The sequence below is a fragment of the Pinus tabuliformis genome, chromosome 6, assembly GCF_031772625.1.
Source record: "Pinus tabuliformis cultivar Carrire ecotype Pingquan chromosome 6, CPIR1, whole genome shotgun sequence".
In the NCBI taxonomy this organism is placed as follows: domain Eukaryota; kingdom Viridiplantae; phylum Streptophyta; class Pinopsida; order Pinales; family Pinaceae; genus Pinus; species Pinus tabuliformis.
In genome coordinates this window covers 92157835-92302013 of record NC_142292.1, presented here as the reverse complement: position 1 = coordinate 92302013, position 144179 = coordinate 92157835, and the positions used below count along the sequence as shown (strand labels likewise).

General features: G+C 36.1%; 1 protein-coding gene across 1 annotated transcript; it reads left to right on the top strand.

The window, feature by feature from the left end:
• Positions 1–42158: 42158 nt before the first annotated feature.
• LOC149257407 (uncharacterized) lies at positions 42159–127914 on the top strand. Its single transcript, XM_089414269.1, has 3 exons — positions 42159–42316; positions 42482–42715; positions 127557–127914. The coding sequence occupies exons 1-2, from the start codon at positions 42222–42224 to the stop codon at positions 42708–42710; spliced, it is 324 nt and encodes a 107-aa protein (XP_089270395.1). The 5' UTR covers positions 42159–42221; the 3' UTR covers positions 42711–42715; positions 127557–127914.
• The last annotated feature ends 16265 nt before the right edge of the window (positions 127915–144179 follow it).

Genomic DNA, 144179 nt, shown 5'->3' with positions numbered 1-144179 from the left:
CCCTAAGGCAAAATCTCTATGAATTTCACTAAAACTCTCGACACTGACAAACAAGCTTAGGTGAAGATTGATGGCAGAAAACCAGTGGATCTGGGCAGAAAAAACAAATTAAAAGCAAAATCTAAAAGGAAAAAAGAAGAAAATTGAAATTTTCTTAATCTTGACAGGGTACGCAGGCGACCTGTTTGCACAAGTGCGGGTACGCTCTGTGCACAAAGCGACAGTGCGTACAGGTACGCACTGTGCTAAACGCAGAGGCTGCGTACTTCTAGCAAAACAAAGAAAAACTAAAATCTAATTTAACCCTAAGCTAGCCCACCCAAAAACACAATCAGACAGCCAAAAACCAGAAAACAAACAACTTTTCTCAGATCAAAATTTCATACAAAGTAAAAATCATTCACATCAATGGAGTCCCCAGTGGAGTCGCCATTTTTTCATGCGGAAAGAGTCGATAGTGCGAACACAACCGACCTCCCTAGAAGAAAAGGCTTTCTAGTGACAAACAAGACAAATAAACACTACCTTTCTCTAAACATGCATCGAGAATACAAGTAATCAAGTGATTTTAACATACCTTTAGTCCAACGCTTTGTAGTAGTCCAGCCTCGCCGATCCGGATGAGCTCCTCCTTCTCTTCGGAACCTGCATTCACTAACAAGCCAAAAGATTAAATAGCACCTGATAAACTCATTAAACAATACATATTCATCATACATACCAAGGAGTATATGAAACAAATCATGAATAACAATCTGTTGAGAAAAATGAGTTCATTTGTATTAAGTGGAAACAAAAGAAACCATTACAACCTGAGCCTTGGTGTTGTGCAGGTCCCTCCTAGGGTCCAGCAAGAGTTTTCCTTTACTTTAATCAGCTCACCCACTCTCAAATAAGGCTAGGAAAGGATGGGAATCTCTCCTCTCAAGCTTTACAAGGGAGTCCTAATCAGCAATTACCGTTTATCGCAACTTTGGATTTACCAGACTTGTTGCACCTAACGAACGATCCAATAAACTATCTTCCGTTCTGGCCGCCAATGCCAAATAAGTTGCCCAGCGATATACCCAAGTTCGAAGGTAAGTCTGGAGAGGATCCGTCCAATCATGTGATGACTTACCACCTCTGGTGTGCTTCAAATTCCATCTCAGATGATTCGATCCGCTTACGTCTTTTCCAGCGCACGCTCATTGGTCTCGCGGCCAAGTGGTATATTGAGTTACCACGAGCCTCTTTTTACAATTTTAGTCAGTTAGCTACCTCGTTCCTAACTCATTTTCAGTTGCCGGTCAGATATGATAATGGCACGGAGCTACTAACTTCACTAAAACAGTCGACGTCCACTTATATTTCCGATCATATACATGAATGGAGACGTCGACAGCGATTAGTGAAAGTTTTTATCCCGGACCAAATCTTAGCTGAATGGTTTGTTAAATCATTATTACCGAAGATTATTGAAGATGTAGCTAAGGCCAGAGTAGTTACTGAAGAGCAAGTAATTGCTCAAGCGCAGTACCTTGACTTAGTTTACACTCAGTCAGGTACGTTACATGAAAATATCCCAGATCTTCCAAAGTCAAATCAAATCGCTGCTGCTCCTTCGGGATCCCATGCTGCTGATGGCATGATTGGTACGGTAAATACTAAAATCAAGAAGAAGTCTTCAAAGAATTCTTCGCCCATTATAACCTTACCAGATTCCCCGATAGGAGAGTCTTCTCCTGAAATTTCCGCTGATATTCACGCTGTAGAGTCATCTACGGCTAAATCAAAAAACGGTGGGAAGAAGAAAGGTAAGAAGAAGGGTAAATCAGACAAGACTCCAAAGGAGAAAACAGAAAAGTCAGAAACCAATGATGAAAAGCGCAAACCTCGATATCCTTGTCTTATTTGTGAAGAGGATCATTTTACAAGAGATTGCCCCCATCGGGCCGAGGTTGTAAAAATCGTCAAAGGTTCCTCAACTCTTGCTGTTTTCAAAGATCCATTTCCAAAGCAGGAGAGTAAGATGATAGGTTCTTCCTCGGGTGCCACTGAAGAACCCATATTGATGATGTCTCATGTAAGGATTGCGACTCAATCGCAAGATTATGGTAGTAAAAGTCCTGTTGATGGATCGAAAGAAGCAGAATCTTCTCATTCAAATCCATCAACCTCAGCTCCCGGTTCCGATCCACTACAGATCGAGAAACCTAACCCTGACTTAGTAATCAAACCGCCCGCCAAGGGTGTACTTCGAAGGTCTGCTTTCAATCCACATGCGAGAGCAGCCCAGAATTACAACATTGTTGAGGATTTAGCTGTTTCACCCTCAGCAATGTCGGCTTTAGAAGTGCTGCAATCGTGCCCAGCACAGTGAAAATTACTTTTGTCGGCTATAGGAGCTGTTGATGTTCAGGACCCGAACCTCATAATCTTTGATCTAGAAAATAGTACACCGCGTTTACCTCATCAGATGGCTTTCCAGATCCCAGTGATAGTCAAAAACAGGCCTATTCATGGGACTGTAATTGATGAGGGAGCTTCCACGTGTATTATGTCGATACAGTGTTGGAGATCGCTTGGTTATCCTTCACTAAATCAATCCCCGACAATTCTTAAGGCCTTTGATGGCCGTGGGTTCCATCCGTTTGGCATTCTACAGGATTTTCCTATAGGGGTTGAAGGAAAAACCGTTAGTCTAGATGTGGAGGTGGTTGATGCCCCTCTAGACTACAACCTTCTTTTGGGTCGAAGTTGGTCTTACGCTATGACAGCGGTCGTTTCATCGGTCTTCAGAGTAATAAAGTTTCCACACAATGGCAAGATCGTAACCATAGACCAGCTGGCTTACTTTTCGTCCGACCCAACCTCTTCAGAGAGTATCCATCATGTCGGTAGAACAACTATCCCTTATAAGGATGTTGGCGTAGGATTAGTTAAAGATGCCGGTTTACTGAGAACTTTTCCTTTTCCTCCAATCAACGCCGTGTCTTCGTTCGCATCTATTCATATGATTACTTCAGATACTATTATTCATGACGATCCTTGGATTGTTCCATCTGAATCTGAGATAGACTCATTTGGCGATGCAATGCCTTTGAGTCCATATGAAATTGCTTATGAAGCCGTGCAGTCTTTTTCCGACCTAAGTTCAACCAAAATTGACCAAATGAATGTGGTCCATGAGGAATCCCTTTTTGCGTCAACCTCGGAGTTAATAACGTTTCCCGAAGTTGTGTCATCTGACGAACAACTTTGTGAAGTTCTGTGTGTAGACGATTTACCATGGGAAGATCTCCATCACAGATCTTCATTTGTACCTGAGGATGATCATTTTGAAAACGATTTCTCATCAATCTTTACAGCTGAATATGTCAAAGATGCTCAGAGTCCAATGAAACATCCTGATTCAGAGCTGAATTTGGGAAACATTTCTCGTACTATTCCCATTAACATTTCAGTAAAACCCGGAATTGTTGAACACATTCATATAGGTGCCTCGTGTTCAGATGACGAACTTCAAACATACAAGGCCCTATTTCAAGAATTCCGTGACGTGTTTGCCTGGTCTTATGAGGAAATGCCAGGAATTGATCCCGCCATTGTTGTCCATGAAATCAAGACTTACCCGGACGCTAAACCCGTCCGGCAACATTTGTGTCAGATTCACCCACGAAAAGCGGCTGCGATTAAAGCAGAAGTTGAGAAGCTGTTGAAAATAGGTTTCATTTATTCGATCCCGTTAACGGATTGGGTATCGAATATTGTTCCGGTTAACAAAAAACAGGGAACAATAAGAATATGTATCGACTATAGGGATATCAATCGTGCTTGTCCCAAGGACAACTACCCAACGCCCTATATCGATCAAATAATTGATGATTGTGCCAGCAGTGAAATATTTTCCTTTATGGACGGTTTTTCCGGTTACAACCAAATCAATATTCTACCTGTCGATCAACCAAAAACGGCTTTCATTTGTCCATGTGGGACATTTGCTTATTGCAAATTACCTTTTGGGCTTAAGAATGCCGGAGCCACTTTTCAAAGGGCGATGTCTTATGCATTTCATGACATCAAGCACATTGTGCAACCGTATCTCGATGATTTGCTCGCTCACTCCTTACATCGAGCTGGTCACCTTGTCCATTTATGAGCAATTTTTATGAGGTGTAGGCATTATCGTATACGGTTGAACCCACACAAATGTGTCTTCTGCATAGAAGTGGGACGATTGTTGGGGTTTGTAGTTTCAAAAGCCGGCATTCGCGTCGATCCCTCGAAGGTAGAGGCTATCATCAAATTGCCTCCTCCTTCGAGTCTGCGCCAACTCCAAATTTTGCAGGGGAAAGCAAACTTTCTACGTCGATTCATTCCTAACTACGCCGAGGTTACAAAAGGTTTTACACGGTTGTTGAAATAGAACGCTCAATTCTCTTGGGATGAGATAGCTCAGCAATCTTTTGATGCACTTAAACACGCGTTGACCCATGCACCGTTGTTGCATCCTCCCAACTACAACCAAGACTACTTTTTGTACCTCGCTGCCTCTCATTCCACTATTGGAATGGTGTTTGTTCAGGAAGACGAATTCGTAACGGAACATGTGATATATTATCTTAGTAGGACGTTAAATCCCACTGAGCTAAAATATTCGCATGTGGAGAAATTGGCCCTGGCAGCCGTTCAGGCTGTCCAACGTTTTCGTCATTACATTCTTCTCCGTAAAACTACAGTCATTTCAGATTGCAACCCTATGATCTATATTTTGACTAAACAATTGCTAGGGGGCAAGTACTCTAAATGGATCGTTATCCTGCAAGAGTTCGACTTAGAGTTTGAAAAATCTAAGTCTAAGAAATCTTTAGTCTTTGCAGAGTTGATGTGTGACTTCCCACGTGCTGACACGAAAACTGTGGCAGAGGAACCCATTGCGGACGAATCTTTGTTTCTCATCAGCACTTTAGATCCGTGGTATGGGGATATAATCGTCTATCTCCAAACCCAATCCTTTGTGGTATGTCTACCGTAAGACGCTCTAGGTCTTGTTCCAACTCGGCTAAGGTCTCTGCAGCCGCATCCTGTGGGGCCAGTGCTGGTGCAACTGGTACTCTTCTCTCGAATGGCCGGAGATTGGCCGGACGCTGTGGACCTACATCTACATTTTGAAAATTGTCACTGTCAGTTTTGAGACGATATAAAAAACAAAAAAAAGTAAATAATTTAAAAACTTGTGAAAAATGAAGTACCTTTGTCGTCCCATTGTTCTCCCTGTGGAAGAACCATGTCCGGATCACCGCGAAAATCCACTCCGGCATAAGGAAAATCCTGGATCGCAAAGACCTGGTCCTCCAACCAGTGAAAGTAACCCGCAGGAAATCGGACAACTCCCGCTCCCTCATCAAGATGTCGGGCCATCACCGCAACCCTTCGCATCAACTTTGGCTCCCGAGGAGGCCCAACTGCAACAGTGAGATGTTGCGGGATCAGCATCAGAACTCTCTCTAGGGCAAAGCTCACAACTAAAGGCCCATACCCAAAGGTCTTTAATTGCCCGTTCTTTGCCCTAGTCAGTTGGCCCTTCATATTGGCCAACACAGCATCGCACCAGTTGAAAATGGTGCCTCGGAAGCAATCAATCGCCATCCGCATTTGGGACCCGGTGGCAATATGCAAAGCTGCTGCGCCGCAGAGTTTGGTAACTGTAAAGGCAATTACCATAAGTTCAGGTAGGGATATGTATTTGATTTCTATCCCTTTCTCCTGGTGCTGATTATTGCACCACTCTAGCCGGAGACTAGCAAGGGATTGGCCACCCGGCCTAGTCCCGGACAGAGTCAGTTGCTCGCCCCTATTAGGCAAACCAGTGAGAAAATATATGTCTGAGGGCTCTATCTCGAGCTGGTGCCCTCCGATGTAAAATCATTGATCCTGAACGTTCCACCTTTCAACCAGCCACTCTAAGAATCGCACCTGGGCCCTCATGCCAGGTATGGCCCAGTATTTGTAGAGACCGGATGCCTTCAAAGCATCAATGGAAGGTTGATGATCTATTGCGGCCAAATCGACATCTTCGTGTTCTCTTTCGCGCCAATCAAGCATGGTGGGCAATCTACACACCAGAAGACATCCATTAGAATTCACTAAATCAAAAATTAATGGTTCAATTTTGAGATTTGGGGGTTTAAAAATGCTTTGCGCGGAGTACGCACCCCGCCTTCAGAAACAGAGCGTGGGTACGCAACTGCTCTGAAGGTAGGCTGCGTACACCTGCCATTTTCCCAATGGAGAAAATGTCCGGGTACGCAGGTCACCCATGGGGGACCTGCATACCCCGAAAAGCGGATCTTTAAACCCTAAAGCCCCCAAAAAATCAAACTAGGGCCTAAAATGAAATTCTAAACGGACAAAAACAAAGAGGAGGATGTTGTGAAATACCTGAAAGAGACGGCACTCGATTCCGACGGTCGGATTCTCCGCAAAGTCCACGGGAAGTTTCTTGCCAAAAGCCCTTTTCTCTCCCTCAACAGTAAAATGGTAAAAATGACATGGTAAAAGGTCTTTTTATAGGTTTTTTGGATAAATGAATGCTAAGTTTGTTTATTTTTCACCATGGAAGGATATTTTTCAATGCATTTTTTCCTATCCTAAACAGGTATGAGTAATGTGTCATTTTTGTGCAGGACAAAAGGACTTTCAGGGAAAATTATCATTTTTCACGAACCAAAACATCAGAGTCATCTTTTAAGCTCTTTTCTGACTCCTAAAACATGAAAAAGATTGCCGAGCGTTTCTTTTACACTCGTTAAAACAGAATTAAAAGACGGTCCCCTTATAGCCCTTTTCTGACCGTAAAAACAGGAAAAGATTGCCGGGTTTTTGTCGTTTCAAACTCGATACTGGAAATAAAACGACGTGTCTTTCATCGCTTTTTACTTTTCAGGTCAGAGGCACTAATCATGAAAGTACTCCTTGGTCGCAAGACTAAGCGGTTCTCTCAAGTATTATTTTATACTTTTTCGGGCTTGGGAGAGACAACTTTACGAAAAAGTTCAACCTGGAGTCTTCTTAAGTTTTTTCAGACTCTCTAAAAATGAAAAACGTCGAGTTTCTCCTATACTGGACTCGTTAAAATTTCACAGTAAAGGACTTGTTCGATTACAAACAGGAACGGACCACTCCTTCTTAGGGTTCGAATCAAAACTAAGTTGGACTCATCCGAAGGGTGAGCTTATAATCAAGCATATGTTATCCTCCTCAAGCTTGTAAAAAATAAAGAGGTACTTGCCAGAAATGGTGGGGGAAAAGAGAGAAATATGAGCCTATTTGTCATCCTTTGTCTCAGAAGAAGCCTTATTACCACTCTTGAACACGACACTTTGCATTCACCTAGGTTGGGAAATCCTTTGCCTCACAGTTGATCAAAACCACATTGAAAGTTTTCAGCCGGGTATTAACTTTGGGTCAAATGTCACCAAGCCATCTGTCGTGTCGTTATATGTTCAAGAGGTCTCTGCATATAAACCATTCATCCGCAAAATACCCGTCATCCATCTTGACCATCCCTGAGTCAGTCCTTACAACTACATTTCTTCAACTTGATCTATGATTTCATGTTATGGGCTTGCCTGCAACGGGTCGCTTTCTATCGACATCAGCACATTATCTAGAGAGATGACTTAGGAATCGTCAGTACCTTGAAATCTGCATGCATCAATGGCAGGTTTCTCGCCTTTGACGACGGTTTACATCATTGACTTTCGATCGAAGGATTCTGTGAAATGTTCGACATCAACTCATTCATTCACATCTCATGGATTGTACTGGGTACTTTGAGAACCATTGACATCATTGGTGGTATCTCTCACGCTTGTTAACAGTTTACATCACTGACTGGTAATCAAGTGGTTTCTACCATGTTCGACATCAACTCATTTATTCGCATGGATAGAATCGTACCTGTTCGGGAAGTAGAAATGAAGACCCTGGATCTAGTTTCCACCATCCAGGCTGCGAGGAGTTTTGTATTCATTATATAGTAGACCAACTATAAACAGATGGCTGCGTCCATACTGTGTCTACAAAAAGTCTATGATTATGATGTACTGCAAAATCATTCCTGTATCAGAGCAGTAGATAGTCAATTAGTTAAAGTTTTCAATCTGAGTATGGGAATGCCTACCTCAGCGATGATATCATCTTATATATGTATTTTGTGTTGAATACTTGCAGGTTCCGACTGGTCTCTCCACAAGATAATCCTTGAAATGATAAAGTGCTTCACCCTTCCTAGATGATATGAAACCCTTATCTACTACAGGCTTCGCACTTTAGGGGGCAATCTGTTGCACTAAAATTTGTCACCATGACTATTTGCAGTTAGTATGGCTCCATCAACTATCATACTATCCTCCTTGGCAAGCGTCATACCTCTGCTCTCCATTTCAAACTCCAAGAAAGAGAGAAAGTCATTAAAAATCTATATATCTCTGGGTACGCAGTTTCTCTTAGCCTTACCTGCGTGTACGCACCCCAAGTTCACAATACCTGCATACATGTACGCTCTGTCTGTAAAGCAATGGGTGCGTACTCTTGTAAAGGTCAAAAGGCGCAAGTTTCACTCCAAAAAAGTTACTTGTGGTCATTTCTAGAGCATTCTAGAAGCTTGTTTGACGTGTATGGAGCGCCTCCAGATGGTTCATGTATCCCTATCAAAGAGGAACTTATCCCATCAAGAGAGGAGCTATCCCATCCAAAGAGGGACTTATCCCATTGATGGTGGACCTAAATAACTTCCTCTAGAGCACTATAAATACAGGCATTGGGTCAGAGGGAGGGGAGGTTGAAAGTTGAACATTCCTAAGGGTAGATGCTGCTGGAATTAGGACTCCCTTGTAAAGCTTGAGAGGACAGATTACCATCCTTTCCTAGCCTTATTTGAGAGTGGGTGAGCTGATTAAAGTAAAGGAAAACTCTTGTTGGACCCTAGGAGGGACCTGCACAACACTAAGGCTCAGGTTGTAATGGTTTCTTTTGTTTCCACTTAATACAAATGAACTCATTTTTCTCAACAGATTGTTATTCATGATTTGTTTCATATACTCCTTGGTCTGTATGATGAATATGTATTGTTTTATGAGTTTATCAGGTGCTATTTAATCTTTTGGCTTGTTAGTGAATGCAGGTTTCAAAGAGAAGGAGGAGCTCATCTGGATCGGCAAGGCTGGACTACTACAAAGCGTTGGACTAAAGGTATGTTAAAATCACTTGATTACTTGTATTCTCGATGCATGTTTAGAGAAAGGTAGTGTTTATTTGTCTTGTTTGTCACTAGAAAGCCTTTGCTTCTAGGGAGGTCGGTTGTGTCCGCACTATCGACTCTTTCCGCATGACAAATAGTATTGTAGATAAATGGTAATAAAAAAAATTGTAATAAATAAAAAACCAATTTATAAATTTTAACTTTGTGAAATTGAAATTTTTTTAACATGTTTGACCCCAAATAATAGGTGGTGAGCATAAAAACTAATGTGTGTAATACCTGCATGGCATAAAAACTAATGTGTGTAATACCTGCATGGCAGGCATAATAATAAGAAAAAAGTTTCAACTTTAGTATAGACATTTCTTTTAAGTAATTTAGATAAACTCCAATAAAATTATTATTATTATTATTTTGTTTTTATACAAAGGAATTGGTCCCATATTTGCCTCACATTACTACTATAAGCTTTCCATAGGCATAGGCCAATAGGGGTTTAGATTCCAACTACTACATATATATAATTTATTTAATATATCTTAAAAATATTTAATATGTTTGAAATTGAAATAAATAAAAATAAACATGCACAATTAACTTCACATACCAAAAAGGAAAAAGAAAAGAGAACCTTTTTAAATTTTGCAAAAATATGTAATACATTATTGTGAAGGTACACTTCAAACTTTTTCTTTAAATAATAATAAATTTCCTTTCAAAGTGAACACTGCAATATGTCCCTTTCCATATGTTTCATAATAAGATATAAAGTTTCAATTTTAATGTAAATATTTATTTTTTAACTAATTTAGGTAAATTCCAATAAAAATTTAATTATTATTATTATTATTTTGTATGAAGTAATTATTATTTTGTATAAAGGGAAATTGGCAAATGGGTTGGTCTCATATTTGCCTGGGATTAATACTATAAAGGCAAAAGTGGATCACGAGATTTGAACCTTAAACCTCCTCGCACATAAAATTTCATTTTCACAACCATCACCAATCCCTAAAAACTTCAATATAAAAATATCATTTCTATTTCTATTTCTATAAAAAGAAATTATAAGAGTAAAATTTTCCATTATTTATTATTTTAAATTTATAAAATATAAGGGCTCATCGTTTTCTTTACTATTCATTGGTTTATTTGTTTTTAATTCACAAATGATGGGTTATTTTAAATACAGTTGTATAGCTAGTTCTCCCACTTAGTTTGATTTAGCTACTAATTTGCTTTGTATTGCTATGATTAAATTAGTTTTCGTTAAATGTTATTAGTTAAAAAAGTGTTTTCTTTTATTGTGTCATCTACAAAGCGAGTTGGTTCAAGAACTTTCATGCTTCTCATGGGTAGCATTAAGAAATTGTGCCTATGATGTGCGTTTTTCTTTTATAACAACTTTATGTGAGATTTTTTCTCTTTTTACAACTATTTCCTGACGGAGTTGATGTATATTTGCCAATGCTTCCCCTCGAAAAATGTGTTTTTACAGGAAAAGAAAAACACTCCTACACATAAACTAGAGAGGACACACTATTCAAAAATATGAAGAGATAAATCAATTTGTGACCAAATATCTCTACGTAGATGAGATCATTATCAAATACCATAAAAAGTAATTCTAGGAAAGAGAGCAACCAATGCAACTTTCTAAGGATAAATGAAAATTAAGAAATATTTTAATAGAGCTGAGCCTAAAAGAGACACCCTTTACACACCACTGCATTAGACACTTTGGTATTGAGTAAAAAATAAAAACTAAATAATTCAAGAATTTGAAATGATCTTGGAACTCCTCCTTGAATAGTCGTTAATTCTCGCCATTATCCCACAATAATGCTGATGGGTGATCTGAAATTCACTCGTAAGTGATCTCAGTTAAATAAATAATGAATGAAGGTATTACAAAGTCATGTGCTAGTGTGTGTTTATGTTATTTTAGGCAACGGATCGATCATATTGTGAAATACACAGATAATGGAAAATGGAAAAGCAGTAAGGGAAACACAGTAAGCAAAGACAAGAACACAACGCGTTAATAAGGAGTTCACCCTATTCTCGAGGCTACATCTCTGGTCCAGCTTTTAGTGGTGGCCTTCTTTTATTGTGTCTTTAAAGTAGAGATTTACAATAAGGAGCTCAACTTGAGACTCCTAAAACAGAGGATGCTTAGTAGGGTAGTTCTTGGATTCCCCAAGCCACTAGAGTGCACAGACTCTTTCCTTACCAAGTCTCGACCTCTCTGGTCTTTAATGGGATGAGTCCAATGGTGCTCAATTCCCGACAGATATCCTCACAGGGATGGCTTGAACCTCTCAAGCCTGGTTCTGTCTGCTTGATGCTGCCTTAGGTCAGCTCGCCTCTTTGTTTTCTGCTTCTTGCTTCACTATCTCTTTCGCCTTTACGGTCACTATTTTTCTTCTCTGGTTCTTCCTTATCATCCTCTGTTCTCTTCTATTATGTTTGTTTATTCATGGCTTAAAGCCAATCTATCCTTGACTGTTCGCTTCCTCTTCCACCCCTTCAGATCACCTGCTGCTGTTCGCTTGGAGTTCCTTGCCCCTGCGTCATCACCAACGTCTCACAAGGAGGTGGCCACTTGTCCTCTCATGAACTGTGCCAGCTCTTCCTCAACGGTTTGGTATTTCAGTTACACTATGGAATGATTCATCTGCCAACTCAACGGTCAAATTGAACTTCAGAATTTTATATGTCGCGGCTTAATTCCCCTGTCAAATCCGGTTTCTCCATGGGGCACAATCTTCGTCATCAGATGTGGAGCCCCTAGATCCTACGGTGTTTGCTTATTTCACGCATTTGACTTGCTCGATTGTTTTCACGCAATGAGAGGCAGTTTTCTCTCTCATCTGCCGGACACACATCGTGCAATGAATGGAATCGCTTGTTTTCTGCCAAATCCGCTTACCACCCCAATGTGCCTCTAATATACCATTGGTTTTGGAGCACAGGACCTGCCTTTCGCCTTAACGCTTTCCCTATTGTTTCCCAGCTTCCCATGTGACCGAGCGCTTGGGGATTTTCCTTCTCGAGGGGTTATTCCCAGTGATGCGTGATTATTGCGCATCAAAAATGGCCTTTGTTTCCCGATCCGGGCTTCCAAACTACCAGTTTTGCCTCTTACGCGATCTCCATGGGCCTCAGTCAGCGTGCTTTGACCGAGGTCCTCGCCGTTCCTTGTTGACTGCAAACTTCCATTGTCCAGAGGTCTTTCTAATAGCTCTTTGTTCATAAATTCGAAGTCTGTCTCGTTTTGATACAGTCATGACACTTAATAATTTTTCATGGATCCAATTCAGATCACGACCTTCCCACTGAAAAAGATTTTGGACCACCAAAAGTTGGTTTTCAAGCATCGATTAAGTGAGGGTACAATTGTCTCACTTGTCCAATCTCTATCCACTTTGCACTGCTCAGCTTTGAACCCTTGAGCCCTACTCTCAGGTACTCAACATCTCCTCTGCACGTTGTCCTCACCTTCCTGTCCAGAACTGTGTCTTCCTGCAATTCATTAAGATATTCAGGCCACAGGTCATCAATAGAAGGCAATTGACTCTACTCTTCAAGATCCTCAGTTAGTGAGGGTTCAAACAATCTCAACCAATCTACATTTACGACTGAGTAGATGTGCATGTAAGCTGGTAGATTAAGGCGAAAAGCGTTCTCACCAATATTCTCAAGTACCTTGAAGGGTCCATACCTGATAGGATTTAGCTTTTTACCTTCACCTTGCATCCTGTCCTTGCTGATATACAGCCAAACTTGGTCACCAACTTGGAAACTATGCTCCATCCGATGCTTTTCATGCCTTGCCTTGTATTTGGCTTGGCTCTTTTCCAACTGTCCCTGTACTTCCTGGTGGATCTCTTGGATTTGTTCGATGAACCTAGTTGCCCTGTCCACGTCACTGTGTCCCTCAATTGTGGTATCTTTACCAAAGACAAAATCCAAAGGAGACCTTGGTGTGAAACCAAAACAAGTCTCAATAGAAGATCTCTGTGTAGAAGAATGTTTTTCTCTGTTGTAAGCATGCTGCACATAACATAAATGTTCATCCCAAAGCTTAGGATGGTTGCTGCAATACCCTATGACTAACTGGATCACTGTCCTGTTAACTACTTATGTCTGGCCATCAGTTTGTGGATGAAAACCTATGCTTTTCTTCAGTTTGGTCATCAGTTCCCACTGACTTGACCAAAACTTCCCCACAAATCGAGTGTCTCAATCAGATACAATGTAAGTGGGTAATCCAAAATGAACCCATACATGTTCAAAAAATAGTTTTGCAGTTTGTTCAGCTGTATTCTTTTTATTTCAAGGTATCAAAATACACATTTTGTTGAACTTATCCACAATAACATATAGATAATCATGACCTTTCCTAGATTTATCCAGTCCTCCAACACCATCCATGGAAACACTTTCCCAAAGGTAAGAAGGAATTGGTAATGGAGTGTACAATCCTAGTTTTCTATTGTTGGGCTTGCTTTTAGCACACATAGTACACCCTCTTACATATCCAGAAACTGTCTCATTCATTTTTGGCCAATAACAAAATCTTTGCAGCTGTGCAACTATTTTACTTACTCCAAAGTGACCTGATATTGGAGAAGTGTGTGCTTCTCGAATTATCTTTACTCTTTCAGTTTGTGGAATGCATAACTTCCCACAATGGTATAAGAGTCGGTCCTTTACATGATAATCTAATTCTTCTACTCGTTTGCCTTGACTTAAAGTTGAATATACATCTTTAAAGTCTACATCTTGAGCATATTGTTCAATGTAACTCTCATGTAACACAGAATTATGCTTAAGTATAGTAGTTGCATTTATAATGGGTCTAGATAACATATCTACAACTTCATTGTGTATGCATTTTTTATATCTGATGACTAAATGAAATTGGTGTAGAAAACCCATCCATCTATAGTTTCTTGATTGCTGCAACTTATTTTGGGAGTGTAGATATTAAAGTGGTTGATGATCAATATGTATTACTATCTCTTTTCCCATTAAGTAATGTTTCCACTTTTTCACACTCTGTACTAATGCATACAATTCTTTATCATATGTAGGATAGTTAGCTACTGCAGAATTAAATGTCTCAGAATGATAACATATGGGTTTACCACGCTGTGTCAACACTGCTCCCATGGCATAGTCACTGGCATCCGTTTGGATCTCAAATGGTCTTTGAAGATCAGGCAGTGCTAGTACAGGTGTTGTACTAATCTTTTCTTTCAAGGTGTCGAAGTCTTTCTGCTATTTGCCACCCCACTGAAACACCTTGTTCAATCTTGTTAAAGCATGTAAGGGAGCTACAATTAAGGAAAAGTTAGAAATGAACTTCCTCCAATATTGTGCTGCTCCAAAAAAGCTTCTAACTTCTGTAGCAGATTTGGGTTTAGGCCAATTTACAATCACTGCCACCTTAGAGGGATCTGTCTTCAATTCACTGCCCCCTACTATATCACCCAAATAATTTAGAGATGTTTTTCCAAATTCACATTTTGAGAGTTTAACATAAATCTTTTCTCTTTTCAAAACATCTAGTGTCTACTTAACATGCTTTAAGTTTTCTTCCCACATTTTGCTAAATATCAAAATGTCATCTAGATACACAATAACAAAATCATCAAGAAAATGTCTGAGTACATCATTCATTAATCTCATGAAAGTAGCAGGAGCATTAATTAAGCCAAAAGGCATAACCAGCCACTCATACAATCCCTGCTTTGTTTTAAATGCAGTCATCCATGCATCTTGTTCTGCAACTCTGACCTGATGGTATCCACTATGCAAGTCTAGCCTGGAGAAATAAACAACTTCTTTCAATTGATCTAAAATATCATCTATGTGAGGAAGGGGATAACAATTTTTTATTGTTATCTTATTTAGTGTCTGGTAATCAATGCACATTCTACATGAGCCATCTTTCTTTCTGACCAAAATGATTGGTGACCCACATGGTGATGTGCTAGGTTTGATCAACCCCTTCTCGAGCAACTCCTGCACGTGCTTCTTGATTTCAGCATTCTCTAAAGCGGATAACCTGTACATTCCAATGTTAGCCAATGGAGCATCTTGCTGCAAAATAATATCATGCACTATTTCCCTTTTGGGTGGTAGACCTTTAGGTTCTTGAAACAAGATATCATACTCTGAAACAACCTTTTCTAAATCAGCTTGTTGTTTAGCATTACAGCCCTCAAATACATTGGTTTTATCAAGTTTCTTTTCCTTTACAACCATCAGTAAGAATTGTTTGCAAGAATTTATCATTCATTTCATCTGCCCTGAGTTTATGAGAGTATAATTATTCTTGAGCTTATGAGTTCTTACAAAGTATTCAATTCCATCTTTAACAAGTAAATACTTGTTCTCAACTCTATAGAAAATAGCTTTTCTATCATACAAGTAAGGACTTCCTAAAACAATTCCACATATATCCAAAGGAATTATGTCTAACTCAACCTCATCTACAAATGCTGACCCAAAAGAAAACTTGAGTTTGCATTTTTTAGTCACTTGTAGTTGTGCTTTGTCATTCAACCATCCTAATGGGTATGGTTTCTTGTGAGGTGTATTTACTAATCCCAACTTCTTTACAATTGCTTCAGAAATCAAATTTACTTGTGAGCCACTATCAAACAAAGTATCAACCTTTTGATGTTTGGAAATAACTCAAATATGGAAAATCTCATGTCTTTTTCTCTCATTTTCTTCATCAATAGTAGATTGTGCAGAGTTACTAGTAGATGCTTCAGAATTCTTACCTCTTATACTTGGGGCTGCAATGGTTGTTTCATCTCCTGAGTCTGACCCTAAATCTTTATGAATAGCTACAACAATATTCTTCTTCTTGCCCTCGAACTTCTTAGGTCTCATATCTGGGCGCAGAATCCAACAATGCTCATCATCATGCCCATCCTTTTTACAGTGAGTGCATGAAGCCTTGCTTTTCTGTGCAGTGTTAGCCTTCCTTGCTTTCCATTTCTGCTTTCTTTTCTCCTTATTCTTGCTTACAGTGGGTTGGGATGATCCCCCAACTTCTGGACTTCCATTCTTTCCTCTAGCTTCTAGATGAGTAGCTTGTATAGATACCTCATCTATACGAGTGGGATTAAACATGAGGATAGTGTGCCTCATGTAGCTGTGTAGACTTCCAATGTGCTTCAACAAAGTCTCAGGTGAGTCTAATGAGATTCCTAGAATCTATGCTCTCTTTCTAAATTCTTGAGTGTACCCTTGCACACTTTGCCCTTTCAACTATCGAAGAGTTTGCCAACTCATCATGGTTTGCTGCATGTAGGCTAATGGATAGAACTACCTTTTGATTACAGAAAAAAATTCACTCCAAACAGAGATAGTCTTACCATGTCTTTTCATGTCAGCTTAGGTCCTGCCTTCCCACCAAACCAAGGCAGTGCCTCCAAGGCGTAGGCTTGCCAGCTGAATCTTTCTCTTGTCTGAATCAATATTCTTTTACTCTGCAATAGACATCAATTTGTCTAATCCAATTGTCCAGCTTTTACGCATTCAACTCTCCATGATATATAGGTAAATCAAATTTAACATCGAGTTTGATCAAAGATGCTTTCTTTTTTTTGGCTATTAGGAGGTGTGAGAAAGCTTTCCTCTTTCCCTTTGCCTTTTGAGTGGTCATGGGAATGTGACACATCTTCTCCTTTGTCTTGTTTAAAGCCTGATGAATCTTCATCCTTATGTTTTCTAAAGTCCCTATACATTTCTTCTACCATGGACTTTATGGCTAGGAAACTATCTATGAATTGAGGATCTGGCCCCATAGAACCTTCTTCTAACATTGTCTTCTAAGGATAGACTCTTCCAATTTCAAGATTAGTTTCGACCAACTCTCCTCCTAATTTGAGCTTTGATCTAGTTAGCATTCAACAGCTAAACCAACACAAGCTTGTCTAACCTTACTAGCCTAAAGCTCTGATACCACTTGATCTGAAATTCACTCGTAAGTGATCTCAGTTAAATAAATAATGAATGAAGGTATTACAGACTCATGTGCTAGTGTGTGTCTATGTTATTTTAGGCAAAGGATCGATCAAATTGCGAAATACACAGAAAATGGAAAATGGAAAAACAGTAAGGGAAACACAGTAAGCAAACACAAGAACTCAATGCATTAATAAGGAGTTCACCCTATTCTCCAGGGCTACGTCTCCGATCCAGCTTTCAGTGGTGGCCTTCTTTTATTGTGTCTTTAAAGCAGAGATTTACAATGAGGAGATCAAATTGAGACTCCTGAAACAGAGGATGCTTAGCAGGGTGGTTCTTGGATTCCCCAAGCCACTAGAGTGCACAGACCCTTTCCTTTCCAACTCTCGATCTCTCTTGTCTTTAATGGGATGAGTCCAATCGTGTTCAATTCCTAACAAATATCCTCACAGGTATGGCTTGAAACTCTCAAGCCTGGTTCTGTCTGCCCGATACTGCCTTAGGTCAACTCGGCTATCTGTTTTCTGCTTCTTGCTTCACTGTCTCTTTCGCCTTTTGGGTGACTATTTTTCTTCTCTGGTTCTTCCTTATCATCCTCTATTCTCTTATGTTCTGTCTATTTACTCATGGCTTAAAGCCAATCTGTCCTTGACTCTTCACTTCCTCTTCCACCCCTTTTGATCGCCTGCTGCTGTTCTCTTGGAGTTCCCTGTCCCTGCGTCATCGCCAATGTCTCACAGGGAGGTGGCCACTTGTCCTCTCATGAACTACGACAGCTCTTCCTCAACGGTTTGGTATTTCAGTTACACTGTGGAATGATTTATCCGCCAACTCAGCGATCAAATCAGACTTCAGAATTTTATATGTTGCGGCTTAATTACCCTGTCAAATCCTATTTCTCCATCGGGTGCAATCTTTGCCATCATATCTGGAGCCCCTAGATCCTATGGTGTTTGCTCATTTTGCGCGGTTGACTTGATCGACTGTTACTACGCAATGAGAGGTGGTTTTCTCTCTCATCTACTGAACATGCATTGTGCGATGAATGGAATCGCTCGTTTTCTACCAAATTCGCTTACCGCCCCAATGTGCCTCCGATATACTGCCGGTTTTGGAGTGCGGGACCCGCCTTTTGCCTTAGTGATTTCCATACAGTTTCCCAACTTCCCATGTGATTTAGTGGTCGAGCCTTTTCCTTCTCGAGGGGTTTTTCCCAGCGATGTGCAATTAGCGCTAATTGCGCATCATAAATGGCCTCCGTTTCCCGATCCGGGCTTCCTAACTGCCAGTTTTGCCTCCTGCACAGTCTCCATGGGCCTTGGTCAGTGCACTTTGACCTAGGTCCTCGTCGTTCCTTGCTAACTGAAAACTGCCATTGTCCAGAGGTCTTCCTAATAGCTCTTTGATCATAAATTCAAAGTCTGTCCCATTTTGATACAGTCATGGCACTTGATAATTTTTCATGGATCCAATTCGGATAAATGGGCCTCCAAATTAGACACAAATTAAGACACATCTAACTTTTATTAGGCACATAAAGGCTATATTAAATCTCTCCTACACTTAATAATGTTTTTTTTGCTTTAATATTTTCTTAGGAAGGTTTAGAGATAATTACATATTATGTGCCTAATATTATTTATTTTTGCAGAATATTGATAGAATATGGAGTAAATTATGAATGCGATAATATAGGGACTTTTTCCCTACTACAATATGGACTAAGATTGGATAGTAAATGAATTTAATATCATAAAATTATTGAGAAATTATGGAGCTCCAGTGATTGAGAAAATTTAGGAATGTATTCCCTGTCATTTAATGAATATTCCTAGTGTTGGGAACCAGATCTACTTTTTGAGGGATTTTGGAGGGGAAAGATGTATCTTTTCAAGGAGAATGCTTCTTCATCATTTTGTATTGTACGAATTTTAATTTTCCTTTAAGGGAATGTATTTCTTAGTCTTCTTGTGGAGAAACCTTGTTATTTAGTAACCCCACTTTCATTTCTAGTAGAGATGTACTTGGATTGATTCAAATAATGAAGTTTGGTGCCATTTTTAACTTCGAAAGTTTGGTTTCATTCATAGGACTCTGAGTTTCCTTGGGAATGGTCATCCTAGGAGCCTCAAAGCCCTCTTGTAAAAAATTTTATTTCCTTTGAATGTATTTTTCACTTGCATATCTTATTTCAATATTTACTATTCATGCTTCTTTTGTTGTAGGTCATACTGGTTAAATGGTTGAAGTGAGTTGTTTTGTAGGTTATTTACAAAGTCTCAAGCATGATTCATCCTTATAACAACTTTCAAAATTCATATTCATCATTGATCTACTTGGATATGTTTACTAGTTCACAAATCTAGAATTCCTGGAAGTTCTTTGTAGCAAAATAGTAGTAATTTTATGGTATTTTTTAGAATGTATTAATGAGCTTCATTTGAGTTTATTCCACTTGTATTGGGTCATAAAAACATTCAAGTTAATAACAACATTTACCCCATAGAATTTTCACTTGATTAGATTAAGCATTTGGTAGGTTAACTAGCTCACTAGTTCTTGAATTTCCGTCTTTTATAGTAGTAATTTTCTGCTATTTTTTAACACATGTTAACAAAGGTATTTTGGACTTATTCCACTTGGAAAAAAGTCCTAGGTCATCCTACTTAATAACAAATCTCATTTTCATTTGATTTACTTAGGCGTTCGACATGTTATCTCACTCTTGTAGAAGAATAGGGCCTCCTATAGGCCTCCTATAACACCTCCTGTAGCACTCTTGTGGCACGTGTAAACTTGACCAGATCTGCTCCAAAAACTTGGTTTTTGTCCCTTAGTCTTGAATAATGACCCCTAGGCTCCAAAAACAAGATTGATTAAGACTAAAAGCCTCTTAATCCTTGCCTCTTCTCCATTGTAATTCACCTTTGGAGTTATGGTTAGTGGACAGTTTCATGACTTGAAGAGCATAATGATGATTTTCATGATTACTTTATGGAGCACCTTATGAACTTTGTTGAAAAAATCTATCTTGAATGCAGTGATTTAATAATTATTTCGTTTTGTTTCATACATCTTAAGCTATGGGTTCCATTTCCATCATTGCTATTTCTATTGCGTAGACTAGTCTTCATTTTGATGTACCATTTACACTTTGCAAATAGGTTAATGTTTACATTTCAGCGAATAGGATTAGCATTTACATTAATGCAAAGTAGAATAGTCTTTCCTTTTTGCAAAAGTAATTAGGATTTCCTCTCTCCAAAAGTAATTAGGTTTCCTTTCTGCAAATAGAGCAACATTTACATTTATGTAATTAGTTTAGGCTTGGATTTCATGGCATTCACTTCATTGCATCAAATCAACGAAAGAAGGACACATTGTATGTTGCACATATAGTCCCAACACCTCTTACTTTTGTACAAACCCTGGGTTGACAATTCAATTTGATAGCCTCAGGAGTTGCAACATTCTTGTTGCAATACTAGGACTCATCAAATACTAAATTAATCTTTCAAATGTTTCTCATGTTGCTCATGTTGCTCCATGTGATCTAACGAAGTATGTTCACTTTAATTACTCCACTACATGGTGAGCTTTCTTTGTGAGATGATGTAAATATTAGAATGAATGTGATATACCTTGTCCTTTATTATTAACTATGGAATTGATCAATTATTGAGTTTACCATTAATCATAATTTTTGTCATTTTGTAAAAAAAAACTCTATTAATGTGAATATCTACAAAATCATTTTTTAATTTCTTATTAAAAAAAAAAATAAGCCTGTAAAAGCATTTAATAGATAAAAATAACGATCTTGTAATTTATTTTTTTAACTATCTAATTTATCCTTCATAAATAATTCTTATTATACACTAAAATCCTTTACTTTTGAGACATTTCGACAATCTAATTTTTCCTGTTGTCTATGGCTGGGAATCTCATCGTGCATGTCAACTACTTCGATCTAATTCAGAAAAGTAACTCTTATTTCTAAATCATGATGGTATGCCAATTGTACTCCTGCAATGACACAATAATGTCAAATGTATTAATTTTTTGCTGAAGAAAAGCACTTAAGCCAATATCAAATTAAATAATGAATTAGTTATTCTAAAATTCAACAACCACATTTCCATTAATTAATTATAACTCTAGTTTCTTACAAATATTTTTGCAGTTTATATTTTTATAATAAATTATACTTAAATGTATATTTTTATTAACTTTATTTGCAAGCAAAAGCAACTATGTAAACCTACCCATATAAACTACCCTTATCCAAATTTGGTAAGAGTGTTAGTTCTACCATATAATCAGAGCTTTAAAGTTTATATAGAACTTAAGTGAAAAAAAATTGGCAACAAAGCATGAGCAAAATTTTGTACTCTTAACTCTTACTTTGTAAATATGTGGGCAAATTAGAAGTCGTTCATTGGCATGGATGAATAATAATGGACGTCCTCCATTTAATGGCCAATGGATGAAGACCCCAACACAATGACCTTGCCTTTGCTATTGTTGATGTATGCCTATTGTATCTTCAAGTACAAACACTCCGTGCCAAAATTTCTTCTCACAAGGTAAGAACTCTGCGGTTAATATATTTGTGCCATGTTACCCACCATTTCGTGGGTGATATCACTAGGAGATATTGTTTTTTCTACAAGAGGGTCCTCAGCCAGTAGCCAACAACCCCTTGCAGCCACCAACTAGCTCATTGTGCCATTTCTCCTCCACTTGAGCCAGCCATGTGGTCCCTCGCCCATTTGTCATGATTGTATGTTTGAAGATGGGCCTCCTGAATCTAAAGGTATGCCTTGTCATTTGGAAATTGAGTATTGTAGTTTTCTTATCATGGACACTTCTGGCATGGATTAATGGAGGATTCAGTTGAAAGAATGGGCTAGGTATGTGCTCTTGTCCCCTAGACCCCTTTTAGGTATTAACCTTAGATTCTAGTCCCCTCGGATCTCTTTTATTGACCATTTGGGTCTAGGGATGGTATTTCATAGGAAACCATGATTTTGGTTGTGTGGTCCCGCTCCCTTGTCTACTTATATTACCCTCTTTCAATTCATTATTACCCCATTCATCATTTCTCCCACCTAGGTCCACATTCCTCCACTAGGTCCACATAGAGTTGGCATGCCCCTTCCCCTTGCCTGCACCTTGGGTCATGGCCTGGAATGAAGCCTAGAGGTTGATGCACCTAAAAACAAATATAAAAGCATATATGGCCACATTCAATAAGAAAATGTACCACAATATGCAAAATATGGTTGGGACAAACACATTTAGCGCATGGGAAAAAGCCAATACATGAGCTCTACCCCATCATCATGGCCATCACCCTGGTTCCTATGTCCTATGAACCCCCTTCATCATATAAGAACCCATGATTATCCCAGCCCCTAGTGGGATATGAACTGCCCCACCTTAAAAGGAAATATTCACTGTTATATGTTATACATCATGCTCTTACCCCTTGATCCCTGATCAGTTAATTAAAGGAAATCATAAAAAGGCAAAAGGCATATAAAGAAGGGTGGAAAAATCAAGGCTAGGGCACCTCATGTACCATGATTGCTCCCTCCTATACATTATAAACCCAAGTGTGGGATTCCCTCTTACTAGCTAACCTTGTACCCCAGCATGTGACCCAGAGTTGCCCCTTCTCATTCCCTACTTCATTCACCTATTTGTCACATGCCACCACCTTTTGTAGGATGTAGCTTGATTATATTATCCCCTTTAGAAGTAGAAACCACCTAATAGGATTATTAGTTAACCCCATTTGGAGTTTAGGAGACATTGGCACATCTCAAAGCCCATTACGGAAGGGTAGGCCATTATGAAGTCCCCACTAGTAGATCATGATTTGATAAGCTCATTTACTTGATTTCTCTAATGATTTGTTGTACTGGAAGGCTAAGGGACGCATTGGATCTTATCCAGGATTGTAGATGGTCTCCATTTTGGGTTGGGTCTCCCTATACAGGGTCTTAATCCTCTAGAGGGCTACATTGGCACATGTAGGGTGTGCATTGAGAGCCATGGGACTCCACAATATCAGAAAAAATCCATGGATCCCCACAACCATTCAAAGATCGCTCGTGGTTCACTTATTGGATGAGAAAGATGTACTTGATTCATCGTGCCCAGTTGACCCCATATTTGCACCATACACTTGGCAGATGATCTAGGACTTGCACGATGATGTGACATCACCTAAACCATCATCCTAGCCCTTGTAGGTGATCTACAAACATATTTGATTTGTTTGGAGACCCATGAGAACACTTGTGTGCCCCCACATGTCATTTAAAGCACCAAAGGTTATTACAAGGGACCAGCCCCTTGTCCACTACTTTTAAGGGTCCTACTCTTCAATGTGGCACCCATGGACCTCATTAGGCCTCTTAGCGAGCCCTACTACATGCATAGATTATTATTTGACCTCTTGAGAGGCTTATTCTTTCATTTATGAGCTAGTTTGGCGGGCTTGTCACCAAAAGTTAGATTATTAGAACATTCTTTTATTTTTGGGGCTCATGTAGGCCAAGGAGGCTAATTCAAACTCCTAATTTGTGTATAAATACAAGTGAAGTGAGTTCATTTTCTCATCATCACTTTGGATTGGATCTCTTCTCTCTCTTGAGAATTTCACACTTTTTCTAGAGGATGAATTGGATCTTCATGGATGAATTTTGATGTGTGGATCTTGGTCTATCTTATCTTGGAGCTTCTTTTTTTCAATTATGGATGGTTGGGTATACTCTGTTAGATGTAAGTACATGTTTTTAATGTTATTCTTGTTTTACTTTGTCATATACATTGGATTGAGATTTTCACTAAATCCAAGGCTACTTGCTGCATGCATTTACTGCTTAAAATTCTGGAATTATGTCTCTATTATAACATCTCTCAATGTATGGGCCATGTAATGTGAACGAAATCTCCTAGGGGAAATTCTATCATAGAATTTGACCTTGATAAGCCATATCCTTTGCATATTGAAGTATAAAAGCTGCAAGATTTCTTCTCCTTGACCTAGAAGGCTAGCAAAGTGGTCTTGAGGCCTCCTTGACTAAGAATCAAGAATCCTACTCATATGTCATCATGGAATCCATTCTCCCATGATTAAGGCACTGATCTACTAAGACGTGGTCACCAAAAATCACATCCTTTCACCTTCCTTTAGGTCTAGCCAGGTTGGGGCACCTAGGGCATTGATTTCCCGACAAGCTAGCCCACAATAGACCTCAACTTTGACCTTGTTTGCTCTTATTCATTCACATTATCGCTTCAACTCTCTCTTCTTGAGTAACTAGAGAGTTGTTGAACCCTTCAAATCTCGCTATCGAGTCATCAAGTGCATTGTTATGACTAATAACATGTATGCTAGTGTTTTAGGTGCATTAAAGGTGAAAAACATCAGTTTTATGAAGTTTCCATGCACCAATTTCTGCATCCCAGTCTTCCATGTTATTTTCTTGCCTAATGAACCAAAGGGGTGACATTTTGAGCTATAACATTGTCATTTATTCCCCCCAAAAGAATTATTCATGTTTATGATTGAATATAATCCCATATAGCCATAATACCATATTTCTTAGTTATGAGTACAACCATTCATCTCTAAATTTAAAAGACTTTCCCAACAAGCACTAAACATCAAGCAACTAATTGACAATCTCTTCGAGCCAATTTATGGGGTTAATTATTAATTTTATTGTAAACCACAAATAGTTGGATTAGGAATGATTAGGGACTTTCACTCTGGATGAGTGAAATAGTTTTCTATGTTTTTCTCATCTTTCTTTTACACAACAATGATTCACTCCTCATGAGTGTCCATAGTTTCGAAGAATTTTCCTAAATATAATACAACTATATCCCTACTATCAGCGACCGTTGATAGCCTCAATAAGTTTACTTGTACTTTCCACACAAATCTATAGTTCTTTCAACTTCCTTATCATTTTACATTTTAATCACCCTTTTGATTTGAAAATTGATATTGCATAGGAAACGAGTGTACAAGAAGTGGGGTGATACAAGAGTTATTTTCATTTTCTTGACAAATTACTTGCTTCTAAAGTTTAGCATTAGGTTCTTCTCATTATCAATTATCCTAGATATCAACTATTTAATGTGAAGTGTACAGAACCTAAAAGGAAATCCCTATAAAAAACCTAAATTTTTATGTGATTATGTTATCAATATGAATTCTTGGAAACATAAATGTTCCACCACAAAAAAAAAGGAATTTTGACCACAAGTGAGGAACTGTGTAAAGATGATCTAATGTGATGCCTTTATCTTTATTTGTTGACATGCATTAAATAATAATTCACATGTTACTATGTTATTGTCCCGAACAATAACTCTTTATGGGAAACCATAGAGATAAAACAAGCAAATTAAAACAAAATTAAGACAATTTTGAAAAATAAAAACTTGAAAATTTTAAATGCATGAGGAATAAACTGTGGTTTTTTTTTATAAATCTTCAAAATGAAAAAATTAACATATAAGTCCAATAAAAATCTCCCAAAATGTATACTTGAAACAAAATCTAAACCAGGTCATCTTAAGATTTAAATTTAAATTAAGCATAAAACATTATTTTGATTAGCATGAAAACCATTAGAATATATGAAACATGAATAAAGCCAAGTTTTAATAAATTATAAGCCAGGTTTTAGCAAATCCTTGGCTACCAAAATTTTATGGAAATTTATCTCCAGGGATAGTTTGTGGAAAATACTAATGTTCAAAAATATATTGCATTAAAATTACTCTTAGGTGATAGGAAAATCATTAAAAATATATGAAGTTAGTGGTTTGATGTTAATTTTCTAATTATTGGGAATCAATTTGCTTGGAAGGTTGCTAATGGCATATAGGTTATAATAGAGGACAATGTGATCATGGGATGCGATATTTAGATATATTTTTTATATTTGATTCATTATGTTCATGCTAATGAGTATTTTACTCTAAATTAGTCAGTGTATCTAGATACTACTAGCATATGGAGTTGTGGGTGGATGTCATGTTGGTCTTTAGGATTTATTAGAGAAAAGGAAGTTGTTTGGAATTTATATTTGTTAAATTTTTGAAGATACCATATCAAATTACAAGATGACACTAACTATGTTATTTGGTCCAAAAATAAGTTAACTTGAAATTACACTGCCATATTAGGGTATTGGGTGCTACAATCTGCTAAAGACAAAGAGATAAGCTAGTGGTGGAATAAATTTGGAAGATTAAAGCCTTTAAGAAAATGGATATTTTTATTCAAAAATAGATTTTTTACTTGGTCATTGCTACCAAAAAAAATATGACAGGTCTAGGTATAATTAGGTGAAAAATATCAAACACTTGTTTATCTCGTGTTCCTTTGCTAAGTAATTATGGAATGTTTTTGACAATTGTTGTTTCTTTTGTATTTCTTTACTAAGAAATTATGGAAATATATTTGACAGTGGCTAAGGTCGAATAATGTTTGGCATGGTAATAATATTTAAGAATGCATGTTTACAATATTCATTTCAAATATATTTGAAAGTGGTTAAGGTTGAGTAATGTTTGGCATGGTAATAATTCTTAAGGATGCATGTTTACAATATTCATTCCAAAGATATGAACTAAAAGAATATAGTGTCATTCAATTCTTGGTATTATGGGGCATCTAAGTTGCTTGAAATTCATTAATATTTCAAATAGATGTTCTCAAAGTTTTTAAGCATTTGCATGTGTGTTCTATCTTATAGTTTTGTAGAGTGAGATCTAAAGATAAAGCCCGATGCCCCATGGTATATTGGTGAATCACTGATAGACAAGAATAATCTTTAGGCATTTTTTTTATAAAGCTCACTAGGCTCAAGATCACATTTGAGATATAAGACATATCATATCCTTTATTATTTTGAGACTCACTTTATGAAGTTACAAGTAGGAGTGAGACCAATAACTATGCATAGTGTTGGTATTACAAGAATTGTTAAAATTCACTACGAGCAAGGGCATAGAATCTATGTTTGTATGGTGACTCACACTCAGTCATTAAGTACATGGGAAATGAAAAAAATGTTCATAATATTACATATTCATTGTAAACTTATATAAAGCAGATTTTAAGTCTTTTTTAGTGTATTTCGTATGTATATATATATATATATATATATATATATATATATATATATATATATGTCCATTCCTTATCAAAAGAAAGTTTGTATAAAAGGTTAAGGGACATCTATCATTACATACTTATGAAAAATGAGGACATAATATATGAAGGTGTGAGAGTGTGGTTATGGATATAACATAGGAAGGTGTTAGAGTGTGGGTATGAATATAAAATGTAGGTGTTGAATATTTTTTTTTGGAAGTAGAATATTTATTTGTTTGAGTTTTTATTATTATGAGTATTTTTTTACATTTACATTAATATAATATATTTTAAACGCATTAAAAATGTGTTTTTTTTTTAAAGAAAATATGTTTTTTTATTATTATGTGTAAATAAACATAAATCACATATATATATTTAATAAATTGGAAATTGAAATAAATTTATATTGATAAAAACACAAATACAATCATATATAAGTAACTTCACTGCATGTTTAAAAAAGAGAAAGAAAAAGAAAAGAGAATCTTTTTAGATTTTGCAAAAGTATGTAATACATTATTGTGAATGTACACTTAAAATTTTTCTTTAAATAATAAAAAATTTCTTTTCAGAGTGAATATTAGCAATATGTCCATTTCCTTATGTTTCATAATAAAACAAGGGCTACATAGTAGCTAGTGCCTGTCACTTAGTTTAAATGTAACTAAATCAAAGTAAAAAAAATTAAATTCAACTTAGTATTAAGGTTTAGAATCTCGTCAATTTAGATTCTAAATTAAATTGAGGTATTTGGTTATTTGTTATTCAACATCGTCATGGTGGAGAATCCAATCCTACTCAACAACAATAACAATCAATTTTTGATTGGTTGGTGATATGAGCATGTTATAAAGTGAATATACCTATACCTATACCTATACCTATACCTATACCTATACCTATACCTATACCTATATATATATATATATATATATATATATATATATATATATATATATATATATATATATATATATATATATATATATATATATATATTGTAGTATACCTAGGAGGGATAATATGGGGTGCAAAGGGAGATACCCAATGGAATAATAATGGGATGGGCAATAGTAATAAATAAGGTGGTTAACCCGTATTATGTAAGGGACCACAAGTAGTTAGCAATAATGTAATAAGCCCATAGTATTAGATAGATGGTATTGAGGGAACCATGGTAATGACCGATGGTATTGTATGTATAAGGCCTATATAGAGGCTAGAGACTCCACATTGAGAGATGTCAAGGAATATTATATGAACAGGGATATGGCTTGTGGAGTGTACTCCTTCCTTAAGGAGTGAATGTATGGTGTTGCCCTATCTTAAAGGTTTGATCAATAAAGAAGCATTTCTATCTATTTAGATCTTGTTATTTATTGGGCTTATTTATATTATCATATATTTTTGGGTTAGATCTATAACACATATTATCCCTTCTAGGTATACTACATGTTTACCTTAATTTTATGTTTTTCCCATCCCAAAAGTTAAGTTGTTATAATAATATAATATATTATATTATATGTCATGAATATGAGTAGCAGCTCCAGCCAAAGAGAGGTATATGGGTTGTTATATGATCAAAAGAAAGGAAGGTATGTACCAGAGAGTAAAGTTCAGGAATAGTTTGTACTTGTACAAATAGTCTAAAGAGAGAAAAATACCTAAAGAAAATGGAATGTGAATAGTCATACGAAAATGGAAAGTGGGAAGTCATAGGTAGTATATTCGAGTCCTTCTAACCTTATATAGTCGTAATTTATATAGATATGATATGAGTTAAGTCGATTACATTGGTAAATTATAGGTCTCCCCCTTGATGACTATGGAGGATATTGGTGAAGGTACACATTTGGAGGATTTTTATTAAAATACACGTTCATTTGTCGATTACATTGGTAAATTATAGGTCTCCCTCTTGACGACTATGGAGGATGTTGGTGAAGGTACACATTGGAGGATTTTTATTAAAATACATGTTCCTTCAAAGGAGGATTGATTAAAATATACGTTGAAAGAGGATTGTTGGAAATACGTTATCAGTCAAAACTTGTTAGGCGAGTCAATAATAAATCAACTGAGCTTTCTTGAGTCTTCATCTAACAGTTAGTCTCCTTGAGCTTTCTTGAGTCTTCATCTGACAATTAGTCTCCTTAGTGAAGGAATCGTGGGTTCTTACAAAGAAGTTACAATAATTTCTTATCTTACACCCACGCATGCTTGAGAGGAACTTAAGAACGACCCATCACAAATTGTACTGTGGATATTTATTGACTGAAATTCAAATGTGACTGCCAACATAATTGGCACGAATTCCCTGTCAAGGTTGTACACAACATTAAATTTCTCCTAATACCTGTAGTCCTTATCAAGGTTGTGCGCATGCTTGTCTCAACTCGAGGTATCAACGGACATGTGTGGTGCAGCTATCAAAAAGAGTAAAGGTCATTGAATTAGATTTGCATTAAAATTCAAGTCACCAGTTATGAGGCATAGGCCAATAAGATCTCTAAAATTATACCCAATAATATTGTAGATAAATGGTATTAAAAAAAATGTAATAAATAAAATAAACAATTTCTAAAGTTTAACTTTGTGAAATTGAAATTTATTTAACATGTTTGACCCAAATAATAGGTGGTCAGCATAAAAACTAATGTGTAATACCTGCAATGACAAGCATAATAATAAGGAAAAAGTTTCAACTTTAGTATAAATATTTCTTTTAAGTAATTTAGGTAAACTTCAATAAAAATATTATTATTATTATTATTATTATTATTATTATTAAAAAAGAATTGAGAAACATGTTGGTTCCGTATTTGCCTAACAGTACTACTATAAACTTTCCATAGGCATAGGTGAATAGGGGTTTAGATTCCAACTACTATATATATAATTTATTTTAATATATCTTAAAAATATTTAATATATTTGAAATTGAAATAAATAAAAATAATCATGCACAATTAACTTCACATGCCAAAAAGGAAAAGGAAAAAGAGAATCTTTTTAAATTTTGCAAAAATATGTAATACATTATTGTGAAGGTACACTTCAAACTTTTTCCTTAAATAATAATAAATTTCCTTTCAAAGTGAACACTACAATATGTCCCTTTCCATATGTTTCCTAATAAAATAATAAGATATAAAGTTTCAACTTTAGTGTAAATATTCCTTTTAATTAATTTAGGTAAATTCCAATAAAAATGTAATTATTATTATTATTATTTTGTATGAAGTTATTATTATTTTGTATAAAGAGAAATTGACAAATGGGTTGGTCTTGTATTTTCCTGGCATTAACACTATAAAGGCACAAGTGGATCACTAGATTTGAACCTTGAACCTCCTTGCACATAAAAAAAAAAATTTCACAACCATCACCAATCCCTTGAAAACTTCAAAAAAAATATAATTATATTTCTATTTCTTAAAAAAAAAAATTATAAGAGTAAAATTTTCTATTATTTATTATTTTAAATTTATAAAATATAAGCGCTCATTGTTTTCTTTACTATTTATTGGTTTATTTTTTTTTTAGTTCACAAATGATGGGTTATTTTAAATACGGTTGTATAGCTAGCGCTCCTGCTAAGTTTGATTTAGCTACTAATTTACTTTGTATTGCTATGATTAAATTAGTTTTCATCAAATGTTATTAGTTTAAAAAGTGTTTTCTTTTAGTGTGTCACCTACAAAGTGAGTTGGTTCAAGAACTTTCATGCTTCTCATGGGTGGCTTTAAGAAATTGTATCTACGATGTGAGCTTTTTATTTTATAACAACTTTATGTGAGCTTTTTCTCTTTTTACAACAATTGTGTCATGGTGTTGATGTATATTTGCCCATGCTTCCCCTCGAAAAATGTGTTTTTATAGGAAAAGAAAAACACTCCTACACATAAACTAGAGAGGACACACTATTCAAAAAAATGAAGAGATAAAGCAATTTGTGACCAAATATCTCTACTTAGATGAGATCATTATCAAATACCATAAAAAGTGATTCTAGGAAAGAGAGCAACCAATGCAACTTTCCAAAGATAAATGAAAATTAAGAAATATTTTAATAGAGACGAGACTAGAAGAGACACCCTGTACACACCACTGCATTAGACACTTTGGTATTGAGTAAAAAAAAAAAACTAAATAATTCAAGAAGTTGAAATGATCTTGTATCTCCTCCCTGAATAGTCGTTAATTCTCACCATTATCCCACAATAATGCTAATGGCCCTCCAAATTAGACACAAATTAAGACACATCGAACTTTTCTTAGGCAAATAAAGGCTATATTAAATCTCTCCTACTCTTAATAATGTTTTTTTAGCTTTAATATGTTCTTAGGATGTTTAAAGGTAATTACATATTATGTATTATGTGCCCAATATTATTTATTTTTATAGAATATTGATAGAATATGGAGTAAATTATGAATGAGATAATATAGGGACTTGCTCCCTACCACAAGATGGACCAAGATTGGATAATAAATGAACTGAATATCATGGCATTATTGAGAAATTATGGAGCTCCACTGATTGATAAAATCTAGGAATGTGTTCCGTGTCATTTAATGAATATTCCTAGTGTTGGGAACCAGATCCACTTCTTTAGGGATTTTAGAGGGGAAATATGTCTCCTTTCAAGGAGAATTCTTCCTCGTCACTTTGTATAGTACCAATTTGAATTGGCCTCTAAGAGCATGTATTTCTTAATCTTCTTGTGGAGAAAACTTGTTATTTTGTAACTCCACTTTCATTTCTAGTAGAGCTGTACTTGGATTGATTCAAATAATGAAGTTTGGTGCCATTTTTAACTTCTAAAGCTTGGTTTCATTCATAGGACTATGATTTTCCTTGGGTTTGGTCATCCCAGGAGCCTCAGACCCCTCTTGTACAATTTTTTTATTTCCTTTAGTATTTTTCACTTGCATCTCTTATTTCAACATTTACTATTCATGCTTCTTTTGTTTTATGTCATATTGGTTAAATGATTGAAGTGATTTGTTTTGTAGGTTATTTACAGAGTCACAAGCATGATTCATCCTTAGAACAACTTTGAGAAGTCATATTCATCATTGAGATACTTGGATTGGTTTACTAGTTCAAAAATCTAGAATTTCTGGAAGTTCTTTGTAGAAAAATAGTAGTAATTTTCTGTTATTTTTTTAGAATGTGTTAATGAGCTTCATTTGAGTTTATTCCACTTGTATTGGATCATAAAAACATTCAAGTTAATAACAAAATTTACCCCATAGAATTTTCACTTGATTATATTAAGTATTTGGTAGGTTAACTAGCTCACTAGTTCTTGGATTTCCGACTTTTAGAGTCTAAGTAATTTTTTGCTATTTTTAGCATGTGTTAACAGGGGTATTTTAGAGTTATTCCACTTGGAATGGAGTCCTAGGTCATCCTACTTATTAAAAAATCTAATTTTCATTTGATTTACTTGGTCGTTCGACATGTTATCTCACTCTTGTAGCAAAATAGGGCCTCCTATAGGCGTCCTGTAGCACTCTTGTAGCATGTGTAAACTTGACCAGATCTACTCCAAAAACTTGGTTTTTGTCCCTTAGCCTTGAATAATGACCCCTAGGCTCCAAAAAAATGATTGAGTAATACTAAAAACCTCTTAAGACTTGCCTCTTCTCGATTGTAATTCACCTATGCAGTTATGGTTAGTGGACAGTTTCCTCACTTGAAGAGCATAATGATGATTTTCATGATTAATTTATGGAGAACCTTATGAACTTTGTTGAAAAAATCTATCTTGAATGCAGTGATTTAAGAATGATTTCATTTTGTTTCATACATCTCAAGCTATGGGTTCCATTTCCAACATTGCTATTTCTATTGCATAGACTAGGCTTCATTTTGATGTACCATTTACACTTTGCAAATATGTTAATGTTTACATTTCTGCAAATAGGATTAACATTTACATTCATGCAAAGTAGAATAGTCTTTCCTTTTTGAAAAACTAACTAGGATTTCCTCTCCGCAAAAGTAATTAGGTTTCCTTTCTGCAAATAGAGAAACATTTACATTTCTGCAATTAGTTTAGGCATGGATTTCATGGCATTCACTTCATTTCATCAGATCAATGAAAGAATGACACATTGTATGCTGCACATATAATTCTGACACCTCTTATGTTTGTACAAACCCTGGGTTGACAATTTAATTTGATAGCCTCAGGAGTTGCAACATTCTTGTTGCAATACTTGGACTCATCAAATACTAAATTAATATTTCAAATGTTACTCATGTTGCTCCATGTGATCTAAGGAAGTATGTTCACATTAACTACTCCACTACATAGTGAGCTTTCTTTGTGAGATGATGTAAATATTAGAACGAATGTGATATGCCTTGTCCTTTATTATTAATTATGGAATTGCTCAATTATTGAGTTTACCATTAATCATAATTTATTCATTTTGAAAAAAATAACTCTATTAATGTGTATATCTACAAAATCATTTTTTTATTTATAAATAAAAAAAAAAACGATCAACCTGTAAAAATAATTAATAATAAAAATAATAATCTTTTATTTAACTATCTAATTTATCCTTCATAAATCATTCTTATTATACACTAAAATCCTTTACTTTTGAGACATTTTGACAATCTAACTTATCATGTTGTCTATGGTTGGGAATCTCATCGTGCATGTCAACTACATTGATTTAATTTAGAGAAGTACCTCTTATTTCTAAATCATGATGGTATGCCAATTGTATTCCTGCAATGACACAATAATGCCAAATGTGTCAATGTTTTGTAGAAGAAAAGCATTTAAGTCAGTATCAAATTAAATAATGAATTAGCTATTCTAAAATTCAAGAATCACATTTCCATTAATTAATTATAACTCTAGTTTCTTACAAATATTTTCCCAATTTATATTTTTATAATAAATAATACTTAAATACATATTTTTATTAACTTTATTTGTAAGCAAAGTCCACTATGTAAACCTTGTAGAAAATATTTGTAGGTTAACCCCATAATGCAATATAAATCAAAGCAGAATACTATAACCCACTTCTACTATCAATTTGCGGAAGCTTAAAGATCGGGCTGAACAATATAACTAGAAGAAAAAGAATCAATCGTACAATACACATGAAAATACTTTGGGGAAAGCCTTAGCTAAAAACCCCACACTATTGTATTATCATACATGGTGGAAATACATAGGAATTATACAAATCCTTAGCTCTCAGTACAATCCTCACAGATGCTCACAGGAAATCTTGGCTTCTCTCTAGCCTTCCTCTCTGCCCTCCAAGCTCCTATTTCCTTACGTTGTTCCTTGTGGATGATTCTCATGTTACTAAGTGGATGATCTCTTCCAAAAGTGTGCAATCCTCAAGGATTAAATCCTTGACTGCATGCATGAGTTTTCTCCATGAGAAAACATATGCAACTGATAGTACACTATCCTTGAAATTTAACTCAACTGGGTCTTTCTCAGAATAGACATGCATGAGTTTGTAATGAGGGAATCTTCAGCTAACTCGAGTAGCACTAATTGAGTGCATGCATGCATGAACTGACTGTTAACTCACCATTAGTTCCTCAAACAGTTTGGAACTAATTTAACTAGACTTAACTCAATAAACTGAGTTAACTAATTACAACTCAAATATAACTCAATCTTATCTCCTTAATTTAAGGGATAACTCTTGCATGACTTTAGAAAGACTTCTAACTTGAATTTCACCAACTAATTATTTTAAAATAAATTAATTAATTATTTCTAGGTAGCTATTAATACTAAATTCGATTTTAATTCATAATTTCATTCAAGGACAAATTAAATTGGAATATTTTTGTTGCCATATTTCAACACTCACTCTCAACAAGAAAGGGATTATCTACCACCCCGATCCTGTCTCTATGGAACTCGAATTTACACTTTGACAATGCCTTTGTTAAAATGCCATCATCTTGCTCCTCTGTCGAAATATACTGGAGCAACATGATCCTCTCGACTTGTGAAAAACCACGGGCAACAAATCTTGCCTTATGCTTCTCCGCACTACCATTAGTAGCTTGCTTTACCTTGCAAAGCCAACGGGAACTCACAACTTACTTGTTCTTTGGTCTCAAAACCACGTCCCAAACACTACTACGAACTATGGAGTCATACTCCTCCACCATAGCATCAACCCAAATTGGCTGCTGCACTACTTCCTCAAAAGAAGATGGCTCGGTCTCAACACATTCCCCAGCAAGGGCCATGTATCCAGTGTACCTCTCAGGTGACCTCCTCTGCCTGCGTTGAGAAGATGGTGCTCCCACATTCTCTCTCACATCCTCCAACAATCTATCAGCTTCTCTTGTGTGCTTCCGTCCATCTCTAGAAGACTTTGCTTGAGTGGATGTCTCCACTCCTGGAACCTTTGCATGCAGATGCTCTGCATCAATCTGAGGCTCCTCCTCCTTAGGAACCAACAGTTCCTCCACAACCTACAGCTGGAGCTCCCTCTCAAGGGAAACTCGCATGACCTTCTTCTCATCAAACTTGAGATCTCTACGAACCACTGACCTCCGACTAGTAGACAAGTACACCCGATAGTTGTGAGTTGTATCAGTGTACCCCACAAATATCCCCAACTCTGTTATTGACTCAAGCTTCTTCCGTGCATCATTTGTCACATGGAAATATACCGATGAGATAAAGATCCTTAAGTGACCCACATCTGGTCTCTTACTAGAGAAAGCTTCCTTTGGTGTCTTCATCCCAAGTATGTGATGCGGGCTTCTATTCTGTAAATAGACCGTTGTGTTGCATGCCTTAGCCCACAAGTGAAGTGGTAGGCCTTGGTCATCCAACATTTCCCGTGCTACCCCTACAATAGTTATGTTCTTCCTCTCAGCCACCCCATTCTATTGTGGGTTATGAGGTACCGTCAACTCTCGTTTAATTTAAGGGATAACTCTTGCATGACTTCAGCAAGACTTCTAACTTGAATTTCTCCAACTAATTAATTTAAAATAAATAAATTAATTAATTCCAAGTAGCTGATAAGACTAAATTTGATTTTAATACACAATTTAATTCAAGGACAAATTAAATTGGAAAATTCTTGTTTCCATATTTCAACAAACTTGCCCATATAAAATAACCTTATCTATATCTGGATACGAGTGTTAATTCCGCTATATAATCATAGCTTCAAAGTTTATATAGCACTTAAGTGAAAATGTTTTGGCAACGAAGCATAACACAAAAGTTTGTACTCTTAACTCCTACTTTGTAAATAAGTGGGCAAATTAGAAGTCGTTCATTGGCATGGAGGTATAATAATGGATGTTCTCCATTTAATGGCCAATGGATGAAAACTCCAACAAAATGACCTTGCCTTTGCTATTGTTGATGTATGCCTATTGTATCTTCAAGTACAAACACTCCATGCCCAAATTTCTTTTCACAAGGTAAGTACTCTGCGGTTTAGATATTTGTGCCACATTACCTACCATTTTATGGGTGATATCACTAGGAGATTTTTTTTTCTCCAAGAGGGTCCTCAGCTGGCAGCCAACAAACCCTTGCAGCCACTAGCTAGCTCATTGTGCCATTTCTCCTCCACTTGAGCCAGCCATGTGGTCCCTCGCCCATTTTCCATGATCGTATGTTTGAAGATGGGCCTCCTGAATCTAAAGGTATGCCTTGTCATTTGGAAATTGAGTATTGTAGTTTTCTTATCATGGACACTTTTGACATGGATTAATGGGGGGATTCAGTGGAAAGAATGGGCTAGGTATGTGCTCTTGTAACCCTGGACCCCTTTTAGGTATTAACCTTGGATTCTACTCCTGTGAGATCTCTTTATTGATCATTTTGCTTTAGGGATGGTATTTCATGGGAAACCCCGATTTTGGTTGTGTGGTTCGGCTCCCTTATCTGCTTATATTACCCTTTTTCAATTCATTATTACCCCATTCATCATTTCTCCCACCTGGGTGCACATTCGTCCACTGGGTCCACATAGCATTAGCATGCCCCTTCCCCTTGCCCACACCTTGGGTCATGGCCTAGAATGAAGCCTATAGGTTGAAGCACCTAAAAACAAAGATAAAAGAATATATGGCCACATTCAACAAGAAAATGTACCACAATATGGAAAAGATGGCCGATACAAACACATTTAGTGCATGGGAAAAATCCAATACATGAACTCTACCCCATCATCATGGCCATAACCTTGGTTCCTATAGGTTCTATGAACCCCCTTTATCATATAGAACCCATGATTATCCTAACTCCTAGTGGGAAATGAACTGCCCCACCTTAAAAGGCAATATTCATTGTTATATCTTATACATCATGCTCTTACCCCTTGAGCCCCGAGCAGTTAATCAAAGGAAATCATAAAAAGGCAAAAGGCATATAAAGAAGTGTTAAAAAATCAAGGTTGGGGCACCTCATGTACCACGATTGCTCCCTCCTATGCATTATAAACCCAAGTGTGGGATCCCCTCCTATTAACTACCCTTGTACCCCAACATGTGACCAAGGGTTGTCCCTTCTCATCCCCTACTTCATTCACCTATTTGTCACATGCCAGCACCTTTTGAAGGATGTACCTTGACTATATTATCCCCTTTAGAAGTAGAAACAACCTAATAGGATTTTTGGTTAACCCCATTTGGAGTTTAGGAGACATTGGCACATCTCGAAGCCTATTACGGAAGGGTAGGCCATTATGAAGTCCCCACTTGTGGTTCATGATTTATTAAGCTCATTTACTCGATTTCTCTAATGATTTGTTGTATTGGAAGGCTAAGGGATGCATTGGATCTTATGTAGGATTGTAGATGGTCTCCATTTTAGGTTTGTCTCCCTATATGGGGTCCTAATCCTCCAGAGGGCTACATTGGCACATGTAGGGTGTGTGTTGAGAGCCATGGGCGTCCACAGTAGTAGAAAACACTCCATGGATCCCCACAACCATTTAGAGATTACTTGTGGTTCACTTATTGGACAAGGAAGATGCACTTGATCCATCATGCCCAGCTAGCCCCATATTTGCACCATACACTTAGCAGATGATCTAGGACTTGCACGATGATGTGACATCACCTACACCATCATCCTAGCCCTTGCAGGTGATCTACAAACATCTTCAATTTGTTTGGAGGTCCATGAGGACACTTGTGTGCCCCCACATGTCATTTGGAGCACCAAATGTTATTACAAGGGACCAACCCCTTTTCCACTACTTTTGAGGGTCCTACTCTTCATTGTGGCACCCATGGACCTCATTAGGCCTCTTAGAGAGCCCTATGACATGCATAGATTATTATTTGACCTCTTGAGAGGCTTATTCTTTAATTTATGAGTTAGTTTGGTGGACTTGTCACCAAAAGTTAGATTATTAGAACATTCTTTTATTTTTGGGGCTCATGTAGGCCAAGGAGGCTAATTCAAACTCCTAATTTGTGTATAAATACAAGTGAGATGAGTTCATTTTCTCATCATCACTTTGGATTGGATCTCTTCTCTCTCTTGAGAATTTCACACTTTTTCTAGAGGATGAATTGGAGCTTTATGGATGAATTTTGATGTGTGGATATTGGTCTATCTTATCTTGGAGCTTCTCTTTTGTCAATTGTGGATGGTTGGATATACTTTGTTACATGTAAGTACATGCTTTTAATGTTATTCTTGTTTTACTTTGTCATATACATTGGACTAAGATTTTCACTATTTCTAGGGCTAATTGCTGCATGCATTTATTGCTTAAAATTGTGGAATTGTGTCTCTATTATATCATCTCTCAATGTATGGGCCATGTAATGTGAGCAAAATCTCCTAGGGGGAATTCTATCAAATAATTTGACCTTGATAAGCCATATCCTTTGTACATCGAAGTATAAAAACTGCGAGATTACTTCTCCTTGACCTAGAAGGCTAACGAAGTGGTGTTGAGGCCTCCTTGACTAAGAATCAAGAATCCTACTCATATTTCATCATAGAATCCATTCTCCCATGATTAAGGCATTGATCTACCAAGAGGTGGTCATCAAAAATCACATCCTTTCACCTTCATTCAAGTCTAGCTAGGTTGGGGCACCTAGGGCATCGATTTCCCGATAAGCTAGCCCTCGAAAAAGTTCAATCTCTTAGGGTCTCTTATGCTAGTGTTTCCTCAAGGTCTCCTCCAATTTTGAAGCCATTCCGACAGTGGATTTGGAAGAAAAACCAAGCCCTAACTTCGAGATGAATGTTTCTTTAGCATCCCCAAGGCTAAGTGCCTCATATGATCAAATCAAAACCTTCAAGTGAAATTTCTTTCTTTGATGATTTCCCCTCCTTGTTTAGGGTAAGAACATCATTGATTTCCATACTTGTTCCTCCTATGCTAGACCGAGTCCACTTGGTTCCGTGTGGTCCCATTCCTTTGAGAAGACAATTCTTCAAGAACCATCTGAGATACCAATTACAATAAGTATTTTAGGGATTGGGAAGTTCCTTCATAAGCCATATCCCATAAACCTAACCCTTAAATCCTCCCTTCATTTCCCTAGAAGACATTGTACCTTGCTTAGAAAGTAAGCAAGCCTTATCTTTCTAACTCTTCCAAGAAAGGGACTACTAGAGTCAGTCCACATCATTTCATTGACTTATCCTTCGTCAGTGACTCCATAATATAATGGGTCTCCTCCCATCGGTGAAAGTTTGTAAATAGAAGGAAGCCTTAGTTGAGGTGACAGTGGGCCAAGTCATCATTTGTTGCCCTTGGCCTAGCATTTCCCCTTTAGGTCCCCTGCGAATTTGAGTGGTAACATGTCAAAAATATCTTGTTCAAATCGGTGGGGCCCTTTTCTTTGATATCGTAACTTGGACTTAAATATTGCAGTTAACGTAACAAATCAAATCAAGATTCAACGAATACGTGGATGAAATCAGATTGATATCTACGTGAATGAGATCAGATATTTATTTTCCATAATTGAACATCTCTGCTTTTGGCGATGATAACATTGTCTTGTCTAATCACCTTAACGTCAGATTGTCTTGTCCATTTACAGCGTACAACACTGCAAATTATACAATGGAGCACTGGAAATCCACGATTGGCAGTGAAAATATGATATCACAATAAGACTTAAGTCCAGAGAACCAATAAGACGTTAAAAAAATAGAATTAAAAAAATATATATATTTTTTTTATAATATTAACCTTACAAATAAACTTTCAATATCTAATTAAAAAATAAGTTAATTAATAATCAAAGGTACATTAAACCTCGAGTGGTAAAATAATAAAGGTTTTTTTTTTAAATAATTATTACAAACCTAATTTAAAATAAAACTATAAAATGGTTAAAATATGATTCTTTTGATTGATTTATATTTTGGTTGTTTAGGTTTTGCTTACATAGATCATTGTAATTTAAACCATTTAAAATTAGTTTTTAATTTATTATAATTCTTTTGATGGATGTACCATTTGGATGGTACAACTTACACTTAGTGAAAATTGTGCCCACAAATTTCTATATACAAATTATGGGGAAAAAAGTTCCATAGAATAAATCATATGTATGATTGAAACAGTAATAATGCCTACGAAAATCCGTGAAAGTCAAATTTACAGGCAGGATGGATGTAGACTTTATGAGAATTAGAGACCAATCCTTGAGCCTTTGGAAAAATAGAATAGGTGACATAAAATTCAAAAGCTGAGATGCCATTCAATTGTGTAAAGTGAAAACCTTTATGAACCGATTGCCTTGTTTTCATTCTGCCGTACCTCATTGATCCTGTCGGTGGCTACTAGTTTGTTTTTTTTGTATTCAATTAAATCATTGTGACAGGGAGCTTTATTAAAGTGAGTGAAAAAATTATTTAATGGAATTTGATGTGGGAGGGAGGAGATAACATTCCATGGTGTTAATTACCCAATTCTTTAAATTTATTTTCTTAATTATTACAATTATATGAATCAAATTTTAAAATAATGAAGAATTATATTAGCTGAATTGGTGGAGCTTCCACCATTAAAGTAATTTTGTTATTGAGAAGTGATATGTTCAATTATCTCTATATTTTTGGAGTTAGGCTCAATTTGTTATTGAGACGTGACAGGTTCAATTTTTTGGACATTCTTCGGGTTAGGCTCTTTAGTTGAGTCAACAGAACGGTGGATCTACTTGATAAATCTCGGATCCTTGAAATGAATCCACTGTAAACGGACAATCACCTCCGTCTTTAAAGTACCTCTGCTATTGAGAGGTGACAGGTTCAATTCTTTCTACATTCTCGGAGTTAGGCTCAATTTGCTATTGAGAGGTGACAGGTTCAATTCTCTCAGACATTCCTGGAGTTAGGCTCTGTAGTTGAGAGTTAGGCTCTATAGTTGAGCCAACCAACAAAACGGTGGACAATGAATCTACCTGATAAATCTCCCATCAGTGAAACAAATCTACTGTAAATACACCATCACCTGTAAACAGAAAATCACCTCCTTCATTAAAGTACCTTTGCTATTGAGAAGTAACAAGTTCAACTCTCTCTACATTTTTTGAAGTTAGGTTCAATTTACTATTGAGAAGTGACGGTGACAGGTTCAATTTGTTGGACAATGAATTTACCTAATAAATTTCCTATCCACAAAATGAATCCACTGTAAACCGACCATCACAGGAAAACAGACAATCACCTACTGTGTGAGGAGACACACCGACTGACAGGCCGTGAAAAAAGAGTTGTCACTTTTTTGGTTTTTTTTGGAGCTTTTACCACTTCAAATTTAATGACTGAAAAATGGAAAATGCAATGTCCATTCCCCATAGTTTCAATAATGGTGGTCCTGGTGGATCTAGTGAACAATATAACAATGGTTTCAAGGTCTGTTTTACTTTTTCGTATTGAAATGACTCCATTCAAATAATTTCTACCGTGAACTCACGTTTCCAATTGACGTGTACGACTGGCTTTCTTGATTCCTTTCTTTTCCCTCGATTTTCACTGAAACTTATAATCGCTTCTCTCTTATTGAAACACAAATTTCAGAGAAACCCAGGAGATTATCGAGGGACTGTTGGATGATATCGGTTTGAAGGGAGAAAGAAAGAAGGAAATCGCGATGGGTTCGTTTGTAATTATTACAGACGATAAGGGTAGTTCATGCCTGTGCCAATATGCGCTAGTTTTGGGGTTGGGCTTCCTGTTGATTCTGCTCTTCCTGTGTCCCACCCCTCGTCGTCCATCTAGAGTACTGGTGCGCAGGCGCGCGTGCTGAAAGAGGTAAAACACATTCTCCTGCTCTCTTGCTATCTACTTTATCTAGGTCTGATTTGGTTTGGTGAGATGTTTTGGAGTTTTATGTTTGGGAGTTTTTGGTTGGAGGATGGCCAAAATATTTGTGGGCTAATTTTAATTTTTTGTAGTTTAAATTTATAATTGATTAAGTTTTGCTGTAGGTAAAGTGAATTTAAAAAAATTGTATATGTATATTGAATGTTTTATTAAATCTGGAAATGTGTTGAATCTATCTGAATGTAGGTTAGTAAGCACCCAGTCTCCCTTCCCATTTAGCCTTTTAAATTTCAAGAGAGTTAACCTTTTAGCTCCGAATTCATTATATGATGCAGGAGAACTTTCCATTTTTGGAAGATTTTATCAAATTTACTTTTAAAAATTGTTTTTGATTTTTTTTTTTTCCAAAGCAAATCCATCTTATTATATCTGGGAAAACTAGTGAAATCATCATTCATCATAAGTCTAGAAACTTTTTAAGTACAATATGATATTCTGTAAACCTTTTTTTAAGGGTGATATGATACTATGCATTGCAGGAAAAATTGATTGGTTAGTGAGTGAAATTTTGAAAAACTGGGCTTTTTATAAAATACAGAATTTTCATTTTCTACCGTGTATTATGGCCATTAAAGCTTTTTATCAACAATTCATCATAAATTTGAAAAGTTCCCACATTGTAGTATATTATGTAGAAAATAACTTTCGTTATAATGTGGCACAGGCACAGCTTTAGAAGTTTTTCAGTGCATTTTAAATTTCTCTCTTATACACCACACAGCCTCAGATTTGGAGAGTGCATGGCACCTTCCCTTTATCACACTGGAGGAAGCTTCCATGTGATATGCCACAAGCTCTTCCAACTATGCAATAAGTGTATTTTGTCACATGAAATGAAAATTTCTCAAAGCAAACAGCATTGAAAATTTATAAAAAAACTGTACTTTATCACATGAAATGAAACTTTCTGAAAGCAAAGAACTGAAAATTTATGAACTTTCCAAAAGTACACCAATAACCCTGTCTCATATGGAAGCAAACTTTCGAAGCATGCAACAAAATCCATTTTTGACCCTCTTGAAAAAAGTTAAAAGGGTACCAAAAATCATCTAAAAGGGCATTGGGCCATTTGTCATTGTCATGTACATCACCACTCAATGAACTTGTGAAACATTTGAAGACTCGGAAGTTACCACGATCCAAGAAAGATGCACCATCCACCCCATACACTTTTCATCATTAAAGTAAGCACTATAGTCTTATAGAATGGGAATATTTTATTGTTTTCAACCCACTCATTGATTGCAAAATATCTTTTACCCATTTTCCTTTGCCACCTAGCCACTCAACCTAATAAAATATGAAAGGGCAGAATCTCTTCCTTTTAATGGTTGAAACCGAAACCCCATATACTTGCTAGATTATAATAAAAAATAGATATGCACATAGGAAATCATAGCTACACAAAGTCACTACCATACCTACACTATTTCCTCGTGTATTTGTCATATCTTGGATCATCATCCAGGTAGATATTATAATTGCTTGATTAGAGACATAAATAACAAACTTGTTGATTCATTCTAAACATCAATCTTATTAGTTTGTTAAAAAAAAATTGCTACTTAAGGAGACCTTAATGATGAATGGATGTTGCATTTTCCTATAAACTATAGGGACCCCACGAAGGGTTAATGGGTGAATCCCAAATCTTTTAGGTCTAAAAGAATATAAATCTATCTTACTAGTTTCTTAAGGATCTCTTTCAAGATGATAGTGGCTCTCATTAGCAGATTGTATGGTGAGGATGATGCCACTCAGTTCACAGAGTGTTGGGTCCCCATGATATATGTAGTCACTCAAATAGGGTCCATCTTCAACTAGGGTGTTATTTGATCAACTTCCATGGGCCAAGGAATTTCCAAGGCTAAGCATATTTCCCAAAGAACACATCTTTTGTTTTTAATGTCATCATACCTTCTAGACATTACCTATATAGTCAATCATTTCCCTAGGATGGGATGGCCATGTAAATCAAGTTAGGCTATGATTCACATTTATTGCTAGAATATATGGGAGCACTAATACAAAAATCATTATACATGATTTTACAAACAATTCATATCTCCATTGTTCTTGTTGATCTTCTGTACATCCACAAAATACATTTTTGAAAATTCCATGCAAGCCACTGGTGAGAATGGAAATTGGTATGTCATCAATAAAGGGATATGCATTAGAATTTTTGGCACATCAAAGATCCTCATTCTCTTTTGAGTTTCGTTCTTGATAATTTGGCATTACAAGAAGTGGCCGACTAAACCTTCATGCATGGGGCTATAGTATCACTTACTAGAGATAAGAATTTTATGTCACCTCTACTACCTTTCATTGTGGGAAGCTATAGCTTTAAAAATATTAAAGTAGTGGTTGAGGCTAGCACTTTATCCACTTTCCATTTCATGATTTAAAGGTTAAAAAAGAATGACCCTCTAGATGTGCTCATCTGACATTACTGAGCATACAAGGATATATGGCCTTATTAGAGTAAGTTATAGAAGAATGAAGAAATCTATAGGAGTCCATGTGCATGGATGGCATAATCTTTAGAATGGGGAAAAAATCCCCAAAAAACAAGTAAAAATGAAAAGAGTAGGAAGAAAAGGAGTGAATAGAGAGATAGTGAGTAGAAAATGAAATAATTGAAATGGAAGCTAGAGAAGCAGTAGCCAAATTAGAAGCATTAGAGAAGGAGAGACATGAAAAGAAAGAGAAAAGATTCATTTGGAGAAGAAATGAAAGAGAAAGGAATAATAGGAGAGGATTAAAAAGGAGGAAGAAAATAAGAACAAATAGGAAGAGGTGAGAGGCTCATAACCAATGGATATTGGTCTCGTAGAGACTTGATATGGTATTCCTAAGACTATTATGATAGGAGGACACTTCCCATTAGGGGAACTTATATTAGGATAATTCACATCTTCCAAGTTAGGCATAATTTCCATCCTCAACTCCTCCATTTTCAACAAGGCCAAAGGGAAAATAATCAAATAATGACATAAAATGTTGAAGCTACAAGGAGTCCCCATACTCATGGTTACCACTAAAGCACCCTAATTGATGAATAGATGATATCCCATCGCCAAAATATCCATAAGGATCACATTTTCAAGGTATCATAATTAATATCATGAACATGGCCAAATAAATGAGGAATATAAGCTGAAATTAGGGAGTTTGGGACAAAATGTAGCTCATTACAAAGGCCTAGTTGAACAACTAGGTGGAATTTAAGGCTTCTACCTTTGAGTTCCAAGATGATCTCAACATAGTCCAAAAGAAATGTATAAAAGTATTAAATAGTTCCAAGGCGTTGCCACTTAGTTCCTCACATATTTATAGAAGATCAAAGATAATATTTGATATTATATGGAGTCTAGCCTAGCATAGATGAGATGATAAAATGGCAGAATAAAATAAAAAATGTGTCAGAGAATCTATAAAAGATGATAAAGAAAGAAAATCAACTGAATTATGCAACTTTTTCCAATTTCTAGATAGCAAGTACAACACCAGAGAGGCATATTAAAACCTCAATAAACAATTGCAAATGTATGTGCCTTGTTATGGAGAAAGTCATCGAAATATGACATCTACTATTATAGGTTGTAGAAGGAATGAAATTAAAGGTAGGAAAGGAAATGGAACACAAAAAGAGAGAAATATAGCAAAGACTGTAGTAATGTAGTGAAAACTTAACTTCTATTTATAAATAAAATAACAAAATATTGTAGAACAAAAATTGGCGAGATTCACGGTGTCGATCTCTGAAGGGAGAGCCATGGTGACTTCACATATTCACAAAAAGCTACTACAAGAGGCCATAAGAATGGATTTTTAACATAAATAAAGAACCATGGAGGTCCAAAACCATAATCCTATAAGATGAAGCTTCAAAAGGTTTGTTGCCCCCAAGGTGGTTTGCTGGTACATCAAATTCTTGGGGCACAACTTTTTCCCACATTGTCTATTTGAGGCACACATTAGCTTGTTGGAAAGAACTATATGGGGATTACAACTTTTGGCTACTAACTAGGGCATGCCATGAAAACCCATAACCCCCTGAATGGACAAAAAACATCGTTTAGAGCCTCAAAATGGCCTTGAAAGTGAGTAACCAAAATACCATAGAGAAACTACTAAGAACATAGAAAATCATTGAGACAGTGGAAGAGGTGGTTGGCCACTGATATCCATATAAATCATCCTCCCCCACAAGAAGAAATTATCTCCATTGCATCAAGTTCCCTCATCAAATGGGGAAAATTCTGTTGAATTTGGCACTTGGTGAGCCACATGGCTTGGTGAAGAAGATGCCTTTCTTTAACAACCCAATAAAGTTATACGTTCTAAGCGTGGGTATCCTTAATATTGGTTTCCATGATCTAATCCATTATATCATGTTTAATGTAGTTGGGATCGAATTGTGTGGTGTTTAATTTCATAGCTGCCTCCAAGGTGTTTAATAGAGGTGGAAAATATGGTTGAATCATCTCCTCATTAAATACTAGGTGTGACATAAGGAGGAATACTCAATTCAAAATCAATTTCACCCACACCATTTGTGATTGTTTTAAGTCCCTATCAGAGTGCTCTGAGGTTCCTATGAGGGCCTATGAGGCACTCTTTCTATAAATTCAACCATAACTTATCAATGACTTAACACTTGTGCATAACATGATGTTGGTCATGTTGTTGCTTGTACTTTTCCATTGGGATTTTGTAACATATCATGAACATGTTTTTAGAGGTGTTGGATTTTTTCCACGAATTTGGCTACACTATCTACCTCAACTTGAGCATGGGAGGACTCTGCCGGTGAATATGCAATGGGAACATTACCTCAACCGCGACCAATGGTTGGAACACTGAGCACACTTGAAAATCATTATGGCCAATAAAGCTATGGAGAGATCTATTATATATATTTCTAACATATGGAAGGATTTCGTTTGATGTACATAGATGTTTGCAGTTTTACATGTGCAAGGTATACATAATCACCCCGATGACCACTTTTCTTTGTGCATATATTTTGGGACGACATGAAATCAATTTGGTTAGTTTCATATCCATTAGAGTCCATAGGTAGGATCAAAAGGCATCGAGGAACATAATATTCTAATGGTCCAAGGTAGAATAAAATGAACCCAAAAGTTCGCAAATAAAATTTTAGTAATGGCTTCGACTCTTACATGGTACTAGAATGTCCATCTTAGAGAATTTATCAACAACCACAAATATACAATTATTACCATGCTTGGTGGAGAGTAAACTTGGCATGTAGTCCATGGAGATTGACTTTGAGGGCTTGTCTGGGGTAGGTATAAGAGTGTACAACCCCTATGTCTTAGTGGTTGGTTTAACAATGGTAAAGGTAGTGCATGATCTGATATACTAGTGGACATCGTATCGAAGATTTGGCTAGTAGAAATACTTCTGAGGTACTACTACTATCTTCTCCACACTAAATTTCCCTACGACCCAATTGTGACAAGAATCCCAAATTAGTTAGCATGCTTGCTTGAAGGAACATGAAGGTGGCCCAGGTAGCATAAGAGCACATCCCATAGGTGGAAGTTTGGAAATTATTTTCATACAACCAGTATATGGTAAGTAGCGACAACATTTAAGTCAATATTGTATAATTATAGGCACCTAGAGGTTTCATTCCCACAAGAGTTAATAATTGTGGTTAACACCAAAACTGGGGGCCAACTAAGGCAATTTTTAATATCGTTAGCGCTACCCTTATTGTAGTTGATGTTCAAGTGGAATTGTTGTAGGCATGTGTACCATTTATAATGGAGGTTATTATTTAACTTTCCTTGTGTCTACATGATTTGTAGAGGCTTATGATTAGTGTGAATGATTGTCTCCTTCCCCATAATATAATGCTTTCACTGTCAACATGCCTGTGCGATGGAGTACATATAATTTTCATAGGTGGGGTATCTCTTGAAAATATCAGAGAGAATTTCACTGTGATAGGCCACCAAATGTCCTTGTTGAGAGAGACATGTACCAATAGCATAATCGAAGGCATATATCTCAATCTCAAATGGTTGTTACAGGTTTGGTAGGGTGAGGATTTTTGAAGAGTGGAGGTGATGTTTCATATCTTTGAATTCTTTTTATTGTTATTTGGACTAGGAAAGCTTTTCTTCAACTCCACTCTTGGTCACTTGACTTAAGGGCCAAGCAATATGAGAGAACCCCAACATGAACCTTTGGTAGAAGTTGTTATCGGGAAATCTAGTGTCTATGCAGATCTACTAGTCCCACTAAGACTGGTAGCTATCTTAGAAACAAACAAACTAAAACTACTTTCGTTTTCCTTTATGAGAAGTAGATAAGAGGGGAACAAAGGAGACCAACCTCTATCTTGTGCTTGGTTCCTTGCTTGATTCCTCTCCCTTCTGATAGATCTCTGCCACTCACTTCCTCATCTACCCAGCTTCAAAGAGCACCTGTGGAATCAAAGCAGCATAACACTATCCAAGAACAGAGATCTACTATCATAAACAATATAGGACCAGATATATATTGACCACACAAATGCATATATCATCAATCATACAAGAATGTGGAGGAAAACTTGAATAGCTTTATTAATATCAAGAATAGCAAAGAGGATTACAACCAATTGTTCTGACCCAACGTCATCCTCTCAGCAAGAAAGCCCTTCTTCACCTCATGAAAATCTTAGATCACCCAACACTATGATGTTACACCAAGAAAACAGCAGCACTTCCTTACAAGATACAAAATTCTAGCCTCTGGATCTCTGGGATGAGGGATCCATATATAGATGATTCCAGGGAGGTGAGTCAGCTTCTGAGATTTGATTAGTGTCCTCTCTCTGATAGTTCTTGATTCCACTTGGAGATTGATGATCTCTTACTCATCCCTGGGTGAATGCAGAGAGGCAAGTGTCACAGGAGAAGTTTCTGGAAGATTCCATGATCCTCCACCTCGCAAATTGACTCTACCATTTGTCCACTCTCGCCCATCGCACCCCATAGAAGGGATTTTCAGTATGAATCGCACCTCCCGTGTGCATTTAGGTGGGATGCAACGCACTTTGACCATGGAGCAGGTGAGATGGTCCAACTTTGACCAGTTCTGAGTAGTTTTTCATGGAGAACTTCTGGGAGATGATGTAATCAGCTGACCTTGTTCTTTTAGGGGATGGAATAACACTTTTAGGGACTTAGGAGTCCTTGGTTTATGGACATGTTTGATTGGGGTTGCAGTGCCCAAAAATGTCTATAACAGCTGCCCCCTAAAGCATGAGGTCGTTAATCTTTTGATGTCAGGTGAAATGCTTTATCATGAGGATCCGAAGTTTTTTCGAGCTGGAAGGCGACCTGTAATAAGATACAATACAATACATTATCTTCATAATATTTTCATGATCTAGCTGAGGCGGGCATTCCCATGCTCAGCTTTATAAATTCATTTTCATGTACATAAGACAGACAATCGTCTGAGTGCAGACTGATTATTCCGGTAGAGTCATCATCCCTTAGATTGGATGATTATCTGTGCAGCAATGATGTACATTTGATGTCTTTATTTTCCTGAATATATATCGCAGCCTAGATGGATGAAACTAGATCCGGGGTCTTCAATCTCGTTCTATCTTCACTCAAAGTACAAGTCGATCAATGTGAGAGATGTTCTGGAGTCGAACATGGAAAGACATCGCCTGATTACCAGCCAATGATGTAAGCTGTTAACAGGCACGAGAGGAATCACCGATAATGATGATGACCCTCAAGGTACTACAGTACAATTCACATGGTGTGAATAAGGGACTTGGCGTTGAACACCACGCAAAATCTTTCGGTCGAAGGTCATTGATGTAAACCAGTCGCCGGAAGTGAGAAACTTGCCATTGAGGCATGCAAGCTTCAAAGTACTAAAAGGGTTGTTCTTAGATCGACTTCCTGGTAATGCGCTGATGTCGACAAGAAGCGATCCATCATAGGAGGGCCTTAATGAATCCCACATCTACGACACGGAATGGAGCAAATGATTTTAATGGAGGTGAAAACGCTCTAATGATATAAGGTTCAGGGTGGTGGTCATGAAAGAATGGAGCATAAATGTATTGCAGTGGATGAGACACAGGTGAATTCTCTGAGCGACTTCTCTTGAACATATCGGCGACACTGACATGATGGATTGGTAGCGTTAGCCCCAAATGTGGATGGTGTGATGGACCAATGGTGATATGACCAGTGAACGGAACAACCCAACCCGACTCGGATGCGGAGTGAAAGTGTCATGTTCAAGAGCGACTTGCTACCAATAAATTTTCTTCAAGTTTTCTTCCCAATTTTTCCCCAGTCATTGCTGACCAGTACCTCTTTATTTTTGTCAAGCTTGAGGAGGATAACTAATGCTTGTTCTATAATTTGCCCTTCGGGCAAACCCATCGTTATGTTTTAACGAGCCTAGTGATAGTGAAACTCGTTCTTGCCTGTATGGACAAGTTTGTCGCTATTCGGTTTTAACGAGTTTAACGACAAAGATAACTCGGTCCTTTTCAATTTTAGAGAGTCTGAAAGGGACGTAAAGAAAACTCCAATAATCCTTTTTCGTCTTATAATCCCTTAAGTTTGAAAAAGTATAAAATAATACAAAAGGGATGAATTTTCGGTAATTTTAACGAGCCGAACAAAACAAGCGCTCGATCTTTTTGTGTAATAATCCCTCAGGTCCAAAAAGATTAAAATCTAGAGGAGGGATAGCACTTCCGGTCACTTTAACGAGCTGGAGAGACCAATTTCTCGGCAATCTTTTCATATTTTATGAGTCAGATGAAAAGAGCTTAAAGGAGACTTGTTTTTCGTGGAACGAGTGATAAATTCGGGTAGCAGCTGATTCTAGGTAAGGTTTGGAATTTTCCAATCACGGTAGTATCACAAGGATGGCTAACAGGATCACTCTTCGCAGCTGTTCCTCAAAAAGGGGTAAACAATCAAATGGAGGTGAATGATCGGCCAATACAGAGTGGAGGTGATGATGAGAACATGACCAATCCTACGAGTTTAAAGGGTTAGAGGACCTACAAATTTAAAAAATAAATGGTCGCTCTTCACTTGCATGCCAAAAGGTTTGCATGCCCTCAGGTATAGTGAAGTAGAGTTTCCCAGGTTACCCCTCAATTTGCAGACAAAACATTTGTTTTAGTGGGAAAGGCCTACCTTTTACAGGTTACCCCTCAATTTGCAGACAAAACATTTGTTCTATCGGGAAAGGCCTACCTTCTGATAGAGGTATCTTATTCCAGTCTAATCTCATAAACCAGTCATATATCATTCGCGGAAACCTACCCTATGCCCAAGGCTTTCTTGCCGAAACAGACCAGGGTGCATGCCCCCTGGGTTTCAGTCATGTCCTCCTGAATCACTCGCGCTCATCAGGTGGACGGACTGGGGATTGATGAGACATTCCTTGTGTGAAAATACCATTTAGGGATGGTATTTGACTATTTGCTATGTGTGAGCCGGGGAATGAAAGCTGGTCTACGAGCATGACCACTCTTCCTTCATGCGGAAAACACATTACTATAAAGAGCAAGGAGACAATGGCTCCCATGCAATAAATATAGTCGCGTCCAAGGAGTAGATTATAATCTAGGGGTCCTTGGACTACCATTACGTTCATGTGAACGGTTTTCCTTTTCAATGTTATCGACACATTGGGAAGGATCCCTAATGGTCGACTGGTTCCTTTATCAAAGCCTGTTAGATTTCTCATCTCAGGCAAAAGCGATGGCGAACCAAGCGCTTTCCAAGCAGTTGAGGAAAGGATACTCACAGAAGCCCCTTCATCTATGATGGTACCGGCCATGACCATTCTGTATATTTGAGCAATGATTCGAAATGGTACACTAGCCGGTAAACGGGGTCTGCCTAGTAGATTCCAATCGAAGGAAACAACTAGGTTGCTTGGAGGTGGGACCAAATAGACGACCGGATATGACTCTGACGAACTTCCTTCCTGTGGTAAAGGAACGGGTAGACCACCCCCATGTTCATTAGAGTCTGTGTTTACGAAGATAATTTGAACGATGTCGTTCTTGTTTTCTTCGGTGACTATATCATCTAAAGATGGACCTTCTGAAGGCAAGACCGGGTCAACTGCCGCCTCGACCTTTTGACTTTCATCTGGTGTGAATTCAGATGGTTTATCTTCAATGATAGACGCTTCGACTGACCACAATGGTGTGTCAGTCGGATTTTCAACTAGCGATGGACTTGGCGAGAGTTTCTTATATCCAGAAGGGAATCGTAACGGTGAAACCGGACGATCGTCCAAAACTCTTTTAGCTTTGTCTAGGAAGGGACAACAGTGGACGGCGTGATCGCCTTCACACAGTTTACAAGGGAATTTACTTTTCCTTTTCTGTCCCGACGTTTCGCTTTCACTAGTTGACGGTGTACTTTCAACATGATCATCAGAGGTTGTTGACACCGAATTGTGCAAACAAGGAGACCAGTCCCTTAAGATCCGAGGGATGCAGGGACAATCTCGATGATAGTGATCTCCTTTGAAAATGACACATGGAGATTTAGGCTTTGACAGTGCAGTGTGTGGATTTTCACTAGATGATGCATGGTTGCCCCCTGTCGTCTTTGGCTCCTTCTTCTTCTTCTCCTTCTTCTTCTTAGTTACTTGAATTTTGGCTTTACCAGCTTCATCAAGCGAAGAGGAAGGAGGAGAGGGAGAATCAGACGAAGTAGAAGGTTGGGGGGTAGCTTTGGTATCGTCTAGTTGCTTACTTGATTGCTCAGGAATCACGGTGTTCTGAACGACAGAGGTCGAGAAGAGCCATACGGGCAAGCTGATTTCCAATCCTGGAAGCGACAATTTGGCCATATGGGGTGCACCAACATCTCCCCAAGAGGAGAAAGGACTAGGATTTCCTCCAAGGGGAAATCCTTGGTTGGTGGACTCCATTTTTCTCAACCTAAGACCAACATAGGAAAGGTGATGTTTATTCCGATTAAAATAAATTTTAGATGCTTTGACACAACTTGTTTTTTCAATTTTTAAGAGTCGAGAAAAAACAAAAGATGACTCTAGTCGCCTTCGATTTTTAATGAGCTTGAAGTGACAAGTGCTCAGATGGACCTTTTCCTTTAAGGAATCTGAAAAGGAACGAAAGAGACTACTCTGGAAATTTAGACAGAGGGATTACCAAACCAATCGCAAAACTACAGAATACTTTTTACGGTACGGCAGTCAATCTTCCCGAATGCTGTGTTCAATGCATTGTGATCGATAGGGCGGCAGACACGGCTTCCTATGGATAAAGGATATAGCCTATTGTGGTCTCCCAATATATACTCGACGGTACGTGGGAGCACAAGTCTGTACTGGCACTTGTCGTCTCAAAGTGGAGGAATCACCCAACCAACAATGAAAACAACTGTTACCAAGCTTTACGACGCCGGAATATGTCTCTAGCCTAGAATTCTAAATGTTGTGCATTAGGTTCGAAAGCGTTTTTAGATTCATTAAATTTATTTTACAGTTGATCTTGTTTAAGAAATTTTCCTTTCAGGTTCACCGCGTGATGTAGATATACAATTCCTAAAATGCAATCTAAGATGATAAACAATCATTTAATCTTCTTTTTGCAATGAAAATCCTAGCTACTAAAGAAAGAGAGATGATATTCTTTCAACATAGAGCAGAGAGCACACACTATATGCATTGTCCTAAATCAAACCAACAAAAAGTCTAAATGCAAATGCACATGCATGTATTTGTTTTCAACCTTCTTAATGTGTGATGATAAAAAGAAAGCTAAGCGCAAATCTGACTTATTTTTCAAAGCGACATTACTAACAAGCTTCTTTTCAAGACAAAATGAAGACAATGACGACACTTTACGAATTGGAATTGAAAACTTGCTTTCGACACTTGAAAAACTACTAATTCAAATCAAATACAAGAGTAACAGTGTAATCGACTATCAAGAACAATCAGATTCTCTTCTATGACTGAAAACGACACTTGCGACACATTCAAATCAAGAAACAACAGTTCAATCACGCTACTTCTTTGTAAAAGAGAACTGAAAAATGGCTCACAATACATAAAAACATTTACAGTTCTTTGCACAATGGAGGCAGAATAATGACAAGGAAGGGGGTTTCCAACAGAGGTATATTGACTACACACAGCAAAACTCTTGAATAGAGCTGAAAAGAGTGAAGAAAAACCAAAGTCTGGAGGCAAAATTAGCCTTCTTTGATCAGCGCACCTGTTACACAGGGATTCCTGTATGCATCCCACCTACAGCACACGAGAAGTGCGATGCATACTAATATCCTTGAAGAGAGGGTGCGATGGTACAGTCCGAGACTTTTGATCCAATTCTTGATCATAGTTTGCAGCACAGTTCATGGATTTAGGCCGAGCAAGTGATAATTAGTAAATAAATCATAGGGGTAGATCTAAGGAGGTTACTAGAGCCACCACAAGGGCAATTAGAGAGCTTGTAAATCAATTGTTCAGTTCATAAACAAAACCCGGAGATAGACTGAAGCAGCATTGATCTACTTTGCACTTGCATAGAAAATGCAGTTCGAAGGCTAGCTGGCTTGACTTCAGGCTCCGTCTGTAAGTTTATAAAGCAAACAAATATAGACAAACAAACAATCTATTCGTTCCCCAGTGGAGTCGCCATTTTGTTATCGGGAAATCTAGTGTCTATGCAGAGCTGCTAGTCCCACTAAGACTGGTAGCTATCTTAGAAACAAACAAACTAAAACTACTTTCGTTTTCCTTTATGAGAAGTAGATAAGAGGGGAACAAAGGAGACCAACCTCTGTCTTGCGCTTGGTTCCTTGCTTGATTCCTCTCCCTTCTGATAGATCTCTGCCACTTGCTTCCTTGTCTACCCAGCTTCAAAGAGCACCTGTGGAATCAAAGCAGCATAACACTATCCAAGAACAGAGATCTACTATCATAAACAATATAGGACCAGATATATATTGACCACACAAATGCATATATCATCAATCATACAAGAATGTGGAGGAAAACTTGAATAGCTTTATTAATATCAAGAATAGCGAAGAGGATTACAACCAATTATTCTGACCCAGTGTCATCCTCTCAGCAAGAAAGCCCTTCTTCACCTCATGAAAAGCTTAGATCACCCAACACTACGATGTTACACCAAGAAAACAGTAGCACTTCCTTACAAGATACAAAATTCCAGCCTCTGGATCTCTGGGATGAGGGATCCATATATAGATGACTGCAGGGAGGTGAGTCAGCTTCTGAGATTTGATTAGTGTCCTCTCTCTGATAGTTCTTGATTCCACTTGGAGATTGATGATCTCTTACTCATCCCTGGGCGAATGCAGAGAGGCAAGTGTCACAGGAGAAGTTTCTGGAAGATTCCATGATCCTCCACCTCGCAAATTGACTCTGCCATTTGTCCACTCTCGCCCATCGCACCCCATAGAAGGGCTTTTCAGTATGCATCGCACCTCCCGTGTGAAATTATGTGGGATGCAACGCACTTTGACCATGGTGCAGGTGAGATGGTCCAACTTTGACCAGTTTTGAGTAGTTTTTCATGGACAACTTCTGGGAGATGATGTAATCAGCTGACCTTGTTCTTTTAGGGGATGGAACAACACTGTTAGGGACTTAGGAGTCCTTGGTTTATGGACATGTTTGATTGGGTTTGCAGTGCCCAAAAATGTCTATAACAGAAGTTAACAAGGTCCAAGAGGATATGGAGAATTTTTAGGGTAATTGGGGCTAGCCAATCCTAGATGACTTGGATCTTGGTTGGGTCCACCCATACCCCATGTTCATCCAAGTTGTATGTCAAATACTAAATTTGTTATATGCCAAGTGAACATTTCTCTAGATTGGCATATAAATTGTGTTGTTGTAAGGTGATTAGGACTTGTTGAATGCGCTGCAAATTTTCTTTCTAGGTTTTGTTAAATATGAGGATGCCATCCAAATATACAACCATGAAAGATTTTGTTCATCCTTAAGAAATTTTTTGGAGAATTAGTCATGCCAAAGGGCATGGCTAACCACCCAAAAAGGCCGCCTTTAAATTTGAAGCTTTTCTTCCATACATCAATTTGCTTAGTTAGTACCTGGTGTAGCCTAACTTTAAACCAATCTTACTAAATAATTTAGTACCTTTAAGCTTATCAAGAAGATCATCAATCTGGGGGATTAGTTATCTATTCTAGACAGTGATTTAGTTTAAAGCCCTATAATCAATATAGAGTCTCCATGTCCCATCCTTCTTATGTACCAACAAAATTAGGCTCCTATAAAGTGAGGAGCTTTGTTTAATGTGGCCCTTTTGGATGAGATCATGAATCTAACATTTTATTTCCTCATTCTCAGAGAGATCGTATCTATATATTGGGCCATTAGGTAAAGTGGCACCAAGCATCAAGCCAATTGAGGGTTTGACCTCGCAGTCTAGAGGCAACCCCACAAGAGAAGAAAACATATCTATGTATGCTTCTACAATCTTGTCCACCTACTTTTGCTCTATGAAAATACCTTGTGTTGAGGTTGTGGTGGTGACAATGTCCTTCCTTTCACCTTTTGACGAAATCATGAAGAGAAAAGAAAGTTCAGTTTGAGAGATTACCTTTGGTACTATTTTGCTAAGATCAATTAAATTTCAATAGTTGGACTCTACCTCTAGTACCACACTAGAGCTAATTCCCTAGAGTAACATTGACACTACATGGATGGGAATCATAATAAAGATGATGATTCTACATATAAGGTTGTCCTCAATGAACATCACAAAATTTTAGTGGGGAAACTTCACATAGTACCTCATATTTTAACTCTTGATGCCATTAGACAGGTGGTGTTGTTGGATGAAATACACATCTCATCCATATCTCAATTGACCAATGGTGTTTGGTTGGGGTGTAAAAATATCAACAAATTCAATCTCTTAACAACCCCAATTGATATCAAGTTCTTCTAGCTAGTGGGATCCCAAGTGGGAGCTCCTTCTTCCACATCTATGAATGGAGGAGGTACTCCTTTCCCTAGGCTCACTGACACTACAGGTTGATCTTGAGGTTTGATCTTTCGTTGTCCCTTATTTGATCTTGGGCTGGTTTCTTGAGGTTTGATCTTTCCTTGTCCCTTGTTCTAAGAGTTAGGGCCACCTTTTCCAAGCTTTTGTTTTGGAAGATTTACAGACATGAACTCTAGCTTTTTCATTGGATTCAATTTCTACTCAATTTTAATAACATATCAATAAGAGATTCCCAGTGAGGAGATTTCCAATAAATACATCTATGTTTGGATGTACCTATGTAAGCCACTAAAATACTTCAAAACCGCATGTCGCTTAGAGTCTTTGACGCCTAGCTTTGAGCATGAGGTATGGAAAATATTAGTGTACTCTAACATTTTCTAGTCTCTCTCTTGTTGTAGGGTTTTCCATCTCATGTGATGGTCATCATAATTCCCTATAGGGTAGAATTCCTTCTCGATAACATCAACAAAAGTGGCCCAAATGGTTATTGCATTGAATATCACAAAATCATGTTGATGTGTCTCTTTTTGTAACCTTCCCACCAATCCTTAACATGGGGAAGAGATTTTAGGAGAAAGAAGGTGATCTTCTCATTGTCAGAAGAAAAAAAAAAAATGTATAGAGTAAAAGACCTCTAATATAATTAACCATTTATCTAAAGCATATATATCTATTTGACCTTCAAACGAAGGCACATCAATGTTAACTTGTACCTTGAAGGGTGTCATACCTCTAATATTTCCACTTGTTGAAGGTGCCTTGATCATTGTTGGCAGTCCTCATAGGATTTGGGTGAAATTTTCCATAATAACATCTCTCTATCAATCAAGTGCTTCATCGAGAAAGAATTTGATATGATCTCCTTCTCCATCATCTCTCTTTTTTTCCCCCGTGGAATATCCCTTGGGTTTGCAAGAGTGATCACTCCCAAGTGAAAATAGGTCGAGACCCAACTCTTTATACCATGACCTTGTTGGGGACATGCACTGAGAAACAATAAGAAAATTGGTCTAATACCACTGATCTGGGTTGAAAAACAATGAAATGAAGCGAAGGAAAGGAAAGGGAACACACACATAGAAATATAACATAGAGAATAATAATATATTGGAAACCCATCTTCCTTTAATAAATAACATAATAAAATAATGTAGAACACAAACTTGATAGAATGGTGGTAGCTATCTCTAAAGGGAGAGAGTTTGCAACAACATGCATTTTTGGAAATATTTTTGTCGTTGATGTCAAAGACAAGGGGAGAATAACTATATCCAAGATAAATATTGGAAAATGAAGATCATGGGAAATATTAGTTTTGGACTTTTGATGCTCCATTTAGATACCCTATATTTGAAAGATTTTTTACTCCAATTAACTAGCTCAAATGGGAACATAGGATATACGGTTGAAAAAATTATTATAAGGCCTTTTCCAACAATATATTTCACTCCCTTTAATTCCATAGGAATAAGGAGATATGAAATATTTAGTCAGGGTGACCCAACCAAAGTACAAGTAGGCCGACCCAACCAATTTTACAAATTTGCCCCATAAGTGAATGTACAAACACTATAAACAAAGGGAATATGAGTTCATTGGTATACAATCCAAGCAAGAATATATATAAGGTCACAAAAGGAGTTGAGAAATATTTTTTTGCGCGATTCTTAGAGTCTAAAGGTGGAAGCAAAAATGTGATTTATGGGGTGAATGAGTCATATTGGATTTTTTCCTATAATGTTTATTCTGGGATTTTTTAAATAGTGAAACTTGAAGGATACATATAGAATATCATCATGTGCTTGTGGTTCGAATTTCAAACTTGGTTTGCTATAATTTCGAGGATATTCTCTAAGGAAGTTAGGTTTGCTAAATGCCCCTAATTCTTTTTCAAACAATTTATCTTGTAATTTTGACTATAACTTATTCATGCATTTTTCAAAACATGAAACTTGGTGGATATAGACAAAACAAATTCATGTACTTGTGGTTCAAATTTTAGACCTTGATTTTCCATAATTTCGAAGATATGGTCTAAGGAAGTCAAACTTCCTAAATGCTCATCAAATAGGGTAGCTTAGTATTTTCACTATAAATTTTCTTTTGGGATGTTTTAGAACATGAAAAAATTGAGGATGCAGATAGAATAGATTCATGTACATGTGTTCAAATCTCATACCTTGGTTTATAATAATTTCAAAGATATGGTCTAAATAATTTAGTCTTCTTGAATGCTCTTGAAATTTGCTTCAAATAGGTTAACTTAATATTTTTTCTATAACTTTCTTTTTAAGATGTTTTACACTGTAAGATGTAGAGGAGATAGAGAAGAGATCTCAAGGAAATCCATGGTAGAAATTTTAGAACTAGATTTGAAAATTTTAATATGTGGTATGTTGTTCAATTTTATTCTTAGGAAGAAGTCGAATGCAACAAGTTTTGGGAGAAGTAGGCTTGGTGAAGGAAGAAGTAGCAAGTAGACCTAGTAAAGGAAAAGTAACTAACAAACCTAGTCAAGGTAGAAGTAGCAAGAAAAGTTGGTGAAAGAAGAAGAAACTAACAAACATTGTGAAGTAGCACGAAAACTAAGAAAACTAAGTAGTATAGGGGATTAGTGTCTCATGCAAATTGGTGCTTACAAAGTAGGAGAAGGGATTGGTGTCTCATGTTGTTTGGTGCCTACAAATTACTAGAGGGGATTGGTGTCTCTTGCAGGTTGGTTCCTACAAAACAGTAAGGGGATTGGTGCCTTGTGTAGATTGGTTCCTATAAAGAAACATGGGGGATTAGTGCCTCATGTAGTTTGGTGACTATAAAGAAATGGGGGGGGGGGGGTGGGGGGTTGGGGTTGGTGCCTCATGTAGGTTGGTTCCTATAAAGGAGAAAGGGGGATTCGTGTCTCCTATAGGTTGGTGCCTATAAAGAAGAAAAATGGATTGGTGTTCTTGCAAATTGATGTAATAGTAGGTTGTTTCTCATAGTATCTTTCATATAAATAAGTTATGATGTTTTCTCACGTAAGGGTTTCCACAGATACCTTGTATTAATTGTTCAGTTAATGATATTGATGTTTAATGATGTTCAAATGTTTAATTAAGTAAAAATTGTCAACATTATAGTGATTCACACCACCCCTCGCCCCCCCAATAAGAGCATGTCCCTTTAGAAGTAGCCTGACCACTGGAAGGTAAATCTTAAAGGGACAAATGGATAGCAAAGATAGTTCCTTCTCAAATAGAGCCTCTCCCTTTGGTGGAACAAATTAAGCTTTCTTGAAGATAAGAGTGAGGGAATATATAACGTCTTTTGGTGTTGATATATGGCTTTCATGGTAAATGACTATAAAGTTATAGCAATTCCTCCAACATATGAAAATGAAAATAATTTTGTAAATAATTCCAAAACAAGGAATGACATTCTAAGTGGTCATGCAGTTTTCAAACTTGTCATGGTAACACATTGTGAATCTGCGAAATTAATTTGGAACAAGCTTCAAAGCAACTATGAATGAGATGAAAAGGTAAAGAGGGATAATCTTAAAACTCATAGAATGAAATTTGAAATAAGAAAAATTATAATGAAGAAGACATTGTATGCTTTTTCCTTCGAGTAGATTAAGTTTTGAACACTATTAGGGTATTGGGTAAAAATATTTAAAAACTATTACTTGTTCCAAAAATGTTGAGATTTTTTCCATTGAGTTTTAATCCAAAGGTTTTGATTATTAAAGAAATGAAAGAACTATAAAATTTGAAGATGGATGAAGTACATGGGATCCTCACTGCATATGAGATGAGAACAAGAAAAGAGAAGTTAGGATTAAATGAAGAAACCTTCAAGGAATTAAGGAAAAAAAGGACACAAGGACCATAATCATTCCAGATCTGAATCAAATGAAGAAGAAGCTCAATTTGTGAGGAAGTTTAGAAGAGGATCTGGAAAATATAAAGGTAAAATACCATTCAAATGTTTTGAGTTTGGTAGAATAAGTAATTATGCTTCTTACTGTCCATATGCAAAATTGGAAGATAGTGATAAAGGAAAGTTTCATAAAATGAGAAGGGAAGATCGCTCAAGAAGAAAAAGATATTTTCCAAGGAAGATGGAAACTCATCAAAAGATAATGATGAACATGCATATAATGATGATCAAGAAGAATTATTACTCATGGCCTTAGAGAATCACACATCATATTTAGAAGAATAAGATATTATTAGTGCCTTGAAAGCAAAAAAAGACTTAGAAGAAAGAATAAAAAGTTGAATGATCTATTATAGAAATATGAAAGGAAAGATCACGATTTTGATGAAGCATCAATTATCCTCCTAAATCCAAAAATAAAAGAGGCCAAGAAAATAGGGGATACACTACTAAGTCATTTGAAAGAAAAGGAAAGAATTTGTGAAAATCTAGAAGTAAAGGTTGTATCGTTAAGAAAGGATATATAGAAGGAAAATGTGCAGTTGGATTGAAACTTAAATTTTGTAAAATGGAATGAATCATTAGATAACATTATAAATTTCCATAGGTATCCTCTGATTAAAATAAGTCTTGGATATCATGAGATTTCCAAGGGAGAATCAAGCTCAATATCAACAGAAGAGAAATGCAAAAAAAGAACCCAAAATCTATGTTTATTTTATCAAAAGATCTATCAATGAAAACATCAATAGGAGACAAGGAGAGGGCCAACAAAGATTTGATCTTCAAATGAAAGAAAGTGGTACCAGGCAAGGAAGTGGAGACCAATCAAGACCCAAGAATGGATTCAGAAGATAGAATACACTTTACTTCCAAGTGTCAAAATATATTTTATGGCTATTTCTTCTCATGTAATAATTTTGGTCATAAGGTAATATATTACAAACCATATGTAAGAAATTACTATATGAGGAATAGGAGTGGGGGACCATATAATATCTCAAGGAATGGTTGTGTGAGAAACTATAATATATGTTTTAATGAGAATGATGTCAAAAATTACAACTTATTTCCCCCCTTATTAGATCATGTTGAATGTTTCAAGTGTAATAATTTTGGGCACAAAGCTCGTGATTGTAGAAACAATACATTGAGGCCTTCAAATCAAAGAAGAGAAGGAGATATTATCATAAATATAAATCAAAGAACAAAGGTATAGAGAAGGAAGCAAGAGGAACATGTAGAATATGGACTAGATCTATGTGTTCAAAACAAAGATAGCCAATGGTATATAGATAATGGATGTTCAGGTCATATGACAAGATAAAAGAAAATTTCTCTCTCTAAAGGAAGTCAAAGGAGGTAGTGTCACCCTCGGAAAGGAACAATCAATATTGATGATGGAAGGACGAAAACCCAGAATGTTTTTTTGGTTGAAGATCTAGAGCACAATCTACTAAGTGTAAGTCAAGTGATTAATTAAGGGTATGATCTCACATTCAATTCTAAAGGATGTGAAATAAGAAAATAAGGTTTAGGAAGATCAGTGAAAACTGAAATTAGGTATCCAAACAATATATATGTCCTTAATGAAGAGAGACCTCAAGAGATAGGAACTTTTGAAAGTGAGTTGCACGAGAAGGATAATGAAATGGAAAGTTTGCAAGATATGAATTCGTAGTTGAAACTAAAGTGAATGGTGAAATTCAATTGGTGAGAAAATAAAAAGGACGAGAGCTTCAAATCAGGAGAAGCATTAGTTGAGGGGGAGAAGTTCTTTGATGGTAAAAGAGTTAAGTTGTAGAAAAAATGAATCATAAGCCTCGGGGGAGAAGTCCTAAAAACAAGAAGTAAAAGGAAGTTCAAGAGTATAGATACAAAAGAGGAAATGAGGAAGATTTGTAGAGATAGAAAAATTGCATACAAAATAAGAGTTACATATAAGGAGAAGAACAAGTTTAGGGGGAGAATCCCCTCATTATTGATGTCAAGGGGGGATAAGTTGCATGCACAAGGAAAATTGCAAACATTGGAAGTTCATATATATTATTGCAAAATTGACTAAGGATTGCCATCAATAACAAAGGGGGATATCGTTGGAAACATTTTTTTCATTGATGTCAAAGACAAGGAGAGGCTACTTATATCCAATATAAATATTGAAAAATGAACATTATTAGAAATATTGTTTTAGGACTTTTGATGCCCCATTTGGATACCCTAAATTTGAAGGCATTTTTACTCCAATTACCTAGCTCAAATGGGAGAATAGGATATAAGTTTGGAAATATTATTATGCGACATTTTCAATGGTATATGGAACTCCCTCTAATTCCATAGGATTAAAGAGATATGAAATATTTAGTCACGATGTTCCCAACCAAAGTACAAGTAGACCAACCCAACCAATTTTACAATTCATACCCTTAAGTGAATGTAAACACACTATAAATAAAAGAATATTAGTTCATTTGTATAAAATATAAGCAATAGGATATCTGAGGTTGCAAAAGGAGTTGAGGAATAATTGTTTAGGTGATTCTTGGAGTTTAAAGGTGGAAGAAAACATGTGATTTATTGAGGGAATGCGTCATCTTGGAATTTTCACTACTTTTCTTCTATGATGTTTAAAACTTTGGACCTTGGAGGATACGAATATAAGATCATCATGTACCTATGGTTCCAAATTCATACCTTGGTTCACTATAATTTTAGAGATATTCTCTATGGAAGTTAGGCTTTCTGAATTCCCCAGAAATCTTCTTCAAACATATAAGCTTGAGATTTTCACTATAAATTTTCCCTTAGGATGTTTTGAAACATGAGACTTGGAGGATATAGACAAAATACCTTCATGTAATGCTAGTTCAAATTTTATACCTTGATTCATGATAATTTCAGAGATATGGTCTAAGCAAGTCAAAAATCATGAATACTCCTTAAATAGGTCAACTTGGAATTTTGGCTATAACTTTTCTTCTAGGATGTTTCATAACATGAAACTTAGAGGATAGAGAGAGAAGGTCTTCATGTACCTATGGTTCACATTTTGAACCTTGATTCGCTATACTTTAGGATATGTGGTCTAAGTAATTTAGGATTCCTGAGTGCTCCTAGATTATTTTTGAAACAAGCCAGTTTGGTATTTTTTTCTATTACTTTCCTTTCAAAATGTTTCAGATTGTGAAATATAAAGGAGTGTTGATGGTGCTGGACCTGCCAACATTTAGGGGATCACCCCAGTATGAAGTCCCAACTAGACCTCACAACATTTGGTGTGGGAGTCCCATCCGGTATGATGGCCCGGTTGCCATTATCTTAAAGATTTTCTTCAGCTCTTGCTTGTCAGCACAGGAGAGTGATCTGATTTGTCTTCGAGTAGTGAGGTTCGTGTGCTTGGTGATTGCTAGTGTTACTTGTGTCAAAGGTTATTCCACCGTAGAGGAGAAATGTGGGAGTGAGTCCCAAGTCAGATGGGAGGAAGTCCCAACTCTGTTAGGAACACACAACACAATAGGATGTGCACAACTTCTAGAGGAGCAGTCCACACGGATGCGGCAGTCACAACACACAAGGAAAGATAACACGTACAACACACAGCGAGGAGTCCGCGCGAGTGCGATGGTCATTATAACAAGTTTATGTGAAAGGTCTGTCTGATGTCCGGGGAGGTAACCAACACGGGAAGGATAGTGTTAACAACTCATACAACACATTTTCATTAATATATATGTATTACAACAATTGAATGAGTTCAAGTGTTAAACACAGGTTAAATCAACATGTATTACAAGTGTTCAAGATTAGTCTTACAACAATTACAACACATGTGTGAAAACGTGCTGGCCTGTTAGCAGGCTTCTAAATTAAACGAAAGTTCAAAGACACATAGTTACACCATACATCACTAACCTTGTGTGTGGGGCATTGGAGCCATTACTTACTCCTCAAAGAAAAGATTACAAAATCTCAAGGCTATGTGGGAGGAGCCGAGGTGAAAAGTCCTTTGCATGTACAAATGAGGGGGTGTTTATAGCCAAGGGTGAAACTGACCCTTGTGGCTATTCAACTTCCCTCATGACTATTTGCTTCTATGACCTTTCAACTTTACATGCCTCTTGATATGAAAAGTGGGTCTCTTGGACTTCCACGTTACATTACATCGATTGACAGTATGACCCACAATAGAGATGTGGATGACATGACTCATGACAAGACTCAACATGATAGTGCTGGGACGTTCGTGTTGTTGTTGTTGCATGTCTAGTTGTAGTGCTGCTGAGTGATGGATATCCTCATGGTGTTTCATAGTTTCACCTCTGCGCGGAGTCTTCGATGGTTGTTGGTTCACTTAATGTCGCATTGGCATGTTGCTTCCTTGCTCATACTTGGTCATGCCATACATGTTCGTTCGTTCGCGAAAATGCGCGTCCGTTCGTGAACTCCCGTTCGTCTGTCTACAAAGATGTCTTTGCATGTTCGTCTGACCGTCTGTCCATCCGTGAACACATCCTTGCACGGTCATTTGTCTACGAACACATCTTGCATGGGTCATTTGTTTATTCGTTCAAGACCAAGTTCTCTTACATGCTCTCTCCTTTGTCATCCCATCTGTCGCCACGTCAAGTTCGTGCATGTATCTTTATCTGCAGTCACTCATGATGAGACGACATCAAATTCATAAATCTCCTAGTCTACCATGATGCATGGTTTCTTTGGATGCAGACAACTAGGAGAGGACAAGGTTAGCTGGGATGTAGGTTCCGACAACTACTAGTGAAAACTACGCAGGAGTCATTGGAAGATGGAGTCGGGCATGCTGGTCCGGCATTCACTGTCTGCGGGGTCCAGCTCGGTTAGCGAACAAATATGCGCAAATTTCGGGAGGAGAAATTCAGGTTGCTGGGAGGCTAGGCAGACAAGGACTGTATAGTTTTTGAGAGGAGTAGTGTCGATTTGCAAGGTAAATGGCAGGAAGGTTCTCCACAGTTTTTGATGGGAGCGAGTAGCGGGACACTCGTCAAAGAAACTGTGCAACTCTTGGAACGGACCGACAGCGGGGCACTGGAGTGAAAAACTATGCGAATGCTGGGAGGTTGGCCTACTGACCACCTTTGCATAGTTTCTGCGCTGAGCGGACTGCTGGGCAGCAGAGGGCTTGCTCGGGAAAACTGCACAATTTTTTGAGGGAACAGTCGGTCGACTAGCAAGTGACTAACTGGGAAAACTACGCAATTTTCAGGGGGAGATAGGGACAGACACTTGGTGTCTATCTGACCTATCTGTGCAATTTCCTCATTCAGTGAAGTGGGCATGGTTAGTATCCTCTGCGCATTTTTTGGTGGGATCCAATCAAGTCGATGACAGATGAAGGTCTAGTTGCGAGAGGGTGGTCCAGTCGTCAGAACTTCAGCAAAATGACTACGTGTGTGAGTGAGTGAAATGGTGCATACATGATATTGCAAATGCACACTCTCATGACTTGACGACAAGATGTCCCAAAACATCAAGACACACATGCTCAACATGACTGACCAATAGTGTGAGTGACAAGCGCGACGTGTGTGATCAATCGTTGGATGACCATGACAATGCTTGTGCAACAGTGCATATGACTCCATGTGTGAACGTGACAAGTGTTTACATAGTGAATACAAGATGTACACACGGAGAGAAGAGCTTGTGTACAACCAGAACATGGTCACAAGCGAGACATCGTTATCAACATGCAACATTGGTTTGTTGAACAATGAAGCAAGGTAGGTGTGCAGACTCATACGAGCTCATGGGGTGAACCCGAGTGCGAGTAAACATCAAGTGAGATTCTCGAAGGAGGCTTCAAAATTTGATGCTGGGAAAAATTTTGGAGGGTGTTGCAGTCGCTACAACACTTGGTGCCACACTGGTAGAACTCCAGCTTCTCTATTTTGGTTCATTGACAGCATAGGGCCTTGGTCTTTCTAGGAGTATTGGATCATTGTGCGGGTTGATTTGGCTTCCCCACTTACCCCATGGACAGGCATAGTTCACCGTTTTCTAACACAGTCGAACACAACAAAAATTTCAGCTTGATCACAGTGTTTCGAAATCAGGAAGGGTAGTTTGGCTTGCGAGTTGAAGATTTTTCAGAGTATAAGTTTTTCATCTTTGGTGTTGCTCCACTGCCAGCAAGCCTGAACAGTACCCCGGTGGAGTCACACGGGAACACACACATTTCTCCACTGCCAGCGAGCCTGGTCAGTACCCATGTGGAGTTGCATGCTTCACCTCTCTGTGCAAGAAGCCTTTCTCTTTTTTCACCTTTGTATTTTTTAAGAGGACTATGCATACGCACTTATTTGTTTTTGGGTGGAAGAGGGATCCTGACTTATTGAGAGCAGAAAAGGTTGTTCCTTTAGAGAAGGATGTAAGACCTCTGACATAGGTTTTCTCTTTTAGATATTTCCCCTTCTCTATTTCTACTAATTAGACGAGCATGAAAACACAAAGCCAAAGACTAAGTATAGGCATGGGGCTTCCCGGTGTGGACACAGGTTCATGGTTGGACCAAAGTTCCCCTTGCAGACGGCTCGTATTTTCTGTCAAGACTTCATTGGTCGAAGGTTACAACCAAGCACAGAGAAGACAGACGCAAGATTGGCCAAGTGTTGCAGTGTCACAAGTCTCTCAGATTTCAGCCACATACTCATTCAAAAGCCAGAACTTAGTAGTTGGCAGCACTTATTTCCGGAAACAAAAATATTAAGGTATCAAGCAAACAAAACAAAACGTAAATAGAAATAGTAAGAAGAACGAACAAACAAAACAAAAATAGTAAGCAAAGAAAACAAAATAAAAACAACAAGTAGCAAATAGACTATGTACATGGCACGGGGTGCGGTCTGCCTACTGAAAGTAATGCTTGAGAACTTGGAGGTTGACAGGAAGATTTTCAATCCTCCCGTCAAGTGATTGCAGATGGTACATGTGTGGGCCAAGCTTCTCATGGACCAATATAAGACTATTAGGTTCCGCTACCGGAACCTGGTGGTATCCCGAAAGACCTTTAGGTGAAGACGACACTACTGCTTTAGATATTGCGTGCAACATAGGCTCTGATGATGGAACATGGTAGTTGTTTTTATTCTGGAAATGGTTCAAGTTTCTGAAATCAATGCATAAGTGGATTTCCCTAGATTTCTTACATACAAAACTTAAATTAGAAACCCATGTATGGTGACGAACTTTGTAAGTAATCCAAACATCCAACAACTTAGTCAATTCTTTCTGTATAAGGGGTTCAAGCGACATATGTGTTTTACCCAGTTTTTGTTGCAATGGCTTGGCTCCTCCTTTGCTTGGAATCCCGTGTTGGATTATTTGCGTGTCGTATGTACTCAGGTCATCATATGCCCATGCAGACACATACCAGTATTGTTTGATTAAGCGAACAAAGGCTTGCCACTACTGCGGTGTACAGTATGCACCGAGACTAACTATCTTCGAATCGTGATTGGTTCCCAGATTTCTTTGTTCGTTCGTAGTGGTGGACCTATGGGTTTTGCTATTTTTTGTCACTTGACAACAGTTCTGCAAGTCATAGAGATTGTTAGGAGAAACTGCACCCTTGGGGAGGGGCGTCCTTTCTTGCCATCAGCTGCAATTTGCAGGGGCTGCCCATGCTCATCTTCATTAGCTGTTGTGTCCTTGAAAGCATCAATGTTTTTCATGGAGTGCAGTATCTGTTGACCATAAAAGAAAATGCGTAGCTCAGTTATGTTATCAGAGACAGAAGGCTTATACAAAATTTCAACAATACATCTATCCCTAAGTAGTGACATGCTAGCAGCTGCATTTGCCAAGGCATTGGCAATTGCAATACGTGTTCTTGGCACAACAATGATATTAAATGCTTGGAAGTTAGAGATCAGTCACCATACCTCTAGCTGGTAACTTTTGAGACGAGGTGACAAACAGTGAATGGTGTTATGTACCTATCGTACCACTATTTCCGAATCACCTACCACTTTGAGTGCGACCACGTTGAGGCTAATGGATTTTTGCAAGCCCAACACGAGTGCTTCATACTCAGCAACATTGTTTGTGCACTCAAACTCCAAGTGGCTTGAAATCATGTGTTTTTTGTTGTTTGGGTTGACCAAGATACACCCGGCCCCTGAGCCGTCATGTGTCTTTGATTCATCAAAATACATGGTCCACAACTCGTCTGTACACAGACCATTTGACGCACTTGCACTGTTGCTACTGCTACTACTAATAATGTTACAATGTACTATACATGTTTCATTTCCGTCAGTTGGGCAAGGAAGGAGACCCAATTGTGTGTCTGGTGGGGTTGGAGCTTTTTGTGTAGGATAACACCCCAACATTGTTTCCAGGAGGCAGTTGCCAAACATGAGTTTTGCGGAGGACAATGACTCATTCTCGCCATTGATGGGAGTGACATTATTCTTCATATACCTCTCGGATATCACCCGGATTTGATTTTTTTCCCTTGTACGAAAACCACATGTGTGACCAATCCATAGAAAAATATTCGTTCAACTTGTTGGACCAGTCTCTGCTGAGTAGTAAACTGTATGCTTTTGGTATGTCCACAAAAACAATTTTGATGCATTGGTGGACTCGATTGTCGTGAGATAGTCGGATGATCACATCACGGAGCTCACCAATGGCTGGTACAGGTGTACGATCGAGTTGGATGATTTGCATGGATGTCTTGCTCCATTTCGCATTGATGTTTTTAGAATTGGAGAGCAGCATGACGTTGGCTGCCACGCCGGAATCAACCAAGCAGTTGTGAACATTACAGTTGAAAATTTAAAATGAGAGAAGGAATGGAGGGCAACCTAAGTTTGCTTCTTCCATCTAGAGTGGTATTAGCATAGTCGAAAGTGATCCGGAGGTCTGCTTGTTCCCTTGCTGGTCGAGGTTGCGCTATTCGTTGTTGTCTGTCCCAATGTGTGGAACAGAATGTCTCGTTGACTTTGGATCTTAGCTAGCTCGAACAAACTGATGTTCATGTGATTTTTCTTCATGTCATCCACAATGTTGTAGTCCAGAGGGGGTAGACTCACCGAGGTGTCTAGGGTACGACTAATGTTCATGTTGTCCAGTGTAGTATTATGCAGTTTGATGATCATGGATGTACTCATGTTTGTCGTTGTCTTCCCGAGCTTACTTTGCGTTTTCTGCTTTGGGACGGCTGGTGGGTCAACCTCCCTCATCAGCAGTCTAACCTTTTCTTACATTTCCCCAACTGTGGGGGGAGCCCCTTTACTTCTAAGATTATAACAGGCATCCTGCTTTTGGGGCTGCTTCTCAGTGTTTGTGTTCAACCTTGCCTGCAAGCACTGATACATTTTAACCACATGCCCAAAACTTGATGGCTCACCAGGTTCAACATCTTCATCATTATCCACATCTCCCAGCTGTTCCTACATACTGTTGTCTAGTTTGAGTATGTGACTGTGTACCGAGTTTGCGACTCGCTTCCAGTTCGAACAAGAATTATCTAGGTGATGAACTTCATGGAATGAACAGAATTCAGGATTTGTGCATCGATCGAGTTGGAACACAGAGCTCTGCGTCGTTTGGGTCAGGAGCCGATTGTTGCCTGATGACATGCTTCCCTGTCTTTGCCTGGGCGGATGGCTGTTCGCAGAAGTGTCTGTCTTCTGTTGTTTGAGCTCAGACACTTTTGTTGTCAAGTTCTTCACGAGGCGAGTGAGGGTTTTGATATCACTTGTCTCTTTGTCTCTACCCTTTCTCATTATCGCTTGGGACTTCCTGCTCATGTCTTTGGAGTCTTTTGCTGGTTTATCATCTTGGATGTCTCCAATCATGCCCAGGTCTTTTTCAACAACGATTTCCTCTTCGCAGTTTCCTAGTAGTGTTGGCTTCGCAGCTCGCTTGACGAACTGTGCAATGTTGGTCAGCAGTGCAGACATGTAGTAGTCAACAGTGATGGAGTCATGAGGTTTCATGTCTATTGCAAACTTGTTCAAGATGCACAGAAACCTCTAATTGAAGTCTTTGAACTTTTCTTTCCCCTCCATCTTTAAGCTTCCTAACTCTTTAAGCAGCATGGCTGGGGTCTTGTCATCAACGAATTTCTCAAGAAACATACGTTTGAATGTAACCCAGTTCTGTATGGAGTTGACCGGAAGGCTATGATACAATGCTGCAGCGCTACCATCTAAGGTACATGGGAACAATTTACATGCTACATCATCGTGTCGTACCTCAAGGGTCTGCAATTGCAAGTAGAAGTTGTCCAGATGGTCTTCTGCCTTCACTGTACTGTCAGGGTTGAACTTGATGTTCATTCTCTCCGGTCGCCTTGGAATCTTGTGCAAAGAACCCAGGAGAGCCAATGGTCCTTGTGTCATCCATTCTAGATTTTGGTCAGCCATGTCTTCTTCTTCTCCGTCCTCCTCTTCTTCTGAATCTCACGGTTCCGGCTCTGAGTCTGTTGGTTCGTCTCCGCTTCTGCCTCCTCCGTTGCCTTCCCCTCCACCTCCTGTACCGAAGTTTGAGCCCAAGATTATGAGGGTGTCTCTTTCTCCCTATCAGAAGATTGAAGGCTCCTCTTCGTCTTCAACAACTTCTTCTAGACCTTCAAGTATGGAAAAAATTGCTTCTTCCACTGATGATACAACAACTCCCGTGGGAGTGGTTTTTGGCTTCCTTGATGTGTATGGAAGATGCTGTATGCATGTAATCAGTTCGACTGCTTTCACAAATTGTCAAGAGATGGGATAGACGGACCAAAGGTGATGATATGGAATTTCGTGTTCAGTCCTGGGAGGTGAGAAGTAACAAACTGGAGAGTCACGCGTAGGTGAGAGGGAGTGCAAGTTACTGCCTTGACCAGATGGTTGATGAGTGAGTGTGAGAGGACGTTCAACCATAAATAACTGGTGGCCCTCCTTCTAGCACCAGAAATGTTGATGGTGCTGGACCCACCAACATTTAGGGAATCACCCTGGTATGAAGTCCCAACTAGACCTCACACCATTTGGTGTGGGAGTCCCATCCGGTATGATGGCCCGGTTGCCATTATCTTAAATATTTTCCTCATCTCTTACTTGTCATCACAGGAGAGTGGTTTACTTTGTCTTCGAGTAGTGACGGTCGCATGCCTGGTGATTGCTAGTGTTACTTATGTCAAAGGTTGTTTCACCGCAAAGGGAGAAAGGTAGGAGTGAGTCCCAAGTTGGATGGGAGGAAGTCCCAACTCTGTTAGGAACACACAACACAGCAAAACGTGCATAGTTTCCGGAGGAGTAGTACACACGGATGCGGCAGTCACAACACACAAGGAAAGATAACACATACAAGAAACAACGGAGGAGTCTGTGCTAGTGCAACGGTCGTTATAGAAAGTTTACATGAAAGGTCTGTTTGATGTCCAGGGAGGTAACCAACACAGGCAGGAACACGTTAACAACTCATACAACACAGTTTCATTAATATATATGTATTACAACAATTGAATGAGTTCAAGTGTTAAACACAAGTTAAAGCAACATGTATTACGAGTGTTCAAGATTAATCTTATAAAAATTACAACACATGTGTGAAAACACGCTATCATGTTAGCAGGCTTCTGAATTAAGTGAAATTTCCAAGACACATCGTTACACCATACATCACAAACCCCATGTGCGGGGCATTGGAGCTACTACTTACTCGTCGAAGAAAATATTACAGACTCTCAAGGCTATGTGGGGAGCTGAGGTGAAAAGTCTTTTACATGTACAAATGAGGGGGTATTTATAGCCAAGGGTGAAACTAACCCTTGTGGTTGTTCAACTTCCCTCATGACTGTTTGACTTCCATGACCTTTCAACTTTACATGACTCTTGATATGACAAGTGGGTCTCTTGGACTTCCACGTTACATTACATTGATTAACAATATGGCCCACATTAGATATGTGGACGACATCACTCATGAAAAGACTCAACATGACAGTGCTGGGACGTTCGTGCTGCTATAGGTGCATGTCGATCTACAGTGCTGCTAAATGATGGATGTCCTCATGGTGTGTCACAGCTTCACCTCTACATGGCATGGTGCGCGGAGTCTTCGATGGTCGTTGGTTCAGTTGATGTCTCTTTGGCACGTTGCTTCCTTTGCTCATACTTGGTCATGCGAGACATATTCGTTCGTTTGTGAAAATGCGCGTCCATCCGTTCACGAACTCACAGTCGTCCATCCATGAACACATCTTCGCATGTTCGTCTGACCATCCGTCCGTCCGTGAACACATCCTTGCACGATCGTCTGTCTGCGGACACATCTTGCATGGGTCATTTGTTTGTTCGTTCGGGACCAAGTGCTCTTGCATGTTCTCTCCTTTGTCATACCATCTGTCATCGCGTCACGTTTGTGCATGTATCTATATTTGCAGTCACTCATGACAAGACGACATCAAATTCATAAATCTTCTAGTCTACCATGATGCATGGTCGCTTTGGATGTAGGTGACTGGGAGAGCGTACAAGGTTAGCTGGGATGCGGGTTCCGGGCACTATTGGTGAAAACTGCATAGGAGTCACTGGGAGATGGAGTCAGGCATGCTGGTCCTGTAGTGACTATCCGCGGGCTCTAGCTCGGCTGGCAGACAAATTTGTGCAAATTTTGAGAGGAGCAATTCAGGCAGGTTCTACATAGGTTTTGGTTGGAGCGGGTAGCGCAACACTGGTTGGAGAAACCGCGCAATTATTGGAAGGGAATGACAGTGGGAAACGGGGCACTGGCCTAAAAACTACGCAAATATTGGGAGGTTGGCCTTCTTACCACCTCTGTGCAGTTTCTGAGCTGAGCGGACTGTTGGGCAACAGAGGGTTTGCTCAGGAAAACTGCACAATTTTCGCGAGGAGAAAGGGATGGACACTTGGTGCCTGTCTGGCATGTCTGCGCAATTTCCTCAGTCAACAGAGCGGGCATGGCCAGCAGTCTCTGCGCGCAATTTTTGGTGGGAGTCGGTCGAGTCAACGGCGGATGAAGGTCTGGATGCGAGAGGGTGGTCTGGTCGTCATAACTTCAGCAAAATGACTAAGTGTGTGAGTGAGTGAAATGGTGCATACGTATCTTGCAAAGACACACTCTCATGACTTGACAACAGGACGTCTCAAAAAATCAAGACACACATGCTCAACATTACTGACCAACAGTGCAAGCGAGAAGCGCGATGTGTGTGATCGATTGTTAGACGACCGTGATGACGCTTGTGCGACAGTGCATACAACTCTCTGTGTGAATGCAACTAGTGTTTACATAGTGAATACAAGACATACACACGGAGTGAAGACCTTGTGTACGACCAGAATATGGTTGCAAGTGAGACATCGTTATCAACATGCAACATTGGTCTGTTGAATGGTCAAGCAAGGTAGGTGTGCAAACTCATACGAGCTCATGGGGTGAACCCAAGTGCATGCAAACATCAAGTAAGATTCTCAAAGGAGGCTCCGATATTGGATGCGTGCCAAAATTTTGGAGGGGTTGCAGTCGCTACAACAAGGAGATATAGAAGCAATCTCAAAGTACATGTGGTAGAAATTTTAGAACTAGATTTGAAAAAATTGAATATGTAGGATGTTGTTCAAGTTTATTCTTGGGAAGAAGCCAAACACAACAAGTTTCTAGAGAAGTGGACCTGGTGAAAGGAGAAAGAAGAAATTAGACATGATAAAGGAAAAGGAAACTAGCATACCTGTTGAAGGTATAAGAAGAAAGAAAACTTGGTGAAAGCTTAAGTAGCTAATAGAATTTTTGAAGAAGCAAGCAAACTAAGCAAACTAAGTAGCAAAGGAGATTGGTGTCTCTTGTAGGTTGGTGCCTACAAAGTAACATAGGGGTTGGTGTCTCATGTAGGTTGGTGGCTACAAAGTAGTGGAGGTGATTGGTGTCTCCTATAGGTTGGTACCTACAAAACAACAAGGGAGATTGGTGTCTCCTATAGGTTGGTTCCTACAAATGAGCAGAGGGGATTGGTGTCTCATGTAATTTGGTGCCTACAAAGTAGAAAAGGGGATTGGTGTCTCTTGTAGCTTGGTGCCTACAAATTGATGGAATAGTAGGTTGGTGTTTGCAGAATATTTCATATAAATAAGTTCTTTTGTTTTCTTCTGTAAGAGTTTCCACATATATCTTGTGTTGTTCAATTTATGAGATTGATGTTCTATGATGTTCAAATTTTTGAACAAGTAAAAACTTTCATTCCATTGATTCACCCCCCTCCAAAGTAGTAGAGTGGATTGATATCTCATATGGGTTGGATCCTACAAAGTAGTATATGGGATTGGTGTGCCCCTTAGGTTGGTGCGTACAAAGAAGGAGAGGGGATTGATGTCTCATGTAGGTTGGTGCTACAAGATATTTCACATAAAGATATTTTTTTCTTTTCTAATGTAAGGATTTCCACATACATCTTGTACTACTTTCTAATTTTATGATATTGAAATTTTGTGATGTTGAAATGTTTAAATAAGTAAAAAATGTCATTATAATGATTCACCCCCTCTCAGTATAATTGTGAATACAAAACACATTAACAAAAATCTATTACAAGAGGCCAAAATAATGGCCTTTTGACATAAATAAACAACCCTAAAGGTCCAAAACCATAATGCTAGAAGATGAAGCACCAAAAATTTTGCATCCCACAAGGTGGTTAGTTGGTACATCAACTTTCCATGGGTGCAACTTTTTCATACAATTTCAATTTCAAGTGCATAGTAGTATATTATAAAGAATTTGTTGAGGATTACAATTTTTAGCTGGGGCCATGGATGTCATGGCAAACCCTTTCCCTATGAATGGGAAAAAATTACATCTTTTAGGGCCTCAAAATGGCCCCTGCATTTTGGGACTTGAAAAACCATTAAAAAAATATGTTAAGAAGATAAAGAACCATTGAGTCAATGGAAGAGGGGGGCTGGCCACTAATATCAACTTGGATCATCTACCACCATTGGTAGATATTACTTAGGTCCATGGAAAATATTTTGAAAAAACAAGAAGAAGGCATAAAAATTAAAGGGAGTGTAATTGGGATGACTCCCAAAATCACTAAATAAAATATAAAAGAACACATTGTTAGCCATTCTAAAGAGATAAATTTTATTAATTCTTTCTTGACTACCTTAAGAATAGAGATGGGGCCCATGTCTAGTGAACTAATATCATATAAATTTGAATTTTAGCAATATATTTTTACATATTTCCTAGGATGCCTATGTCCAAGGAAAAAAGTCAATTATAATAATTAATTTGTAAGTAAAGTAAAATATCATATAGCCTCTAGGAAAGAATTAAAGAAAAGGAATTTGAAAGGCTATAATTTCCAAAAGGGAAGTCAAGAAGTCCCAATCAATACTTGTAGTCTAAAGTCTTTATAAACCCATGAATGCATTGTAATGGGAGAAGAAACCTTAAATCACATTTTAAAGAGGAGCAATCATGTTATGTTGTGTATGCTATGAACTTTGTCTCATGCTTTTGATATTATTAATGCCACTTTAAGGCTATATTATTCTATCATTGACTACTTCACAATGAATTTATGGTTCTTATCCAGCCTTGCTCATCTTGTATATTACTTTGAGTTGGTAGATAGAATTTTGTGAATAATGGTGTTATAATAGACTCTTATGCTTATGTGTTTATGCATTCCTTCAATAGATTTCTATTTTAGAAATATCTACATGAACATATAACTAATATTTAATCTACTAATTAAGATTTATCCTAGTTAAGATATGTTAAGTTAATTGCATTTACATGTAGGATATTAGCACATTGCATTATTCATTCCATAATCATCCCATCATCTAAATTGATGGCTACTAGGTTAGAATCCAAATGGGTCACCTACCATAAACTGTGTGAATTATAATTGGGAGTTTACATCTAGGAGTATCCCTATGTGTTGAAGGGATTTTCCTTAGGCCCTAGATTTGGTCTATGGCTAACTAAGAAAAAACACACTATGAACCCCCAACTTATAAGAAATTTTCACAACAAAAATATACAACAATGAAATCAGTAAAGTACACAAAGATATTGAGCCCAAAGCCCAAATGTTTATTAGTCCATCAATAAAATAATCATGGGGCCCCCGTACTAGGGATCATGTCCTGTCAGGTCACTATTACAACTAGAATACATAGTGTACAAAAGGTTAGGGCTTGAGGTTAGATCCATTTTGACCATCAAACTTCCCAAAAAAATAAGAACATAATACATGAATTAATTGTTGATGTAACCAACCCTTTTTGTCCTCTTGTCCTTGATGTACCTAGATGTCTTTTTTCTCTATCACATAATGATTATGGTTCTTTCTAATTTATGCCATACCCAATTGCTAACAATGTGTTTAGTCCACTAAATACACTACATAACTAGATCCAAATCATTTGAACAACTCGCCAGTGAATTAGCCCTTCAATTCAGTATATTATTGAGAAATGGAAACAAGAAATTCCAGTTTAATTTGTCCTTGAATTAAACTGAGAATTAAAATCAAATTCTATTCTCATAGCAACCTGTAAATAGTTAATTAAGTTTAATTAACTTAATTGGATTAGGAATTTCGAGTTGGAAGTATTTCTTTAGCCATGTATATGTTCTCCCTAAATTTTATGGGTCTAGGATGAGTTTATTTGAGTTGTAATTAGATAACTCAATTTGACTGAGTTATAGACAGTTAACTAGTTCTAACAATCTATGGAACTAATAGAGGATTAGTAGTGAGTTGGTGCACTGGTGCATCCTCAGTGTTACTCCAGCTAACTGGAGATTCACTCAAGAGAAACTCATGCATGTAATTTCAAAGAAAGACCTAGTTGATACTAGAGTGCAGGGACAGTGTACTATTAGTTGTAGAATGATCTGAGTTGTACAAATCATGCATGCAATTAGAAGAGGACCTAGTTTTGGATTGAGCAGTTATGGAAGAAGGAATTCTGAATTAAATAGGGGCTATTCCTCATAGAAATTATGCAAGGAAATAGGGTCTCAGCAGGCAGAAAAAATTGGGGAAATGTTGGTTAGTGAGAGATTGTGAGGCAGAGAGTTGGTCATACTTGTGCAGAATTGTTCTTGTGAGAACAAGATTTGTATTATTACTCAGATTTCTGATTAATGTAATAGATAGTCAGGGTTTTGAGCAGTGGATTTCCCCAGAAAAATTATTGTGTTATGTGTCTTTGATTATCTTCCTCTTGTCGATTATTGTTTTCATCGATAATTGGTTTCCGTTGTTTAAAGAGTAGAGTAGATTCTTGTCTCGTGTTTGAGTACATTACATGAGCTGTGAATCTACAGGAAAAACTACATGGTATTGCAATTGAAGACAATATACTAGAAGAGATTTCGAAGTTTTGAGTTTTGGGTTACAGGTGAAATTCGACTTTGCAATACATACTTCAGGATCAGAAAATGGATTTCTACAGTTTGAGGCTCGAGTATGCCTTGAAAGGAAACTCAAATTATATAGCCTGGAAGGATAGGATGGAGGCTGTGATGGAGGAAAATAGTCTCAGGGAATTCATTGAGAAAGACATTCCTAAGTCAACAACATCAAATGCACATAATCTCGCTAAATGGAAGAAGTGTGTGGCGAAGGCAAGGCAAATAATCCTTGAGGGAGTTTGAGATCACATTGTTGTGAGTCTGGATCAGAAGGAAACTCCGTATGCTATGTGGAAAGCATTGAAGGACCTATTCTAGAACAGTAGTGACCATAGGAAGTTGGCACTGAAAGAAAAACTTCGAAAAATCAAGATGGAGAAAGGCGAGACCATTCCAAAATACATGACCAAGTTCACTCACTGTCGTGATGAGGTTGGAAGTGTTGGAATAACCGTTACTGAAGATGATATGGTGAGCCTAGCTCTCCTAGGCCTTCCCAAGAGTTGGAATACCTATCAGGACTCTATCAATGGGAGGGAGATCACAGGAACACCATAGATGGTTCCTCATCAAAGACTAATGATGAGGAAAATTCTTCCTTATTGGGTAAGGCAAGGAAAGGGAAAGGGAAGGCATCCCATACAAAATTGGATTCTTGCCATGGAGGTAAGAAGAAAGACATGACGAAATTTAAGTGCTTTCATTGTCACGAGCTAGGCCATTTTGCCACAAATTATCCGCTTAAGAAGTCCAAGAAGAATCCCTCAGGAGGACCGGTAGGTGAGGCTTTGGCCTCTCAGTTCGAATTGGACTTTACTCTCATTGCATGCATGGTGTCATCAATGATGGGTAGTGTATGGTACCTTGATAGTGGAGCTCCGTTCCACATGACAGGAAACAAGGAGTTGTTCAATGACCTGGAGGAGAAGGATCTCTAGATGCATATCGAGATGGGTGACGATGGGAGGTATAGTGCTATTGGATTGGGAATGGTTACTTTTTAGAGGGAGTAGAGTGCTCCTCTCACCTTGAGGGATGTTATGTATGTGCTTGGGTTGAAGAAGAACTTAGTATCAGTCACCATGCTTGAGGATAGAGGCTATGATGTGATTTTCTTGAAAGGAAAGGTGTTCCTTCGACACATAGCCACGGGTCAAGTAAAGAATATAGGGATTTGAGTTAAGAATCTCTATAAGTTGGAGGTAGAGGATTGTGCTGCTTTGAGCACGAAAGCTGAGAAGGTGTAGAGCCGAGACATTGGCAAGTTGTGGCACAGGCGATTAGGTCACTTGCATCATGGGGCTTTGAAAATCATGCAGTAGATCTCTACTAGTCTTCCCAAAGGTACGCTTGAGCAAGTTGATACATGAAAGGGGTGTACTTTTGGAAAATACACCAAGGCTTCCTTTCACGATAGATACAGTCGAGCATAGGCAATTCTAGAGTGAGTCCATTTAGATGCATGTGGACCATTCTCGACAGCATCCATGACCAAACACAGGTATTATGTTATATTTTTTGACGACTTTTCTCATAAATGCTGGATATTTTTCATGCAGAAGAAGGATCAAACTTTCACAAAGTTTTTTGAATTTAAAGCATTGGTTGAGAAAGAGTCTGGAAAGAAGTTTAAAGTTCTGAGGAGTGATAATGGTGGTGAGTATGTCTCAAATGAGTTTAAGAACTTCTGTGCAGCAGAAGTGATTAAATGAGAGTTGACGGCACCCCATAACCCACAGTAGAATGGGGTGGCTGAGAGGAAGAATAGAAGCAATATAGGGGCAGCACAGGTGATTTTTCATGATCAGGGCCTACCACCACACTTGTGGGCCAAGGCATGCAACACAATGGTTTATTTACAGAACCGTAGCTCGCATTAGATTCTTGGGATGAAGACACCAATGGAGGCTTATTCCGATAAGAGACTAGATGTTGGTCACTTTAGGATTTTTGGGTCATCGGTATACTTCCATGTGACCAAAGATGCATGGAAGAAGCTTGAGTCGACAACAGAGTTGGGGATATTTGTGGGGTACATTGATACACCTCACAACTATCAGGTGTACTTGTCGACCAACAAGATAACAACGGTTCACAAGGATGTTAGATTCTATGAGGAGAAGGCCATACGAGTTTCCCTTCAGAGGGAGCTTGAGCTACATGCAGTTGAGGATATTTATCTCCTAAGGTTGAGGAGCCTCAGATTGATGTGGAGAATCCACATGCAGAGGATTTGCGAGTGGAGACATCCACTCAGGTAAAGTATACCAGAGATGGGAGAAAGTGCACCAGAGAGGCTGACAGGTTATTGCATGATGCATGGGAGAATGTTGGAGCACCCACATCTCAATGCAGGTAGAGGAGGTCACCTGAGAGGTACACTAGATACATGGCTCTTATGAGTGGATCTCTTGAGACAGATCCATCTTCCTTTCAGGAGGCAATGCAACAACCAGTTAAGGTTGATGCCATGGTGGAGGAGTATGACTCCATAGTTCGTAACAATTTTTGGGATGTGGTCCCGATACCGGAGGACAAGTAAGTGGTGAGCTCCCAATGGCTTTACAAGGTAAAGAAAGCTACAAATGGTAGTGTGGAGAAGCATAAGGCCAGGTTTGTGGCCCGTGGATTTTCACAGGTAGAGGTGATTGACTATGATGAGACATTTGTTTTTGTTGTAAGGTACTCATCGATCAGATCTATATTGGCACTATCAGCACAGATGGGTTGGTAGATACATCAGATGGATGTAAAGACAACCTTCCTTAATGGAACGATTGAGGAAGAGGTGTACATAGAGAAACCTGAAGGTTTTGAGACCTTCGATTGTGAGTCTCATGTGTGCCGACTCAAGAGAGTGTTGTATGGGCTGAAACAAGCACCCCATGCTTGGTACACCAGGATCGATAACTACTTCACCGGGTTGGGCTTCACCGAGAGTGAAGTGGATGAGAACGTGTACCACATAATGGTGGAAGGTAATTTTTTTATCATTGTGTTATATGTCGATGATTTGATTTTGATAGGTGATGACCAACTGATCAAGTCTTGCAAGGTGGACCTTGCAAGGGAGTTTGAGGTGAAGGACATTGGACTCATGCATTACTTCCTGAGCATGGAAGTATGGTAAGGTGATGGGGAATTATTTGTGTATCAGGGTAAGTATGCCAATGCGATACTCAAGAGGTTCTGCATGGAGAGAAGCAAACCCATGGAGACTCCTCTAGCAGGTGTCTGGAGGAAGGAGGATGCTACTTCAGGGGAAGTAGTGGAAACTACTGTTTACAGGTAGCTTGTGGGTTCACCCATGTATTTGGTGAACACATGACCAGATATGTGCTGTGAAGTTAACCAACTTAGTCAACCGATGGTTAGGCCTACCAAGTTGTATTGGAAGGCGACAAAGCATGTGTTGAGATACCTCAAGGAAACTACTCAGTATGGATTGTGGTACATATAGACAGAGGGAGTGAAGCTTCAAGGCTTCACCGATGCAAATTGGATAGGGGGTCCATCCGACAGGAAGAGCACATCAAAAGGGACCTTCAGTATTGGGTTAACAGTAGTCTCTTGGTACAACAAGAAACATAGATAAATTGCATTTAGTTCAGCAGAGGCAGAGTACATGGCTGCAAGTCTAGAAACATGTGAGGTCATATGGATGACGAAGATTCTAGTTGGTTTGTTTGGTCAACAGATGGATCCAACTGTGGTTTACTGCGATAATCATAGTTGTATCAAACTATCTGAAAATCTAGTTTTTCATGATCAGTCGAAGCATATTGATATCTGATATCATCATCTTCAAGATTGTGTATTGATGCGGATTATTTTGTTGGAGTACATTCCCATGAAGGAGAAAGATGCTGACATTTTGACAAATGCATTGTCAAGATGTCAATTCAAGTTTCACAGAGACAGGATCGGGGTAGCTGATAATCCATTTCTTGTTGAGAGGGAGTGTTGAGAAATGGCAACAAGAAATTCCAGTTCAATTTGTCCTTGAATTAAATTGAGAATTAAAATCGAATTCTATTCTCATAGCAACTTGTAAATAGTCAATTAATTTTAATTTACTCAATTATCTTAGGAATTTAGAGTTGGAAGTCTTTTTGTAGCCATGTATATGTTCTCCCTAAATTTTAGGGGTCCAGGATGAGTTTATTTGAGTTGTAATTATACAACTCAGTTGTTGGGTTGTGTTATATTCTTTCCACGTAGTTAACAGGGGGTTTGAGGGGCACCCGTAACCCAACTTTATGGGGTGCCCCGGAAAATTTTGGTTTTGGACCCTATGTTAGGTTTGGCGGACCCACCTATGGTTTTGTGCATGATTTTCGCACATGTTTTTTGGACGCGATGGTTTTCGGTCCATGGTATTGAATGCTTCGGCATGTATAAATATGTATTGTAACATTGAAAGGAACATAATGAAAAATCAAGCTGGTAGTCCCGGTTTTGGGATCCAGGGGAAAATCTGTGTATATGTGTTTTATGTGTTTTGCTCTCGCATTATTTATTTTCTGTGTTTTAGAATTCATATGCAGGTAATTTTTGTACGGGGTTAAAACCTACATTAGTTTGACCGAATTATAGACAGTTAAACTAGTTCTAACTGATTGTGGAACTAGTAGAGGATTAGTAGTGAGTTGGTGCACTAGTGCATCCTCAGTGCTATTCCAGCTAACCAGAGACTCACTCAAGAGAAACTCATGCATGTCAGTTTAGAGAAAGACCTAGATGAGACTAGAGTGTAGGGACAATGTAATATTAGTTGTAGAATGATCTGAGTTGTACAGTTCATGCATGCAATTAGAAGAGGACATAGTTTTGGATTGTGCAGTTATGGAAGAAGGAATTCCCAATTAAATATGGGATATTCCTCATAGGAATTGCACAAGGAAATAGGGGATCAGCAGACAGCAAAAATTGACTAAGTGTTGGTCAGTGCGGGCTTGTGAGGCAGAGAGTTGATCATACTTGTGTGGAATTGTTCTTGTGATAACAAGCTTTGTATTATCACTCATATTTCTGATTAATGCAATAGATAGTCGGGTTTTTGAGCAGTGGCTTTCACTAGGGCTATTGTTTATCATAATATGAATTGCATTTTTCTCATTCATGGAAACCCTCCAACCTACCCTCGCCCCTTCCTCAACATACCTATTCACACAAGATGAGGCACTCGAACTCCTTCAAAGGTTATGACAACATGGATGGATCTTCTTCATAGGCCTAGACCAGGCCCTAAACCAAGCTTGGTGTTATTCTCCAACCCTCCAAGATCTCGACTCCCTTTCTCCTCCTCTAACCTTTGACTTGGCCTTCTCAGAACAAGAGTTGTAGCCTTCTCTCAAGGGTGTCTCGGCCTCCATGAGTAGAACCCGGCACTCCACTAAGGCACACCTTATACAAGAGAAGTCACATCTCTCTTACACACCATGGGCCTTTCCTTTGGCTCTATTTAAATTTTTCTTGTGGGTTTCTTAGGAAACCTCTAGATTTTAGGATTTTGGCCTCTCAACCCATTAGAATAAATAATTGATTTCTTTAGGTCCCAAACCCATTGCTTTTGGAACAAAACCCTAACTTTTGGTAAATTGCCCACCCAACCACTTTGGGTGAGTATCCTTCTCTCAGAAATACCTTCCGAGCTACCCAAATTTCTAACAATTTCCCAATGTGAATAATGTCTTTGTATCAATTTAATTTAATTTTAATCCATTAGAAAGCCATGTCACCATATGTGTTTACAAGTTTATAAGCACCTTGTTAGTAATATTTCTATATGCATTGAGAAGCATCTTATTATACTACCACCCATCAATATAATGCAATGGTAATTGCTTTGACTCTTAATTAGTTAGGTAAAACACATTAAATTTATTTTGATTTAACAAAGTTCAACTATATAAATATTATTTTAATTTTTTACAATTTTTTAATATTAATATTTATCTCAATTATTATTGGCTGAGAGTTTGAACATCTTATTGCACAATACATAGTAAACATGATATTGCAATCATTACCTTTATTAATGCAATGTACTCATTTTTTTCATGTCAATACTTTTTATAAACTAATAATTATATTAAAAGAAAAATGAATTGAATATTTTAATTCAAATTTCAATAAACAAAAAATTATAATTTTATATAGATATATATAAATCATTTTTTTGGGTTAAAATTTAAATTCAAATTTTAATAAAATTAAACATACATTTTTTTATAAACTAAACAATAAATCAATATAATTATTATTTTTCTTTTCTCAAATATAAATTCAAATTTTAAAAATAAAATATATGTATTTTTATAAACTAATAATAATATTAAAAAAAACTAATTGAATATTTTAGTTCAAATTTTAAGAAATAAAATATAGAATTCTTGACTTGGACAAACAACCTTAATTTGGACCACTAATGTAATTTAAATGTAAATGCAAGTATAACATATAATAGTTTTTTTAAAGCTATGCATGTATAGGCATTGAAATCGAGGCCTTGCTCTTTAATCGCACAGATGGGGACTTTACCAATCAATAAATATAGATGGAATTGTAAACCTTCACACTCATTTAAATTCAATATTTTTATTGTTATTTAGCTATATTTAAACTAAGCAACATAATTAACTACTATATAGCACTTATTAAATATCTATTTGGTAAAAAATAGTATACATTAAAATTTACCTTGTTATTTTATAAAGTTTCTTCAAAAAACTAAACTATTTTCACTCTTTTGAAAATAGCCATGGAATCAATTAATCCTTCTTAGTATCTTCTATGTGTGGACAATAGAGAGGGGAAAATTCAATTGAAAATATGGAAATACAATGATGTCATAACTCTAAATACTTTTGATGACACTAATACATGTTATTTGATAGTGATGATAAGGTTTTAAATCGCTTTGATGGCATTTATTTTTAATACTATACGATAGTGATGATAAGATTCTAAAGTCCTTTGATGGCATCACTTCTACACATTATATGACAACTACGTTTTTTCATCCCATGGACCTTGGAGCGGGGAAGAATTAATGATTTTTTACAATGCACCTCAAACACAGGGGAAGTGATATGCAAAGTATCTAAATTTCCCATTCAAAACAAAATTAAGTTAGAAAAATGCGGTTTCTACATTGTCAAATGAAAAACAAAATCAAATTTAAAACTGTGTTAATTGAAGGTTAGTTATGTTTATCTTTTATTGTACATATACAAGGTGCATATGATGGTTCGATATTCAAGAGATTGTATTAAAAAATCCATTTGCTCAGCATTGTTGACCCAATATAATATTATAACATTACATATGTGGTGTTCAAGGTTTGATATGGGTAGCCCACATATCGCAAATATTCTTACCATTTTCTCAAAGGTGATTTATCAACAATGGCCTAGATATAATAGAAGAGTTGTTCGTGCAGAATCTTTTTTTCATGTGTTAAGAGATAAAGATTACAAGATATTGATCTAACAAAGTATAGATAGTACCAATGTGAAGCAAAGGCTTTGTAGAAATATATTTTTGGAGTCTTATGTTTCTTCCCATTGATGGATGAGAATGGAATCTTTTGGATAGAAGACCTAATGATTAATAATAGAAGAGTTTGTATAGGCATGTTTTGGAGCAAACTTGAAGGACCTTATTAAAAAAATATTTAGTTGGAAGTCAACCTAAATTGTTGAGGTGGCCTCATTAATGTCATGTCATAGAGAAAATGAAATACTTACAAACAAATCCTAAGGATTCCTTTTTGGAATGTGACCTGTTGGATGAATTTTTTCTCATTGAGTTTATCTCACTAGAATTTGGCCAAAGTATTAAGGAATTTTGGCATCTATTTGACACAATATATACACCAGATGGGCGCAAATATGTTATGGATACATGTAATTGTTTGAAAAATTCCTATAAGTAAAGTTTTTAATGAAATTATAGTAAGAAACATGTTTGATGTTTTGGAAGAAAGGAATCATAATTTCATATGATTAGGTACCTCTTCCAAAAAAAAACCATATGCATATGGATTCATCATGTATATTTTGTGTTTGAGCTAAAGCAAAAATACACATATGGATTTATGTGTTTGACCTAAAGCAAAATTTGGAGTGTGCATAATAGATTACTATTGATTAACAATGTTTAATATATGCAAGAATAACTTGAGGATAAAAGTATATTTTCTATCTACAACGTAGGCAAAGATTCAATCATCAATTAGGTGTTACAATTGCATGAAGTTGTGGGATCAACAATGCCTTCAAATTCCAAACTTGTGTTATATAAGGATGCAGTTGAAAACAACATAACAAATCCAAATGCTTCAAAGCATTCTCCTTCATAGTCCTTATATAGTGGAGTAGAATGAAGAGGTGCCATTGGTGGAGATGATTGTGTTAGAGGTAGCCTATCTACATCCACTACATGAAAAAGATTTGATTATCTGTAGATTTAATGGGTATAGACCTACATCAACATCGTTTCAATGGTTCACTCAACATAGACCAAGACATGTGAGATATCCCTTTGCTCGAAGTATTTTTTTCTTTAAATTGTTTCGTTCTATGATCATATTGATTATCAAAAAGCATTTGAGGATATTCCTTGATTTTGGAGAAGCAAGGAAATTTGTATAACTCTTGGTTCCATAAATTTGATCTTAACACTATGTTTGTTACTACAACATCGATTTCATCTTTTCTTCCCAATTTTCCATTACATTTCTAATTTTTATCATTTTTTAGGATATTAGGAATGTCTTGGGAACTTACAAAAAATCATATATTAAGAGAGAGATGACATGTTTATGCACATATGCACACACGTACTAAGATCAACTATAGTAAGGGACCTCTAAACAAAAATGATTATCACATGGAATAATTTTAAATATACATAAGTTTTATATTATGATAACACAATCCAAATGTGGGATATGTTATATTCCAAGACATTTACAAGCTACTTATCCTCATGATTAAGCTCATCATCCCAAAAAACAAGAACCATGCCAAAACCAAAGATATGTAATTTTCCATAGGAACTAAGTTTATATATTGACCATAATGAAAATGTGGTAAATCAAGACTCATAAGTATTGATTACGGAATACACTCCTTTCTCATAGAATAAAGTAGATGAAAAGGATATTCAACTTTCCTCCTAGAGGGAGGTTGTGGTGGTTAATGCCTCTCTGAGCAAAACACAAATACATCATGAAACTAATACCTTTGATTTAGATAAGGAATTGGTTTCTTCTAAGAATTTTAATCCTATGCCTTCTAACACATAGTTAGATATTATGGCTCTTTCTTCAAAGATTGGTAAGAAGTGAAAAAGAAGAAGGATAATAATGGAAAAAATGATGATTATTTTATAAAGGGAAAAAAATGAAGCGTAAGTTACAAATTTAATTTCAGTCTTGTAAAATTTGTATGTTACTATACTCTTGTAAGTACAATACACATATGTACTTTATTTTACTTGTGTTTTTCTTAGAGGACTTGAAAATTGTCATCGTCTTTCTACGATGGAATATAGATTGAATTTTTTTTCTTAAAAAAAAAATCAATGTGAAAAAAATAATAAGCAACTAATACAAGAATATGTGGTTCACGAATCCTAGAGATCAATGAATGCTACGTCCACAGAATATTTTTACAAGGCAGATCGACTCGAAGGGATCACTTCCTATCAGCGTAACAACAAAGCCTAACCCAAGGATGTCGAGAGAATTGAACCTGTGATCTCTCAATAGCAAAGGTGCTTTAATGACATGGACTCAAACAATTGAACTAACCCTCAAGGATGTTTTTTTATTGTTCCAAGTAGATCCACCCAAAGGGACCACTTTTCATTAGCTAATTAATGGGGGCTAACCTTGAGAGTGTCAAGGATAATGGATAATGTGACCTCTCAATATCAAGGTGCTTTAACAATGGGAACTCAACCAATTGAGCTAGCCCTTAGGGCTATATATATATATATATATATATATATATATATATATATATATATATATATATATATATATATATATATATATCATGATTGGGACTTTACACATCTCATTGGCATTTTTCTACCCTTAGTTGACCTTTTTTCGGCGAAATATATTGCCACTTGATCTTCATGTTCTATTCATATCCGAGTGGATAGAACTTCTTCTATGGCATGAATTTGAATTTATTCCATTATGTTATAGAAAACATTCCTTCCTAATATGTGTGCTTACTTCCACTGCTTCTACGTGCCTTCAGATAGATTTATCCTTTGCATCTTCTTATGCATGCATGTTAGAGAGAGAGTGGGGTGAAAAAATGATAGTCCTCTTCCCTCTTCCCAACAGACTAACTACCCATCATTCTTCATGATCTCACACCAATCAACCTCCCAGAATTGCGTAACCCGCGCTGTGTTCAATTGTTTGTCATCTTCTTGCTTGTTGTTGTAGCTAAAGGACACCTAAACATGTCCCTTCTTCTTTCAGTTAATTTATGGCACAATCAACCCATTTGAAACTACTCAACCAACCATGTTTATTTAAAATAAGAATTCCCTCAAGTAATCTCATTCCTCAAGCAGTGGGATCCATGTCCCTCTCTCAACCATTTATATAATTACAATTATTTACAATGAGAAAAATATTAATGAGGGATATCACACTCACTTCATTCAATAAAAGATTTTTGGGACCAAAAGCTTCCCAAAATGGGGAGATGTGATTTGCATTGTATCAATATATTTTTTTTACCCATCTCGATTCTTTCATACTGGAAAAAGTGGGGGAATCAACTCATAAGACCATTTTTACCGCGGGACCCAATTTGGCAAATCAGGATTTGAAACCTTTCGGGAATAGTTTGAGGCATCAAATAATGTTTTTTGGGGGGTAAAACTTTTCCACTTAAGCATAACACCTTTTTGTGCTATTTTATGCAAAGAGATCTTTCCAATGGTGTAAGAATCACCTCAATCGAAGTTTGTCTTTAAAAGTTATGCCACTCAAAAATTAACCTTCCTATTTTAACCACCATAATTCGAGAGGAGACCATGTTAGCCCCCATTATTCTTGGAAAATGGGCTAGAAGAGTTAATATTGTAACTCTCGTTAAGAGTTGTTAGACTCAAACTCAAGCACTAATAGGCTACCGAGTTATGTTATAACTTGGCCACTAGGAGGAAAAGGGGTTCCATTCTATTCAAGTGCATTTTGTTCCATAGACAAGCATAGTAGTCGTGAGGGATAGGGAGAGAACAAAAATAGGGGATTTTTGCATTGTAGTGGCCCATGGTTCGAAAGTCTCACTTATTCGTACTTGCATCCACTTTCCATTCAAAGAAAGAGAGCATAGCCATCTCACATTCCAGTTGGGTTTTCTCCTGAAATGGTTTCCTACTATATATCTTATGTCAATTATGGATTGTGTTTTTTTTCATTGTTCTCTATTTTATGCATAATTGTAATTTGCATGTTGATCCAGATTTATGCAAGAACAAAATGAAATACAAATTGAAACAAAAATACAAAGTTGCAATGAAAAATGAACTTCAATTCATTAATAACAAACACTGAAAAGCAATGTTACATGCAGAATGGAAACAAACTAGCTTGGGTGATGGTAGTTTATCTATGAGAAGAGATGTAATGACTACATGCCTTCTAAACCGTGTTACAATGAGGCTTAAAGGCCTTTTTATTATTGAAAAATAATGGAAAACCCTAAACATCCAAAAAACTAACCCTAAGAGATGAAGCGCCAAAAGTTTGTGAGCCCCATTGGGGTTAGTTGTTACATCAATTTCTTGGGGTTGTAACTTTGGCAAACGATTTTCGTTTAACACATACAATACCTCGTTAGAAAGATATATCCGAGGACAACAACTTTTGACTACAAACCCCTATTATAGGCTACGAGTCTTCCCTTTTTCCAAAAAATTGGCAAAGATAATAAATTGTGCTACAATTAAGGAAATTGAAAGAAATAGTCTTGGGGGTCCAATTGGAATAGGTGGGTGGCCACCAATATCCACCTGGATCAGTGCTCCCTGCTTAGGAAGAAATGGTCCCCATTGCATTGAGTGCTTCCATGCAATGGGGAAACTTCAGTTGAACTTGGTCCTTGGTAAGCCACTTGCCTTGGTGCAAGAGCTTGCCAGCTTTTACATCCCGATACAGTTGGATCCTTTATTGGCATGTGTTCTAGATGTGTCCATGATCTGATCAATTGTGGCCTATTCCATATTTGGGCTTATCTCTGTTGGTGTTATCTATTCGACAATGTCTAATGTGTCTAGCTGTTATAGCCAATTCTTGCTAGGTGAAAATAATGAAGGTCTTTCAAGTGAAATTCATAAAGAATGGTGTTGAGTCTCTAAATGGTTTGTTGCCTTGCAAATAGGGACAATATTTTTATTGGAGCTTGTGATATTATAGGACAAAATGTTTTAAAAAAAATATTATTTTGGCAAAAATTAAGTTTCCATGAGCCTTTCGCTCTCAACCTTTTTGCCAAAAAGTTATTGGGCTTTCTTTAAAAAATAATATTGGGTTTAGCCCCGATTTGCAATTCACAAGCCAGGCACTAGTTTTCATCAATTGGCAATCAAAATCCACCGATTTATAACCAAAGTCCACCAAACTAGCGCCCATACATAGCACGGTGCATTGAGGCGTTGTGGGGACGTGAGTATATATAAACACTAGGCTCATCCCTAATGGATATTGGTATGTATGGGGTTTAAACTAAGTTTTCAATTGGTTCATACTTTTCAAAACCGACTCATCCTGAAACTAGAAAACCCTGGTCGCAATGGAAAGATATTATTGTCATCAAGCGAGAAGTTACAACCTTTTATAGCCCAATAATTCACTCAATCAATGTGGACTTCTGTTTTCGAAAGCGCACATATTATATATATATTATTGTCATGAAGCGAGAAGTTACAACCTTTTATAACCCGATTCTTCACTCAATCAATGTGGGACTTCTGTTTTCAAAAGCGCATATATATATATATATATATCAAATGTGGCACTTAGAGCTAGCATATGGACGCGACATGGAAACAGATTCTTAATGAGAATAAAAGGGGAAGACTGCATCTTAGTTAAAAAAGATAGTCAACTCCACCTCACATTTCTAAGCCAAATTCACATTTTCTGATATCAAATGACATGTATTAGTCGCATTATGGCATTTATACGAAAGGATAGATTTTTCTGCTGCCACTGTTTGTTATTAAATATTCCTGGACTGAATCAAAACGTAAATTTTATGACAATGGTGCTTTGAAGCTGTGGTTGGATCAACTCACAGGGAGCGCTCGTCAACAAGAGTATTTTCCACACATGTAAATAAGATCAGTGTGAAAGCATGGCAACCATTACAGTAACATGGAATCCGGGGATATCGAGATAGACCTCAAGCTAAAATATCTGTTGATCAAGAGTATCCTGTTAGAGAGGAGAATGAATATGATAGACCTCAACTTGTACGTTTTGGAGGATACACTTTCATAGAAGAAAAGAATATCATGCATGCAACAGTGATAATGTTGATGCCAGCATTGACCATTTTCATAATGTTGATCGCAGTATTGACCATTTTCATAGAAGGAGAAGTATTCAAATCTATACGTTAGAATCAATTGAATATGGAGCAGGGAGATTGGGTCATGGTCATATTTCACCAAATTATGTTCCAGCTAACCATTCTAGTTTAAATTGTCTCATTACGGATTCATGATCTCATATTGAATATGATGATGATGAGGAACCTACAAGGGATAGTTATGGTGATGTTGATGACACACTTTCCAAGGTTAGGTTGGTGTTGGTCGCAAGCAAATTCAAAAGTTGGAGTGAGTAAAGAAGGTGGTTCATCTTTTTTAATGGGGTAGTTCAAGTGGTGATGGTCGTGGAATGAAATCTCACCGAACCAGAGAACTTGGGTTCAAATATTTTGCTACCCTCCCCGTAGCGGAGTGAATAATGGACATATAAACTCGAAAATAAGAAAGTCTTACTAAGCTTTAAAAAAAAAGTGGTTCATCTTGATTCATAAATAAGAGAGTTAGGATCATAGGAAAAAACATGTGGAGAAAATAAAAACAAAGAGGGATGAATATGAAGATGGAAGTATGTCTCCAAGATCAAGAGAAGGCAAATGGTTACGCAAAAAGTAGAAGATGAAAATAAAGGCACAGAAGAAAAGAGGAATGTAGAGCAAGCAAAGAAAAAGGCAAAGTTGTGGTAACTATTACACCACCTAATGGACATATAAACTCGAAAATAAGAAAGTCTTACTAAGCTTTAAAAAAAAAGTGGTTCATCTTGATTCATAAATAAGAGAGTTAGGATCATAGGAAAAAACATGTGGAGAAAATAAAAACAAAGAGGGATGAATATGAAGATGGAAGTATGTCTCCAAGATCAAGAGAAGGCAAATGGTTACGCAAAAAGTAGAAGATGAAAATAAAGGCACAGAAGAAAAGAGGAATGTAGAGCAAGCAAAGAAAAAGGCAAAGTTGTGGTAACTATTACACCACCTAATGGACATATAAACTCGAAAATAAGAAAGTCTTACTAAGCTTTAAAAAAAAATTGGTTCATCTTGATTCATAAATAAGAGAGTTAGGATCATAGGAAAAAACATGTGGAGAAAATAAAAACAAAGAGGGATGAATATGAAGATGGAAGTATGTCTCCAAGATCAAGAGAAGGCAAATGGTTACGCAAAAAGTAGAAGATGAAAATAAAGGCACAGAAGAAAAGAGGAATGTAGAGCAAGCAAAGAAAAAGGCAAAGTTGTGGTAACTATTACACCACCTAAGAAGGGTTGCAGTGGAGCAAATGACTCAGATGACAATTGTCATGACAGGGATAAAACTTGTAAGGGTGAAAATGAAGAAGTGGAAAACGAGCAGCAGAGGCTACATATTGAGTTGTGAAGAAAAGCTTTGGAATCTTTCAGGGCGAAAAAGGTTGTTAGCCACTAAATAGTCTCTAGTGGCTCATAGTTCTTCAATACTGCTATGTCCTCATTGATTTGTTCATCAAATGAATAAAAAAACATTGTTTTCCTTCCTGTACAAGCTATTGCAGATTTATTTTTCTGAAGATATGACCCAATTTGGATATTTCATTGAAGGGGTGTTGTACTCTCAATGTTTATTTTCTGATGTCCTGCATGTTTTACTTCTGACTTCAGGAAGTTGATCTCTATCCATCTTGAGAATTTTAAGGCTTTCAAATTTTACAGAGGCTCAATTACAATGCACATCCAACTTCTAGTTTTGCCCCCGCAAATTATTTCAATAACAAAGATTACTGTCAAATATTTAAGTTAGGAATTAAGAGAAACCGCTTATAGATCCTAATCATTGCAAACATGTGAATAAAGATAGTTCCAAAGGATATTTTTCCAGAAAGTGAAAATGTAGAAAAAATTGATGTTGCTGATGGAACAAAGGTTGTTGAAACTTGAAGGTGATCTGGGAGGCTGCAGGGAAAGTTTAACGTCGCAGAAGTCACAACTATGGAGCATCGGTCAACGAAAGAACGAAGGTATATTTTTCGTAGGTACCAGCGCTATTGACAGTCCACAATGCACCTACTCCAAATCAAGGTGATCTTGATGGTTTAAACTACATGAACTTTATGCTAAGGGTAAGCGTCAAGAAGTGGTTTCCCCAAACCATTTATCTGCAGATCAGCGACCACAAGTTATCCCATGGGCACTCATCCTCTATTCCAAAACCACCATGAGAGCTCCCGAGGGCAGGTTGTGGTTTCCACTAAACCAATAACAGTTCTTGACATGTACATGATTAGAACTAGGACCCATCGTATTTTCCATCTCACTCCTAACATAAGCAGGACGAAGACCGGGACCCGTTTGAACTGCTATTTGTTTTCAACAAGGTTCATTATATCTTTTGGTGCATGGAGTAAAATAAAATCTCCAAAATGTTTGTATTATATATATGTGGAGCGGGGTTTTTATTTTATAAAGAGGGGCGGGGAGCTTATATATGATATTGATTTTATTAAATCTTGTAACTTTTATGAAACAATTTTAAAACCGTTTAAAGAGCTAGTTTTTACAATTGATTAGAAATCATTATTTTTGGGGGGAAATAGTGGTCTGAAAAATCACATTTTGTTCGGGTTCATACCTTAATAAGAGGTTTGGAGTCTTTCCGTGATGATCATTTTGTAACAAAGACATCTTTTTGAAAACTGAAGAGTAAAGCCCATTATGATTTTAGTTCTTAGGGTAATTGTAGAACTGGTCCCCTTTCTATGTGTTTTCATTCATTAATGTTTTTTTCATCCCAGCATGAGTGTAATGAAGTTGCAGATCTTTTTAAGTTTTGATTATGAATTTATTTTCAATGATACTCACATTTCATATTTAAGGAGTCTTAATGTGCACTCCGCCATGCCAGAAATTCACCCACAGTTCTTTTCCTTTTCATCATTCATTTGGCATAGCTTAAGCCTAGATTCTTAATTCCCTAAGCCCACTTTCTAATATAAAACCTTGGAAAACACAATTATCTTGACCATTCTGGTTTTAAAGCTAAGTTTCAGAATTAGATCATTCATTGAAAGGTCTCATGGCTTGTCCCTTCGGCCGCAAATTTTAGAAGTTTCATCAATCTTTAGATGTCTCGGGCATTGGTTCCCCCAAATCCAAGAACTGTCTCCGAGGAAACAACATCAAATTGGTGTTGTTTTGAGGGATGAAAGTGAAAATATCTTCCTTGGGTTTTATCTAGAAATTTTATAATTGACTCTTGAAGGTGACAAGAACCAGTGTTTGGATGTCTATCATCACTTGTTTCCTTCACTTGTGTGTTCTCTTCTTATGGGGTTTTTAAAAGTGGCTCCATCTTTGTTTTTCCTAAGTAAATTTGTCTCAGGAAAAGAAGACATTATTTATCTGCAAACTAACCCTCAAAGATCATATTTCATGCATTTTACTGGTTCTCCAATTTATTATTCTTATATTTCAGACGAGGGTTTTTGTTTTTCATAAGACTCCCTAATATATGATTTATACAATTTAGAGGAGGATTTTGCTGCAGTTTATGAGGAAGCTGATAAAGAAGTCTCTTATTGGAAGCAAGAAAAGAAAGTCTCTAAAACACAAGTAAGAAACCCTCAATTATTTGGTCATATGGGTATTGTTACAAGAAACAATCAGTATAAAGAACCCAAAGTTGAAGGACTAGAAAATAATGATGACTTTCTTATGAAAGAAAAAAATCTTCAGCAGTCAAAAGAAACTACTATTGGAACATTTCCATCAGCCAATTGCTACAAATATTGAAGAAAATGAAGTTGCCATTTTCTTTCTTGAGTTTTAGGATCTAGTATCAGACTATATGACAGTTCTCTTTAGTAAGCAGTGAATTTCATTATGGCGGTATGTATTAAAATTCACATCTGAAGATTCTATATGGTGTATGTCTATTTTAATTCTCAAAGTTCAGGGCATAGTAGCCTTAGGCCCAACACTCAAATGTTGGCCTGGTACCATTGGAAGGTCGATTACATCCTATCGAACTCAACCGAGGAGCTGTACATAAATAAGCTCAGATATTAAGCATTTATTTTTCCATTTGTAGAAGTTTTCTTTCGCTTTCTAGAAGGAAGAATAAAGGTTATATGGAAAATAAAGGTTCGAGGGAGATTTGAATTTTTAGAAATTCAGATCTAATTAGGGCCAGTTTTTGTTTTTATTCAGACTCCATGCCCAACAAGGCTACTGACCTGCATTTCTCAACGCTTTGCACGAAAATCGTTGTCCCCGGTTGGAGCCAATATGTTGCAGGCAATTCTTTCTAGGTGAAAATAATGAGGGTCTTTCAAGTGAAATTCATAAAGGATGGCACTAAGTCTCTAAGTGGTTTGTTGCCTTACAAATAAGGAGAATATTTTTATTGGAGCTTGTAACACTACCCCTCCCACATTTACCTACTTTTACAATCCCTCCGGGTAAATGTGAAGAGAAGTGCCACTATGACATGACCTGACCTCCTAGTTCCAATTAAGGAAGTGGGGTCTATAACTGAGACTTATTGACCATAAATTGACATCCTACAGAGACTAAAAATCACCTAGGAGTTGAAGAAGTACGCCAGGTGGTTAATCATTGAGTTGGAACTTTGTTTCAGTGACCTAGACCCCCAACTGCACCCTTGGCAATGCTTCCATGCACTTATGAGGCTATAACTTCATTGATAAGCCTAGATGCCAATGATTATGACCTAAAATCCTTAGTTCAGTTCCTGTGGTCCTGATATCTTAGCCAATTTTCTAGGCTATCCTCCATACCACTGCCTAAAAATTCCTGTAACTTTCCAGAATCATATTTCTCATGAAGAGAAAGCTAAACATTCAAACTTGAATTATAAAATTAACCTAGACTGACCAAAACATACTAATCATTTTGTCAAACACATGTAAATATGTAACAATAGGACATGCATAACTGAGTGTAAATCTATGTACCTTATATGAGAATCAATGATAAGGTCTAATGACCTCTCAAGTAGTTGAAACAACACTTGTTAGCCCATGCGTTCATCAACCATTCATCAACTTATCAAACATAACAAGAGCCATAGCTAGAACATATCATAAACCATGCTTATAACCAGAATATTAACCATGACAAAAGCATCATCAAATCAACATAATAATAGGTACAAATACTCATAAATCACAATAGGAAAACAACTCTTATTAACATATGCAAAAGTCAACCAAGTTAGGGACTTCCACATACCACCCAACCATAGATTGAGTTGAACCAAATATTTTTTTCATCCAATCACACCCATGCCATATTCCAAGCATTAATGTGGGATCTCATGGGATTAACAAATACATAAACAACTAAGGAAATCCAGAGGTTAAACCACTTCCATCCTCAAACTACCATGATCTTGCCAAAACTAGTCAAGAGATCATAAAACCAAAACAAGCTTGGATGCTTCATAATTCCTTCACCATACCTTGAGTAATTTCCCTGTCTCCACCCACCTATCGAGGAATTCCTCGAGAAAACCATATCCACTCCCCACCTTTGGGAATTTTCTTGAGACCACCTCACTCGATTCCAAAATCTTCCAACAAAAGTCCTCTCAATGATAACAAATGAACCAAATAAACAAATGCATGTACCATGCATTCACACCTCAGCTAGGAAATTACACATGCAACCTGTTACCTACAAAATCTTCCTACTGAAGTTGTTGATCCAACCTTCTCCTTGCTTTCCTTTCTTGTCCTTTTCCTTCTTTCTCCAATCCAAGTGAATTCCCAAGTGCTCCAAGAATGCTGCAATATTTTTCAAAGTTTGAAAAAGGTGAGAGAGAAAGGATAAATTGATAAAAGGATATGAACTGATCCTTAGAAGCCTTTTTATCATTGAGGCCTCTATTTTCTTCATTTTCCTTGATTTTCCTTCTAATTTCCCCCTCATGCAAATTTGTGTCTATTCACCTTCCTTTCCTCCTATCTCCCTTTATTTTCATAAATAAATTCCAATTAATGCCTCTTTGCCTTTGCCAATTTCTTAGCCATAAATAAATCAAAAGTGATGCCCACTATAATGCTTAACCAACATTTAGCGTGGAATATGTGTCCCAAGACCTTGGTCTTATTTTTCCTTTATTAACCTTTATTACATGAACGTTTAACTTGGGTTTGTTACAAACCCCTCCCCTCGGGGGAACACCGTCCTTTATGTTCAATGACACCTATGACTAGCAAACCGCTGAAAACAAAACATACTTCCTATGGAGCTTTATAACATAACTTGATGCAATATTTACAATGAACAACCACTGCAAACCATGACCAACATGACAAACATGACAACCATATTGTGTATTGGATCTTTATAACACAACTCATTGCAATATGTACAACCATACACATATATACATGCATATAACAAAAATCATTTGCTTGACCCAACAAATAGTGAAGGATATAAAGGCCACATCTTATCGTCCATATCCCATGTAGCTTCATCGGGTCCAAAGTGCTTCCACTACACTTTAACTTGCTTGATTGATCAGTTCCAGAGCATGTGATGTTTCCGCTGTAATATGCATTGTGGTTCTCGTTGGAATTCTCCCTCTGGTTCCACCTGCAATACAAACCAATCAATCACATGATCAACATCCTTTACATAATTATTAAGCAATGACACATGGAAAACATCGCAAACTTTCATTTTTGGAGGTAGTGCAAATCAGTAGGCCACTGTTCCAATCCTCTCAAGGATATCGAAAGGCTTGCAATACTGAGGTGCTATCCTGGCACACGAACCAGTCCTCAAGGAGATCCTCTTAGGCTTGATGTGCAAGTACACATGCTCCCCAACCTAAAACTCCTTAAATATCCTATTCTGATCTGCATAAATCTTCTGTCTGTCCTGTGCTACCTTCAAATTCCTCTTAATAACCTACATTTCTTGTTTCATCTTTGCCAACATATCTAGTCCAATTAGTACCCTTTTCACTAGATCACTTGAATCAACTGATAGAAGTATTACAACTTTGTCTATAAAGTACCTCAAATGTGCTCATCTTCAAGGACTCTTGATACCCATTATTATATGCAAATTTTACCAATGGAAGATACTCTTCCCACTTCTTCTGTTGATGCATGACATACATTCTCAACATGTCCTCGAGAATCCTGTTAACCCTCTCTATCTTTCCATCTATCTGCAGATGATAAGTTGTACTAAATACCAACTATGTCCCCAAACCTGTAAACAACTCTTTTCCAAAACCTGGAAGTGAACTTGGCATATCTATCAAATACAATCTTCTTAGGAACACCATGCAATCTCACTATTTACTTGATGAAAATATGAGCTACCTCACTAGCTTAACTCATAGACATAACTGCAATGAAGTGTGCTACCTTACTTAACCTGTCAACCACAACCATGATGGAATCATGTTGCTTCAATATCCTCAACAAAACTGTAATGAAATCTATGGAAATGATCTCCCATTTCCACTTTGGAATCAGAATCAACTGTAATAAACTACCTGGATGCTTACACTCTACTTTTACCTTCTTACAATCCAAACATCTCGTAACAAACTCAACCACCTATTTCTTCAAATTCTTCCAATGAAAGAATTTCTTAACTGTTGTCAATGCCTTCTGATATCTCGGGTGACCTGAATATGGCTTGACATGAAACTCCCTCAAGATAAGCTTCTTGAGCTCACTGTTATCTGGCACATAAATCTTGTTCCTAACTCTGACCAAGCCATATGTCTTAAGATGATACTCGTCATCCCTATCACCTTCACCATGTTGTTGTAACTTGTGCCTCAATTGCTGATACATGTCATCATGTTTTCCCGCTTGTAAGATTTGATCCTGTAAAGTTGTCCCATAAGAACTCACTGCTGCAATGTAACTCACCTACACTCTTCTACTAAGAGCATCTGCAACCTTGTTCTCCTTTTCATTAATGTAACCAATCTTGAAATCAAACTCACTAAGAGTAGCCAACCATCTAGCTTGACTGGTAGTCAGATTAGGTTGATCAAACAAGTACCCCAGGCCACTATGATCACTCATCAGAATAAACCACTTGCCAAGAAGGTATTGTCTCCACATCTTCAATGCATGAATGATCGTTTCCAACTCAAGATCGTGTGTCACATAGTTCTTCTTATGCTCATCCAACTTCCTTGACTCATAGCATAACACTTGTCCTTCCTGCATCAAGACTCCATCAATTCATATCCTGCAAGCATCTGTACATGCCACAAACTCTTTGTTTGGATATGCAATCTTCAAGGCTAGAGCATTTGTAAGAAAATGTTTCAACTTCTCAAAACTAGTTTCACACTCCTCATTCCATTCAAACTTCTTCACTTTTGACTGCAATGATGTAATAGGATATGCAATCCGTGAGAAGTTCCTGATGAACCACCTATTGTAACCTGCTAGCCCCATGAATAATCGGACCTCATCAACATTCCCAGGAGCTTCCCACTCCATGATAGCTCTAATCTTTCTTGGATCCATTGCTATACCTTCCTTGGAAACAACATGTCCTAAGTAATGAACTTTTGTCTGAAAGAAACTACACTTACTAAGCTTGGCATGCAACTTATGTTCTCTCAGCAATCTTAACACTACTACTAGGTGTTTTGCATGCTCTTCCTCATTCTTATAATATATCAATATATCATTAATGAATACTATCACAAAATTGTCCAGATAAGGATGTTCTTCAAACACATGAAAATAGCTAGAGCATTAGTAAGACCAAATATAACCACTACAAACACATTATACCCATACCTAGTACGGAATGTGGTTTTGTAGATGTACTCTTATTTGATTCATACCTGATGATATCATTATCTCATGTAAATCTTTGAAAACAATGTTGCTCCCTTCATCTGATCAAACAAGTTATCAATCTACAGAAAAGGGTACCTATTCTTAACAGTCACCTTGTTCAACTACCTGTAATCAATACACAACAAGAGAGTACCATCCTTCTAATTTACGAACAACATTGGTGTACCCCAAGGCAACACAATTAGCCTTATGTATCCCTTATCAAGCATTTCCTTAAGCTAAAACTTCAATTCCACCAACTCTAGAGTGATCATCATGCAGGGTGCCTTACATGTTGGTGCTACTCCTGGTACCAACTCAATAGAAAATTCCACCTCCCTATGAGGTGGTAACTCTGAAATCTCTGCTGGAAATACATCCTGAAACTGTTGCAAAACTAGATACCTCTTCAAGACTTCAACATCCTCGACATCCTTCCCCTAGTCAATAGAAATATTTACTGCAAATAATACACATCCTTTTCTGCAGCTACGTTTTTCCTGCATACTTGTAACCATTCTCACTGAGGTACGATTCTTCTTTCCCTGTACGATTCTCTTCTCTCCATCATCATTGAAGCACTCAATATCCTTCTTGTAGAAATCTACCTTAGTCCTGTGAAGGTACAACCAAACCATACCCAAAAGCATATTGTATGAACCCAAAGGAATCACATTCAAATGCGTTGATGTAGGCATACCATTCAACTCAAATGCACAAGATCTCACCCAATGATGAACTCTTTTCTTAGCACCTATAGCCAACTTCACCAACCAAGACTCTGCATTCACTTTGTTATTCAAGCAACATTTATCCACCAAGTCGGGATTAACATAACTATAATTAGATCTAGGATCAATCAAAATGGAAACAACTCAATCATAAAGCTTACCTTCCATCGCGATAATGGATGTCTGGTGATCAACATACTTGTTATCAAATGCCATGTAAGTTTGAGGAATGCTCTGCCTAACATCTCCAACTATATGCACCTCCTGAGCACTATAGATATGAGATCTGCCACTTTGATACAATGTACAATCCTTCTTACGATGATCCTTGCCACATATCCACCACTGCAATGGTTCTCTTCCACTGCCTTTATTCTGCTACTCTCTGGGCTGAGATCCATGTCCCTTCTCAACTACGTTATACTTCTTGTAAGGAGCTACACTCTCTTTCTCACCTGCATCCTGAGGCCTTTCCCACTTCAGAGGGAATTTTCCTTTGGTCTTTTCATTACCTTTCCAATCATGCTTAGGCTCGGTCTTGCGCTTCAAATGATCATAACAATAATTCAACTTTCTAATGACTTCCTCCAATGACCAAGGCTCATCATGCTCAATATGACCCTTGAATTCTAATGGTAGTCCACTAACGAATATTTTAACCTTCATCTTTTCATCCTTAAGATACAACACATGCCTCAACAATTCCAAGAACTTAGTCGTATACTCTTCAGCTGTCATATATCCCATCTTCAATTCATAGAACTCTTTCTCATTATTATCATAGTATCTCTCTGACAAGTACTTCTTCCTGAAGAGTCTTTTGAACTCGTTCCAACTCAACTCCTTTGTCCTGATGCTTCTTAAACACTTCACATCTTCCCACCAAATGTCTTCCTTTCCTTTGAGGTTGAACATAACTATCCTAGATTTCATGTTCTCTGTATAATCATGCAATTCGAAGAACTTATTCATTCGAGGCAACCATGCTTCTACATCTTCTAGTTTCTTCAACTCTCTATCCAATGTAGGAGGCTTAGCTTTCTTGAACTCATATGGAAAGTATTCCCTCCCACTCCTCCTATAAGGATGATAACAATGATGACAATGATATCTATCTGAATCAAAACTAGAATAGAATCCATAACCACTACCTCTCATGTCAGGTGTATCTATCCATCTTCTACCTCTAACCATGTCATCCTTGCCTGAAATGTGCCCTCCATGAGACCTGCTACCATATGCCCCATTATTCATGTCGTCTTTTCCATAACCGATATTTTGTTGTCCCTGTCTCTACAAATATAATAAACTCTGAAGGATGATCGCATTGACCTTTTCTTGCTTTTCTTGAGCCCCGACAAGCCTTTCTTGTGACTGAATGATCCTGTCATTATCCTCCTTATAACTTCTGATTTATGACTTTGGAATCCTCAAGGTATCTGCTATGTCAAGAGAATACTCATCTCTTTGTTGCTCATCTAATCTATAAGGAGAGTCATGTGAACTGTAATCCACCATTAGGCTTGTCATCTCTGATATCCTTCTTCCTGCAAACATATGATGTCAGATAAAACAAATACAAACATAATCAAACATACCTTAGTGAAGTTCAGGCAAGGCTATCTCATCTACACAAATCAATCTAGATTAGCATAATATACATGTATATATATATATATATATATATATAATGACACCAACATATCATCTTATCGACATCATCCATGATAACTCAAATCATAACACCGACTACATACATGACAACCATATCTACTAGAATACATGCATATGATTGACATGCATGCATAACAATCACATCCCACACATCCAATCCAAGTATTTGAACCCGAAAGCTCCAATACCAATCTGTAACACTTCCATTCCCATATTTACCTACTTTTACAATCCCTCTGGGTAAATGTGAAGTGGAGTTCCACTATGACATGACTCGACCTCCTAGTTCTAGTTAAGGAAGTGGGTCCTACAATTGAGACTTGTTGACCAAAAAATGACATCCTACAAGGACTATATATCACCAAGGAGCTGAAGAAACACCCCAAGTGGTCAATCCCTGAGCTAGAACTTTGTTTCAGTGACCTAGACCCCCAACCATGCCCTTCACATTGCTTCCATGCAGTTCTGAGGCTATAGTTGCACCCATAAGCCTAGCTTCCAACAATTATGACCGAAAATCCTTAGTTTTGTGCCTGCAATCCTGAGATATGAGCCATGTTTCTAGGATAGCCTCCATACCAATACCCAAAACTTCTTATAACTTTCCATAATCATATTTCTCAAGAAGACAAAGCTAAACATTCAAACTTGAATAAGAAACTTGACCTAGACTGACAAGAACATAATAGACATTTCATCAAACACATGGCAAACATGTAAGCTATAGGTCATGAATGCATATCTGAGTGTAAATGTTTGTACCTTAGCTGAGAATCACTGACAAGGCCTAATGCCTTCTCAAGTAGCTATAACAACACTTGTTATCCCATGAATTCATCAACCATTCATGAACTTATCAAACATAACATGAGCCATAGTTAGAACATATCTTAAACAATTCTTATAACTAGCATATAACCAGAATATTAACCATGACAAAACAACCATCGGATCAACATAATAAAAAGTACAAATGCTCATAAATCACAATAGGAAAACAACTCTTATTAACATATGCAAATGCCAACCAAGTCAGGGACTTCCATGTAGGCCCCAACCTATTATCATACATTATTATAAATATATATTAAGTTAAAAAATAAAAATTCATTTGAAAATAAATTATATGAAATTTTATATATGTGATAATGGGTAGAATGCATACTCAACATTTTAAAAATTTTATATATAACACAACATTAATTAAAAATATCAATATCTCTTTTTCTATGTTTTTAATTAAGTATTAAAATTCCTTTAAAATACCTATTTCCAAAAATACACATGCAAATATAACTCAGGTTTCATATTCCTCGAAATGTCCCACCTTCCATGTAACAATGATAAAGCTAGTGACACAAAAGGTTTCAACCATATATATAACACCTTATTGTAAAGCTACCCATTGACCCGAGTATCCGTGAACCAGAAGTGAAAAAAAAAAAAAAAAAAACACCTTATTGTAAATTACTTAAAAAAAATACACTTTAATTTTTATTTATTTTTTTCTTTCTTATTGGTAATTTATTTCGAAAAATTTAAATTTGTAATTTTTTTAATACAAAAATTTGAACCAATTTTATATGATATCCTCAGCAAATGTAATTATTTAATTTACTGCAGAACTCAACAAACTGATCATTATTATTATTTTATAAAATTATTTGCTAAATTAAGTTATGTATGAATGAAATAACAGTGATATGTAGATATTGTATTTTTACATGTTAAGTATTTAGGATTGACAATTACCTGTCCCTAAGTAATTTCTTGAAGATTTATTCAAGAAAGATCAAGTGGATAGGGGTATCTGAGATCAAGGAAGAAAAAAGAGGAAAAGGATTGAAAAGAAGAAGTTGCCATGAAGTGTCAGGCAGATTTCCAAAGCTAAGTCTGGTTTGGACCAGATAGTTGTTTTATGAGAGATATAGTCTCAAAGATAGTTCCTGTGTGCAAGGAACAACTCAGGGGGAGACAACTCGTCAAGGCGGTCTCACGGTTGGGAGGAAAAGAGCAACAAAGGCCAAGGTTTGGTAGCAGACCCTTGCCTGGAATTCGACATTATACAGCTAAGTAAACTCACAGATTGAATAGGTATAATGATTGCTCAGAAAAGTAAAGCATAGAACTATTAGCAAAGTAATTAACTCTCTGTTTGTTATAAAAAGAATTTGTACTTGGCATAATTAAAAGATACCATAGTCATAGAAGTAATTGATAGATAATGGTATAATTACAAAGGGTAGAGTTACAATAAACCTTGCAACTCCTTCTTTAGGAAAGGATAGGTTCCTTCAGTTATGTTACTACAATGACATTATAATAATAGAAAAACAAGGTTTTATTCCAAATATTAAACTCAGATTGTCGAGAGAACTTTATAATAGAGAACAAGATGTGTTCCAATGTTAAAGCCAGAAAAACGAGAGAATCTTATAGCAGTTAAGTAGGGTTTCAATTCCAAACACTAAACCCAAATATCAAAAAATGTAAAATATTATAACTGAAACAGGGAATGTAATATATGTCAAACCCAGAACTAAGAGATAGCATCGTAATAGAAAAGAAAACAAGATTCTGAAAAAACATATGCCAAACCCAGAATACAAAGATGTGGTTGAATAAACCTTAGCGAATTCCGACAACAATATAAGTTTAGATACAGTTCCAACCAATAAGAGTTAAATGACGGATATTCTAAATACCAGAAATAGTTGAATTCAGGGTACCTTCAATAATAAACTGACGAGAAAATTTTTTGCTACTCTTTGAATAAATAAAGAAAAGAAACCATTGCCACATATGGCCATTAGCTAATATATATTCTATGAAGTTACATATTCAACTATTAAATATCAGAAAACAAGTATGGGGAAAATAACCAAGAAGACATTTAAGGTGCAGATAACCTTAAGCAAATGCTACACAGTAAATAATTCCTGAACCAACTTGATTTGTCTAAAACCATAAATAAAATTCATATATAAGATTTAAGACGAGAACATGTCTCTATAGTCCAGCAATAGTCAAGCAAACAAACAAGTATGGATTCACACCACAATAATTTACCGCTTGCCCATAGATAGCTTAGGTTAAGCCAACCACGAGGGTTAGAATAAACCCATTTGTTTTAAATACAAAATCTTGGATAACCCGAAATAATTATAATTACAATGCCTCAGAGAAAAGATTTGTCATATTTAAGCTAAAGTTGTCAAGAAACCCTACATGAACTACCAAATAAGAAGCACCCCTTGGCTATAGCACAGTACCCAGTGGATAGAATTGGAAGTTTACTCCCAGATGCGTGAGCCACTCTGGAATTCGAACCCCAGTCTCTTCCCTCTTCGCAACCCATGCCCTCTACCTCGCGAAAACAAAGAAGCAAAAATTAAGACTAACATTCAAGAGGAGAAATGCAAAACTGTAACTCATTATCGGTTTTCAAGCAAGAAATGCAAAATTGTAACAGAAAAACTTGTGAACTTGAGTTAGGGAGAAACCCTTACCTGAGATGCAAATTGGGTCTGGGGTTGCCTCTGTATAGCTGTACACCATGTGGAGAATCCACGGCTTGCAAGGGGCATACCCAATGATTAACAACAACGCCAACCTAAGTGGTAAACCAGTGACCTAAAAACAACCATGACGAAGAATGACATAGTTGCAAAAATCAGACTCACCACATAGGAGAAACAATATCCCGTAACAGAGATTTCCAAGGAGATAAACTATAGCAAGGGCATCAGGAAAAGCGAGTGATCTCCACTATCCGATGGAGGGCGTTATTAGAAGTCGTAGATGGAGAACAATTTTCAAGGCCAGGAGGGCTAGCTAGAGTCCAATGGAAGAGTCTAGATCCATCACACCGCCAGATATGGGCAGTCACGTCACCCAACAAATTAATTGTAGGAAAAATCAATCACCGGAATAGTAATTATGTTGGGTCTGTCCCTTAAACCAGAATTTACCATGGCGGAAAGGTTGTATTAATTCTTAATCCATATATTTAATTAAGCAACAGATATAAATGGACGAGGGAGGAATTAAATCTATGGTACATAACCTTGTTGATATTGTCATTAGCATTAATACATAATTGTGTGTTGTTTAAATTTCCAATAAATAGAAAATAAAATCTTTTTTTCATATATGTATATTGCTTACATGGGTTTGTGACATGTGGTATAAGAGCACTCAGGTTGCAAAACTGAGACCTCTAGAATATAAGTGAATAACAACATTTGTGATGTGCACAGAGAAAGAAGGGAAGCATAAATCATGAGGAGAATTGGAATTACATCACATCGAACCACAACAGGAATACGGTCATCTTCCTTTGAAGAAACAAAACCAGAAGTATGGGTACAGTTGGGGGAAGAGCCATGCAATACCAATACTGCAATCATGGAAATTGTACAAGAACTGAAGGATGAGATGGCCCGGTTACGGGCAGATAACGAGAGGCTAATGCAAGAGCAGGAGAAGATTATGAAGAGTCTGTCTGATAGGCAGAATCATCGACCACCAATCCCTAGTCCCAAGCATGGAAATATGACTAGCGAACAAGAATTTCGAACTGAGAACGTGGAAACGGAAGGTGGTGAAGAGAATCATGAGGAAGAATCCAATAATGTATCGGGACACAAGACACAGAAAAGACAAAAAATAGAACTTCAAGGGGAATTTCGAAAAATAAAACCTCCCCTCTTTGATGGTGAACAAGAAGAGGCAGCTGAAGCCTGGCTCATCAATATGAACAAGTATTTTCAGTTGTATGAATACGATCATAATTTAAAGGCTTATTTGGCCATTTTTTCAGTTGCAAGGGAAAGCCACCCTGTGGTGGGAAGAGGTAAAAATGGTACGTGGAGTAAATGAGCAAAGCATAACCTGGGAAAAATTTCAAAGGTATTTTAAAGAAAAATATCTAACTGAAAGATTTTATGATGAAAAAGCAAAGGAATTTCATGATCTTCGATTGGGTCAACTGTCTATGGATGAGTTCATAGAAAAATTCATATCTTTGCTTCGGTATGTTCCTTACATACGAGAAGAAAAGGTGAAAGTGTAATGGTTTATCAGCAGTTTGCCATTGTTCATGAAAGAGTGCCTCGAGTTTGATAACCCAAAAACCATGGACAAAGTTATACAGAAAGCTCGAATATGTTATCAGCAAAACAAGAAAAAGGGAGATGTGGGAAAGAGATGGGCTGATAAAAAGGGGATAAAATTTACCTCTAACCACAAGGGAAATAAGGCCACAGTCAACAAAGGACCCTATAAAGGTCAAACAAGTAGGAATATGAACATAAATCAGCCCAGATTTAAGCTTCCAGGGGAGACTAAAACAAATGAACAGTCAGGTAGAACTGAAGTGGAATTAACAGCTAGACCTCTTGTACAGTGTTGGGGATGTGGAGGGCCACATTATGTCAAAAATTGTCCACACCGCAAGGGAACTGATCATATTTCACAGATTCAAGAAGCATCTATTGTGGGAGAAGTGGCAAGGAGTATACCTAAGATTAATTCTGCTCTTGAGGACCATCAAACGGAATACCAACCAACCATGATAGAATTTGAAGGTAAAGTCTTTGACTGGACTATATCTATTTTAATTGATCCATGAGCTACTCTGAGTTATATTAGCCCCAAGATAATAGAACAATGATGTTTGAAAGTTGTTGGATTTAAAAATCCTTGGTTAGTACAATTAGCCACAAGAGAAGAAAGAGGGTGTTGGCCAAGGTTTGTGGTTGCCCCCTTAAGCAAATCAGTCTATTATGGTAGACTTGAACGTATTACCTTTGGGATCCTACGATATCCTTATAGGTATGGATTGGTTGGAAAAACATTGGTCCCTCATTAACTGTAAAACCAAAACTATTAACTACATGGATGAGGAAGGAGAGAGGCAAGAAATTCAAGGCATACTAAGACCTCTGAAACTAAGACTAGTGACAGCCTCCCAATTGGAAAAGTGTATCAAAAAAGGCTGCCAAATTTATGCAATACAAGTAGGATATACCAATGCAAAGGATAAATTTATCTCTTTAGAAAACATACTGATGGTGCAGAACTTTTCGGATGTATTTCCTGAAGAAATTTCAGGACTCCTTCCAAAAAAAAGAGACATAGATTTCACTATTGAGCTGATTCCAAGAGCCATCTTGGTCTCCTGAGCCCCTTACCGAATGAGCATATCGGAGTTAACAAAATTAAAAATGCAGCTACAAGAGCTGCTTGATAAAAATTATATCCGTCCAAGTGTATCACCTTGGGGAGCTCCAATGCTCTTTGTTAAAAAGAAGGATGGAACCTTGCAGATGTGCATGGATTACCATCAATTAAATAAACTAACTATAAAAAATAAATACCCCCTACCTCATATAGATGAGTTATTTGACCAGGTGAAGGGAGTGACTGTGTTCTCAAAGATAGACCTCTATTCAGGTTACCATCAAATTAGGATAAAGGAAGAGGATATAGAAAAAACTACTTTTAGAACTCATTATGGACATTATGAGTTTGTTGTGCTGCCCTTTGGGCTGACTAATGCTCCCGCAACCTTCATGTGCCTCATGAATAATATATTTCATCAGTATTTGGATAAATTTGTGTTAATTTTTATCAATGACATACTAATTTACTCTCGGAACATAGAAGAACATAAGGAGCACCTCTGAATCGTTCTGCAAGTTTTAAGAGAACATCAACTATACGCTAAGTACAGTAAATGTGACTTCTTCAAAGAACAAATCCAGTACTTAGGACATGTCATTACCAAGGATGGGATTGCTGTGGACCCAGAGAAAATAAAAACTATCATGGAATGGCCAGTACCAAAGGATGTGGCTGATATAAGATCATTCATGGGTCTAGCCGGATATTATAGGCGCTTTGTCGAAGGTTTTTCTAGGGTGGCATACCCCATTACTTCCTTGCAGAAGAAAGGGAAAACCTTTAGGTGGACCATGGACTGTCAAAGAAGTTTTTATTAGCTCAAACATTTACTTACCACCACACCCATTTTGAGCATTGCTGATCCAAACAAAGATTATGTGGTTTGTACAGATGCCAGCAAGGAAGGTGTAGGTGGTGTATTAATGCAAGAAGGCAGGGTGGTTGCCTATGAGTCTAGGAAGCTTAAGGAGCACGAGCAAAAATATTCAGCCTATGATTTAGAGCTGACAGCAGTCATTCATGCCTTAAAGATGTGGCAGCATTACTTAATGGGTAAGAAATTCTGTTAATGACTGATCATCATAGTTTAACTAATTATTTCAAACAACCCACCTTGAATGCTAGACAAGCTCATTGGGTTGACTTCCTAAGTGAATTTGATTTTGAAATCAAGCACTTGAAAGGAAAGGAGAACTGAGTCGCGGATGCCTTAAGTTGAAAGGTAAACTGTTTATATGAGGTCACTTTCAGTGAATCACAAACTACTTTTTATGAGAAAATTAGAGAGGCAACAATACAAGATTCAGAATATAAATATTTATGGTAGCAAGCTCAAATTTTGAATAGCCATGAGCAGCAATTGGGATATGAGGTAAATTCAGAAAATTTACTGATTTATAGAAGAAGAGTATATGTGCCTAATCAGAAAAATCTTAAAAATTTAATCTTAGATGAATATCATAAGATTCTGTATGCAGGCCATCTCGGGTACCAGAAGTTAATTACTGCACTTAGAAAGGAATTTTTCTAGCCCAGTATGAAGAAGGAGGTGGCAGAGTATTTAGTCGTTGTCTGGAATGCCAATAAGTGAAAGTGAATCACCATCACCCGATGGGATTAATCCACCCAATTCCTATTCCAGAATGGAAATGGGAAACCATTTCCATCGATTTTATTACCAGACTGCCCAAGTCAAAAAATCAGAACGACTCCATAATGGTAGTAGTTGAAAAATTAAGCAAATCTGCTCATTTCATACCAGTACAGTCAACCTACAAGGCCATACAAATTGCTAACATATTTATGCAAAACATTTTTAGATTGCATGGGATACCCAAAATGATAATTTTCGACGGGATGTGAAATTCACCTCAACTTTCTGGAAAGCTTTATTTGTAGGGTTAGGCACACAGTTGCACTTTAACACTGCTTACCACGCTCAAACGGATGGACAAATTGAGCGAGTAAAGTAGGTGGTATAAGATATGTTGCGAGCTTACGTAATCCAACAACCATCCAAATGGGAGGACTACCTGCATTTGGTGGAGTTTGCTTACAACAACGGCTACCATACATCTTTACAGATGAGTCCATTTGAAGTATTATACGGATGTAAGTGCAGGACACCCTTGAGTTGGGGTGGCCCAGAAGACAAATTGATGCTAGGACCAGACATGTTAAAAGAAATGGAGGATATGGTTAAAAAGGTACGTTCCAACCTAAAAGTCGCTCAGGACCGACAAAAGAATTTTACTGATCGAAAGAGAAGTTTTTGAGAATTTCAAGTGGGAGATCACGTTTATGTACAAGTATGAGCCAAGAAGAGTTCATTGCAATGGACCAGATGTGCTAAATTAGCACCTCAATTTTGCAGTCCCTTTCAAATTTTGGCTCGAATCAGGCCAGTGGCTTACTAGCTTGCCCTACCCAGCCATATTCGTGTGCATAATGTTTTTCACATTTTTGTACTTAAGAGATACATATATGATCCTAAACATATAATCAATTGGTAGGACATCTAGGTAATTTAGAAGGATTACTTAAGAATAGGACATCTTATAACAGGTTGATTAATAATAAAGAGGACTGACTAATTTTGTCTTCTTGTGTATAGGTTGAACCGGAAGGCGAGTTCTTGGTCGAACCCCTGGGTATACTCGATTAGAGAGAAGTAACGCTGCGGAAATGAGTTATCACCCAAGTTAAAGTGCTTTGGAAACACTATGGGCCAGAGGAGGCTACCTGGGAAGACGAGTAGGTTATGAAAGAGACCTTTCCAAACCTATTTTCAGAAGAGAAACATCAGGACGATGTTTTATCTTGGGGGGAAATATGTGATATCCCCAGCAAATGTAATTATTTAATTTACTGCAGAACTCAACAAACTGATTATTATTATTATTTTATAAAACTATTTGCTAAATTAAGTTATGTAGGAATGAAATAACAATTATATGTAAATATTGTCTTTTACATGTTAAGTAGTTAGGATTGACAGTTACCTATCCCTAACTAATTTCTTGAAGATTTATTCAAGAAAGATCAAGAGGATAGGGGTATCGAAGATCAAGGAAGAAAAAAGAGGACAAGGATTGAAAAGAGGATGCTGCGCTGAAGTGTCAAGTAGATTTCCAGAGCTAAGTTTGGTTTGGACCAGATAGCTGTTTTATGAGAGATATAGCTTCAAAGATAGTTCATGTGTGCAAGGGACAACTCGTGGGGAGACAGCTCGTCAAGGCGGTCTCATGGTTGGGAGGAAAAGAGCAACAAAGGCCAAGGTCTGGTAGTAGACCCTTCCTTGGAATCTGGCATTATACAGATAAGTAAACTCACAGATTGAATAGGTATAATGATTGCTCAGAAAAGGAAAGCATAGAACTGTTAGCAAAGTAATTCACTCTCTGTTTGTTATAAGAAGAATTTGTAACTGGCATAATTAAAAGATACCATAGTCACATAAGTAATCGATAGATGATGGTATAATTACAAAGGGCAGAGTTACAATAAACCTTGCAACTCCTTCTTTAGGAAAGGATAGGTTCCTTGAGTTATGTTACTACAATGAAATTATAATAATAGAAAACATGGTTTTTATTCCAAATATGAAACCTAGATTGTCGAGAGAACTTTATAACAGAGAATAGAATTTGTTCCAATGCTAAACCTAGAAAAATGAGAGAATCTTATAACAATTAAGTAGGGTTTCAATTCCAAACGCTAAACCCAGAATATCAAGAAATGTAAAATATTATAACTGAAACAAAGAATGTAATATATGTCAAACCAGAACAAAGAGATAGCATCATAAAAAAAAAGAAAACAAGATTCTGAAAAAACATATGTTGAACCCAGAATACAAAGATGTGGTTGAATAACCCTAGCGGATTCCGACAACAATACAAGTTTAGATATAGTTCCAACCAAGAAGAGTTAAATGACAGATATTCTAAATACCAGAAATAGTCGAATTCAGGATACCTTCCAGTAATAAACTGACGAGAAAAACTGTTGCTACTCTTTGAATAAATAAAGAAAAGAAACCCTTGCTGCATACGACCATTAGCTAATATCTGTTCTATGAATTTACGTATTCAACTATTAAACAAAGGACAACAAGTACGGGGAAAATAACCAGGAAGACATTTAAGGTGCAGATAACCTTAACCAAATGCTATGTAGTAAATAAGCCCTGAACTAGCTTGATTTGTCTAAAACCATAAATAAAATTCATATATAAGATTTAAGACCATAACATGTCTCCGTAATTCAGCAATAGTCAAACAAACAAACAAGTATGGACTCAAAACCCATTTGTATTAAATACAGAAGCTTAGATAACCCAGAATAATTACAATTACACCACCTCAGAGAAAAGATTCGCCATATTTAAGCTAAGGCTGTCAAGAAACCCTACAGGAACTACCAAATAAGAAACACGCCTTGGCTACATCACAGTACCCGATGGATAGGATTGACAATTTCCTCCCAGATGCGTGAGCCACTTTGGAATTCGAACCCCAGTCTCTGCCCTCTTCGTAACCCATGCCCTCTACCTCGCGAAGACAGAGAAGCAAAAATTAATACCGACATTCAAGAGGAGAAATGCAAAACTGTAACTCATTATTGACGTTCAAGCAAGAAATGAAAAATTTTAACAGAAAAGCTTGTGAACTTGAGCTAGGGAGAAACCCTTTCATGAGATGCAAATCGGGTTTGGGGTTGCCTCCGTATAGCTGTACACCATGTGGAGAATCCACGGCCTGCAGGGGGCAAACCCAACGATTAACAACAACGTCAACCTGAGAGGTAAATCAGTGAGCTAAAAACAACCATGACGGAGAAGGACAGAGTTGCAAAAATCAGACTCACTGTGCATGAGAAACAATAACCCGTAACAGAGATTGCCAAGGAGATAGACTCCAACAGGGGCATTAGGAAAAGCGAGTGATCTCCTCCGTCCGATGGAGGGCGATATTAGCAACCGTAGATGGAGAATGGGTTTCGAGGCCAGGAGGACCAACTGGAGTTAGGGGTGATTTTAGGGGCGAATATCCGCCCTTTGGCGAAATTAAGGGGTTTTAAATTTTTAGTGGGCGAATATTTTGTATAATAGTACATTTTTATAAATCACCTCAAATAGCCCACCTTATTTTAAGGGAGAGGGTAAAAAAGGTAAATTTAGCCCTTGAAATTAGGAGTTACAACCTTCCATTCGCCCATTTTCAAGAATAGGTTTTAAGTGAATCTTATGGGCCAAAGGCCCAAATACCATATTTATAAAAGAGGTATGGTAAATTAATAAAAATATAAATAAATGAGAGTGGTAAATAAATAAAGCATTTTTTATATTTACTCCATAAGTCACCTTATATACATGCAAGGGTGTAAACAAATAAAAATATAAGTAAAGTGGAGGTATGGTAAATAAATAAAACGTCTTTTTATACTTACTCAAAAGGTATGGTAAATAAATAAAAATATAAATAAACTAGACGCATGGTAAATAAATAAAACCTCTTTTTATATTTAGTCCATAACCCTCATTCTATTTATGAAGGCTCAAGAAAGAGGTTTTATTTAAGTGAATCCTATGGGCCAAATACCATATTTGTAAAAGAGGTATGGTAAATTAATAAAAATATAAATAAGCGAGAGGTATGGTAAACAAATAAAACATTTTTTTATATTTACTCCATAAGTCACCTTGTATTTATGAATGGTATGGTAAATTAATAAAAATATAAATAAACGAGAGGTATGGTAAACAAATAAAACATTTTTTTATATTTACTCCATAAGTCACCTCATATTTATACTATGGGACAAATACCATGGACTGGATTGTTATTAATACCATGCAAAAAACATTATTAACCCTATTAATAAAAATAAAAATGGCACATGGTATTGACCCATGGTATTCACCAAAATGACACATGGTATTGACCCATGGTATTCACTTGGAATGTAGCCTATTTAAATGGGGGAATTAAACCAGCATAGATCCATCTTTACTCTGGATCTACTAACCCCCGAGAGGTATCAAATATCGTGATATGCAAACTAGCATAGAGTGAAAAAATATTTGATCCGATCAAGAGTAAAAATGGATGTTGTAATTTAATGTATGTTAAACATTTTAGCTTGGTTAAAATAAAAAATAAAATAAAAATCAACTATTAATTTTATTAATTTTTATAAATTACTAATAGTAATTTTTAAGCTCCAGGTTTATGATAACCCATGGTATTGACCCATGGTATTCATGTGAGCATAGACTATTTAAAGGGGAAATTCTATCTTAGATCCATCTTAATTCCGGGTCTACCAAGTGGTCAGAGGGATAAATAGATTTCATCCCCCTAAGAGTGGTAGATGTGGAGTTAAGATGGATATAGGTTGGTTTTTATGATAATGAAGATATTAAATAGATATAGGAAATTATATTGTAAAAACATCTTAAGGTGAATGGTTAAAGCATAGACATTGGAAAAGTATATTTGTATACTTTTGTTTTAAACTGAAACAAATCCAGGGCTAAGAGGAATGGATTGATTGCACTAGTCATCCTTCTATAACTTTCCAACATATGCTGGAGTAAACATATTGTAATTTGGGTAATTTTTCTAATTGCAAACGGGAACATACTTGTGTATTGGCAGGGTGGTTACGAGGTCCCTAGAAGTGGAGTAAACAGATTGCACTTTGGTAATTTTTCTAATTGCAAACAGGAACATACTTATGTATTGGCAGGGTGGTTACACGGTCCCTAGAAGTGATGAATTTGAATTTTTCTTGGTTTTATATATAGTATTAGGTTTTTTCTCATGCTTTCTGTGAATGGCACGGGTGAATTTTATCCTACACCCACTAGGTTATCGATATGTAATTTCGGTAATTTTGATTTCAAAAGATATTTTAAAGAAATGCAATGATTTCATTTGTGTATTCAATAAACACAAGATTTTATAATTGAGTAAAATATTCGCCATGCCTAGTGAGAGATTCGCCAAAAAGTTATATATACATATCATATTATTGATAAAATCGCCTTCCATTTTTCCTATATACTATGGAGATTCGCCCATTTATTATACATGTAAATTTAGGGAGGGTTCTTAAAATTTTCCCTGACTGGAGTCCAACGGAAGAGTCCAGATCCATCACACCGCCGAACCTGGGCAGACACGGCGCCCAACAAATTAATTGCAAAACAAATCAATCACCATAATAGTAATTCGTTGGGGTCTGTCCCTTAAACCAGAAATTACCATGGCGGAAAAGTTCTATTAATTCTTAATCTGTATATTTAATTAACGAGTCGATATAAATGGATGAGGTAGGAATTAAATCTATGGTGCAAAACATTATTGATATTGTCATTAGCATTAATACATAATCATGTGTTGTTTAAATTTCCAATAAATAAATAAATAAATAATTGTTTTTCATATATATATATATATATATATATTGCTTACATAGGTTTGTAACATTTCACATTTTAAATTTATAATTTTAATAAATTCTTTAAAATTTTTAACAAAATTAACCCAAAAAAATACTAAAAAAACACAAAAACACAAAATTAAACTTAAACTTATTATTATAATTTAAAAAATATAATTAAACTTATTATTATAATTTAAAAAATATAAATCCAATTTATTTTGTTGCTTTGTGGACTTTATAAAGGCTTTCAATATGGTTCCTAGATACAACCTTTGGAATAGATTAGAAGAGCTAAAGGTTCCTCTCGAGTTGAGAGCTGTCGCTATAAGGTTATACGAGAATGTAATTGCCAAGCTAAAGAGCAATGAGGGGTGGTCGAAAGATATTAAGTTTATCATCGGAGTTAAACAAGGTTGCCCCCTCTCCCCTGCCCTATTTGGAATTTACATCGATAAGCTCGAAGGCTATTTAGAGGAAGCAGGATGTGATGGCACGATCTTAGCTGGGATAGTCGTCATCCTTCTTCTCTATGCTGACAATATTGTTTTTCTTTCAAGGTGCCCATCTGATTTTGATAAACAACTCGGGCTTCTTAAGGATTTCTGCACTACCATGGGTATGGCTGTTAACACTGACAAAACAAAAGTTATGATTATCAAATCCAAGAAGGACACTTATGCTAATTTTATGTATGACAATAATAACTTGGAGGAAGTGTATCTTACAAGTACCTAGGAATTGATATTCATCACAAGCTCAATTGGAATCATAGCATTGAGAAAAGGATTAATGGGGGGTGGAAAGCTTATTTTGGTCTTGAAAATAATTGTAAAACAACAAACCTCGTAATGTGGGATAAAAAGAAATTCCTCTTTGAAACTTTAGTCACTCCTGTTATCTTATATGGCTATGAGGTTTGGGGTTGCATCATCTCCAGAGAATCATGGAGAAAGATTGAACAAATCTAGAAGCGTTTTATAACTTATAACCTGAAAATTAAAAGTAATACACCCTATCCTATTCTCCTTATAGAAGCAGGTCTTTCCCCTATTAAGAGCCTAGCTATGATTAGGTTTCTACTGTACAAGCACAAACTCAATAACATAGATGATCATAGACTTCCTAAGCTAGCTTTAAATTCCAACGAAAACCACCTAAGGCTCAGTCGGGGGTGGCATAAAGACACAAGGGCCTGGTTAAACTATTGGGAGATCAACGAGAATGATGCATTGCAAAACATAAATAACATTAAAGATATTGTTACTTCTAAGTTCAAATAAAAAATGTGGCGTGAGAAAGATTTAGCGGCTAAAAGAAAATTAAGTTATTATAAGAAGGTCATCAACCCCACCCTAGAAGATCAAAATCATCTCTCTATTTTAACTAGCTCAAAGAAGAAAATTAATATAGCAAAGATTAGAATGAATTCTCATGAGCTCCATAGTGAAACAGGTCGTTGGACGGTTCCTAAAACGCCATGGATGGAAATGATCTGCCATATATGTGAGAATAGGAACATCGAGGATGAAAACCACTTCCTCTTAGAGTGCCCCGCGTACAACCACATTAGATCTCTATTTCACAATCTTTGTTACAATACTGACCTTCTTAGCCTTTTACAATGTCAAAATTATAGTGAGCTCGGGAGGCTTCTCTCCAAGTTTTTTGAGCATAGAAATAAAATCTTAAATCAAAATAAATAATTTGTTTCTTTAGGTCCAATAGACCAATATTTGGTCTTAGCGAACATTAACCACCACCATCATCGTCATCATAAAATTAATTATTCAATATATAAAATATTTTTAATAATTTAAATTTATTAAAATTTAAAATTATCTTACCAAACCACAACATCTCCTTTAAAAGAAAATGGGTTATCCAACCCTTAATGATATGTCTTGATAAGAGAAATAACGCGTGCAAGTATAATTATTATAAAGAGCCGGAGATATGAGAATTATAGACCAAACCTCAAGCGTTCTGAAAATAAATGATTGAATGCTTGAATCTTTATTAACTGGTTGCTCTGCTTTCATTTTCACTATGGTTGTATCGATTGCCAGGACCACTTTCTACACTTACACGTATTTAATTCTAAAACTTGTGGGCTATTTGTATAGCAATAACTTTATTAATATAGTGGGGTAGCACATTAATACACTGGGTAGCATATGTTACTGGTTGAAATTAATCAAGTACAAAATTAAATTAAATATATGGCATATATTGTTTTAATGTATTAATAAAATAAAATAAAATAAAATAAAATTAAATATATGGCATATATTGTTTTAATGTATTAATAAAATTATAGCGCCACACATATTGTGATTATAAAAATTAACAAATATTTATTGCTTCAATCTATTAATAAAACTATAGCCCCACAAATATTAATAAAACTATAAAACTATAGTAAAACTATAAAACTATAGCCGCACAAATATTGATTACAAAAATTGTAAAACAATTAGAATGGAAAATATCCATTGTCTTGGCTGGACGTACTCCAAAAAGAAGGAAGCACTTGTCCAGTGGGAAGACATATGGGGTAGGGAAGCACTTGTCCAGTGGGAAGACATATGGGGTAGGCCTTGCAAAATGTATTATTTCTTTTTTGGAGTTTTAGGTTTGGCATTTGGAGGTACCGACAGAAAAAATAGAAATCAGCAAAGTAATGATTAAGTAGAATGTCATAAGTTAATGATTGGTTTTTTTTTTTTTTTAATTGATATAATATGAGAAGATCATATCCATTAAAAAATAATAATATTATATGGCATACAATAACTAATTACCCAGCTGGATTTTTCCTTGAAACTTATAATGGACTTGCTCTCATTAAGATACTACAACTTCATTGAGAAATCTGAGAGAGAATTTGAGAAGGAAAGAAATCAGGATGGGATCGTATTTCATTATTAAGACAGATGATGGTCATGGTCATCGTCATGGTGGTTCTACTTCATGCCTCTGCCAGTATGGGGTGTTTTTGGGGTTGGGGTTGGGGGCACTGTTGCTTCTGTTCTTGGTCACTGCTCAACCTCGTCGTCCAAGAAAAAAAGTAGTGGCGATGAGGCGCATGTGCTAAGCTAACAATATGTATATGAGGTAAAACCTGCACTCTTTTGCTCTGTCGCTATCAAATTCCATTTTCAGTATATCCACTGGAGCGAGATGCATTCTGCAGCTCTGGAATGGGAATAATTGTGAAATTCATTATCCAGATAACCCATGTGGAGAAAACAGCTAGATGTATTCTGTAGTTTAGATATGAACATTTTGCTAAATTTGCTGAATACATTTAGGTGCTTTGTATTTATTTGTTTTTAGTTTTAGATGACTTGAGTCCCATGGATTTGGACTTTGGACTTTAAATTTCATGATTTATATAATATTTTGAGGTAAAGGAATTTGGATTTTGAATTTCATGGTTTATATAATATTTCATAACTGTCTAGTCACGGTTTAGATACTTTGTGTTAATTTAATCTTATTAAAAGTTTACATAACCTGATGTGTTTACAAATAAACTGGAGAAATCACAAATACAAATTGCAGTGACATTATGAGTTTTTTAAATATTAAATTATATTTGGATTGTGCAGACTATATAATTAAAATCTGTAATTCCAACCCATCCTTACAGAATTTCAGATAAAATTAAGTAACATAAAACAATTAAACTACTTTTATATATATAAAAAAAACCAGATCCATTTAGCCTGTCATGTGGAGCTTTATTGTTTGTTTGATAAGTAAACTATTTCCACTAAACTCCTTAATATTAGTATTTTTTTACACATTACCAGGTCTCTAATCTGGATACCCATTTGGTACACACTGGGTCTGTCATGTGGAGTTCTATTGTTTGTTGGATAAGTATACTATTTCCACCCGTTTGGCAACGGCCATGAAACTACTTTGGTTTTCCTGTTTTGGGTTTTTCTGTTTTGTATTGAGCGCGGAGAGGATAAATTTCTGTGAAAATGTTAGAATACAGTGATGGTAAAACCCTTAAGAGCTTCGTTGGCACTGTTTCCACATACTGTATGATAGTGATAATAAGACTCTAAAGACCTTTGGTGGCACTCATTTTACAAACTGAGAGGTATGTGTTTCATCCCATGAAGCTGGGAATGGGAAAGAATTAATGACTTTTTACAAGGCAGCTGCTCTGTCTCTCATCCCGGGACCTTTGGGGCAATAATTAATTATTGCAGTGTACCTTTAAGGTGGGAGATAACTTGAGTTATTACAATGTACCCTTAGGGAGGAGATACCTGATCTACAAAGTTTTTCATGTTTTGAAATTGGGTAATTGAAAAGGAAATCAAATTGAAATATATGGTGTATACATTGTTGGGAGGGGATAAGTGATATGCAAAGTGTCTTATAAATCAAATTCAAATTCAAATTCAAATTGAGATATATTGTATTTCAGGGTTGAAAATCAGAATTTTTAATTTCGTGTTTTTATTATAGTTTCAGTTGTTTAATGGTAAGGATAATGGTTATTAACTTTTATTAATATTAATATGGTTTTTGGGATTTTAAGAAGATAAAAGAGATTATAATAGTTTTGTTAATTTAAAAGGTCAAGAAAATGGTTATTGTGATAAATATTTTGAAAATTAAATGGAATATGATTATAAGATAAAGTGTTCTTTTATCTTCAACTCTCTTCACGCCTCAAAGTATCACAAGCTTTATCTCTTAGAGTTTTGAGATTTAAACAATATCCAACTTCACTTTGAATTTCATGAAAATTTATTCTTATTTTATCAATTTTATATTCCTTTTATAATTAATCGAAACAAGAAACAAGAAGATATTTTTATTTTCAAAATTAGAAATAATCACATTTTTAGAATATCTTAATTTATTTTTTCTTTTTAACTTTTACCACCCCAAGATTTATTTTATCCTCCTATAAAATGAAACACATTTAAAGAAATATATATACCTTAATCAAGAATTTATCAAATTTATCTTGTTTAACCTAGAAAAAAAATTTTGGCACCATACTTGACAAATTTCAAGGATCCATGAACGCCTGCATGTTATCAAATTTCAAGGATCCACGACGATTGTTTTTGTTGATTCGAAGTTTTCGCACCAAAGAAATTATCTATAAACAAACTTAAGGATGCCAGTGTCTTATTTTGAGGTAGCCAAAAGAATTACAATAATATAGTTGCTAACAGTAGATTAAATGTAGGTTTTAGTTGCTAACAGTAGATTAAATGTAGGTTTCACTTCAAATGTAAAGTTGATTTTATGGTAGTATCAACATGATGAGGATCCTGATATACTTTTAAGTAGTATCAACATGATGTGGATACTGGTTTAAATATATGGACTAATGAATTAATTGGTATTAAAAAATATTGACATCCAGATGGCAGCCATGATACAATCACAGTATAATTCTAAAACCTCCCAACCTTTTCATTAAAAAAAAAAAGGCATTAAATTCAAAGGCTGAAATATTGTTGAAACTGGCCTAATATGAACTGTCATTCTGTTTTTATTCCCATCGTGAGTCTTACAGATAGGCAAAACATTAGTGGTTAAAGGGACAGATAACGACCCCTGAAATTTGTAAGAATGGTGAACCTTCCACGCGTCCTATAAATGTAGAATCTCCTCACATGAGGAGGGTTGGCAGGGACAATGGCAGGCCCCTCCAAAAGGAGTTATCCTTTTCAGAGTATTATTTTTACGTACAGGGCCAGGCAAATGTTAAGGGCAATGTCCGGGGCTCATCATTTCTTTTTTTATATCTTATTTTTTCCATAATCTTTGATCGTGATGTATCTAGAAAACATTATAACAATAGTTTCAATGATGATTTCAAGCCTTGTTTTTCTTTTTGGAGTGAAGCAATTTCAGTGAAATTATTTTGACCTAGTACTCTGTCAAATGATGATTTCAAGCCCTGTTTTTCTTTTTGGAGTGAAGCAATTGTAGTGAAATCATCTTGACCTAGTACTCTGTCCACATTTTGTTTGGGAGTGTGTGGCTGCCTTTGTTTATTCCGTTCTTGATAGAAAAATCTTTGAGACTGTCGGAACAATTCAATTTGAAGGCAGAAAGAAAGAAATCAGGATGGGATCGTATTACATTATCAAGAGAGAGGACACTGATAATACTACATGTCTCTGTCGATATGTGCTTCTTTTCGTGTTGGGGGTGCTGTTGATTCTGATCTTCCAGACTCAGCGACCTCGTCGTCCTTGTAGGACAGTCGCGGTTAGGCGGCGCTTCTGCTAACAAAACAGGTAAAAGCTGCATTTTCTTGTCTCTTGCTATGGATTTTCCTTGTCCTTGCTAGCTGGATTCTACAGCCTGGTGAGCATGATTAGTCAATTTCTACTTCATCTATGGAATCGAGGAGATTCATTAGATGAATCTGTGTCAATGTAATATTATATATGGAGAAAGCTAAGTGTACTCTACAGGATTCATGGGATGATGCTCCAATTGTTGGTGTATCCATATCTAGAAAATGCCTTTAGGTGTGCCTCGGCAGGTTTAACCTGATTAGAAATTATTGTAACCAGATGTGCAACAAACTTGATAACTGGGCCTTCTTTATCTGCAATGGCAGTTCTCTGATCCTGATAACCATTTGGTACAAGTTGGGGTTTGCCATGTGGCTGCTTATTTTTTTTTTTTGGGAACAATTAAAGTATTTCCTCTTATCCTGATAACCATTTGGTACAAGTTGGGGTTTGCCATGAGGATGCTTTTTATTTTTTTGGGGGAACAAATAAAGTATTTCCTCTTAGCAACCATGTAACAACTTAATTGACTCTTCCCGTAATGCTGCGTGTGTGGAGCCTGGAGATCAGAAATTTCAATTGAAATGTCCAAGTATGATGATGATAAGGCTCTAAATTTTTAGGACCTTGATGGTACTGCTTCCCCACATTATATGAGAGGTATGTCGCCATAGTCCTTAGGGAGGCGAAGAATGGATGGGGTTTTACAGCTACCCTCCCTTACTGTGAGACTGATCTAGAGTGTGCCCTGGGTCATTGGCACCACTATGAACCAAATTGAATCTTGACCTTGATGTTTATAATTTGATTCATATGCTTGTTTTCACAATCCTTTTCCCTACCGAATACTATATAGTAAGAAAATGCATGTTAATTAAGGGTTCATCAGGTTTATGTTTTCAATTTTTGTTGTGGATTGCTCTTTTAGGAATATGGTGGGTATAAAAGCGTGCAATGCTTTAAGGGCATGTATACTATTTGAATGTGAGTTGCGAACATACAAGGTAGAGTGATAAACAATGCCTGCCATTCTCTGTAAAAAACAGACTATGAAGGGGGTATTTTACAATTACCCTCCGATAATTGCTTGGATTTGACCTTGAACTTCTAAAAATCGACAGTGCCCACAGCAGCAGTCCTGGTTCTTAGGCACGAGAATCCTTGTTCCTCCCTTTCCTACAGGGCTAGGATTATGATAAATTATCAGCCTGAATAGTTATTAGTTAGCTCTATCTCAGGGGTTGAATTAAGATTTCCATGAGCAAGTTTTCAATCCTTGGGCTTAAAGGGAAGGCTTTACCAAAGAATGGGCTTATAATGGATATACTAACAATTCTCTGGTAATATTTTTGAATTTCAAATATAATTAAGTTGTTAATAAAGCACCTTAAGTATTGGGAGTCTTGGAAAAGTCTTTACACTACTTTTGAACCAGCCCCCTACCCATATGAAAGGCTTCCCTGAATGTAAGCCTGCCTTTCTGTTCAAAGAATAGTCGGTCATGCAGCCTTGCTTCCTGCTAACTGTGAATTAAATAAGGGTTTCACTTCAAATTTAAAATAGATATGAAGGGGTATCATGAAAAGGATGGGGAATGACATAACTGAACATTGGCTTAAGGATAAATGCTGAAGATGAGAATTGGCAAATGAAATGAGGTTTTTGAAGGTATATTTTTTCACCTACAACCTACTGCTCAATCACACACCGTGGGCTTTGTAGATATACTCTACATATTTTCAAAGGCGAATCCTTTAATCCTTTACGAGTTTCATGGAACAACCATATACAACTTTATATTATCTCATTAATTTGGGTTGATGATAAGGGATACAAAGATAAGTCTCTGGAGAAAGTGAAATCAAAGCAGAATGTCTTTGTGGACGAGGTGGATTCTTTTGGCAACTTTGATTGGGCAAATAGAAGGATAAAAGCCTAAAGGAGACAGGGAATAGATATACTAGGATGAACATATCTATTCTATCTATTCTCTTAGTAACTTGGATTGCGCAAATAGAGGGATAAAAGGCGAGAGAGAACACAAGGACTAGGAAGAACATATGTATCAAGGAATTGAAGGAAGGAAGAGGTGAGGATCTTTGATAGGGCTCGGCAAGGATCTATAAAATCTATCTATAGTGGTATGATCAATACCATATTGAAATCTAATATAAGTGAGGTAGTGGTATGATCAATACCATATTGAAATCTAATATAAGTGAGGTAGTGGTATGATCAATATCATATTGAAATCTAATATAAGTGAGGTAGGTAGAGAGCATTATGCTTTTTAAGTAAGCTTATGGTTGATATCAAAGAATTAGAGTTGTGATGGTTGAGGTTAGCTTGACTGGTGTTGTTGGCCTAAGTTGGTTTTTGTTGTGTTAGGTAAACTTGACTAGGTGAAGAAGTCAAGATTTTTTTTTTTTTTTAAGTTTGGTCTATAAGATATGTGCAGGGGGATTGAACTTCCAATCACTTGGATACACAAGGGCTTGGCAACATGCTTTTTTCCAATTGTACAACGACAAGGAGTGAAGATTGTTAGATCAACAATTGTGGTTTCAGGTAGTTAGTATTGGTAGCCCATGGTATTATATGTAGTTAAAACTTTTAACATGCTTAGGGATTCTCCATTTAGCCAGCTTGTTTGTGTTTAATATCTATTGTTAGAAGGTTTTTCCTTGGTTAGAGTTTTCAACAGTAAATCATGGGTACATAGTTTATGTTTGTTGCTTTATAATTTCTCTTTTGGCATCATTTTAAAAATTGAGATAAATAAAAACATAATAGACACACATAAACACAATCATTTTAAATTCACATGAGACAAAATTTACATGAGTCCCCCAATATGGGTTACTCCATGGAGGAATGGCTAGGCATGTCATCAGCATACACCTTGACATTTTTACAATTTCCTCATCTTTTTACCATGCCACCACAATGACCCAAATACAACTTACAAAAGATTCATCAGACCTTCAAATAAGTTACATAACATGAAAATACTATGAACAGAATAATGAATTACCTAAACCTGAAGCCCATAAATCTTAAACTAATAATAACTATATCAAGTTGATTCTAAGACTGAGTCAAGTTTACGGCAACCACACTAACCTGATGTGCCTGTATTGTTGATCTATGTTAATCATTTATAGTTGAGGACAAGTTAAGTGTTGCAAGTATTGGCATTGAGGTCGAAAAGAGATGGCACGTTCAATGTTTTGCTTGTAGCATACAATGGACTTAAGGAGCAGCTCAAGCAGATTAGATGGACTTAAATGGTTCCTAGAAAGGATTTCAAAGGATTCTGCTTCATCCTAGGGTATTCAACATTTTTGTTTGATATGTTAAACTTAAAACACAATTTTAATTAAACAATGTCTATCAGTGAAGATTAAACATTTTGAGCTCTGTGCTTTTTGTTCTGTTGCAATTCTTGTTTGATGCGTTAAAATTTAAAACGCCGATTACAATTAAACAATTTCTACCATTGAAAATTAAACCTGTTTTTGGCTTTCGGTTGCAATGGATGTCAATATACGTTATTATAAGGTTCTTATATCAACCTTCTTTGCAGGTGGGCAGAATAAGAGTCAGATTTTAGCGAATTCTGGCGCAACTAGCAGAAAAGTCATGTGTTCCTTAGTAGTATTCCAGCTGGTTGGAATATAGTACCTTCCATTCGACATGGCAACTATTGCTTCCGATCATGTGCTGGTGTTTAAAAGTTCAATAAAACCTGGGTACTGTGCTTGTGTTGACAAGTTCCTTAAATCCTCTGATTATGTTAAAAATTGGCTATTTTTCATTGCTATTTAAATTGAAAGAGGTTTATGTATCAAAATCTCTGTCATGCTTGCTGCTCTTTGTTAACATTGAAATGTATATTAAATTGATTTTCGAAATGGAATTCTCTAATTATTCTATGTTTTTAAGTTTTTGGTTTTAGCTAAACAAATTTCAAAATAAGATTGTCTAATTATTAGCTAAGCAGTTTTTAGCTAGTTTGTGAGTTTTTGTTGTTTAAAATGGTTTTTAAATGGATAAATAGATTCAGTGCCTGGAAACCTCTAGAGCACTCAAATTGTGGAAAGCCCATAGTTCAAATTTGTGATTCCAACTACCCTACTTCAGGCAATTCTACAGGAAAATATGCCCAGAAAATCTTCAAAACTTAGAACAAGTATATTACAGCTTTCAAATTCTCTTTGTTACTTATTACTCTTTTGAAATATGGAATTGTATTAAAACATCTGAACTACATAAAAATGTCCAATACTTTAGAAAGTAAGGGTATAGTCTAATTTTTCAATTAATTTTACTTGAAATCAGAGAGAGATTTGTTAGAATGGAAAGTTTAAATTGTGTAATCTACATATTAAAAATGTATTTCTGCATTCAAAAACACATTTTAAACCGTCAATTTTTGATAACTCACCAAATTCTCTCACCCAATTCTTACTTTAACAAACAATTAAACTACCTAAAAGTATACTTTAAAAACAATTAAATTAACTGAAAAGTAAGTGCTGCACCACACAATAGCACAACATAATAATTTTCAAACAATTAAACTAAGCGGAAAGTAAAAACTACACCACATAATGGCACTACCTAAAAAGTATACTTAAGAAACAATTAAACTACCTGGAAAGTAAGTGCTGCACCATACAATGGCACAACATAATAATTTTCAAACAGTTAAACTAAGTGGAAAGTAAGAGCTACACCACATAATGGCATAAATCTGTAATTCATCCATAACGGTCTTTTCCCATAATTGTTGAATATTTTTGGAAGTAAATTTTGGTGCAGTAGAATTTTTTTTAAATAATGTAATAATTTTTTTAATAAAATTATTTGTTTTTTGTTATTTAAAATAAAATTTTAAATATATAAATGATTTCACTGCTTTAAAAAATTACTAAAATATTTAGATTATGTAAATAATTTTAACTAAATCTTTAAATACTATTAACTGAAATTTAAAAATCAGAATTTAAAATTTTAAACTACCTATTAAATTTTTGCATGGTCTCATATAATTTGAGTAAATTTTTTTTTTTTCCTGGGTTTTTCCAAGATTTTAAATAAACAATTTTCATAATCAAAATCAAGGCACCGTTCTGCCTTGAAGGGTGAAAGTTTACTTTAAACATGCGTTTTCCTTTAAGGATATTTTCCTTGATGATGGTGATTGTTCACCTTAAACATGTGATTATAGTACCAGGACTGGAAAAAGTTTAGTGATGTTGACTCCCTGTTTCTGTATAAGCATTTATTAGCTTTCATTTGACACTCATATCTTACCACTCGATTGATAAATAAATTTTAAAACAGATATTCATTCTCATTATTTCTTTGTTTAAAGGAGTGTTTTATGATTAATGTTACTACATTTATGTAAATAGTTTAAAATATAAAATATAGGTGATAAATAATTTTGATTTTTTATCATTTTTTTAAACTATTTACTTACCATCATTTTTTTAACTATTTACTTACTAAATTAGTATCATCATTTTTATTTAGTATTAATGGTCATTTTTTTTATGGCTTATAAAATCATCATTTGATATTGATTCTCATTATTATTATTTGTTATAGTTTTCTTTCAATATTATTTGTCTTATTATATATATATTAATTATTTTAAATGAGATAATTATTGAATATAATTTATTATTTTGATAAAATCATAAAAATATGAAAAAACAGTTATTTATTATTATTATTTTTTTTTAATTTTTTTTTTATAATTTAATATAAGAGAAATTTTAAAGAAATAAAGAAATCATATAAAGAAGGAAATAAAGTATCTGTATCTGTATCTATATATATATATATATATATATATATATAATTAATTAATTTCATTATGTATTGAATTTAAATGTTAAATGTAATATTTGATATGTAATTAATATATATATATATATATCTATATATATATATATAAATATATAAATAATAATAATTCTTTCGGTATTGAGTTTACATGTAGTATTTGATGTGTAATTTATTCTATATTGAGTTTATATGTAATATTTTAAATAAAAATATATTAATAACAAAAGAATATTTTGTTGTCAATAATAGGGAAAATATTTCAATGTTCATGTTAAATAACTAATTTTATATCAACTTTAATTAAACTCTCTTAATTTATGTACTTCAATTTTAAACAAAGTTTAAGTTTGTGTTTTACTATTTAATTTTCCTTAATAAAGCAAGTGACAAATTAATTTTTAATTTATTTTATTTAATAATTTACATTTACTTATTATGACTGAAATGTTGTTGTGTTGTACCATGTTAGACCTTATATGAGGTTTTAGATGAAAAATAATAATAAAACATAATATAATAAATAGATTCAATTCAATTTGTTATATTGTAATTTTGTTTTATTAATAAGTTTACTAATATTTTTTTCAAAAAAAAAATATAATATACATATAACATAAATAATAATTATTGATTTTTGTAAATAAATGTATATAATTAGAATATATATATATATATATATATATATAGATAAAGATTTATTTTACCATATAAATTAAAATAATGATTCATAAATAACAAAAACAAAGACAATACAAAGATATGACAAATTTGTTTAACTAACATATTTTATTAATGGAAGCCCACACGAGAAACACATAATAGAGTCTCATTTTATAGCAATGAGATCTATAGGCTACATAATCACAACAATGATGCCTACAAAACTATAACTCTCCCTTACAACGAAAACTCTTCCATCACATGTTTTCATGCATGTATGTGTACATGTGGCTCCTCTTGTATCTTCTTTATCCTAGGTCTTTCTTGGTTTACCCATAACCACACTCTAGCATTACAAGTTTGGGTTTTATGTGGATGACCCTAAACTATTACACCTCAACTGGTTTATGTTTACCACAAACATCACATTAACATGAAGTGGTTTTTCCTAACCATAAACCATACAATGCATTAATGATTTCTGGATGACTACATACCTTCACATTAAGTGTTTTTCTAGCTAACCACAAACTATACTATACATTGCATGTGTGGTTTTTAAATTACGACAAAATTTATGGGAGTACACTTGCCTCATCAAACTAACATTTGATTCATGTACATAAAATTCTCATATTTCACTCATGGATATACTAGATACATACTCACAAATGACACCATAGACTTGTTTACAAATATAATGTGTGACTCTTAGAACTCACAAGCTTTAAAATTTGATAGTTCATCATTTATATTCCTCTGATGACATCTCCATTGGTACCATAATATTTTCATGTGTATTTTCACCAACTTTCTTCTTTGTTGCATCCAAGACATATCAATGTATTAACTTCAGCTTTCTTTCTTATTGAAATTTCTTATGTGTCCTTTTTTCTACCTACATAAAATTGATTATTTAATGAAGTTTCTACTTCTTCATGTAACCATTAATCATTGATGTCCATATAAAAATAAATCCATCTAGTAAGATACATGGGTGCCATCTATTATACTCACCATTTTTCTAAGAATTTTCTTCACCTACATGGTTCATCAACATGTTAAACCTCGTCCCAACTCACTCACTTGTTGAAATTATTCTATCTCTCATTCCACCATTAATTCCACATCAATCTTAGATACAAGTCTACTTGCCCCCCTCATAATTCTCTGACTGATCGATTCCACAATTTGATGTCCCATCCTCTCTAGACATAGGAGGATACATGCTACATGATTACATGTGTTATCACATGAATACATGTAAGCCTAACTCAATAGGTCTTACAAACACATAAGGAATTCAACTTGTACAACTTGGACCAAAACTTATGGGACATCGAGTGTTGGGCCACATGAATTGCATCATTTTGATAGTTTGTTACCCTTCTCTTTCACTCATTTTCCAATTATCCTTGCATCACTACCCTAATATTTTCAAATAAAAAGCCATCAAAACTATATAAAGAAGCAATAAGGTAAAGGTCCAGTATTCTCTCAATTCTATATGTTTTGCTTTGTAAACTTAACTTAATTTGCACAAGTTACAAAATTTGACACATTCCACAGCCTAACTAATATTTTGCAATTGAATCCAAGGTTTGAATATATCCCATTGAAGAAAAATCAACCAAATCACATGGGAAAATGCTAAATGGTACCTACATGGATCTCCATCTATTGGGTGCAAGCAGAAGAATCATAGTTGACCACAATATCAAAGTCAAACTTTCAGTTAAACAATGACACGACGCATTTGAAATACACCAAGCATTAGAACATAGTATCAAGTAATCCCGATCCCTAATAAAGCGAGTGAGATCAAGAAGGATTTGAGGTATGATGATGTGTTTCTCACATGATTCACTTCCTTGATAGTGAATCATGTGAATTTTAATTTTAATGGAAATCGAAGTTTGAAATGTTGATTCATAGATTTTTATAGCAATCAGTTTCTTAGGGTAGTTATTTTTAAAACACTATAAAATGATTCACTGAGAAGTGAACCATATGTTGAATATGTTCATTATGCTCAGATGTTTTTATTGTCTTTGAATACTATTGAAATTTACACACTACCCATTTAATATAGTTCTCTTATATGGTTGTGCCTTCATGATAAGAATTGGTGTTTGATGAGTAGTTTCTTTGAGTTCTCCATCTCTCGTGCACCTCAAGAGGTCCCTCTGTTGAGTATGAGTGTATCTTAGTTTTCCTTATGTTTCATTTCTGCAAAATAGATTACTTTCCGTTATGCTTACTTTCTGCAAGGTTTCTTTCATGTATTTCATTTAAATGTTATGTTTTTCTTTGATCAATTACACACTACTTTTACTTATTTAATTCTTATTCTTCTATAGATATAAGCACTTGAATTAACCTTTGAAAAAAAACATTTATTAATCATTTCTTGCTATTAGTCTTTTATCTCTACATTTATTCTAGTCTCGGATATATAGATATTGTGCAGATATGGATGAATTCTGAAAATGTGTACCAATCAATTTAAGATTGCTTTGATAGTTTTTATTTCAAACTCATCTTTCCTATAATAGAATATTCCCATTTCCTTAGAATATAATTCAACTACTTCTTTAGAAACATAGTTTAAATGCTTTCCTAGAACAAAGTTTTCTAATAAGTTCTCAAAAAATATATTATATTTGCTCTCATAAGGTAAATCTACTTTTATATTCACTACAATAGAATTTCATAATTCTCATGGAATAGACATAAGAATAGGTTTTTAATGCCTTCATAAATAGGAACTTTAAATGCTTTGATAGAAATAGAAATTGGAAGTCTTTCATAGAGCAAAGTTTGATTTCTTTTATAGTATAAGAATTTAGTTGTCCTTTAGAATTGCTTTCATTTCACTTAGAATAAAATTTCATTGCTTTCAAGTTTAGAATCTATTGCTTTCTTTAGATTGAATCTTGTTGCATTCGCAGAATAATTTTCATTTTGATTTCATATAATAAATCTATGATTTTCATAAAAAAGTGTGTGTACTCATTTTGGATATCATTTCATGAGTAAGATTTATTTCAATTTTGCAATATCTTTCAATAGATTTGATTTTCTCTTAAAATTGAAAGTTAGTTTCCTAGTATATATTGTGCAATTGTACTAACTTGGATTGATAATTTAGTGCTAAGTATTTTAACTCATAATTAAATTACTGAACAACAGGTTCAACTGATCATACATCCTCTGCATAATTACATCAAATAATCCCATCTCTTTTTCACATATTTGACTCACTTAAATGTACCTTTACAAAACGGTTTGTTGGTTTCCCATGAACCATTATGACTTAAAGAAATGACAACTCATCCTTACTAACTTTTGGAGGACCAATGACTCATGAAATTTGGAAGACTTGACCTTATATAATCTTTTCAACTTAAAAGTAAATATTTTCCATTCTTGTGCTTCTATCCAACCACAATATAAACAAATGTGACATTTTGATATTTTTTGTTTGAATGCTTAGATTGTACATGCCCTTTTATGCTACAATGATTTCAATATTGTTATTGCTTCTACACTTAATTTGTTGTATTTGTACTTGTAGATGATTCACTTGTTACCAATGTCTCTAGGTTCACAAATTTGATAGCTTCATTAACTCTTTGACCTTCATAACCATGACCTTTATTTCTTGGCCTTGCATGTATTTGAATGGGTTTTTGGATACCTTGACCATTTATGCCTAAGCCTTTCCCATCAAAACCCATTTTGTAGCAAAACTCAAAACCAATTCCTTTTGTTTTCTCTTTCAAACACTTTATTTCATTGTTTTCACTAAACTATCCATTTTTAGAAATATCACCATGATCATCATTCTATGTGTTAGAGCACGATACAAGAACAACAACATTATTATCTTTAATCACATGACAAGTTTCATAGGAACTATCAATCTTCTGAATCAAGTTACTTTTATTACACATTTTAAACCAATTTACTTTCTCTTGTTTTGATTGTTTTACTTCACTTTCAATTGCTAACAACACATTTTCCTTTGCTACTAGATCTTGCTACAATGACTCTGTCAATTTATCCTTTTGATCTTGAATTTTGAAAAAATAAACCATCTGTTGATTCTAACCATTCCTCTAATATGTCGACGTGTCATGTAGTGAGACCAATAAATTCATTATAATGTTTATCATCCCATGATCTTATCTCTACTACATTTCCCATTATGGAATCATTTTGCCTTTGTAACCTCTCCATTTCTTGCAAATGCTCATCAAGATTTTGTTGTAGTAGGTCAATTTCATGATTAGAATTTTGAAGTATTTTTCCTCTCCCCATTTTAAAAGAATTCTCTCTTTTTAAGAATAAACACAACAAATAGGTTTAGGTATGAAGATTCACCAAAGTTCTCTTACCTTCTAGCACTTTTAGCACTAACTTCTAGTTTGGATCTTCACAACTATTTATCTCATTGTTAGACATACTGAAAACCTCCACATCTTGTCTTCTTTTAGGGAACTTCAAAGGCAATGAACATTGTGGCACCTCGTGCTTCCTTGACTAGATCAACTCAGCTCCACATTGTGGCTTCAATCTCCTTAGTGAATTGTTCCTTAAAGAGTTATACCAATAAAAAAAAGAAACAAAACTATTATAAGAAAAAAATATTAAATTTGATATATGTAGAAAACATACTCAAACTACCTTACAGTGGCACAACCCTTGGCATTGATGTCAATAAATCTGAGAGGGACACCACACTACGAATTCACTTTTAATTCCACCTGACTGATTCCTCCTCCAATTGTAGCTACCTAAGCTTTGGCATCTAGAAATGAACCCGGTATTCAAATTTTGTTCTAGGTAGTTGATTATGCACCTTTTCTTATTTTTTCATTGTTATTATAATAGCTTCGATACTTGATTCAAGTTCTCTTCAATAATTTAAAATCCTCAACCCATTAGCCCACAAGAAAACATTAAAATGTTACGACTTAATAAGAATTGGAGAAATATGGATTCCTTGTCGAACTTATGGCCACTGACCTAAAGAAATACAAGTTGCATAACCTTAATGGCAAGTTCAAAGTGTTCCTGTATTCAACAATGTGTGATCATGAGGCTACTTCTCACATTAATAGTGGCTCCGTTTAGTGAATATCAAGCTTTAAATTCTTCTTTTTCCAAACTTCTTCAAGTATCACACAACATGATATAGATGGACCCTCTTATTCACAAATCTATGATCATTGTAAGTAACCAACCATTCTATATCTGAGATTTGTTCCTTCCTTGAACTTAGTTGACAACACATTATGGGTTCCTCTTCCACGAGCGTCAAGCTCTCAGGTCTTGGGTTGTTGGCTATGATACCAAATAAGAAAAATAAAGACAATATAGAGAGATGATAAAATTGCCTCACTGAGAGATTTTAATAATTGAAGCCTGCACCCATAACACATAATAGAGTATCATGTTATAGAATGGGATTGATGGATTAGATGATCACACAGGGGCTTCACTAAGGGAGCAATACAATACCACATGCATTAATATTGATGGATATATAATGAGAAAAAAATGACATAATATATTGAGCATATAATAGGGGGTAAAGGGTTTTTATATTGACAGGTATTAAAAATGGAGCTGAAAGTTAATGAAAAAATATAAAAGAGGTATAAAAGATGTTAATGAAAAAATGTATACCTACAATATCTAGTGAAAGTAGGGGTTTTCTAAATTGGGAAGGTGTATTAGGTTCGTATTGGTAAGGGGTTAAATAATGTGATTTTTAGACGTATTTTCCAATATGTAGTCAAATTAAGGGTATCATTTAGTATGCCACGAACACTCATGATATGTCATAGGTTCATTGAGTGAACCCCTTGTGGATAATCATAACTTGGAGGATAATTATGCATACACAACTCTAAGTCACTCCGAAAATAGAAACAAACAACTTTCTAGAAGACTACATTGGAACTATGATAATTTATAAGAATTGATTGTGTTATCGGGAAAACTAGTGTCTATGCAAAGCTGCTAGTCCCACTAAGGCTGGTAGCTACCTTAGAAACAAACAAACTAAAACTACTTTCGTTTTCCTTTATGAGAAATAGATGAGAGGGGAATAAGGAGACCAACCTCTGTCTTGCGCTTGGTTCCTTGCTCGATTCCTCTCCCTTCTGATAGATCTTTGCCACTCGCTTCCTCATCTACCCGGCTTCAAAGAACACCTGTAGAATCAAAGCAGCATAACACTATCCAAGAACATAGATCTATTATCGTAAACAATATAGGACCAGATATATATTGACCACACAAATGCATATAACATCAATCATACAAGAATGTGGAGGAAAACTTGAATAGCTTTATTGATAATCAAGAAAGAGCAAAGAGGATTACAACCAATTGTTCTGACCCAGCATCATCCTCTCAGCAAGAAAGCCTTTCTTCACCTCATGAAAAGCTTAGATCACCCAACACTATGATATTGCACCAAGAAACCAGCAGCACTTCCTTACAAGATACAAAATTCCAGCCTCTGGATCTCTGGGATGAGGGATCCATATATAGATGTTTGCAAGGGGGTGAGTCAACTTTTGAGATTTGATTAGTGTCCTCTCTCTGATAGTTCTTGATTCCACTTGGAGATTGATGATCTCTTACTCATCCCTGGGCGAATGTAGAGAGGCAAGTGTCACAGGAGAAGTTTCTAAAAGATTCCATGATCCTCCACCTTGCAAATTGACCCTGCCATTTGTCCACTCTCGCCCATCGCACCCCATAGAAGGGCTTTTCAAGATGCATCACACCTACTGTGTGTATTTAGGTGGGATGCAACGCACTTTGACCATGGAGCAGGTGAGATGGTCCAGTTTTGACCAGTTCTGAGCAGTTTTTCATGGAGAACTTCTGGGAGAAGATGTAATCAGTTGACCTTGTTCTTTTAGAGGTTGGAACAACACTTTTAGGGACTTAAGAGCCCTTGGTTTATGGACATTTATGATTGGGGTTGCAGTGCCCAAAAATGTCTATAACAGATTCGAACAATGCATTTCTCCTTTTAACTCTAACATCAGGTTGATAACCATTACATTTCAAACTTCATGTTTAAATTTAATTAATAACATATAAAAACTTAATGCTTAGAATAAACTCTTTTTCTTATATATATATATAGCTTTAATAAAATTAAAATATAATAAAATTGTATATATAGTGATGTGAAATTTATATAAATATAAATATTATTATCAAGAATTAGTGTAGATTTACCTTAACCTCGAATCTACCAAATTTTTGGAGTAATCAAATTTTTCAAGGTGAAAACACACACACACGCATAAATATATATCATGATCCTTTAACTATGAAGATTTTTTTTTCTTAAGTCTCTCTCTATCTTTGAAAGTACTCAAGAGATTTCCTTAATTGATGATGCCATCAAGCATTTGTTATTACTTTTAGTCTTGTAAAACATTATATTAAATTGTAGAATATTTTTAGATTATAAATGGATCTATTTCATCATTATGTTTATATTTACAAATATATATATATATATATATATATATATATATATATATATATATATATATATATATATATCGAGAGAGAGAGAGAGAGAGAGAGAGAGAGAGAGAGAGAGAGATGTCATGTTTGTAATGACATAGCTTGTGTTGTCCTTTGAAGACAGTTCTTGGCTAGAGAACTATGCCAAAGCATCGAGATGAGAGGTTTAAATAAATATGGTTGTTAAGGGTTTCAAAATCCTTACTTAACAAATAAATCCCTACCTTTCATAAGTCCAATCAAAATTTTAGCATCCAACCATAACAAAATATCAACAACTTGAAAGATGATGAGAGTAGACTAAAGAAAATACCAGTTAATGTTCATACTCAATCTAAAAATTTATGTCATCTAATAATAAAAGAAAGCATAAAGAAGATTCTTCAATAGATTAACAACAACACACATCTTAACTACATGGAATCGAGGCAACACTTTCCATACTCAAAGAGATAATTATAAACAATGTGTCCATATTATCTACTTAGTGTTGACTATAACATTTCTAGTGGAAATAAAGGAAATTGATTCTCAACTTAGCCTCTCTCATGTTCCACACAATTTAAAAATGTATAGAAGATAAGATTATGAAACACAGGAAAATACTCACATAGTAAACAAGTTGTCATGGGTTGAAACCAGAACTCTTTGATTAAATTTTGAAAGAATCAAGCTTTTACAAAGTGCAAGTCTATCTCTGCCCCTAAGTCAACCCCTATTACGTTGACATAAACAAATATATACAAAAATATAATCCTCAAGTTGTTATAAGCTTTCAAGGATTAAATCCTACCAAATAAACTAAAAATAATTTGTTTCTCTAGTTTGTTACAAGAAATCTAGAAAATCCTTCATTGATTGTTGGTCTTTTTCTTTTATACTTGAAATCGTTGAATTTGTTCCCTAAAATTATGTCAACTTCCCTTTAAAAAATGTAAGCTCCACCACCTATCTTAACTAGTTGTTCTTTAATTCTATCTTTAAAAATATACCTTATGCAAGTGGTTAAAGTGTAATTTACAAAACTATTACCATCTGCATACAACTTCTATTATAATATGGTAGATATGTAAATATCCCTCCATATTTGTTTCCAAATTATTGTGGTATAGAATATTAATTATTTAAATGAACTACTAAAGAAAACACAACCACCTATCATCCATCATTTCACTAGTAAAAAATGAGAAATTAGTGATTAGGTGACTAAAAACATTAGTCACCACAACTTTTCCAAGTAAAATACTACCAAAAAAAATTCAATTTTTGTTAACCTCTCTCTACAAGTCATTAAAAGTCCAAAAAGTGGAATTGGATGGCATTATCTAACACTAGTTGATAAATTATTGAAAGGCATGCAATGTTTCCTTAGTCAAGAGGTTATTTATTGATTTTGAACGGCAACACATTGTTTAATTATAGTTGAAAAGAAAAATGAAACTTTTAGATCCCATTTTGAAGACTGTAGATTGGGAATTGTCTCTTTATAGTAACCACCTCTCCTTGTTGGGGTGAATAAGGGGGTGTGTTACAATATTCGACTATAGATTCTTAGATGGTAAGAATCTAAATCACGAGGTCATATAAGTCTTACTTCTCTAGCTTTTACTAGGCTCATGTGTCTACGAATCTACAACAAAAGGTCACATGAAATGAAAGTTGCAAGATCATCAAGTGAAAACCCAAATGTTGGGGCAACCTGTAGAATCCCAAGCATACACTTGGATTGTAGAGTTCTCATTGAATGATATTTTCCTAGTCGATATGAGAATTCTCTATGTTGTCCATCTTCTATTACTTTCATGAGTACGGTCCTTCCTTACGTTTCATGAAGTCAAAAGGATCAATGCTGAGAAACAGAAGGAAAGAGAGGCGAGGTATGACTTTTATTGCATGCAACATATATATTTAAAGGTCTTTTTTTTTCAACCTCCTTTCTCATATGATTTATAAGAAAAGATGGAAAATATAGCATGTGTGGTTGTTAGAATATGTTGAGAAGATCGTTGTGTAATATATTTGTTATGTATAATTTGAATCCCATTACTCTCTCTACTATTCACCTTCTTTGTCATTGAACATAGTTACATTATTATTATTCATCTTATTCTCATTTAAATTTTGAACTGCATTTTTTAACAATATTCTCTAGATTATAGAAGAGACTTGATAAATTTGAAAGAGTCAATTCATATAAAACAACTATACATACATAATTTTAATGATATAAAATTTTCATGTGACTCACTATGAGTAGAACTTACCTAGAACCATTATAACTAGGGATTTATTAAGTACCAAGAGGGCTCAAGCACCTTGAGGTACAAATATTGTTTTAAGTTTTTTGTTTTAAGTTTTTACTCTAGAAATTCTTGCACCTCAATAGATTTGATCCCTCTTGTGTTTATATTTTAGTTAAATAAAATTACAAATTTACAATTTTTTTAAAAATGATTTAGCCAAATTTTATAGAACAATTTTTTAACTTTAAAAATTACAATTTTTTTATAAAAAATATATAAAATCATTAAAAATTTATATGTAGAGGAGTAATAAAATCTAAGATTTTTACACTTTCCATTCTTAATATATATTAAACAGTCTATTGCAATCATCTATTTGAATATAAAAAAATATAAATTTTATTGAATAATATAAACGAGATATATTTATTTTATTTAATATATTTCTTATTTGTTTAAAAATTAAAATTTGAAAATTTTTCATAATACTCATCTTATATATTGTTACTCATTTTTTTATTACAAAGCATATATATAGAAGATAAAAATATAAATTTATTAACAAAATTGATATACAAATCATATACAAATCTCTTATATACTATCATCATTAAATTAAAATATTTAACTCTTAATACTTGACATAGCTCAATATCTACCTACTAACTCATTATCCATTGGGTAACAAAATGGTCATAATACTAAAACACAAATTAAATTTGTTACTAAGATACATAAAAGTCATATCTCACCTACTCACTAATCATTCGTTACCGTGAAATTATAGTGACTGACTCATCATTTGTTACCATGAAATTATAATTATTAATAGTATTAAAACATACGAAATTTTGTAAATAAAAACTATTCATTTATTAATTTTAAAAATTATAGATATTTCAAATAATATTTTTATATTATTTTTAAATATATTAATTTAATATGTGTAATTTAATATTATATAGGTATATTTTAATTGGTGATGGTCATGATATTGTGTAAATTAAGAGATGCAAAATTTAAATTTATGGGAAGTAATCTAGATTATAGAGAGTAAAATAAATTGTAGATCCAAAAAATATAGTGGTAGTGGTCGAAATCTACCCCATGTTGTGAATAAGAACTCAACTTAGGCTCCTCTAATTAGAAATAATAATAATAAAAAATTAGTTTATATGTTACTTGTAACACCCCAAGCTGCATGAACAGTCACTGTGGTTACTAAGTTTTATTTTCACCTTTTACTACATTTGTTTTCTTACTTTATGTTGTTAAAATGTTAAATAACTAGGCTGAGAGGCCATGATATATTTTTGTTGCCTGATTAATGAATAATTAGGAGTTAAGGTATTTTAACAAAAAACTATAAGAAACAGTTATTAACCTCCAGAAACAGTTACTCATCTGCTCCTAGGGGGAGATATAGATGGGGAGGGGAGTGCAGAGGAAAGGGGGGAAAAACCGATATATCCTTGAGTTGGGTGAAATAAACTAGTGGGAAAGACTTAATACAGTCTGCAAGGTATGAGACTTGAGGCTAGAGAGTGAGTCCCTTGGCCCAAGGTACCTGACTGTAATTGGAATCATTTGGCTATGAAAAGAAGGAAGTGCTTGGGGGAGTGCTCGGGGGAGAGCCTAGACGTAATTGCTAGGCTCACGGCTGGTGGCGAGACTTTCCAAATAGGAACAGAGTTTGCATAATTACAAGTCTATGAACAGATAAGTAATTTAAATTTATCTTCAAGAAATGTTGGTTGAATATGAAAATACTAGATTTATAGATAGAATTAATTAGAGATGTAAATTCCATAGAATTGCAATTAGAATAGGGAATAGAACTGTATTGCTTAAACTCAGAAGAGGTAAATTTTAAAGACAAGCAATGCTAATAGTTGTATGCATGGTATAGTTATTTTGCTGTAACAAATAAGTACTCATGAACCCATAAAATCGGTGAAGACCATAACTTTATCATACGCAATGAAATTTCTACGATAGCAGGTTCAGAGCTTCGAATAGATAGCAACCGAGAGGAGAAATGAGTTATAGTAGGTGAATATACCTGAATAACCGGAGATTGCCATCTATTTATTCTACAGTTACTTTTAAAAAAATAAAAGGAGAAAAACAGTAAAAGGCTTTCACCATACACCATTCATTTCCAGAATACATAAGTACAGTGAAGATTCATTCTATTAAATATAAAAGACTGAAACCATAAATAGAGTTCTTTCCATCTCAAAAAGAAGACTGGAATTTTAAGTATGAGTTGAGTCCACAGTGGCAGGTCTGACTGAAATTTTAAGTATGAGTTGAGTCCACAGTGGCAGGTCTAGCCTAGCAGCCTTGAGGTTTCAAAGACATTAAATAACAAAATAAAAACCCTTAAGTTTGGAATCTAAGCCTTGACGACGGATTTTTACATAGTAAGATATTCGAATCACTATTCAAAACATTTTTTAAAAAACCAAGGATAACCCTCGGCTGAATCGCATGGTGTGCACAACTCAAAACCAGCGTTAACGTTGTGCACAAAACACACCAACAAAACATTGTATCCAAAATAAAATCTGTATCAATGGAATTAGGCATATAGCCTCCGCCCAGAATCAACTTTTTCACAGGACAAACCACCCGCATAGCTATCTCCTAAACATCTAAAGAACCAGTGAGGAGATTCCGACCTGTAAATAACAACGGAGGTCCTTAAACCCTCGAAATATGATTGATGTTGTCTTAGCCATGCAAATCATATACTGGTTGCAGGTTAATACCTGCAATCACATGACGAGCGAACATATGGTCATGTAGGAAGACTAAACCCGTTAACAAATAAATTAAGGGAACGCCGAGAGTGCTGTGAGCATACCTGAGACTGGGGAGCTCCAGCAAATGGTGGCCCGCCTATAACCAACAAAACAATTAGTTAGCTGAGTTTGGAAACGAATAAAAAAATAAAAGAAACTAAAGAATGACATGAGAAATCCCTAAACAGTTGGGGCAACCAGTCAGATACCAAACGAGACGAAACCCTGAGGCAAAATCCAACCACAAACAGTACAGAACACTGGAATAGTGAAGGGACGAGTGGAATAAAATACCTCCCGGTGAGGGCATGACATAAATCTCCATTGAAAACAATAGAAATGATCATGAACCTGTCTGGTGCAGCAAAGGGCTAAGTTTGTTGCAGAGAAGTGAAGCCGAAGAGACAATAACACCAAATGACTCCATAGTCGGCCTGTTACAGATCCATTTGGGCACATCACTCCCATCATCCAGATTAGTGTTTTAGGGCTCATCAAACCCTAATTTCAGTTGCTACATGCCCTAAACAAGTCAACCTTTTGAATGCATCCTTCCTAGACAGTTTCATGGCCTGAAGACAACCTGAAATGACCTCTAGAGGGACTAGTGCAGGTAGGCCCATGCAAGGGTGCGCTGCAGAGCAATTAAGTCCACGCCAAGGTGCTCTGCAGAGCACTTAGGCCCTCTTTGACCTGCGTTGGGCGAGTTTGAGCGAAATTCACATAGGGTTTGGGGAATATTCTTATCTTCTGGAGCCTTTTACAAGATTCCCACACTTATCATCTCGTATGAGCTAAAAAATGGATGAGAAATGAGTTAAGATACCTCTTATCCTCTCATCCCTTCCTCCATGGAACTAATTCTAAGTATGGAAGGCCATTCAATACCTTCATTGATGACAAAACCTCCTCCATATTCCTATAAATTGAGCACTCATCTAAGTGATTAGGGGTTGGACTTTGATGAATTGTAAGGAGATAATGTTAGTTTGAGAATTGAGACTATTGTAAGTGTCGTTATGCTGTTGGAATGTCATGCTTATGATGTGATGTGGATGGAACCAAAGCTGGAGG

Coding starts and splice junctions, on each gene's coding strand:
- LOC149257407 (XM_089414269.1), top strand. CDS start 42,222: ATGACTGAAAAATGGAAAATGCAATGTCCATTCCCCATAGTTTCAATA. Junction 42,317..42,481: donor AATATAACAATGGTTTCAAG/GTCTGTTTTACT, acceptor CACAAATTTCAG/AGAAACCCAGGAGATTATCG.